Source organism: Tachypleus tridentatus, chromosome 1 (assembly GCF_004210375.1).
Source record: "Tachypleus tridentatus isolate NWPU-2018 chromosome 1, ASM421037v1, whole genome shotgun sequence".
NCBI lineage: Eukaryota > Metazoa > Arthropoda > Merostomata > Xiphosura > Limulidae > Tachypleus > Tachypleus tridentatus.
The window spans coordinates 20319142-20429679 of record NC_134825.1 but is presented as its reverse complement, the minus strand read 5'-3'; the positions used below and the strand labels follow the sequence as shown (position 1 = coordinate 20429679).

Genomic DNA, 110538 nt, shown 5'->3' with positions numbered 1-110538 from the left:
TTTCCTGGAGACAGACCTGATAGGATCACAACTTATCCAAAGAAAGTTGATGTATTTCCTGGAGACAGACCTGATAGGATCACTTCCACAATAATTTAAAAGAAATACAGAATAAAACTTCATGAAGCTACAGTTAAAATCAACTGATCTTCTGTAGATATCCTTTGATTTTGATTTTGAGGGGGGATTATGATTTCTGAGAGTTGAGCTGAAAATGGGCTTTTTATAATTTTTAAATACAAGAAAACTGATGAAGTATGTAACATCTTAGATGATGGTAATATGTCTGAGGACTTGTAAATGCTTTGTGTATGACTGAATATTAAAGTAATTTTAATCAGTGATGGGTCTTGAAGAGTTACAAGTTAGCTTTATTATAATAATAGTAAGCTTGGCTTACTGCAAAGTTTATTTAAACACTTATGGAATACTTGTTAGTGGTAGTCTAAAGCCACACTTTAATGAATAGAATTGTGAGCACATTTTAGCACTAAACAAGTCACCAGTAACACTGTAAACTGCAGACTTTATTGTTTTACAGAAAATTTACATGTGTTCAATCTTCCAACAACAACATATATCAATAATAAAAAATGTTACAGCCCAATACTTGGTGAGATCTAATCCAAATATTGCTACTAATAACAACACATTAATATTTTGGTAATCAGCAAATTAACCTTGTCAGTGCAAGAGCATGTGAACTAAACACAGAGAACTTAAAGTGCAGAAATAACACGTGTGAAAGGTCAGATTTGTTCTACGTCAATAATATAATCATGAAAAAAATTGCCCCAAGTTTCAAAAGAAAAAAATATATCTTGTAAAAGTGATTACCACAAGTAAATTACAACACTTAATAATACAATTTATGAAAATAATATGTTTAGAAGCTGCCTTATAGGACTATAAACTTAAAACAATATTAAAATGAACAGAAATCAAAACTGCTTTAAAAAAATGTTGCAGGAAGTTCCATTTGCAAGAGAACGTACAATGTACATAACAGTAATTACTACTGCAGTATGTTCCTACATACTTTATATTGAAATAATATTGTAAAGACAGAAACATCAACAACACACATCACATGATTTATAATGAGTGTTTTCACATCATGGTCAAGCTGAAGGATCGTAACTTTACACAAACTACAATAAAATACTAACTTTATCAACATGCACATAGAGGTTTATGTTAAATGTATATACACACCTACTGAAACCTAACGTTTCCTAACAATGCTGGGTCAAAAGGATTATATTAGTAAATAACTTCTTGCAATTACCAATTAGAATTATCAGTAACCTACAATCACACAAACTCCTACCTTAAAAACTTTACTATCATGTCTAACCGCAATGTTTTGGAAATCAGCTTTTAAATTTTATGTTCTGCTTCAAATATCATTTAATTTTCAAATAAATTTATGTTTAAGAATCAAAACAAACATTTTGACATTGGCAATGCTTAATTAACCTGAGAATTGGAAGGTACACAAACTGATTTAGAGTTCATTCACAGCAAAGTCCAATTACCATCAACAGTAACATGATAAAATTGTTATATTAAACAAGAAAAGATAGACAGACATCACCATTTTGTTCCAGATAAATATCAGAATCCAAACGGTATACATTGAAATATCAGAATTTCTAATGCAACGTATTTGATACAAGAAATTGTAATGCAACACACTTTACCCTTATTTTTTCTCTCCAAGTTTCTTAACATAAATACTTCAGCAATAAAGTTATTTAGAACATTAACCACAATGTTTCATTATGAAAAAAAACCATTTTGTAATAGGTATAACTGAGTGACCAATCTAGAAAGATCAGGTACAGTATTTACGAAACTTGTTATTACAGATTGAACTGAGAACCATTGCAGATATATCTGTTACACCACTTATGGATGTCTTTTTTTTTCTTCCCAATATAAATGTGACTGAGTACCTCCTGCAATCAGATCATTGTCAGTCCTGACTTGTGTCTCATATATATATGTGACTGAGTAAGTATTGCAGAGAGACCTGTCACAGTGCTTTGTAGAGATGCAAGTTTGTAATATTATCAACAGGAAACTTATGGTCTTATATCATGCAGAGAAAGCTAGGTATCAGTGTTTCATTTCAGACAACATATGTACATACTAAAATATCAGAACTCCTAATTTAACATTTATAACAAATGAAATTTCTTGTAATTAATTTAGGTTTTACATTCTCCTTTCCTTAATCGATATAAATACTTCAATAACAAAACTCTGTTCAGTAAACAGACAACTACTTTGTTCCATTACAAAAAAAAAAAAGAACTTTTTTTAAATAGGTGCAACCAAATAAAAGACCAGTCAGAGCACTTATACATGTGTCACTATAATTATATAAATACTGTTTTCTTTAAACATGAACGAGAACCATTCTGCAAGTTTTAGCCAGTTTGCTTACAGAATGTATGGTGACTAGGGTTCTAGATATACTGGAAGAACAGTAATGACAGGGTGATTCACCGCAGGTCACTTATATTTGTCTTTGAGCCAAAAACCTCAATAAGCTGCTCTTCGTACTCATTTATGTTTCGCTTCATGATGTTCATACAAGGTCCGAGCAGACGTTCAAAGGCATGCACATCTAAAACTATAAATTTAAGTAGCATTATGAAATAGTTTTATAAAATATAAGAAATGTCTTCCCATTTTAACTATTACTTTAAATACACATGGATGAAATTTATATGAATATACTAAGTTGATGTAACATCTTGTAGTAGCACACACACACACACACACGTAACAATTATAAGCAACGAATACTTGTGCTTACAATTTTTGTTGAAATTAAACAAAAATATATATACAGGAAAATCTAATCATTCAATACTTCTGTTTATATCCCTGCTTACTCTGTAAATATTGTTTATAATAAAATATTTATTGTATTATCCACGGAAAAGTTAACAAGTTTCAAATTACACATGCTTAATTACAGGAAATCTAACTTCAAATATTTTATGCAATGTAAGTTGTTTCTTTGTAATATGAATCATTCAAAAGGGCAAACTATTTTCTACTAAAGTAAGACAGTTTTTATGATAGTTCATTGAACTCTGAATTTCTAAAAATTAAAAACAAATTGAAAAAGGCACCCAGAAAACTAATTAGCACGTCTCACATTAATTTATTTATAAATGTTTTCAATGTGAAAACTAATCAGCTACAAATTTCATTAAATTTCAGTATAAAAGAATAATTTATACAAATGCTATTTTGAGTACAGAACAATATGCTACTATAATGTATACAAATACTCACACCATACAGCTTGATGGCACGGCTGTTAAAAACTATCATATACTAAAACCAATACAGTTCCAAGGTAGCAAATACTATCTTATTTATTTATTGTTTTGTTTACTGTTCATTTGTTACCTTTAGCAATTTAATTCACCTTTTAGTTGATCAAATTGATTTTAAGTAAATTTTTATTTTTTATGAGATTGATATCAGTTCCTCTAGTGTCGATATACAAGTATTATTAACAGAGATTATGTAAAAAGATTACATAAATTCACGGTCGCATGAGATGCAATGTCATAGTCTAATGACTAAATTAAGAACAGTGTCACAAGCTTTCAAAAGTTAGTTAATTAGACAGTCAATTATTACTCAATGTTTTTAATAATTTTGTAATTGCATAAATAAGAAATATTGTTATTTTGGAATTATGTTTTTTTCTTCATTGTTCTTTATTTATTGCATTATTATTTGTGATATTTATGGTATATTGTTCTTTAAAGTTTGTATCAAGTCATGGCCAAACACATACTTATTAGGAAGATATAAATTTCATATTCTAATTGTCCATAAATTTAATTTTTGACTTATGTGGCTCTTATATTTTGGCAAGTTTATTGTTGAGTTTCAACTATGGTTAAAGTGGCTGTTTTTGTTTGTGTTTTAGTCCATTACAAAGAAGCTATCCATTATACAAGCATAATAAACAGCAAACACCCTAATGAAGTATAAATAACAACATGTAAAGTTACAAAACAAATGTTTTCATAATTAAACCTTGTTTGATCACTAAATCCATCTGATATCATAAACACTAAAGTGTGTCCACACATAATCATACAAGTATTTTCACATAATAAACAATGAAAGTAGGATCTTTATTTGAGAATTTGTTATGGGTCACCTTGTTTTTATAGACGGTCTCAAGGGATTTATTCATTTGTAATTATGGGTTTATAAAGTGAATTATCATTATTAGCTTAGTCTAACAGTTAAGTGTCAAGCTGGCATTGATAAAACTATTTAAAGACTTCATATTGATGACAGTGAAAATCACTTACAATCAATAAAGTTGGAAAGCAATGTCTTAGGTACAGAGAGTGTCAAAAGTACTTTTTCCTTTACCTTATCCCAAAACTGTGTACGGCATTTTCTTATAATACCAGTACAGTATATTGTGTAAAAAATGTAAATTCACAGAATACAGTGTAACTTTTAAAATATTACTTTGCATGTTTCAGTGTTAATAAATCAGTTTCACAATTTACACATACAAATTAGTACCACATACTTACACGCTAACTTAACATCACCTACTGCATATGCCGAAGCTGCTCGGGGTTTGTGTGTCACTAGAGCCAATTCTGTAGAGTAAGAAACCTGTTTTATTAGTTTTGAATATAGTAAAATCTTAATCAGTCAATGGATACTTCTTAACCACTACAATATCAAATACACATAACATAAAAACAAATACCAGAGTTCAAAGACACTGATGGTATTTTTCATAATATAGTATCTCACTTATTTGAAAGAAAACTTCTCAACTATTCAAATATGAAATTATGCTCTCAAAAAAAAAAAGAAAGAAAGAAAGAGAGTGAGAAAGAGAAGCTACCTGTTCCTTCCTGAATTGTGAATTATTAAGTGTTACTAGTTTATAATACAGGTTCAAGTTGTGATAAAAATACTTTTTACATTGACCTTTCAAATGATTCTGTGCTCAAATATCTTATACATAAACACAACTGCAACTAGTGTAAAATTGACACAAATCTTAGAACATACATCCTCATCCCATGCAGTGATCCCCAAGGGCATATCGGTATGTCTGAGGACTCACACAGCTATGAAGCGGGTTTCAGTACCTGTGGTGGACAGAGCAAAGATAGCCCATTGTGTAGCTTTGTGCTTAATTCTAAACAATCAGTCAATGAACCCATACAGTATAAAGTAGTTCAATGATTGGCTAATTCTGATGCTTTTCACTTCCATCTCATAACCAACCATCCTGTAAAGATAGTTAACTTATAAAAGCTGTTGTTAGGTTTCCTGAACTGTGGCTCATATGTTTTATTACTTAAAGGTTTTTACATATAGTGATTGTATCTACACAATATAAATAAGGCCTGAAGTCAGACAATCATCTTTCTTTACTTTCTTACACATGCATTCTCTGTCACTCCATGCTAAAGTAACTAAAAAACATTCACGTCACATTTTAAAACATGAAAAAGTTGTTCACACAGCACCATTTATTTCATCAGTAAATCAAGATTCCTACTCCCAACTAATGCTCTGAGGAATGAAAATCTACTTAACCCTGAAAGAGATGAGCTTGGTCAGTTGATCAACCTTGTAATGAACATATGACTATGAAATTATAGCCCTGAATGTACTGAATATACCTTCATGAAATTTAGAACATTTTCAATAAACATTACTGATATGTTATACAAAAACAACAGATTCTGTAATGAGGTATTTTCAGTACAGATTTGTCTATAGATTTATTAAATATTTACTGACTCAGCTTAAATGAAAAGTGATGTTTATGCTGTGAACAAATATAAATTGTTTAAATCCTACAGTTTTTATATTTCACTTGCATGACCTCTAGAATATTTTGTATGTAATATCTAAAGCAAGACATAAAACTACAAATTTATTTTCTGATAACTGCAAACTGTAAGGGCTAATTACAATTACTTATCCTCAGAGCTTCAGGCTTAGCTACTTTCATTTAATTTTATTATTTTTAGAGCTATGTCTAATCATTATATCAAAACAATAAATTATCAAGTTATATGATGAAATGGCAGCTCATTTTATTTCTCCAAATTTTCTCACCTTACCTAACAAGTTTCTTTTTTTGTAACTTTTGTTAAAACCATACAAGAAATGTACACTAAAACAAGAAATTCATCACTAATTTTAGACTTGAGACCTTCTGGACTTTAGTGCATAGTTAATAAGCTTATCTGTTTCTTATTATCTTGACTGTCCAAAAATAAATCTTAATAGTTTTTAAATATACATCTTAAAAGAATACATCAGGTATGCTAATAGAATGTACCAAAATTAAAATAATTTATCTAACTTTATAATTAAGCTAAAATAGGTTAAAGAAATTACATTGTTGGTTGAGCAACATCTTTATTCTAAATACATCAAGCTGTCTTCACAAACTATCAGCTTTTACCATTCAAACAAAATGACCATCTGATTTATGTAGTTTAGGATGTGCTTTTTCTGTTTGTTATACAGTATTCTGCAAAAGTGTAATTCTCTCCAATTTATGGAGGTTAAGTCTTCCATGCCAACACAGAATGTAAATTTTAAATTGTGGTAATGCTTCACTGGTCCCTGTTGACAAGTAAATTAGCCAAGATGAAAAAACTTATTATTCTGCAGAATTTCCATATATTTGTACTAAAGGCACGTTATAAGGGTTCTGCTCGAATGAAAATACTGATCAAACTTAGGGTCTGAAATAACTGTCATGGTACCTTGTGCAATGTCTTAACTATATAGAGAAAAAAAGCTAGCAAGGAGTTAGCATATGATACTACTATATAATAAAAGAAATCCATATAATAGCACTCCAAAAATGAACCTTAATAAAAACAGTGTTTAACACTGTATATTAAGTTTTGTTGTCATGCCACAACTCCAAAAGTGTGCTGTCAGTAGAGCAGAGAGTTTACATAAAATCTTTACATGATACTGGTTGGACTCTCAGACAAATTGTTATACACTTGAAGTGCTCCACAAACTCTGTCAAGTCTACCATATATAGTATGAGACCAGGACAGATACATTTGAAAATAGGAAAGGAAAAAGGTGAACACTTAAACTGAATGTTATTAATGTTAAGTATCTTTGTTTATGCAGCTTTTGGGACAGAAGGAAGATACAGGTCTCAAGCTCAAGATAAACGACCATGTACCAAATGACAGAAAAGTGTCCAGATCTACTGTATCAAGACTCAACAAGAATGGAATAGTTGTTTGTGTAGCAGTTAAAAAAAAACAAAAATCCTTTACTATGATCTCCAAATATTGTCAAGACACTGAAATTCGCTAAAACATACAAAAACTGGACTGTTGATCATTGAAAAATGGTGTTACGAAGTCCAAGTTTGAAATATTTGGCTCAAAGCATCGGTTGTAATCCAGAAGAATAAAAATGAAAGATATTTACCTCAATGCATAGCACCTACTATGAAGCATTGGAGAGGCAATATGATGGTTTGTGGGTGTTTTCCAGCTGAGGTAACAGGAGATATTTGCGAAATAAACATAATGGAGCAGTGTAAGTACAACAGATACTGATCCATTATGGTATACACAGTGGTTTGCATATTATTGGTAAATAATTCTACTATCAAGAAGATAAAGACCTCAAATACTTATCCACCCTATGAAGAAATTACTTAGCTAAGGAAGAAGCAACTGGAATCATTCAAATAATGCAATGTCATGTACAGAGCCCTCCTCTCACCCCTTTGAAGCAGATCTAAGATTTCAAAGATAAAAAAAACTAAACAAATTAAAAGTTACTTCCAAAGAAACTTTATGGGAGTGTATGAAAGACATTTGGAATAAAATCCCAAAGGACACTTTGATTAAGTATGTTTCACAAATTCCTGAAAGACTGTCAGCAGTTACTGAGGTAAAAGAGGGACACAAAATACAAGTGTTTGCTGAACTCAAGCACTTCTACTGAGTTTCTTTTGCACTAAATAGGAAGAATAATAAATGCTGATGTTTCACCTGTGATTTACCTTCTACTGCTTTTTGAAAGTATCCTGAAATATAATTTGTTACTTTGTCCTAACACTTTTGCACAGAACTGTATAAGTACTAACAATAAAAACAAACAAACAAATAACTATATTTTTAGCATAATGTAAGATAAAATCTTGTTAGATACTAATCATCATAGGCACTTGTGACTACAGTGCCAAATTAGCCAATATTTGAATTAATATATGACAAGCTAATATTTTAGTAGTTAGTTATGATGATAGTGGCTGTGTCAGTCAGTTGAAATTTACTCCAAATTAAAAAAAATAAGAGACAAAAGTCATTTTTGTTTTTTACTCTTACTATAGAAGCAAAATATATCTGAAAAGAAATTATTGTTATAAGCATGTTCAATAGCAATGTCAAAGAGAAGTATGACCATTTCTTCAAATAGAGGAGTTATGAAGGATGTTTGTTTCTGAATTCCACGTAAAGCTACACGAGGGCTATCTGTGCTAGCTGTCCCTAATTTAGCAGTGCAAGACTAGAGGGAATGCAGCTAGTCATCACCACCCACTGCCAACTCTTTTGCCAATGAATAGTGGGATTGACAGTCATATTATAATACCCCCAGGGCTAAAAGGGCAAGCATGTTTGGTGCAATGGGAATTCGAGCCCGCTACTCTCAGATTATGAGGCGAGTGCCTTAACCACCCAGCCATGCCAAGTGGGTTAAACAAATAGTGATATCTCAGTAAAGCAAGAAGAGGTTGAAATCTTATATTTTGGTTTCTTAATACCTATAGCTTGTGTTTATAGTTGGTTAAATTATTTGAAGCACTTTATAAGGGAAGAGAAATAACCAATAAACAAAGTTAAACACTACCATATTTATGTATCTCAGGACGGCTGGTATGGGCATTAACACTTTTACTAGTAAATCAGAGAACAACATTTTGTCCTTCTTCAGTCAAAAACTGGTTCTTTGCTTTATTAGTAAAAGTGTTAATACCCGAACCAGCCGTCCTGAGATACATTTTTACTTAAAGTGGGTTTCCTCTCATTACAAACTACCATATTATATGACTCAGAAATAAAGAATAAACATTTATTGAGATATTTTCTTAAAACTTAAATAATTTGAATTATAAACTGTGCTTTAATGCAAAGTTTATTGACACACACTGATAATAAAGTAGTTTAATTAAATTTTAAATGTAATTATGCATTTAAAAAAGTTGTGAAGCGGTCACTTCCCATAACTATAAGGTTAAATGATTAATTTTCTTTGGTCTTACCTCCAAAATATTGACCTTTGTTCAACTTAGATAATTCTTTTTCTTCTCCAGACTGAGAAACAAAAAAATGATAAGTCATAAGGAATATTAAATATTCCCAGGTTCTAGTGTATAAATCAGTAATACTGTTTATGTAAGAGTCACTTATTAATTACTTTAAATAAATTAATTACAGTTGTATGCAAAATTCAAAATAAATATGAAAACTGAGGATACAGTAGTGGCAAATAATTCAATTTCTTTTTTAATATCTAATAAAATAAATCACAATAATTACTTAAATATTTGATATCACAGTGTTATTTAGAACTGTAAATAAAATAATTTCTAACTAAATTGAATCAATAAATTTTGTATCTGCTACTATGTATAAATTACCAAAATACAGAAGGCTAGTATTTGTGGTAATAAAACAAGTACATTTAGATTAATCTTCATGTACTTATAAATAAATAAAGACTATTATTCCATTTGACTCTTCTACAAATAAGTTTTAAAATAATTCATTAACATTTATGTGTACATGAAATAATTTAACTATAAAAATCTGTTAGAATGTAACAAAACTTCAATAAAAAAATATAAGATTCCATGCTCCACTCTATTTCAATAGCTGACAAATGATAGGTTAAAAACTGCTTTTGTAAATGAATCGATGCTAGGAAACCACAAGAAGTTCGCTTCCGGGTTGTCTAAGGGACCACAGTTCATATTTGAAACCAAACATACATTATCATTAAAATTTATAATAATTCTTTTACCTCATTAACCATAACTATTCGGACAGTCCCTTTCTCCACAAAGTACATTCCATCACCAACTTTACCCTAAGTAAACATTAAAATGAATTATGTTTAAGAATTTCAAAAAACAAACTGTATGAGTGGATACACACACACACATCTGTTTAATAGGTCAGCATGATTTCATGGTGAAATTGAGTGACAGTGACAGATCCAACCATGTTCAACTAGATGGCCCTTTTCTGAACATGAAGTTGACTGAATGGAGAGATCTGCTTATCAGGCTTGAATTTCATAATAATGGTTCTGCTTTATGCTTTTTTGTTAGCATAAGAATATTATAATAAAACTTTCTAGAACACAGACAGATTTACATTCAATATCTATCTGATCAATTTACATACTTTTTTTCAGTAGTTTAACTGTTGGTTTATTTAGTTTTAAACAAAGTAATCAATAATTTTTTTTCACAAACGTTAGTAACGTCACTTCTCTTATCTCCCAGTGGGACAGCTGTAAGTCTCTGGGTTTATGACTGAAATTAAGACTTCACTCTCTTAAGATTTATTTTTTTGTTGTCACCCAACATGTAAAGAAATTTAAAAAATATATATATTTTTACTCCAGGTCTCTATGATGAAAATCGATTTTAAGAAACTAATAAAGTTCCCTTTCACTTGAGTTACTAAAACTCACAACAGCATCATAATATATTTCAAAGAAAGCTAGACAATTTTTTTAGAAGTACAGAACAGAAAATTCTAATGGATAGAAGCAGAGGTAAGGTTTTGTGCATTTAACTGTGGTTATAGTGGTAAGTTTTCACAAAGAAAGCTAAATACCTACCTGTTTGATTATAATGTCTTCATTCTTATAGCTTTTTGGCATCAGAGCATCACACAAGTTCATTCTCTCAAATAGCTGAGGAAAAAAAATAAAAACATTACAACTGCAATTTCTACATCTTTATATGCATAATGGGTCATGGCAATCTCTCTCTCTCAAAGATGGAAAACTAAACAACTTACACAGCAAACCTTTCTCATTACTGAAGTGTAACTGTATGTTCACCAAATTAATATAAACATCATCATCATGACCAAGGAATTCATGTGACAGTTATATTTTTAGAAATATATCCAGTTTGAAATATTCTAAATTTTTTTGTTTTGATGGGCAGTAACCTACACCTATGCTTTCTGTACAAAAGAATCAAAAGATAATTTAACTTTTTTATAATATGACAAAGAGAAATAATATCACTGTTAAAAACTAAAATCAGTAACAAACCCACAGTTTAATATAATGCAAAACAAGTATTTGACACTTAGTCACATGACCTGAAATGAAATACCTGGTAATTAACCTATGCTAAGTATTATTATGTAAGTGCACGTGTGTGTATTAGAACTTTGAGGTTAAGCACAATATAATGTGCTCCATACAGTTTAGTAATAATGTTTACACAGAAGCCCATTGTATAAATAGAAGATTCTAATTATAACATTTTAGAAATTAACTACAGTAACCCCAAATACCATAACAGGATTTGGAACCACATTCAAACCAATGGTGCATTTACTTGGGTATCATCCACAACAGATCAAGATCACTGCTGAGTGTCTGACTCATTACAACCATTAAGTACAGACTCTTGAGTCTGAAACAGGAATTAAATTGGATTTTATGCCAATGTACATACTGCTAGCATCTGATGTCAAGAACACTACCAGAGGAAATATAACAAGCTGAACAATATATATATTTTTTAGTTTAACTGTACTTTAATTTATGAGATAATACATGTACATCCATTTGTTGAGAACTTTGATAATCATCACTCCATTTGACACAACAAAATGATGCTTAGGGTGGTGGTATTAGGTTGAGGCGAATAATAAGCAATGGTGAATGTACTGACTTTTAAGCTGTGGGACAGTACCACCGATGTAACAGTACCACCGATGTAACAGTACCACCGATGTAATAGTACCACCGATGTAACAGTACCACCGATGTAACAGTACCACCGATGTAACAGTACCACCAATGTAACAGTACCACCAATGTAACAGTACCACCGATGTAACAGTACCACCGATGTAACAGTACCACCAATGTCACTTCTTACAAGAACCACACCCTATGACCTTTTGTGCTGCCATTTCATGGTGCAACAGATCCAATCATGTTCAACTAGATGACCCTTCTTTGAAGTTGAAGTTGACTGAATGGAAAGATCTGCTTATTAGGCTTGAATTCCATTTCATAATAGTGGTTCTGCCTTTTCATGTCTCAGTGATAATAAATTGAAAATATCCTTCTGTTATTCATGAAGAGTAAACTCCCCACTTTACAAGTTTATCTGGTTTGAATGATTTTACTTTACACATTTTACAAGGTTAAATGGCATTTTTATGCAACCTGAATATAATTAAATGTTTTCTCTTTGCTTGTTGCAAAGCACCAAATGCAAGTAATTTTACATGCATTAAAGACAAATATTTAAGGCATTATACACGTATCACAGAGTAACTTAGTCATTCTCAATTTTAATCACCTAAAATAATTACATTTTAACAACTTTTATACAAATTGCAGTGATTATTTTGGGAACTAAACTTAAGTAATTACCTCTCAACTCCACTCAAAATTTGTTTAAGTTGAAAAGGTAGTTTTACAACATATAAAACAACTGGCTCTATACTATTAATGGTTCACAAACAAATTTATTAGCTCAAAATAGGTCATATATATATATATATATATAAACCAGCCATATATTGGCTAGTAGTAATTTTCAAACGTATTTATAAATAGTTGTGAGAAATAAGTACACTACATTAATAATGTAAATATTTCTTGTTATATTTTCCAGTTAACATGTGACAACTGTCATCATTCCTTTCTCTTAGATTACTTGTAAAAAACCCAGTGCATTAGAATGTTTCAATAAAAATTTGTAGAAATATACACAAACATGTTTCAAGTGAGTGCTAAAATAACAGAAAACTGTTTTAAGTTTATTTTGAAGAAATTATCAAGAATAAACTATGTTTATTTTTAATAGTTTCATTTTGAGTTTACATATTGATTAAATATTAAAACTAAATGTACATCATAAAGGTTGTGAAAGCATTTGTAACAAACATGAAAGAATTAAGTATATAGAAGGTTCATAACTTTTCTTTGCACATCTTTTTGTTTTGTTCTCCATATAAGCTGACACTAATACTGCTTTATATATTTACTTAGCACCTTATGTGCTATGTACATGATGTACATTTATTCCTGTATGGTGAAATTAAAAATGATGTCCATTTTTCTCAATCACATGCATATTTTGCACCAACCATCATATATACGTTTGCATAAATTAGTCATTGAGAACAGGTCACATTTTGTTATCCTTAAAATGTTGACAACCACTGGCTATACATTTCTACAAATTAATTGCAATGTGAGAGTTGCCAATCATTTCAGAACCCTTGAGAAACACACTACATATACAAGCAGTTAACAGACCACATAATAGGTCATTTCTGATTTGATAAAAGATTTAAGCCTTCCAAAGGAATATTCAGATATTTTTTAGGCAAAGATTTCTGGTTAAGACCTTACTTTTTCCAGGAATATCATTTTACTGGTACAGAAAGCATGAGAAAGAGTCTTTACCATACTTTTTGCAAGAAGGTTCAACAGTGTATTGCAACATTATTGCTGAATTAATACCAAATGCTATGACCTGCACTCAGACAAGCAAGTGGCAACTATTCATTAATTCCTTCCAAATAAATCTAAAAGGTATTTTCTTTCACAATGATGACATGTACATTTGTTCCTGTTGCTCATGCAGAGTCACATAAAGGAAATGTTCAAAACTCTTGAACCTCTGATATCAGGTTAAATAAACATTGAACGTGAAAGTCTGGTTGACAAAATGTCCTGTTATCCTCATTTCAAGTAAACCTGGACTTGATGAAGCAGTTTCTAAAGGTCTCAGACAAAGATGGCAACTGTTTCAAATATCTACATGAGTAACTCCCAGCTCTTTCAGGTATGAAACTTAAAGAAATTATTTTTTGTTGGCCCTCAGATTAGAAAATTGACTTCAGATGAAGAGTTTGAAACAACAATGAAAAGTTGAAAAGAAGCATAGATTGTATTTAAGATGCTTTTGATAAATTTTTGGGAAATGACAAACCAGAATTGACAAAATATTGTCAATAACATGCTTGATAAATTCAAAGAGTTAGGTTGTAATATGAGCTTGAAAGTTCATTTCTTACATTCATATATTGACTATTTCCATGAAAATCTCACTGGAGTCATTAACAGAGATTCTCCAGACACAGTATATAAAAGACAACAACAACATATAGTTTTGAGATGAAAAGATGTGGATTTCACACACACACACACACACACACAATTAGGGGATTGTTTGACATCAACATTCTTCCATTTTCTTCATTATGTTTGTATTTTTGTTAACAAACATAATAATAAAAAATGTTCATTGTGGTAAACAAAATAATAATTTAATACAAATAAGACTTTAGTTTTCATCCTGATTTGTGAAAAATCCTTACATGATAGAAAAAAATGAATATTATTTTCAAAACCTGTTTAGTTGATCGATGACTAATCCATTATTAAAACTAAAACAACGTTTATGAAGTTTAAATTTGTATGCTTGTGTTATGTTTTTGAAGTTGGATGGTGACTTATAAAGATGGATTTCAACAGATTTTATTTCTTCTTTACCATGGGCATGATGAAGGCAGCCCTAGCTGTACCACACACTGAATGTGCAGTGGAATGTTACATGGAGTGCAGCCAATTGTAATTACATGTTGGATCCTTTGCTTACAAAACATCGTAAGCATGTGAAACATTTTGGTTGTGTAGGTTGACCACCCTCAATATTTAAAAATCTAATATACCCAAATCACAGAAAATGATCCAGAAGAAAAAGAACTCTGAAGTCTGCAAATATGAAGAACTAGTAAATTTTCCTTCATCTGGAAATGTATTTCTGATAGTTACTTACATATTTTCACAACATTAGCTATTCTTGTTCAGTGCTACACTTTATGTAGGAACTTTTTATTTACACATGCCACAAGCCTTTTCTTCTTCCCTGTTAAAATTGGGAGATTTCAACATGCCAATAAGAGCATGGCATGCTCATGTGACTCATCTGTCTCCCTCTATACTCCTCTAACGAATTTTCACTTTGAAGTTTGACATAAGGTGTGAACACTGAAACAGAGTGTATGAAGGGGTGAGAAGTGTGAGCAGTAAAAACCTATCAAAACTATATTTTCAGTATAGGAAAATTATAACTTCTGATATGGCACATGCCTTCTCTCAAAAGATTAACTAGAATCCCACACTTTGAAGAAGCAGTGGCAGATTTAAGGCTGTGTAGGCCCAGCAGCTAATAGTTTTTGTGGGCCCTACATCCAATGTAATTTTACAGAGAATAAAATTATTAATAGTTTCTCATTAAGACCATGGGCCCTGAGAGATGGGCACAAGGGAATGACAGAAGTGACCCCAAAAGAATCTGAAGGATACCCGTGACAGTAAGAGAAATAGATCAAAAGAGGAGAATTCCACCACTTTTGAGCCAGGTATACTCTTTGCCCATGTGTATAATTTGTAAAACACAAGGGCAGAAACTGTGTGTTGTAGAGTGGATAGTGCTCATTTGACTGTGCTTGGCAAGGCAACTACACCTAATACCTCCTCACTCAGTACCAACATCCACAAGAGTGTAGGATGAGGATCACACAGTCTTCACTTCTAACCCAAGAATTGGCATTCAATACCTGCACCTATTGCTAAGTATGACACAAAGATCATTACTACTCCAGCAAACCAGAAATGGCCATCTGGAATAGAGAAGATGAAATCAGTTCATATGAGGACTAATGTTGAGTAGTTCACTCAAATCCAAACTCTCAATGTTTGAGAGCTGACATTCATGTGAAGGTAGGATGAGGGCTCCCAAAGGGGTGAACTGCTTTTGTGATGGATCAACTCCAGTCTGTATTGTATGTGTAACAGGAGGCCTTGTCACACTGAAAGGTGATAGATCAACTCTAATGTTTCTGGAAATAATAGTAGAAGACCACATCAACTAGTCCAGTGATAGATCAACTCTACTGTAGTGTAAATGGTTTAAGGATGCCACGTCATTATGCAAAGTGACAGATGAACTCTAGTGGTCATTGAAATTAATAGTGGGAAGTCACATCAAACCTGTCAGGTGACAGCCAACTTCATGGTTGTGTAAATGGTATAAAGGAGGCTATGTTGCATCTACACCAGCAGAACACTACTGCCCTACTCTCTCCTGAATGGTTCTAATCTGTTTCATGTGGAACAACTTCAAGAGGTTGCCTCCATTGCCCACCAAACCAGTGGCAAGGGCTCCTATACTCCATTTGGGGAAGGGTGGGGTGACAATGCATTGGAGAATCTTGAGGAGCGTCATCATAGGAGACAGTGAAATGGAAAACTATGAAACCCATTTTTTGAAAAGCAGACCTTATGACATTACTCACTCAAGGCATATCAGGGATGGGCAGCAATTCCTTTCTGCTTTACTCATGCAGTCCTTGGGTGGTACAGTCTGTATCAAACACATTTGTGAAGCAATCACTGTCAAGCAGATAACCTTTTAGCAATCTTGTGGAACATCCCATCTCTTTGGGGAACATGTGGAGCCATGGAAGACATTGAAGAATAAAAAACAGTAGAGATAGGATGGAAGGATGAATGGAAGGGAAGAAGAAGCAATTTGAACCAAAAGATGGACCCAATGATAAAGAGAGAGGTCAAAAACCAAAAAAAGGATGATGACAGCTAGAGGATAAAAAGAGTCACAAACATGTATCCTGGAAGGTAGCCAAATGGGTCCAAGAAGAATAAAGAAAACCTGACTGGACACCAAAGTATATTCAGATCCCATAAAAGGAAAGAGAAGGAAAAGGAGAAACAGCCTTATGGAATCACCTAGGTCTGTGGAAGGAGGAACAAACCCACAGAACAGAGGAAGTTGGAGAGGAACATATAATGTCAGTGGCAAACAAATCTGATCAGACATTCACAGGTTAAGAGAAGTTAGGAAAAAAATAACAATGAACATTAGGAAGTGAAATGGAGATAAAGTAAGGGAATGATTGATCATACAAATGACCCAATTTAAAAGTATAAAATATCTGTGTGGGCAACAAAACTAGAAGGAGCTCATGAGTACGTAAGGAACCAGGGAAGTAAAACACTATTGCATTGGAAAAATGAAAGGTACAGGATAAAACCACTTAATACTAAAAAAGTTAGGGCAGCAAAGACCCACGACCAAAAGAACCAGATGACAATTTCTATCACATGAACCAGGGTTGGTCAGTCAGTGGGAAACCCCCTGGCAATATATCAAAAGTGAAATACTTGCCATTTAGATTGCTTACACTATACATAAAATGGACAGATTTAGCTTGCTAACAAGGAAGTGATTCACGTGAAACCAGAGCAAATTGCAAAGGGTCTAAGAAAAGGTAGGTATGAAGACACATAATGGAAAGGGTGAGATGTAAAACAAGTGAACGAGGTTAATGAAGAAGAGCTGGAATGGCAGATGAATGACAGGGAGAGAGAGGAACAATTAAAATAACCTTACAAATTAAGATTGATTTAGGTAGTAGGAAGCAATCATGGGGTCTAGACAAGGAATGGAAGACACAAGAGAACACTTGATGAAGGAATAAGATGGACAAGATACTCAAAGATACACGTATCACCAATTCATGCTGAAGTGGGCACCAACAAAAGCCAGTAGATAAGATACAGGTGACAAATAGAGAGAGGGAACATTGGAGATATGTCTGTAGCATCATTTGCTTCCATCTCCCCTTCAAAATAAATCATAACCTCTGGTTTCTTCTTTCTCAATTTCTTCCAATCCTCCTCAAGCTCCCACGTCCAACCAATATTTGCCAGAAGTGGCTCAGCATTTGTTCTGGCATCAGGACCTGTTCCCATCTTTCCTGGAGTTTTGTTCCTGCCCTTTCCTTGTACCAATGACAACTGGCATTTGATGGCCAGTAATCCACTGTTTTCACTTCAGCTTCTTCATATCAATATCCATGTTTAACTTGGGTTTCTTCTTTCCATGTATTTTCTACTAGGTAGTGGATATCATCCATAGAAGTCTCCAATGCTTACCTCATCTGAAGATATCACTACTTTCTCATCTTGTTCTTTGGTTTGTCCCTCTTGGGTAGGTTAATCAATTTCATGCTTTCTCTTTGGCCTTTATTGCTACCTTGAGTATTTAGTCAACCTGTCCAAGGTTTTGAATGGCATCTCCATGCTCAGAGTCTGCAATTACTTTGTTATATGGCCAGCTGGCATTTTCTGGCTCCTTCCAAACTGGAATCAATCACAAGTTATTTCTGTGTAGCTCATTATCTTGCCCAATTGGAGAAATTTTTCAACTCAAACATCTGTCAAGCTTTGCCTTCTCTTTTGTAACGTAGTTTAATGACATTTTTGTTCACTACCCTCTCTCAGGTTAGTCACTTATTACTTGCAAGTTTCTATTGCTTTTGGGAATTTGGTCTTTCATGACTTCATTGGTCCAACTCAGTCATGTCCATTTGCTGTCCCTTCAAATGTTTCACAAGTAACAGAGTTCTGATCAGGATTTTCTTTCATCCTCCATTTTCCTTCCTTCATCCATGAGGGATTGTCTGTTTCAGTGGCTGGTCAACACCCATACACAGGTGCATGTTCCTCTTCTTTCCCTGTATCTGAATATACATCTTTGGTTTCACATTTCCATTTAGGAATGAGGAGTATGGGTAATTTACAATGGTGCTTTGGGGTATTAGTCTGCATACTTCAGTTCTTTGCATATAGTCATTCTTTAACTTCTGTCTGTGCATCAGGTGTTCCATAATTTCCTTCTCATTTAACATTGTTTGGGGTTGGTTTTTTTTATGGTGGTGGCACTTTTCATTCAGTGTGGGGAAACCAATCCAGAGATCTATGTTTTGGTCATTGAATCTTTTCTACTAGGTGCATGTACATCATCTCTGTATTATTTCTTGTCCTATGTAGAGTGCTTTCCATATGGTTGTAGATCATGTTTTGTACCCTAAGTTATTTCTATCAAGACTTTTTGAGCCTATGAGTTTTTCTAGCATCATGAATAGTTGTTTTGCTATTAGTAATATAAACTTTAATGTATGTACATAAAAGCTGTTTTCCTCTCTTAATTGGTTGGTTTCAGGCTCAGTCAGTTGCAACCACCAACTAACTACTAAGTATATGAAATATAACTTTCAATGTAAATCTTCATGAAACTTGGAAAGCTGCAGTAAGCATTACCAACCTTCTGCACACATAAAAAAAAAACAACAGATATTTTGATTTAGTATTTTTACTCAAGGTTTATCTGGGAATTTATGGTGATTTTAAGTTAAGATTGAAATACACTCACATCTTACAAGTTTCATATTTCAGTTTTATAACATCCTAAATGAGTATTGAAATTACTGTTTTTAGTAAAACTTTGCAGTTAATTTTCTGTACTTAACATTGTATATGGATTCTGCCCATTTAAACGACTTTGTGATCATCATGTGACAAAAAATGATGCTTTTCTAGAATGACAGTGAATTGTGAAAGACAATTACACAAAATTTATTTTTATAGTCACAGTAACTAAATTATTCATTTAGTATTTCTTTACAGTTGCACTTAGATCCTCTGAGACTATGGTGAAACCTATTTATTAAACTGGACAGCTTAATGTAAACAGTAGATCCACTTTGCAGCACACTCATACTAAATTATACAGCCTCACACTTGTTGTGTGCTACAACTAATGACGAATATTTTATTCATTTAATTTCGTTTAAGTTTCCTTACTTAACTTACAAAGTTTCTCTCCTTTTATGTTTTATTTACTCTTGTAATAACAAAAAATATAAAGAAAAACCAAGAAATTTAGTACTTAAGTCTGGAATCTTGTCTTATTCAAGCTTTTGCACTCATATAACAGAAGGGGAGGTCAAAGGTTAGCCATAACTATTAATAATGATAATGTGGTCTCAAAAGTAATTTCATTGAAATTTCCGATATGCAGTATTTCCACAGACACGTAGAATGTTGAAAGTTATATAATTTATCTGGCATTGTGACTAAGCTATTAAAAAATATGTTTAAATTTACTCTTTTCAATGGTTTATGCATAATAACTGTCAGTAAATTGAAAAAATAATTACTTTCTGTTGGTTACGAATCTTGCAACTGCAAATGTTAAAGATAATGTTTGAAAGCAGTGTGTTCTACAAGAGTTGTGTGTGGTTTTTCACTTCATTGCTTGTATCTCCATAAGTGAGAGCTTTTTCAGTATGAACTAACAAATTGAGTTGGGAATATTTACAGTATAACAGTGCACATTCTACAACATTTAGGCCATACAGAGGTAAAAGTAAACTAAACATTGTCAATTCAGAATGAAGAAGCATTACGTGAAATAGACAAGTAGATATTGAGAATGAATTTTGACATTTCTTTTTGAAATAGAAAGATAAAAGTTGTATGATCCTAAAATTTGAATAATAAAGTATATCTTGATGCTAAATGTATTGATACACATTGATAAAAGTTTAATCAAATTTTAAAGAAAATTCTCATGAAATAAAACAGATGAGAAAAAAGTAACCAGAAAAATTCACACTGGCCAAAATCTTAAGGCCAATGAACATAAAGGAAAAATATGCATTTTGCACTGTTAGACTCAACCACTTATTTGAGTAGAGCTTTGAAAGATGAAAATAAGAAAAGGGAAAATAAAAAAACTTTTCTAGCATTTAATAGGGAAAATGTGAACACTATGAAATTAGCCTAAATACTAGCTGGTCAAAAGTTTACGACCATACCAAAAAGAAGTCCTAAACAGGATAGAAAATGCCCAACAAGAAGTCTCAGTAGTAAGTTGCATTGTGAATAACTGCAAAAATTTGCTTTGGCATGGTCGATATATGCGTTTGAAGGAGGCTGGCTGGAATGTTATTCCAAGTGGTGAAGATGGCTTCACAAAGATCATGCACTGTTTGGAATTGATGTAAATTTCTATAGACTTGCCTTGCCATCCACCCCAAACATTTTCAATGAGGTTCAGTTCGGGCGAACACGTTGGATAGTCCAAAAGAATCACGTTATTTGCCATGAAAAAGTCCTTTGTTCCCCAGGCACTGTGGATTGCAGCGTTGTCCTGCTGAAAGATCCAGTCATTTCCACACAAGCGAGGGCCTTCAGTCAATAAGGATGCTCTCTCCAACATGTCAATGTAGCCAGATACTGTTTGATGCCCCTGTATAACCTGAAGCTCCATTGTTCCATGGAAGGAGAAAGCACCCCAGATCATGATGGAACCTCCTCCACTGTGTCGTGTAGAAAATGTCTCCGGTGGGATATCCTTGTCATGCCAGTAACATTGGACCATCCAGATTAAATTTTTTGTCATCAGAGAACAAAACCTTCTTCCATTTTTCTACAATCCATGTTTAGTGCTTCTCAACAAAGTTTAACTGAGCTGTTTCATGGTGTGGAAGAAGGCGTGGCCTTTGAAAACGTTTATGATTTTTAAAACCTCTCTCTCATAGATGCCATCTTATTGTTCTTCAGCTGCATTCTGTGTATATAATGGCTTTAATCTGGTTCAACGATCAGCTGGTGTCTTGCCAGATAACCCTTCAATTCCTCCTGCTCAATGCCGGGAAATTTTCTTGGGCCGACCACTTAAAATTCTCATTCCGTATCTCTCAGGGTTTTTTTAAGAAATTTGCAACAGCAGTTTTACTGTGCCCAATCTCACTTTTGCAGCTCGATAATTCTGCCACGTTCAAACTCTGTCAACTTTTTAGCTTTTGCCATGTTTTTACCCAACGTAACACAGAAGATGTCAGTGGGAGATGTTGACGATGCTAATGTTTGAACATAAATGACTAAATTTCGTTATGTGTCTTCCGATTAATGCTTTGTTTCAGTATGGTCTTAAACTTTAGACCAGCTAGTATTTAGGCTATTTTCATAGTGTTCACACTTTCCCTATTAAATGCTAGAAAAGTTTTTTATTTTATTTTCCCTTTTCTTATTTTCATCTTTCAAAGCTCTACTCAAATAAATGGTTGAGTCTAACAATGCAAAATGCATATTTTGTCTTCATTGACCTCAAGATTTTGGCCAGCAGTGTATATATGCATTTAATAGCATTTAATTTAAATTTTGATTATATTTAAAGCTTTAACAAAACCTTAATTTCATTACATATACTTTAAATGTTAAATAGCAGCACTCACAGATGTAGTGAACAAATTAATAATGAGAACAAATATTGGAAATGTTAAAAATTAAACACAAAATGTGAATAAACAAACATAAAACTTACATTTAGAGACTGTAACAATGGAACTCCTTCCAGAAGTGACTCATATTCCTTCCTCTTTTTGAAAGCACCCTTCAGTACAATCTTTCTAAATACTTGTCGACTCTGAGGCCAACAAACAAAATAATTATGCTCAAATAAACGTTATTTAAAATGGTCTATTAAGTTTATCATTCATCTTTCTTTTCTTGTTTGTCCAATGAGGTTAAGTTTCTATAATATATTTGATAAATCATGCCTTTATCCCTGAGCAAATAAATATGGAAAAATGAAATATAGGTTATCATTGTTAGAGTTACAAACCTAGTTAAGGTTCCAATTTTCAACAAATTAAGCAGAAACTTTTAGCTGTCACACAATGTTCCAAAGTAATGAATTAGCCCTGTAAATATGTTCGGGACAGTAAATTATGCAAGGCAACTATAAAGCAACACATATTATTGTACCCTTTAAAACTCAAACTTAATGTTTATAAAGCAGATATAACTGATACCATGGTGTTGGTAGACAACAGATGACATGTGTATTCCAGTAACATTTATGCACAAAAAACAATTTGTACAGTACTTTAAATGCAGGATAATTTGGGATTATGTTAATATTTGTGGAAAAAAAATTTGCAGACATTCTAAAGCAAGTATGAGGAGAAGATATGTTGTTATTGTTTTGTTTGTTTATATGATGTTAAGCACAAAGATACATAATGGACTATCTGTGCTGTATTGGTCAAAAGGTATGAAAACCAAGTTTTCAGCATTATAATAATTTGGACTTAATGTTTTAGTCACTGGGAGCAAGGGAAGCTTACGTATAATTTTTATATATGTGCTGTGATGGTACAAAGCTTAATGATACATAATTAGTGCTATTTTATGAAGGACAAAAATTACTTAAGATTACTACATACAGATGAAAAGTTGTTCATGTATCCATTTATGATTCTTGTATGTTGGTCAATGCAGTACTGATTGACATGCAACTTGTATGAAATAACAGAGCCTTCTGCTGTGACAATGAAGTATCTACATAAAACTGATGGTGCACTACTTTGGGCATATAATTAAATTTCAGAATATGTTGGTAAATATGATGTCACTGGCACATTAAAAACATCACAATCATTAGCTGAAATTCCCCATTACATTTACTTGGTTGTCAAGGAGACACAATTATGCAACACCATAAATTTTTGTCCAGTTGAAACTATCTGCACATTTTTATTTTTAAAATGCCCAAATTCAAGCACATTTCTTCAGCTCAGAAGGCTAATAAAGAAAAACAAGGAAAAGAGCCCCAAAAGAAGATCTCAAAATAAATAATAAAATTCATTGCCTTTATCATCACAATTAATAAATTACAGGGCCAAAAACGTTGACCAAGTAGGAATACATTGTTGAGAATCAGATTTTTCACGGTTTAATTTATAAGGATTTATTGAGAAGAAAGTTTGAACATAACTTAAAAATATACAGAAGGCAAGAAGGCAAAATGATAATGGAGCAATACATAAAGGAGATGACAATATAGACATAAAAAATGTAGTTTTCATGAAATACAAGAAACAGAATAGTCATTCTCCATACATATAGTTACTAGATTATAATTAATTTTTAGACATTCACAAACCATTTTAGACATAATTCAGAGAAGAAAATTAATCATTATTTCCCATAATACAATGGGCATTCAACACGTTAATAATAATTAACAACATTTCATTGTTGTAAATTGGCAAAAAAAATGAAGATAAAAAAACAACTAAAAGTTTTTGATGAAGTGATTAACATAACACTGAGATTATTACAAACTTTCTATGCTTGTTTTTATGAGAGAGAAAGAAAAATCACACTGTAAAAATATTCCTCATTTAACTTTCTGAAAACTGAAAAACATGAGACAGGTTCTTACAGAGTAGTCTAATAATAACTATTTCACTAGTAACAAAAACATCAAAATTAACTTTAAAAAACATTAAGATTAACTCAGTATTTTTACAGTGGTCAAGAAAAATTCTTTATTATTATAGACTCTTATTTCTGTTAAAGCCTACACAATTTTTCATGTTTATATTTAGGGAAAAAGAGTAGATGTCAGCTTTTGAAATAACATACCATTGCCCAAAGGGATCCCTCAGATACAGCTTTAATTGTAGCAGCTCGAGGCTGATTGTACATCAGTGCCAGCTCACCGAAACTTCCGGTATTTTCATACTTGCCTACAAATTTATCATTTTCTTGGTCTGTGTCAACATGGATGTTATAAGTTCCACTAAATAAAACAAAGAGATAAAAATTAGGCTAAATAATACAAAGTATGAAAGAAAATTAAATAATTTGTAGCAGCTGATTGAGCCTTGTAATTGAAGAGTTAATTTTGATTTTTTAAAACATATAAGTAAGAAGAAAACTAGTAGTAGTTCAACCAAGCAGCCTATTATGACAAGCTGGTTCCAATGAAAGTTCTCTTAACACTAATTAAGTATGCAATTCCAACTAAAAAGTGTTTAATTAATTAATACTTCGTTATCTTTAACTAAAAATCTTGCACAAAAGAACTAAACCATAAAAAATAGATACTTTTTGTTTAACATATTTTACTTTCATGGGTTTACTTGAATAAATCTGGCACATCTAGTTAAAGAATAACATTTACTAACCTATAATGCGAGTTTTTGTTACCTCACTGAAATATCTACTTTCTTGAAAGAATTCACAGAGGTTAAAATAGTTTGAAGCCACTGTTTTCATTATGCATAATATATTTTGTTAGAACTAACCTTTGTATAACGTAGAAATAGTCTCCATCGTCTCCTTGACGAATGACAACATCACCAACATGAACCTGGAAGTCAACAAAACAAGAAAATAGAAATGTTAAATAACAGTGTAGTAACACTGTTGTAATTTGAGAAGTTTAAGATAACCAAAATATAAAGTGAATACTTAGAATAGTTAACTTTTTTCTTCTAAAATACTTATCTTTAAGTTTATTGTTTATGATTTTTTTCAGGAGTAAAATAAAACCAAAGTACAAAGAGATTAATTTTGTGACCTTAATATTTCTATTAAGGTGAAACCATAATTACTTTATAGTTTTAATTCAAGAATAAATGAAGTTATAAAATCATCTGCACCATTTCTGCAGGCTTAGCCAGCACAAAAGTTTTAGAAACAATGCTATCACTCAGGGGCATAGATCCTGGGGGTTGGGGGGGGGGGGTGGGGTGGTATACATCCCCCCTCCATTTTAGGTGGGGAGTATGGTGTATACAATCATCCCCCTCTACAGTTTGGTCTGTTGAATTGTTTTATTGCATCACAGGCTTACAAATTGTGCGTTTGTTCTTGTGATTCTCGTGTTCTTATCAATGGAATTACATCATTAGGCCTAGATGTAGGCTTTTTCAGTAGCTGAAATGTACATCTTTAATATAAGCATGCTTCTTAGCTTTTCGATCTAAGAGATAGTTCGTAAGTATCAGTCAGTAGGCCTAAGTATACATGCATGTATAGTGGCAACAAGATTACTCTGTGACTGCATGTTTACAGCTTTCACGTTCACATAATCACAGATTATCAATTTGCAAATTGAACAGTCCACATAAGTGGTTGCAAAAATCATCTCTCGAGTCTTTAGTCAGCTAAAACTTTATATTTTTTTAAACTCAAACACAGCTTAGATACTAAACTTGATAAATTATAGTGGATTCTGTGGTATCAATATAGTAATTCATGTTTTTATGTCATTTCAAAATGTATTTTTTGGGGTTTTATATATTGTTTTGTTTAACAGCTTCTATGTGCAAAACTTGAAAAGGCTTAGCAACCCACAGTAAGCACAAAGTAACACAAGTGCACATGTGCCTCACCATTGTAACTTTTGTACTGTCGGCCAGTAATGGCTGAAAGGTCAATATAATCAAAATAAACATATATAAATGTATAATGTTTTGACATTTAAGCTATTTAGACTAAATACTTGTGTTCTTTAATTATAATTTGTAGTCATTCTAAAATGAAAAAAAGCATAATTTATATTTATTTCTTGATTTTTTATGATGGTTACAAGAGTGGTCAAATTTACTGAACATGTACAGAAGTTTAGATTCGATAGTGAAAATAAAAGATAAAACAAATTTTTCTTTAAAAATCTTTGGTAATTATTTGGAAGTTGCAAATATTTCACATGTAAAATTTGAAAATTTTCTGATGAATAAAAGGTATTTTTAATCTTAAAATGAAAATTACTCTACATGCTGGACAGTCAACATTCTAAAAGAAAGTATCTTCTGAGAACATTTTTAATTAAAAAATCTTATTACTGAGTCATAAACCTGATATTTCTGTACAAAAGCCTTGTAATGCTTACAACATTTTGTAAACATATCCATAGTATAATAACTCTGATGGATACTTTTGTGTTTATGAGCTGAGTGAATTTCACCCAACCCAAAATGAAAGGGTTAATCAGTTACATGTAACTAATCAATTATTTTCATATAACACTTGGACAGCTGGGATAATTAAAAGTAGTAATAATCAGAAACAATAATTTCATCAGTTGCTTATTTTCATACTATTACTCAAGTTAAACATAATTCAAGTGACTAATTACTTTACACAACACTATTCAATATAATTGATACTCACAGAGAATCAGTAATATTGATTAATTACATAAATGTAGTCAGAAGTTTCTTTCTTTTGAAAAGTCATAACAGGAATGATAATTACACAAGTTATTTTAGGACTGTAAAATCTGTGCTGGGACTTTGTTTTACCCGAAAGTACTGTATTATAATTATTAGGATTTCCATTTTCCTCTTATAGTATGTCTTTCCATCCTGTTCTAGAACTTAGAACCTAAATAGTTTTATGGCATACTGTTTGTGAATAAAGATTGTATACTTTCACTTATTTTTCTTACGTATCTTTGCTTCTTGTGTTTGAAATTATTTTGTGCACAATATTTGTTGAGACTATATTGTAGATATATATAACTTTCTGTCAGATGTGTGGACCTGAATAAGTACACATTGACAACAAAACACAGTTTACAAAAATTAAAGACAAAACATTACATTTAAAATTTGGAGGACTATAATACCTTTTTTTCAAACATGGCATCCAATAATTCCTGTACTTGTTCCTAGCATAAAAACAAAAGAAACAAACATCTCATTACTTAAGTCAATAGAAAAATGCTAGTTAGATAACATTTACATGGTTTGTAAAATAATGAACACTAAACAAGTGTTATCTTTACAATTGAACACACATTTTGACAACTCCACATTTTGTTTCCCAAACATTTTATGCACATTCACTTTTTAAGGCACCACTGTGTTCCAGATTCAAACATTACACTTTTAGAAATATTGCAAATTGAAAAAGATTTTTTAAACATAAAGTGATAATCTAAATACTTCAAGTTTTCAAAAGTTTTTCAGGTGATATATATCATATGATTATGATGTTTATTTATAAAATTCATTTTATGTTAACAAAGAACAAATATAGAACATCTCTATTCTATTGAATTTAAAACAAATTGGTTTGAGCTTAAGGAAATAAAAAATTGTTTTCTAATTACAATCAAAGGCAAACACCAATAAACATTCAATTTCAGCTTTTTTATACTATTTATTATCATCAAATCAAAGCATTTATTTGAATTTTTGGTTAAAAAGAATGTAAAAACAGGATTTAGAAACAGGCCATTCATTATAAAGAATACAGGATTATACTTGGATATTCTAGTTCAAAATATCACTACAGAATTAAGTAAACATTAAGTTATACAGGTTTTCACTAACTCCTTTTCTGATATCATGTTTTTGTTTTAAGTACAAAGAAGTTCAACAAAATGACATTTTTTTTTTTACTTTAATCTATAATAAAACTCAATTTAAGATATATTTATGATACAAATGGCTTACTTTGCAATTTGACATCATACTGTAATAATTTAAATTATCCTTAACTTCAAATCCTTAATTAATACTTAATTGATCATTGAAGTTATTTAAAAAATTATACAATTCTTCTAGTTTAGTTTAAAAAAAAAAGTAACGAATTTATACCAACAACAATGAAATTGGTTGGTATGTTTATCATGTGATGTTTATTTACCTATTTGTATACATAAAAAAATCAAAATTTACAAACATTTTAATACAGATTTGTTTTGATAATACACAAAAATTAAATTTACAAACCACATACAATATCTTCTTTCCTCTTAGAAGATAACATTCAGAATGAAAGATAAATTTATTAAAATAATAACAGCTTCAACACATCACTAAAATATTCTTACAGATAATGTTTATGTGTTGACATGAGTTCATTCTTATATAAATCAGGAGTATAATGATATTGTGCAATATGAAATACAAATTATAGACCATTTAGCTTATTATTAGGCTAAACTTCAAAAGGAAGTCAATTCAATAATATCGAGCTTCAACAGATATTTTATAGAATAACATATTTATATTGATATGTACTTTAAAACAAAACTTGATGCCATTTTGATATGCCTTCTTAAAACCTCTACGGAATTACATTTCTTTAATATTAAAACTTATTTGAATTATTTTTACAATTTCAATACAGATACTTCAGAAACATCAAGTTATTATGATATGTGAAACTATTTGAGAATATAAATAATTTACATGTTTAGAATTAAAAATCAACACAAACTTTTAAACTTGGAGCATATTAAATTAATGGTTTACAATTTAACAGCTGCAAGTAAAGCCTGAATATTGATATTTTTTGATGTTTTAAGTTAACAAATATTTATAAATGTATTGCACAAAATATTGTATTTACATCTGGATGCAAGATGGTTTTAACACTTATATTTACTTTTGTTAACTAATTTTCTGTTAATGATAATTTAAAGTATTTATCTATAACAGTTTGCTTTGAAATGATACTAAATAGTCTAAGATAACTTGTTTTTATTAATTACCTGATCCAATGAGCGGAATAAAAGAATATTTTTAACTGCTTCAACCAGTTGTTTTCTCTGTTCATCTGACTTTGGATAGATAACCTGAAATCAGAGACAAAACAACATGATTAAATTGAACACCACTAAGTGTCAGTTGAAGTTTCAAATAGCATGAGATTTAAAAAAATAAATAAAATAATTAAGCTTTTACATTACATCAGAAGAACATTTGGCAAACATGTTGCATTAATTACAAACTCAGAAAAAATGAATAAGGCAAGTAGATGTGACTACGGGATAATACAAGATATAAATCCATGTAACTCAAGTATGTGACACAGAGACTAGACAATGTTGCCTCTGTCTGATATCATGAAACACAAGTATACGATAACCCTGGGAAGAGTGGTTGAACACACACTGAAATATCAGAAACAACTGAACAGTGCTTAATATTCATAGAAAGGAAAACAAATTAATCAAATGAAATAAACATAAGGCTGATACAGTATCCATTTAAATATTCTTCTAGCAAATGCTTAGACATTGTTTATAGCTTATAAAAAATGTGACAATTCATACATTAGAGAATAAATACTAAAACATGGTACACAGAAACAGTTGCTGATAAATAAGAATCCACTTTTCAGAGTACATTGCATAAAAATAAACAGCTGTCTCAAAGAGTCTCTCTCATAAGTAAGAGTTATCAAATAAACATTTCAATAGGTCAAGAGTTTTGATTAAAACATATCCAAAACATCTCTAGACTATTGAAAAATTACATTTAAAATGTTCAAGCATTATCTGCACAGCTTTTCCAATAATTTAATCAGTAATTTTTTAAATTATTTTACCTTATTATTTTCATCATCTTCATCTTCTTCAGGGTCATAATGTTCAGCAAAAACTGGAAAAAAAAAGTAATATGTCACAAGTTAAAATATTTTGATGGATTAATATTTTTGGTGTATACACTAAAACAGTAGCTGAAATATTTTCCCCACCAAATATTATCTGCTATAAAGCCCCCCAGTGGCTCAGCAGTATGTCTGCAGACTTACAATGCTAAAAACTGGGTTTAGATACCCATGGTGGGCAGAGCACAGATAGCCCATTGTATAGCTTTGTGCTTAATTCAAAACAACAACTCTGCTATAAAATTGTGACTCCTACACATCCTCTTTTGTGATAAAATACTAAGTACAAAACAAAATACAGTTTCCAAAGAGATTCAGTTGTAGTTTATATATTTCTTTTTTAAGTCAGTAACATTATTAATGTTAAAACACTTTGGAAATCAGAACTGGCAGAACTATTCTATTAATGATGTAGAGGCATTCCAAACTAAATTTGCTTAAATATTGAAATAATAGTAATTCCAATTTAAGTATAATGAAGGAAGGCCAAAATTGTAATATCATTTGTTTATTAAACATTTTTATCAAACATAATGTAGGTTGAGTTCATTTTAAACTTCTAGGCAATAAATAATTATTTTAACTCTACACTTATTTGGATACATTTGATACAACAGTTTTTGTTTTGTTTTCTAAGCTAACATTAACACTGAAAATTATGTTTTAATTACAGATAATTATTTCTTAATTTGAATCAAACCTTACTAACCCTGTCATAACCCTTATAATTATTAATGAATCAACATTTAAGAATTAAAACCAATTTAAAATGAACACTTTATATTAACCAAACTATAGGTTTTTTAAAAGTTCAGTTACAAATAATCAAATAGAACATCTGATTTCATCTAACTGCTTGAAAGCTTCATTAACTGTACTACAATATGTCAGTAAATCAAACCTTGTCTTACCAACTCGACTAAATATCAAAAAATTGAGTTTACCTGTGAAATATGATAATTTGAAAATAAATATAAAGGGAGATCTATGAGCAAACCTTCCCCAAAATATGCTCTAAGTTGAAGGGAGATCTATGAGCAAACCTTCCCCAAAATATGCTCTAAGTTGAAGGGAGATCTATGAGCAAACCTTCCCCAAAATATGCTCCAAGTTGAAGGAAACTAAGTATTCATAAATTTTCATATAAAGTACTAAACTTTAAAATGTTCTCTACTGTAGATAGATACACAAATAATGGAAACAAAATTCTGGCTGATTGATTTGACTGGAAGGAAAATGAATGAAAGGCAAAAGGATCATAAATCTAATAAATTAACACAAAAATTACATATTTTATATAAAATTTATTGACAAACAGTAATTTTATTTAATAACATATGTATTTATTTCCAACTCACCTGACTTTCTTCTAGTAAATCTGTTTAGAGGTTCTATGGAAGATATGAAAGATGATTAATTATCTAAAATTAACATGAAAGGTTCTGATGTTACTTTATTAAATGTAACTTTAGTTCTACACAAAATAACTCAATAACTGTATAAGTATACATTTCAAACAAATTTAAGAAACTATAGTTAACAATGAAATGTGAATTATATTTCAACGAGTTCAGCTTTTTGGTAAATGATTTGAGTACCTACCTATACTGTATAGGCTTCCCTCATGTGTAACAGACTATAAAGTAATATGAATAAAGACTATTTCTAAACATTTATGAACAATACTGAACCTACACAGGCCTCAAGTTTTGATTTGTATACAAAGTTTTCTTACTTATTTTAATATTTTATACTTCTCATGGTTGTGAAATATTGCAAAATTAAACCATGAAGTATAATATTATATAGTTGTTAATGAAAATAACACACTTTAAAGTGTAACTATTTTATGATAAATACAGTGTTAAAAACTATATATATCATTCTGTCCACTACTGTGTTGTTTTTTGCATCCAAGTAACCCTAATGAGCTCTTGTATTAAGGAAAACATATTTTTGCAATGAAAATGGTGTAGATAAACTGTAACACACCTTTCTTCCCAGAAAAGTCAGAACAGACTGTATAAAGTATATAGCATTAAAAAATAAAAATATAATACATTTAATAATAATAGTATTGTTTTATGACCAATGTATCTGACTAAATATATCTTAAATAAACAAAATAACAAAAAAAGGCTTCATAGCAAAACCACATTAGGTTCTGTTGTGTCCATTACAGAGAATGGAGCCCAGGATTTTAGTACTGTAAGTCTGTAAATGTGCTGCTGGCTCATCAGAGGGCAACTGATGATGTATCATATTAAATATCTAGTCTATAATATACAGTCACGGAACTCAAAGTTTATATAACATCATTTGTATGATTATTTCAGATGTTTTTCACTGACAAGGTCAAACAATGCATTGATTTCATTCTTTTGTTATACAATTATTTAGTCATGCAGCAGATTAAGTTTTAATGGACAGAATTCTCTTTGTACAGTGTTTATTATATCTCTCCACCAGGTAAGTGTTGATTAGTATAAGTCAAGCTTTGTGAAGAGAATTTCCTAAACTTTTAAAAGAAAGTTTGTCAAATAATCTTGTTACACACTAATCCACAAGTAAACCTAACTTAAATATTACATCATCCGTATATTTAGGATTAAACAGTTATGTTATGAAAGTGCAAGTTGACTAGAAAAATTTATATTATCAACAGTTCCAAATAAGCAAATGTTGTAACCCTTTCACAACTAAAAATGAATATATCTTTATTCAAGTAAAATTTTAAAACTTTAGTATAGGTTGTCTGTACTTAGCTATATATTCTATATGAAAAGAATGCAATAGGGATAGAATTACCTTTCTAATAATAAACATTACCTTTGTAATAATGTTTGGCATGCTGGACATATGGAAATAAACAGAAAAGTCTACCCCCCAATTTTTTTGTTATAATAAAATTAATCTCCTAAGATGAGAAATAAGATGTTTAGGATGAAAGAGTTTGAACTAGAATATATTTCCATGTGTGGTGATTGAAACATTACAATATTTTACCATTCATTTGCTATGATGTAAAAGTGGGGTACTGTCATGGTTCCTGACTTTATCATTGTTTTGTGCAAATGTGTGATATCCCAGTCTCCTACCCTATCAGCCTGTTAAAATTTTACAATAACTAAAGAGACTGCTAAGAATAAAGATTATTGGGTTTTATTTAGTCACCCCTGTTTATTTTCCTTTGGTGATGGTGTTACAAATTATTCTCCTCTGTGTTGTGTACATTAGTACACAATCTTTAAGGATGCTACTTTATCTGAATACTGCACAAGTTATTAACTGTGTTACAAATTATTCTCCTCTGTGTTGTGTACATTAGTACCAATCTTTAGGATGCTACTTTATCTGAATACTGCACAAGTTATTAACTGTGTTACAAATTATTCTCCTCTGTGTTGTGTACATTAGTACCAATCTTTAGGATGCTACTTTATCTGAATACTGCACAAGTTATTAACTGTGTTACAAATTATTCTCCTCTGTGTTGTGTACATTAGTACCAATCTTTAGGATGCTACTTTATCTGAATACTGCACAAGTTATTAACTGTGTTACAAATTATTCTCCTCTGTGTTGTGTACATTAGTACCAATCTTTAGGATGCTACTTTATCTGAATACTGCACAAGTTATTAACTGTGTTACAAATTATTCTCCTCTGTGTTGTGTACATTAGTACCAATCTTTAGGATGCTACTTTATCTGAATACTGCACAAGTTATTAACTGTGTTACAAATTATTCTCCTCTGTGTTGTGTACATTAGTGCCAATCTTTAGGATGCTACTTTATCTGAATACTGCACAAGTTATTAACTGTGTTACAAATTATTCTCCTCTGTGTTGTGTACATTAGTACCAATCTTTAAGGATGCTACTTTATCTGAATACTGCACAAGTTATTAACTGTGTTACAAATTATTCTCCTCTGTGTTGTGTACATTAGTACCAATCTTTAGGATGCTACTTTATCTGAATACTGCACAAGTTATTAACTGTGTTACAAATTATTCTCCTCTGTGTTGTGTACATTAGTACCAATCTTTAGGATGCTACTTTATCTGAATACTGCACAAGTTATTAACTGTGTCACAAATTATTCTCCTCTGTGTTGTGTACATTAGTACCAATCTTCAGGATGCTACTTTATCTGAATACTGCACAAGTTATTAACTGTGTTACAAATTATTCTCCTCTGTGTTGTGTACATTAGTACCAATCTTTAGGATGCTACTTTATCTGAATACTGCACAAGTTATTAACTGTGTTACAAATTATTCTCCTCTGTGTTGTGTACATTAGTACCAATCTTTAAGGATGCTACTTTATCTGAATACTGCACAAGTTATTAACTGTGTTCCAAATTATTCTCCTCTGTGTTGTGTACATTAGTACCAATCTTTAGGATGCTACTTTATCTGAATACTGCACAAGTTATTAACTGTGTTACAAGTTATTCTCCTCTGTGTTGTGTACATTAGTACAAATCTTTAGGATGCTACTTTATCTGAATACTGCACAAGTTATTAACTGTGTTACAAATTATTCTCCTCTGTGTTGTGTACATTAGTACCAATCTTTAGGATGCTACTTTATCTGAATACTGCACAAGTTATAAACTGTGTCACAAATTATTCTCCTCTGTGTTGTGTACATTAGTACCAATCTTTAAGGATGCTACTTTATCTGAATACTGCACAAGTTATTAACTGTGTTACAAATTATTCTCCTCTGTGTTGTGTACATTAGTACCAATCTTTAGGATGCTACTTTATCTGAATACTGCACAAGTTATTAACTGTGTCACAAATTATTCTCCTCTGTGTTGTGTACATTAGTACCAATCTTTAGGATGCTACTTTATCTGAATACTGCACAAGTTATTAACTGTGTCACAAATTATTCTCCTCTGTGTTGTGTACATTAGTACCAATCTTTAGGATGCTACTTTATCTGAATACTGCACAAGTTATTAACTGTGTTACAAATTATTCTCCTCTGTGTTGTGTACATTAGTACCAATCTTTAAGGATGCTACTTTATCTGAATACTGCACAAGTTATTAACTTTGTTACAAATTATTCTCCTCTGTGTTGTGTACATTAGTACCAATCTTTAGGATGCTACTTTATCTGAATACTGCACAAGTTATTAACTGTGTTACAAATTATTCTCCTCTGTGTTGTGTACATTAGTACCAATCTTTAAGGATGCTACTTTATCTGAATACTGCACAAGTTATTAACTGTGTTACAAATTATTCTCCTCTGTGTTGTGTACATTAGTACCAATCTTTAGGATGCTACTTTATCTGAATACTGCACAAGTTATTAACTGTGTTGCAAATTATTCTCCTCTGTGTTGTGTACATTAGTACCAATCTTTAGGATGCTACTTTATCTGAATACTGCACAAGTTATTAACTGTGTTACAAATTATTCTCCTCTGTGTTGTGTACATTAGTACCAATCTTTAGGATGCTACTTTATCTGAATACTGCACAAGTTATTAACTGTGTTACAAATTATTCTCCTCTGTGTTGTGTACATTAGTACCAATCTTTAGGATGCTACTTTATCTGAATACTGCACAAGTTATTAACTGTGTTACAAATTATTCTCCTCTGTGTTGTGTACATTAGTACCAAACTTTAGGATGCTACTTTATCTGAGTGCTGCACAAGTTATTAACTGTGTTACAAATTATTCTCCTCTGTGTTGTGTACATTAGTACCAATCTTTAGGATGCTACTTTATCTGAATACTGCACAAGTTATTAACTGTGTTACAAATTATTCTCCTCTGTGTTGTGTACATTAGTACCAATCTTTAAGGATGCTACTTTATCTGAATACTGCACAAGTTATTAACTGTGTTACAAATTATTCTCCTCTGTGTTGTGTACATTAGTACCAATCTTTAGGATGCTACTTTATCTGAATACAGCACAAGTAAAGTTATTAATTTGTGTTAGCTGTCATTATCTTTCTTTGCTATATTTTCTTCTTCTAGAGTTTGTTCAGTATAGTTGTGTTATATGTTATACAATGTTTCTTTTATTACAAAACGCATCAATTTCTTTCTTCATTTTTTGTCAAGTGTGGCTTTTTGAAACTACAAACATTTCTAAGAATCTCCTAGCTATTATCATGATATTGTTACTGCTGACCATATATGCTTCAAAACGCTAACATTTTATTTATTTTTTTACATAAGTATTATCAGTAAAATTGACTTCTGAAAGAAAAATAAATATTTCTGAACAGAGAAATGTGGTCACTCAGCTTTGATGTCGTATTTTTAACACAAATGAAAGTTATATTATGTAAACTTATTTCATGATGATTTTTTTTTTTTTTTTCCAAAAATTAATTCCATATACATAGGTATGGACTGTTCTCAGAGATATTAATATTGGTACCAACACTGGTAGAAAGCACTACTTAGCCATTCAAAGCTGTTCCTACACATTTAATCCTATGAAAAACAAAAATAAAAACTAAACCTACTCTTTATTGTTAATGAAGTAATCAATATCCTTCCTACACTTTTACTTTTTAAATGCTTTTAAGAGAAAATTTAAAGATGTTATCTCTATAAAATAACCTTTCAACCCCCAGATACATCCTTCGCTGAACCTTTTCCAAAAGAGTCCTTTCTTAGGTATAGAAATTCTACACAACATTTTAAGTGAAGCCTAACAAACAGTAGTGAGTAATATTTTTTAATTTTACTTTATGATACTGATACCAACTCTAGTATCCCACTACTGAATAAATACATGTAGCTAAGCCAATAGAAAATAAACAATAAAAACTAGGAGCTCCTGTTATTTGTGACACTTTTATTCACATGAATCCTTTGCACTCTGTTCTATTATGACAAATTATAAACTGTATATTTGTTGTAATTAGTTTTTATTTACTTATCCAAATATTTTTGTAAAGCAGTAGCATCTTCCTTACAATGAGAAATACACAAAACTTTAATAAGCTATTGACCATTCTTTAATTTATGTCACTGGTGTAAATAAAAAAAAAAGCAAAGATCCTAACTTTGAGCCCTGAGGCACTCTGCTCATGGTATAACTCCAATATGACTGAACTCAATTTCAAAGAATCTTCTGCTTTCCCTGATCTAGCCAGTTTCAAACCTATCCCTCACATCGAGAGATAGCTTCCTTTAACAAGCTTTTTGCATGGCATCTTGCAAATGCTTTCTGAAAATCCAGATACACAAAGTCCACACCCATATACTCATCTATGTAAACAGTAACCTCTTCAAAGAATACCAAAGGTAAAGCAAGATTTTCCCTTGGGAAGGTAATTTTGGACCACTCTGTATAATCTCGATAGAAAAGAGCATAACACCTTTTAAAAAAAATGAACGATGCAAGCAATTCTAATCCTCAGACACCTACCCAGTTACTGTTCACCTATAAATGTGGAATATAGAAGATTGATGAAGCCCTCAAGAGTCATGCAATAAAAATATGTACAAGCCAAACAATAAAATTCTAGTCATATTATGAGATATAACTACAATATATTACCTTAAAATGTATTTAATAAGATTATTTACTTTTTTTGGTTTAAAACAAAACTTAAGAAATGGGAAATCATATTTAAAGATTCATGATACTGCTTATTATAAAATTCTTAATACATGATGAGTAAACATTCTCATAAACTTAGAAGTGGTTGAATAATACAGGAACATTTTCCTGATATTTTAAACATTTAAGGAAAATTTTGGGTCATGCAAAGGGAAAAAAGGAAGAAAGAAATGGAAAAAAAAGGGGAAAAATCACCAAATAAGGAAATGAAACTGTTAACTGGCCACCAGATTTGTTGTTGAAGCCATACAACTATAGTGCTATTATCAAACAGTCAGATATGGTGAAAAAAGTTTAGAAGCTTTGGTTGAAGGTAAAGGAAGATTTTTTTTTCATTATTGTAGCATCGTATTTAATACCTAATACTGTGTGATAATCCAAGGGTAAACCTAGAACAAAATTACCCGACCTCTGCAATGTTAAAAGTTGGATAATATAGTATAGGCATAGCAACTTTTTCAGGTGGACTGAAAAATACAAGTCTTGGTTTGAAGTTAAAGCAAAGATAAAACACTTATTAAATGAAACAAAACAGACTAGGCTGAATACAGACTACTCATCAGGTGAAAACGACCATTGTACAGTAATAATATTGAAGTGAAGAGTAAAAGAGTGAATAAAAGAAAACTTTTAAGAATAAAAGTTGAATAAAAATGGGCTTTACATAAAACAGACAAAGACAATAATATGCAGCAAGTTTTGTCTCTCTTAAGATCAGAAACAAAACCAGTTGAAAACATCAAAACTGCTCTGGCAGTCCATCTTATTTTTGTATCTGACCAATTTGAAAATTAATTCACAAGAATAATTATTTTGGTACAAGTGACAGTGGTAAAGCAGCTTCACATCAGGAAAAGAAGACAACCCATGACAGAGCCCTGCTAAAGAAAACAGTCCATAAGGCTAAATATGTGGCACCTTGTCATATGCTTTCTGAAAATACATACACACCAAATACCCTCATCTATACAAACAGTAACTTCTTTTCCCCAAAATGTATTTAATAAGATTTCTTACCATGGTAAGTAGCTCATCAGGCTAAATATTGCACATGATTTTGGCCAGATTTATTTTAATGAAATTTTAAGAAAAATAAAGCTTCTGTGATATGAAATATAAGTACTACAGAAGACTGAAATATGTGGTATTTGTATACTACTGACATATGCAAAACAGGAATAACTAAATACTCAAAGTTATACATTATAATACAGTCACCAAAATAAAAATGTTTTAACAAGCTAACCAGTTAATGGGTTTCACATAGACGTTTTTACTGATACTCTTATAATGTTGTTCTTTTCAATTATTTTGGTGAAAATAAATTTGAGCAATAATAAATTAATTTATTTCTCCACTAACATTTTACGTACAATATTCAAATAGTAATATAGGGTGTTTGGAAAGTCACTGAGCAGTTTTGTCTGTTAATAAATATATCAGTGCAAGGTGACTTTCCGAACACTCTGTATTTCAGTAATGGCACTATCAAAACAGTTTAAAGTAAAAAACAACAACAACAACTTATTCGTACAGTCTCTTCGCTAATGGCTAAGTTACTAAATATACGCAATACGTTAGTGATTCAAATACTTCACTGGATTAAACTGACTGAAAACTGTTTGATTCACTGTTAGCTGATTCTCGTATCTATAATTTACGTCTCACTTCTTTTCGTGACGTCATCTAAAACATTTCGGGTACTTTAGGATTTTTTGATAAAGATACATCCTCTAGCTAATATCTATATTAAATCATTGAAAATATTACTTCCCATGTAATGCATTTTATTAGCTCTGTATAGTCATTTAGATTAATGACAAGAGTAAATATATAGCTTATAAAACATTTCTATATATTTCAATAATATACTAAGCAATGACTGCTGTTTTTACAAGAACTTTATGTACGTTTGGAAAAATCCAAAAAATCCTTTTTGGTAATATCCGAGTTGCTGTGCACGATAAACAAAATGATTTTACTAGGTTTGTCCATACTTTAGTGCAAAGTTCATATATATAAAACCAGTCTGTGATCTCGACAGAAACGTTTATACAGCAGAAACAATTCATCAAAAAGTAATACTTCCGCAACCTTTACGTACATCAATAAAAAAAGCCGGGTTTCGGCAGAAACCGATTACAAAGGATGAGTAACGTCAAGTGAAATTTAATTACGTTTCCTGTTGCATGAAAGGACATTTTTATTTTTATTTTTCATCCATGGAAATGATGCTTTTTTTGGAAAACAGTGAAGAAAGGTATTCATTAGTATGTTATGTCAAAAACGCATCAGTTAGGCTCAATGACAGTTGAAGGCTTAACCGAGAACAACTTTAGATAGATCTAGACTTGTTCGATTCTGCTCAAAACTACATGCGATTCATCCTCGAACAACACTTGGAAATAGTGATTAACTGCAAAAGGACACATCGGTCCCCAGGGATGACACAGGGGATCTGATCTGCACGTTATCCCTGTCAGTTACCAGAGGCCTTAAGGATATACACAGGGTTTGGTGACAATGGGTATGATTTTATTGATACCTCAAGATGCACTTCGCCGAAAGTTAATCAAGTATCATAATAATAAAAGAGTTTAAAAAATAATTATGCAGAGTATATTTTGTTATTGAGAGTAAATCAAGCAATAGCCTATCATGTTGTGCTCACCACGGGTATCGAAATCCGATTTTAGCTTTATAAGCCTTCAGACTTGCCGCTGACGGCAGGAGCCACGCAGATTTCAAATCAAACTCGACATAAAAAAAATAGACCGACACAGTTATATGTTTTTGTAATTAAACATATCTGGATGTTAGTTAAAAAAAGTAGATCAAAATTCGACTTTATTAACAGTTTTTTTTTTCCAGTTTTAAGATAAAAACTGGAGACTAAATTGCTCTAGACAACTTGCTATTACTACGACGATTCTGAAGTCTGGAGTAAAAGCTTCGCTTAAAACTACGTTCAAATTCAAACACTCCATATGTTTGTACGATAGGGAAGTAACCTGTCTCTGTATATGCCTTGTTAGGCTTAAGAGTGGATGTCCACCCAGCATTTTAAAGAAACCACACTTTTCATACTTTTGTTCGTTTGTTTGTTTTTGCAATTTCGCGCAAGGCTACTCGAGGGCTATCTGCGCTAGCCGTCTCTAATTTAGCAGTGTAAGACTAGAAGGAAGGCAGCTAGTCATCACCACCCACCGCCAACTCTTGGGCTACTCTTTTACCAACGAATAGTGGGATTGATCGTAACATTATAACGCCCCCACAGCTGAAATGGCGAGCAAGTTTGGTGCGATCGGATTACGAGTCGAACGCCTTAACGCGCTTGGCCATGCCGGGCCTTTCATACTCTTACATGCAATGTTCTGTGGTCTTTAGTTTTCTATGATAGGTTGACTATCAATAGAGCCAAATCTAAAAGTATTACAAGTATAAACGAATCGACAACTTGATAAACGATCCGACACGGATCTTTTACACGAAATAAATTAACACCTGCTCAGGTGCACGACGTTTTGGTTTTTTTTTTTGGTGTAGTAAGTTACTACTGTGATTTCAGAAGAGATATGGAAATAAACTTTTTTTTCAAATACCATAAAGATTTGTCAAAAAGTGGGAGGAGAGCCAATCAATGTCGTCTATCGTGCTGTAAACAAATCAAATCACATTTTTAAGAAAATTAAGACAGGCATGTATCTAGAAATTTTTTGGTAAAAGATTTAGTTACAAGTGGTGTTCAACTCTTATTAGCTTCAATTCTGGAGTGAATAATTGTTGAAGAACCAATGATTGGAATACTAGAATAAAGAGCCAGAATATGAACATGTTTCACGTGTCCTAGTGTAAGCATGCGCGGTTATTTTCGTGCATATCGTTGGTGGTTATCCAACCTGAAAATACAGTAACCAACTTAGTTTTCAGACTTGATCTGCCAATTTCCAGAACTGTGGATTGCTTTAATTTTGTAACTACATTTTATGGTCTTGTGACATTACCTCCAGACGAGAGTCTAGCAGAGGTATAGACTATAACATTTTCAAATGCTGGAAATCGCATAAAAGGTAGCAACTAGTGGCAGTTTCTTTAGATGTATCCTGGTTTGTAGTTGAAAGGTTGTGAATACCAATCACACAGCCTGAATACCACGACGTAATGACGTATGGCCGTTAGAAATCAATCACTGTCAACACACACTCATCACGGCCTTCAATAGCAACTTTGGTAACTACTGATGACCAAGAAGTATGGAACCGAAACAGACTTAACGTATTCAACTGTTTCAAGAAGTATGGAACAGAAACGGACTTAATGTATTCAACTGTTTCGAGAAGTATGGAACCGAAACAGACTTAATGTATTCAACTGTTTCAAGAAGTATGGAACCGAAACAGACTTAATGTATTCAACTGTTTCAAGAAGTATGGAACCGAAACAGACTTAATGTATTCAACTGTTTCAAGAAGTATGGAACCGAAACGGACTTAATGTATTCAACTGTTTCAAGAAGTATGGAACCGAAACGGACTTAATGTATTCAACTGTTTCAAGAAGTATGGAACCGAAACGGACTTAATGTATTCAACTGTTTCAAGAAGTATGGAACCGAAACAGACTTAATGTATTCAACTGTTTCAAGAAGTATGGAACCGAAACAGACTTAATGTATTCAACTGTTTCAAGAAGTATGGAACCGAAACAGACTTAATGTATTCAACTGTTTCAAGAAGTATGGAACCGAAACAGACTTAATGCATTCAACTGTTTCAAGAAGTATGGAACAGAAACGGACTTAATGCATTCAACTGTTTCAAGAAGTATGGAACAGAAACGGACTTAATGTATTTAACTGTTTCAAGAAGTATGGAACAGAAACGGACTTAATGTATTCAACTGTTTCAAGAAGTATGGAATAGAAACGGACTTAATGTATTCAACTGTTTCAAGAAGTATGGAACAGAAACAGACTTAATGTATTCAACTGTTTCAAGAAGTATGGAACCGAAACAGACAATGTATTCAACTGTTTCAAGAAGTATGGAACCGAAACAGACTTAATGTATTCAACTGTTTCAAGAAGTATGGAACAGAAACAGACAATGTATTCAACTGTTTCAAGAAGTATGGAACAGAAACAGACTTAATGCATTCAACTGTTTCAAGAAGTATGGAACAGAAACGGACTTCACGTATTCAACTGTTTGAGTCTAGTATTTGATTTCCCCTTATTTGTCGAGATCACCAAAACTGCAAACAAATGATTCAAAGTTTCATGATTGTCCTAATAATTTGCAGTTTTGCGTATGGAGAGCCACAGATGAACAATATGTTCAGTTCTACATCACCTAAGTAAGTTGATAAGTGACTTTTGCAGACAAGTATGCAGAAAAACTGACGAACCTTAACGTCCTAATTCTTTCACAGAATTCTTCTTTCTGGGATCCCAGTGATTCTTCCCTTGTACTAAAAATATGCTAATATATAAAACTGACAATGCACTACTTTGAGCATATAATTATATTTAAGGGTATGTTAAAATAGAAATCCTGATGAATAATAAATTCGCATCTTGAATACGCATGCCCCACGTTTGCTATTATTGGCGCACAAAAACATATAGCTAATAAAGAGGAAACAAACAAGTAAAATAAAAAAATAAAAACAAATACGAATCGATATATACATAACCAAGCCAGCTATAGTAGTATAGAAAGTTTTAATGCTACAAAAAAGTCAAAATCACAAAAACTAAATTACTTAAAAACAAAATAATATCCATAATTTGGCAAAACAATGTAATTATGTTTGTCTGAGTCAAAATGATTTTTTTTTTGTTATTTGAAGCATCTCATTTTGGTAGCTTTGACTTTCGTATTGCATTAAAACTTTCTATATTACTATAGCCAGTAAAGTTATGTTTATATCGATCCACACTTGTCTTTATAAAACTATTAATATTTTATTGCACTTGTTAAATACAACGACATCTACTTGAGTCAGTCTGTTTGAAAAGCATCACGCGGCAAAACAGACGAAGATTTATTGGTCCAACACAATGATAAATAACGAAAATTTAAACAAAGGGTATGAAATCTACCGTAAACATTTTGCGGTTCGCAACTAGTTACAACATGAAACCTGAACTTTAGTTGCTTCACGTCAGTGTAAACGTCAAACATATCCATAAATGAAACAAAGTATCGTCTTTAGTTCTGAACAGATACCCGTAATATCCTGCATACTGATACGGTTTTTATTTAAACCCCTCAATATTCAAAGAAGGGAATTATTAAAGCAATAGATGCTTCGAGAAAAAAACGTTTTAAGATCCAGTTTTATATTCTAGTTTCCTTTTGAATTTACGGGAATCATTTGTGTCACGAGACAGATGAGTACATGCAGTTTCGAACGAAGGTAAACAAATTGTGTATTGTATTACTTTACACACGATTAAGCGAGACACAGCTTTCACAGTTTGTCAAGATATATATATTCTTCCCAGTAGTTGGATGACCTTGTATGAGTCAATAAATGGTGTATTGTTAAAAACACTTCATCAGGATTCGTGGCGACTCTTGTTCAGGAGGTTGTATTCCATCGGATAAGCGTATTAGTTTCCCTTCATGTACCGGGAACGCTGAGAAGATAGACATCTGTTAAGAATTTTTTTTAAACAGAAAAACAAAACAACCATTAAATTCTCTACAGTTTTTTACACGGTAAAGCGAAGTAACGATTTTAGATGGCTTTTAAAATGTGTAACTTTAAACATTTAATTATTCGCGCGTTCTGTCGAAATAATTTTCACGGTTTCAATAATTATCAGCATATTCAAAACGTAATTTTTCGTAATTTTGTTTTTCCCTTCAGCACTGGGGGTACCCACATGAAGCATTGTTAAGATAATAAATAGCATCAAACCTCTCCCCGTTGAACATTAGGTGACAGAAAAGTCTGTGACGAAGTAGTCTCATGCTAAATCGTTTGGTGATGTCCATAGTGGGTAAAGAAAGCCTAGTTCAAATACAACGACCGTCTCTGAGCAACTTGTCCTTTGGCTACTTGTTGAAGGCTGTGATCAGTATTACTTCCATATTCTTTAAACAGAACTCTAAAACAGACGAGCGGCGCTGAGTTATTACTGATGTCAGTATGTACAGAGTCACATAATGATTCATGTTGGTGTGTACACCAGGATCACACTGAGTTATCATTGATGTCAGTATGCACACCAGGATCACACTAAGTTATCATTGATGTCAGTATGTACACCAGAGTCACGTTATGATTCATGTTGGTGTGTACACCAGGATCACATTGAGTTATCATTGATGTCAGTATGCACACCAGAATCACTCAAGTTCTTCAGCATTTCTAGTGACCGACCTAACTTGCACATCTACCTCGGCCTAATCATTATCTCTGGCTCTGGAAGTGGACGTAGATCTAGGAGGTGAATTAGGCCTAGCTAAGGCTCGCTTTCGTGGCCTCTTTGTTCCACCAGGTCCTTGTTGTGGCAATATCCTTTCTGATCAGCTTACTGAGAAGCACTGTTTCGAGTTGCTCTCATCAGTAGAGTTTCTTCCGAATTCAGTGTTTTCGGCCAAACGCTGCCTAATGTTTGAGGAGTTAGTAGTGTTTAGTGTAGCGCAAACATAATTTAAATTTATGTATGGCTTGTTTTCTAAACATACAGACTTGAAACACAAAACCTGCCGTGATCAGGTAATATGTGATATATTCGTGTTTCATTTTCAAATTAAACATGAAGTTTATCTAACAAGTAACAAAAACCATTGATCATGATACAGATGAAAAACAAAAGGTCTAGAATCTATTGCGACATTTGCCATGCACTAAGAACATTTTTAACATGTGTGCCTGCTGAACTTCTTGGAAGAGATGATCGGCAGTGGTTTCAGAGAAGTTCAAATAACTTAATCGCTTACTGCCACGGACATTGAACTAATAAAAATTAAATTACCTGTTCTATCTTAATTTAGTTAGCTTTATTAATATTGTCAACTATAATGTTTTAAAATAAATTTGAATACGTGTTTCGACATTAAGTATTTTACTCGTAAAGTACGTTTTTACATTGTTAGCTTAATACATGAAATTAAGGGCAAATTTAAGTTGGCCAAACCGTACGAGATGTCAATGATATTACGTCTGAAGGTAAAGATAGCAGGTAGAGTATTCAACTGATGATTAAGTACATACTGGCTATTCATTGCAGGTTTTAAGTTTCTTGTGTATTTATTTACGATAACTAAGCATTTCCAGTCAGTGTGTTATATAAGACAAGTTTCGTTAAGTCGTGTTACTTTTAATTCTACCCTCTATAATTAGGTCATTTTTAACTATAATTTAACCAGTTTTAGTTATAATACACGAATCTGCATATTGGTCATATATTTGTATACATACGACGATTGAACAAACAGTGACAACACCTTTTTGGTCTTAAGTTTTGGTGTCTCTGAGAATGGGAAGTGTAACAACGTGGTAATCAAATTATGTATTAAATTATTCAGCATCATTGAATTTGTTTTATTGTTTTTCTAGAGGAAGGTTTTAATGATGCTGTAGGTAAAAGATCTGTCAGATTGCAGCTAGATCTTTAGTTATACAAACATCTAAAATAACAAATGTATCCCAAGAAGTTGCGTAAAAGCTGGTATCAGTATGCAGATAAAAATATTACACTACACCTAACAAACACATCAATGGTCTCAAAACCGAGTTACAGACGAGTATTAATAAAGTAGTGAGATTAAAACAAAAGGCTACAGCGACAAAAGTACGCAAACAACTTAACGTAAGCCTACAACAACCAATGTCGGTCCTGACGACGAGAACGAAACTGCAGAAAGGGTAAACTTGGTTGGTCGTTCCGAATTTTGCGCAAAGCTACAGGAGAGCTAGCTATCTGCATTAGCCATCCCTATTGTACCAGTGAAAGACTAAGGGGAAGGCAGATAGTTATCATGGTCCACCGCCAACTCTTGGGCTACTCTTTTACCAACGAATAGAGATTGACCGTCACGTTTTAATGCCTCCAGGGTTTAAAAGGGCGAACATGTTTGGTAGGATGGGGATTCGAACCCGCGACTCTCAGATTGCGAATCAAGCGCCTTAACCCACCTGGCCATACCAGTTTGGTTACTGAACTAACATCTAATGATACAAAAAAAAATTCCAATTAATGTTTTGTTAATAACATAAAAAATGGATCGATGGTCAATGGAAGAATGTAGTTTAGTCAGATAAATCATCCTTTAACTTTTCGTATTAAATCGACGTGTCTGTATGTGGCGTAAACGAAAAGACTTACACTAAAGGAAGTTCTGTGATGGTATGGGCATTGTTTTGATGGAACGGTTTAAGGCCTGTGATTTTACAGGAAGGTAAAGTGGTTATTTGAACCTTGCTGAAGGCTAGTTTGACACAATGACGAACACTTTATTACAGGAGCTGAACTTGCTCATGACAAGTTCTAATAACACGACTATAAGCACGGACACGTGACCATCCAAGTCACTGGGTTTTAATGCTCAGTTCTTGAACCAATCTTCGAAATAGAGTTCCATCACCAACATCCCTTCAATAACTAGAAGAAACTTTGCTTTACGCCTGGTAAAAATATTTTTTTTGATTGTGTTGCATCTTGTTTCACCAATTCTATGCTATATTGATGCTTACTGTCTACTAGTGATAGACCAACTCCATATTAATAAATATAACACAGAAATTGATAAGTTTTTCCATCACTTTTAACAAGCCCCTTAAGTTGTCGTAGCTGATGTATATGTGTTTTTCTAACCTTCAAACGTTGGTATAAGGGAAGATCACGAAGTGATAAGTTTGTCTACATATTCTGAATGTGAATTTGGTAAAGACCCCTGTTACTAGTAAATAATACAGCGAAGTACAAAACTTCGAAATACACACGTCACAAACCAAGTGGCTACGTTATGTTATTTAAATGTTGGTACATACGTTTTGATGTATGTATAACCACAGAATAACCTCTTGAAGTGATAAACAACCATCAAACAAGCTCTGAACTTACGCTGGTAAAGAACAGAACATTTCGATATTTAACATTGTACTTTATACCACACAGGACTACTTAAACTTAGCAGAACAGGGTTTAAAAAATATGGTAAAATGATGAAAATATGCCTTCAGTTGTTTTTATAGTTATTGAATTCTCTCTTTTTTTTAATAACTTATAAACCAACTAAAACTCAGTAATGTTTTTACACACTTTAATGTATCCGTTCTTGGTTCTCCATCATAGTAAAACTTATTGTCGAAGGTACATCACTCGCTCAGTTTTAGTAAATAGAACCACATTTTCGTGGGCTAAAACGAGTTACACGACTACCAAATGTTCACAACATTAAGGTTGAAAAGCTGCTAACCCTTTTACCGAGAGCAATGCACAAAGTAAACATTAACTTAATACAGACCCAGAGGAAAATTAAAGATCAAAATAACGAGTGTTTAAAGGTTGTTTGTTTTTCAATTTCGCGCAAAGCTACACGAGGGCCATCCGCGCTAGCCGTCCCTAATTTAGCAGTGTTAGACTAGAGGGAAGGCAGCTAGTCATCACTACCCACCGCTAACTCTTGGGATACTCATTTTACCAACGAATAATAGGATTGACCGTCACATTATAACGCCCCCACGGCTGAAATGGCAAGCATGTTTGGTGTGATGGGGATTCGAACCCGCGACCCTCGCATTACAAGTCGAGTGCCTTAACGACCTGGCCATGTCGGGCCCAAAGTTGTTAGTAATATGCATATGCAACAATAATCAACACTCATTACATTTTATGAAACCAGCAAAATGATCCTTAATATCTTCCCCCAGAACTTCACCCTAACAACGAAGCTTTCTGAAGCTCAAAGATTACTTCATTAACTTTTGACAATTAATAGACATGATCGTTGCGTCAATATGACAGTTATATTATGTGTATTTGTAATGATTAGCAGGTGTGCGATGCACAGTGAAAGATTTATAGAACGTAACGAATAATTTATGATTCATTTGTTCATTTTAACAATTAATAATATAAAAATGTTCTGTTTTTCAAACTTATGCTAGAGACAATATAAAAGATTGAAAGTACATAAAAAAATATTATTTATGTCCACTTGGTTTGATTATTTAAATAGCATTATTTATTTTTTATTTTAGTTGTTGTTTTAAATCGAAAAGCAGTAAGCAATATGTGGCTTAAAAACCATCTAACTCAATTCAAGTATCTGTCTCGAAAGTATGAATAAATAAAGTGCGAGATAGAAATCTCTCAACTGACTGATGGGACTTGAAAATTAAATGAAAGTGTGTAATTAACGTTTTACCAGTTATGAATACAAAAAAAGTATCTGTTTTTGTCCTAAATGTGTCAGTAACAATTGGAAGTATAATACACTGTATGAACACCACGTGTAATGAAAGAAGACACTGGAGAAATCCCATCAGTTCGACTCGTAATCCGAGGGTCGCGGGTTCGAATCCCTGTCGCACCAAACATGCTCGCCCTTTCAGCCGTGGGGGCGTTATAATGTAACGGTCAATCCCACTATTCGTTGGTAAAAGAGTAGACCAAGAGGTGCGGTGGGTGGTGATGACTAGCTGCCTTCCCTCTCGTCTTAAACTGATAAATTAAGGGCGGCTAGCGCAGATAGCCCTTGAGTAGCTTGGCGCGAAATAAAAAAAAATAAATCAGTACCCCTAGTGGCCATTACCACTGACTAATCTACATTTATCGATCACTGGAGAAATTTATTCATTTTAAAATAAAAATAACAACTTCACACATCCTGTTTCATTCCTAGTTGATTCACATACAAATTCAAAAGCTTAAAACGAGCTAGAACATAAATAAACAGAATAACTTCTCTCAAATTATAGTAGGATTACGAGCATACTATTAACGTGAAATTGGTTGGATGAATCACTTTGATAAACATTGAAGATAGCGATTAAATACACATTTTAAGAGTTCCATGACATCCGTGACTTACGAGTTGTAAATTATCCCATGTGCAACTTTTGTTTATTTTTAAACTAAATAATTGTAACATATGGAACGCGGATTTCATTTGGAATCAAACTTGTATAACTTCACATGGTATACATACATAAGTTATTATTTGTAGTAATCGTAATCACAAATTGTTGTTCTTTGCCTATTAAAATATATTTATGTTAAGTAAGAAAACTGTGCACCAACCTTGATGGAAAATATCAAATGTCATACATACTGTCATTGAATTAGCTTCTAAATTAAAATTAAAATTTTCAGCTATCTGAAATCGTAATACGTTACATACAGAGCATAACAAACGGAAGACTCGTCCGATACAAGTTATAATACGTAACAAAATTAATTAAGAAGAAACATCTGCAGTTAACCTGATGTTGAGAAAATAATAAAACAGTTTGGTACCGTCACAACGTTCTATGTAAAATGTACACTAACTGCTAATGTGTGTGCTTTTTCTTATAGAAAGCCACATTTGGCTATCTGCTGAGTCCACCTATCTGCTAATGAAAAACAAAGAAATACAGTGACACGATTTTATAGCACATTTCATGAATATTGTTTACACAAATATCTTTTCGGGCGGCCATTTTGTTGACTTTCTTGCTTCAAATGTTGATGTCATACAATTACAGTGTAAACACATAGTGTAATATAATCACTTATTATTCATATTGAACACTAAGATATCTTCATCACGTTCGATTACGAAAACCAGAAAAAACACACGAACCTTTAATTTTATACATTTTACAAATAAATTTAAAAAGTACCCACCATCATCGTTTTGCAATATGTTCAGAACAGAGGAACGAGCTGAATACATAGCTCGGTTTTCTTTAAATTTGCCACTCGGAAATTAGTGGTTTCTCTTGTTGTTTTTTTAAATCATGAAGTGACTTAATTACCAAAGAAAGCTAACGTAACATACAAAAACAGCGTGTGACTGAACACGTGTTGTGAATTATTTTTTTCTGGAAGCATCCACTCTTCTAACTTGCACATAGTCAACATCAAGAACTGGGCACAGTTATAAAGTAACATTTTTCAGAAGCTCACACACGAATAACGTGTTATGTAAAATGTTCTTACTTATACATACGGGCTAAGACTAAAAACACGGTTTCTCGCCTTATCGCCACATTCTGCAGTTGTAAAACAGTTTGCGTGGCAATTCGCCGACTTTTCAAATCGATCGTCAGTCAGAGAAAGTAAGGTGGTCAGCTTAACGAAGTGAAACAATGTCCGCATATCAGGTTAATATCCATACAAACACCGTACCACTTAAAACCAGTTTCGTAAGCAGTAATTTTGTAATTTATGATATATTGAAATACAATAGTAATCACAGTTGATGGGTTTTATACCATGGAAGGTTTCTTTTTCACGATCAACGAAAAGATGAAAAGTTGGGCTGCGCCTGCTTACTCAAGTAGCTACACTTTTGAATTGTCTCTACTTATTAAAATAACAAATTTATACATAAAAACTGTCTATAGTTACGAATTGTGGATAATTTTGACAGTACAGTCACGGTTTGTTTGTTTTTTAATTTTGCGCAAAGCTATACGAAGGCTATCTGCACTAGCCGTCTCTAATTTAGCAGGGTAAGACAAAAAGGAAGGCAGATAGTCATCACCGCCCACTGCCAACCCTTGGGCTACTCTTTTACCAACGAATAGTGGGATTGACCGTCACGTTGTAACGTACCCACCGCTGAAAGGGCGAGCATGTTTGGTGTGACGGGGATTCGAACCCGCGATCCTCGGATTACGAGCCAAGTGCTTTAACCACCTGGCAATGCCGGGCCATCTCCGATGTGCTTGGATGACTAATTTGACAGAAGAAAATATAGTTACAGAAGATATATTATTCCAAAGTCTTCACAAACACTGATTATAACTATATAAATAATGTGTGATTTTAAGAGTACACTCATAGAAGGCCTTGGGTGATGTGCTTAGATGTCTCATTCTGACAGGAAGAAAAAAACAACCACATAAGAAAGATTTATATGATTCCACGGTCCCCACAGAGGTGCACATAACGGCAATATAATAACCTTGAGAAACAATTCAATACGTGTTGATACTGTGCAACATAATATCCAACTTCCGCTATTCTTACATGTAACATTCTATGCTTTTACCACAACTGTTTCTGCAGAATATGAGAACAGAACAAACATGTCGCTTCTTTTCTTTTTAATTTTTAACAAAACACCAGAAGAGTGTGGTGTTCCTCACCAACTGAGACGTTAGGAAACTTTCTCCTCTTAAAAGTTTCGCACCCTAGTTTCACAGCGGAATGTCTACGGACTTTACAACGCTAAAAAACCGGGCTTCGATACCCGGAATTACCAGATTAAAGACAGCCTGTTGTGAAATTGAAACTTTTACTGAATTCTCACAGCCCTACAATCTGATCTAAAATTTAATGAATCTATATTTTTTCGTTAATATCAATTTAATCTGACAGAAACAGAAGGTGGCGTTATGCGAGGTTGTTTTGGGTTTACTGATTTGCTCTTTGTCTCTTTCTTATAAGGGCCTGGCATGGCCTAGCGCGTTAAGGCGTGCGCTTCGTAATCTGAGGGTCGCGGGTTCGCGCCCGAGTCGCGCCAAAACATGCTCGCCCTCCCAGCCGTGGGGACGTCCTAATGTGACGGTCAATCCCACTATTCGTTGGTAAAAAGAGTAGTCCAAGAGTTGGCGGTGGTGGTGATTACTAGCTGCCTTCCCTCTAGTCTTACACTGCTAAATTAGGGACGGCTAGCACAGATAGTCCTCGAGTAGCTTTGTGCGAAATTCCAAAAACCTAACCTAACCTTTCTTATATATAAATCTGTATATATATGTACAGTTTTGAATGGATTATGTAGTTTAAAATATAATCCATTTCAAATTGAGGCCCGGCATGGCCAAGCGTGTTAAGGCGTGCGACTTGTAATCTGAGGGTCGCGGGTTCGCATCCTCGTCGCGCCAAACATGCTCGCTCTTTCAGCCGTGGGAGCGTTCTAGCTGCCTTCATGCTAAATTAGGGACGGCTAGCACAGATAGCCCTCGAGTAGCTTTGTGCGAACTTCAAAAAACAAACACACAATTTGAAATTTTGTAATAAAAGAAAAAAAATGTCTGTAAATTTACCAATAATTACTTAATATATTTTGGAATAATACCGTAACAATATCTGTTTGTTGAGAAATGGGATATTTGTGCTCTGCCCACCAGGGTATCGAAATCCGATTTTTAGCCTTATAAGTCTTCAGACTTGACTTAGAGACATGTAATAATTAATAATATATTTTGTTTATATTTTATGGTATTAAAGTCCTCTAAGAACATTCCGATTACGTTTCTTGTTTTATATGCCTCACAAATGCAACTAATTTTTTTTTTTCAAATTCAATACTTTCCAAAATTCGCACGATGCACTGTAACAAAATGCCAAATAGCACACAAAGAATTATCTGACGCATGCCATTTGAATAGCTCTTATTAAACATGTGAAAAAAACCAACAAAAAACTTAACGTATATAAATCTTTTCTGGTTTTAAATCTCCAGTTTTCGCTGTTTGTCTATAAAGGTCAAGGGTTGCTAACAAACGGGTCTTTGCGAGTTGCATACGATTGCAGTGTAACTCTTACAGTTTGTAATTATTGCACATTCAATTTAGTTTGAGTGTTTTTATTTATTCATTCACACAAATGTCACACGGATGATCGAAATTCCTCAACAACCACTAGTGGTTTTTCGGTTAACTAGAGCCATAATAAACATGTATATTACCGAACATATATTATAAGTTAGAAATAAGCACAGTTATAACTGAAAGCATGTAAAACATAACGTCATTTTAACTAAAATAAAAAAAAAACATTTAGTTATCTGACGTACATCCGCGTGCGTTGGGAGGATCAAACGGTCTAACTGAAAGCCCTTTGTAGGTGAGTAGAATGGTCAGAAATGTACAAAATATTATGTAGCTAAGTCCAATGTATGATTACTGAAAATTATGCAAATTGTCCCAAAGATGGAATTAATTTTTTGCTTTTTTTAGTTTCTTACCCCTGTATGCTACAGTACTCCCTTTGTTTCCATTTGTTTAGGTCGTCACCATTCTGTTAACTGTAATAATTCAAATGATATGCAGTTAACTCTGATAATAACTAAAATTAAATGTACACCTATAAGCAACTAAAAATAAAGATAAAAGTCCTTAACTGTAAGTTACCTATAACTAAAAACACAACACTGCCAATTACCCATCTGTTGAACAGGTGTACTGATGTATGATGTTCCCATCAATCACGCAACTGTTGAACAGTCATCCTGACGTAGTTAAAATAATAAAATAACGTGAATATGACCTACTGTTTATTATTATTTTTGAAAGTTGTATCTCGTTTTTTATTGTTAAGCGCAAAAACACACAATTAGCTATCTGTGCGGTGCTCACTATAGGTATTGAAAGCCAATTTTTAGCGTTATAAGCCTTCAGATTTACTGCTGAGCCATTAGGGATTGCGGGTGTCTATCGTTATCAGTTGTCACTTATTTTTATGGCACTTGTCGTTTTACAAGTTGGCTGCACCTGTTATATGTGATAAATATCTCAAGTTCAAGTACGGATTATAAGTGTTCGACTGAAAGTAACAATTATATTACTGCATCACGAGCTCCCTGTACACTAAGTGTTTCTGTACAATGTTATGAAACTTGTTGGAAAGGGCAGATTACAACGCAAACTGAATCGCGTCGGATCTCCCTCTAAAAAAGCGTTGCAACACATTCAACAATCACATACCTCAAGCACTGGAAAATGAAACGAGTATTTATGCTATTTCACACGACAACATGCAAGTCGCCTGATGCAGCACTCGTAGAATTGTGTGTCGTTGTACTATTAAAATGAGCAACTGGTAATTGTCATCCTGGTACAATAGATGGCTTAAAGAAACCAGTCAGGCAGAAAGGGTATGCTTAGGACATGACAGCCTTATGACAGAGGCTTTTACAATAGAAACCATGCAGCAGAGTTATTGTTAAAGTGCACAGTCGTTAAATAGAACAAGATTCTGAAACTCCAAAAATGATTTAATACAACATTCTAATCAAACCCTCCATAATTCTTGTAACAGGAAATAACTTGTATAAAATAGTATCGCTCTAAAAGAGATTTTCGTAACCAAGACATCTGGGAATTGTCTATTCTTCAGGTTGATTGGCGACATTCATTGAATATTCTACTGACAAAAGTACATCACATTAATCATATAATACAGTAATTATAATATTTTTTCATACTGTTTTCAGGGTGAGACGTAAAATGTGGTTCTAAAAAACAGAAAGGTATAACGTATATAATATAATAACAATGAGTTAAAACCAGTTCATTGAATCCTTTATTCAAAATAATTACCAATTACTCATGAAATATTATATCTGTATAAAATGGCGTTTGTAAATACTGTTTGAGAGATTTGAAAATGGACAATTCTTGAACTAACATTGCGAGTAGTATGTAGAAGACATAAAACTAAAGTATTGGGGTGGGTACACCGCTCTGGAATTTGTAGTATTGGCCACAGAAATAAAAAAGGCGTAAAGCTTTCAATTGTGGTAAAAGTTAGTGTAAGACAACATTAAATAAAACGACGTCTTTGTCAATGCATTTCTTACATGTGCCTCAACCTATCCCATTTTAGATACTTGTTTTTTAAAAGATTAGCGCCAACCCTTCATTAAGTATATTTTATCTTTCGCTTTTGATTTACTATTATGTTGTCGGATCCGATTCGAATTATTGGCTAAGGTATTTTTACCTTATTTAAATACGAGAAAACATTAATATTAAGATATGATTTGTTTGATTGTAATTGACCACAAAGCTACACAATAGGCTATCTGTGCTCTGCCTGCAATGAGTTTCGAAAGCCGGTTTCTAGCAGTGCGAATCCACGGATATATACAGTTGTGCCACTGGGAGCCTATTAAGATATACAAAACAATTTGTTTTCATAATTTTTGTTTAATCAGTATAGTTTCAAATTACTTCTTCAAAAACAACTTCAATATGACCCGGAGAACTCCGTTTTAAAGAGCTCACTAAATTAATTAAAATCCAATCAGCATATTTACTTTTAAAAGTTCACTAAAGTAGCGAAGTTTAAAAAGAAAACAATTACTTTTCAATTATTGATAACTTCCACAAATACATACAGCACGTAGATAATACACATATGTGCCCTCGTATTTATCGTTTTACTTTCTGTTAAAAATAATAAAGCACTAACATTTATTACTTTTTCAAGCCTGAGGTTACTGCATGAAGCAAACATCCACAACAACCATGATCCGTTTCCATAGCAACGATAAATTTGTACTTATTCCAATCTGTTAGCATTTACGAAATCAACTCGAAATGAGTTTTGAAATGATATGCAAACTTATTCGCTTTTCCACACCAAGGACTTCGAGAGTCTGTGAGTACTTGAGATAAAATTTCTTAAAGAGTTTCGAAAAGTTGAATAAAGTAATTTGATGCCCAACTAACTGACTTGTGATGACATTAGGTCATAAGAAAAACTTGAACTATTTATTAAAAGAAAGATTCTAAAGTAGATGTTGTCTGTGCATATAACGATTTTTCACTTTCCTAATCCTCAGGGGTGTACTTTTATATTTAAGCTAAAATTTACCTATGTGCTTAAAGGGGAAGAAAATTCGAATTAAATATATGCTCTTGAAAGCTGTTAAATTAGCGGAAATATTTTGTGGCAATGAGATTAATTTGTAATATAACACAAAACTTGTACTAATTTTCAAGAACATCTTATATAGAAGGTGTATCGCCAGAGAACGATTAGTACACTTGTTAAATAGTTCAATATTGTGTCAAAGTTTCTTGTCTGGAGAAAAGTCTATAGATGGTGGGTTGTCTTTCTTACTGTTCCCTACTGGTACAGTGGCAAGTCTTCGGATTTACAACGCTAAAATTAGGGGTTCGATTCCCCTCGGTAGACTCAGCAGAAAGAAACTATATGAAAACACACACTCTTTCTTACATATCTTACACATTGTTCCACCGATCATAAAAATTATGGTGAAATATGAACCGAATACAGATCACACGAACAAAAACATAGGCCTAAAATCTCCATCTAAAATTTAGTACAGTATACCGTTTCTTTTCCTGTAAAGTTTCTCTTTCATTACTTGAATAAATATATATTTCTTTAATTTGTCCGGTGTTATCGACCTATAGTTTGCTAGATTACAATTAGCTTAGTGTATTTTTTTTTCCATTTCACATACGCTTACCTACAGACCAAATCAATTTGGTTTACAATCAATTATGGAGCCTATACGGAACTTAGGCATATGTACAGTTGCCTCTGAGATGTAACTTGCAGTGGACGATTTGCAACATAAACTCAAATTAAAGTTTAATTATTCTTACAATTATGAAACACCTGAAATATTTATCTCTGCTTTCTTGGAACTTGGGCCCGGCATGGCCAAGCGCGTAAGGCGCGCGACTCGTAATCCGAGGGTCGCGGGTTCGCGCCCGCGTCACGCTAAACATGCTCGCCCTCCCAGCCATGGGGGCGTTATAATGTGACGGTCAATCCCACTGTTCGTTGGTAAAAGAGTAGCCCAAGAGTTGGCGGTGGGTGGTGATGACTAGCTGCCTTCCCTCTAGTCTTACACTGCTAAATTAGGGACGGCTAGCACAGATAGCCCTCGAGTAGCTTTGTGCGAAATTCAAAAACAAACAAACAAACAAAATTCTTGGAACTTGTTAGCAGTGTATGTACTTTTGTCCAGTTCTTCAAATAAGCATCAACAACAACTTTTCTCAAACTTCTCGCTGTGTATAATTGACAAAAGATATTACATTTGTTCTGGCACTGAAGCATGTTTGACTAGATTACTCTTCTTGCTCACTCTGAACTAAACATAAATTCAAAAGGTTATTAAAATGACAACCTCTTGGATATAAATCATTACACATTTATTAATCTGCATTTATTATGTTGGATAAAGACAATTTTATTAAGATTTTTCTGTAATTCACTAGCACTTTTGTTCCAAACATCTGTCAAGTCTCCGAGATTTTCTGGTGAAATACTGGGGCACACATTCCAAGTTCAAAGTTTAAGATTATCTTCTTTATGTTGTTAATAAGAATTTAAACTTGACTGTAGCACATTGGGAAAGCCTTTAGATCAATTGGTGAAAAGAAGAATCAGTGATGTACGAATACACACCACAGAGGTGCATCTTTCTTTGGAATACTTAAAGTTAAAAATAACGTTAATTATCACCCACAACGTACCCTTACCCCATTTTTATCATTACCTGTTAAACGAAATAATCCCATGAATTTCAGACACACACACACACGCAAAAGACAATATAAAACGTAATTTTCATTCACACAACTTATTTCGATAAATGCTGACATTATTTGCTTGTTAACATATATATAACGATATTTTAATACATATCATCACATTTGTGTAAACAGATAATTAGATGGAGACACTTGTGAGACCTCAGATAGAGTACTGTGTACAGTTTTGGGTTCCCATCCTCAACAGGGACATTGAAATGTTGGAGAAGGTTCAGAGATGAGCCACTAGGATTTTTTTGTTTTTAATTTCGCGCAAAGCTACTCGAGGGCTATTTGCTCTAGCCGTCCCTAATTTAGCAGTGTAAGACTAGAGGGAAGGCAGCTAGTCGTCATCAGCCACCGCTAGCTCTTACGCTACTCTTTTACCAACGAACAGTGGGATTGATCGTAACATTATAACGCCCCCATGGCTGAAAGGACGAGCATGTTTGGTGCGACCGGGATTCGAATCTGCGACCCTCGGATTACGAGTCGAACGCCTTAACACACTTGGCCATGCCGGGCCCCACTAGGATGATACCTGAAAGGGTTGTATTGTCCTGTGACGAAAGACTGAAATATCTAAGCTTGTTTTCTCTGGCCCCCCGCTAGAACAGCGGTAAGTCTACGGATTTACAACTCTACAATCAGGGGTTCGGTTCCCCTCGGTGGGCTCAGCAGATAGCCCCATATGGCTTTGTTATAAGAACACACATACCCTTGTTTTCTCTGGAGAGGAGAAAAGCCTGTGGAATTTAATTGAAGTATTTAAGATTATTAAGAGTATTGATAATATAGATGCATCAAAGCTTTTTGTGTTTAACAATGAAAACATTAGGATAAGGAGTAATAGATTTAAACTTTGGCAGCGTAGGAGTTGTTTGAAGTTTAGACAGTTTTACCTGTCAAACAGGGTGGTGGAGATAGATAATTTAACTAAGATTGGATGAATACATAAGTAGTAAAGGGAGGTTACAAATGGGAGTTGAAAGGATCATCCTTGATGTAGTATTAAGCTCCTTTGTGCCCCTTAAACATTATATATGAATTTATTAGTTGCATGGGTGTAATAAGGAATAGTTAGAAAACACGGTTCTACTGATTTAAAACAAAAAATGACAATGAAAAATTGTAGACAGTGCGGCAACAAAAACAAATTTTATATATTATATAGCATAACCAGCAAGTTTAAATATATGAAACAGATATGCAACTAAACAAACCAATACGAATACACAGACCATTAAATGTGAGCACTGACTGCAGGTGGAAAATTGCACGCATTATATTAAAGTTGATTGCTTAAACCAAACCAAAGTAAAATCATTATTTCTGAAAGGAAAAATCTGAATTGAATGTCAAAAGTTGGAAGAACAATATCAAGATATAAACAAACATTAGTTTATATAAATGCACTTTGAAATGATTTCGGAAATCGCCCAAAAGGTTGCAATATGACATGCATTTCCGGTTCAACAATCACAACCTGGCATTCTTGCGTAGGTGTAAAACATGCTTACTAGAATAACACGCTTTCTATTCTTATTATTGCTGCACTATAGCACGGAACAGATAAACGTTTTATCAATGTAAAGTACATAATCTGAAGAGAAAAATCACTCAGATCGAGTTTACTGAAGGAAGTGTTTATCATCAAGACTTATTCCCAAGTGTTTTTAATCAGGTGCTAACCACATCTACATGCTTCTGTAGTATACACTCGAAATCATTTGTAAAATTTGATTCAAAAACCACTTTTGAAAAAAAACAACACATAATAATAAACATGTCATTAGAAAAAAAAAATTAAAGAGATACAGTGCTGTCAAAAGTATAATTGAAAGACCTGATGACTTGTCTGGTAATGACCTATCCTGCCACTTTCTTTTCAACAAATAATGACGAATCGATTGGTTGTAATTGTTCTTCACTTAAGCGATTTCTGCTAACGATAACATTTTCCCCTGACAGGTTGGAAGCACGGCGAGTGCTAAATCAAAGTTGTGCAGCACTCTGTCATCCATGACACATTTTTTGTACTGGACTGATTCCCTAACCTTATTATTTTGGAGTCACGTGAACTCCTGCAACAATTGTTCACGAGAAAACACAAAGTACTCAGGTTCGATGCCAGGAAACTGTTACACGTTATAAGTTAGTCGAAGAGGTAAATGTGCTACTTTCTTAACTGTACTTAAAAGTACTAAAAAATAAAACAGAGGAAGTTAAACAGGAGGAACACAAGCTTTTATACGTTCACTGAACAGTTACATGATGACGTAATTTAATTTGCAACAAAAAATAAAGGAAATCGACAAAAAATTGCTTAAACAGGCTACAATATAAAGCAAATTACGAAAACGGTTTGACAAGAAAGGTGTATATTTGGTTAAATATGGTTAAATATTTATTATTGTTGTTGGAAGGAAACTCCATTTTAAGCCACAAAAAGATCGATATATGCCAGGTACTTGAAGCTGAATTATTTATAATATAATTTACTAGGTTCTAAACCCGTTCGTCAAGCAATACATCACAAATTTATGTTTATATGTAGAATATTGATACGAGGTTTTAAAGTCGTGTTTTTAAATATTACTTTTGATAATTACGTTTTAAATCATCTAAAAGAAGTTGTTTCTGAAATACTATGTAAATACGTACACGTACTCATTAAACATCACGTAAATACACACACGTACTCATTAAACATCACGTAAATTATCACACGTTTTCAATCGCACAAGGATTTTAACGTTCAGGTGGTATTAATGCCGTTTAAAGTTTTTGTGTATTTGAAAGCAACTAAAACGGTTAGCTGTCGCTGTCCTTAATTTCAAATTACTAATCACAGAGAAGGTTCCTTTCCTAGCCAGCATTATCCACTGTCACAATCACTTTGTTTAGCTCTTTGTACGGTTGGTTGGTTTGTTTTTGAATTTCATGCGAAGCCACACAAAGGCTATCTGCGTTAGCCGTCCCTAATTTAGCAGTGCAAGACAAGTGGGAAAGCTACTAGTTATCACCACCTACCGCCAACTCTTGGGCTACTCTTTTACCAACGAATAGTGGGACTGACAGCTAAATAATAACGCTCCCACTGATGAAAGGGAGAGCATGTGTGGTGTGACGGGGATTCGAACCCACGACCGTCAACTTACGGGTCGAGCGCTCTTACTACTTTGACTATCACTTTTAAAATGCGTCACGTCTCGAACCCCGGAAATTTGTATCCATATAATCCGAAACTACGTCTGTTTTTACAGATTGGTTTGTTTTGAATTTCACGCAAACCTACACGAGGGCTATCTGCGCTAGCCGTCACTAATTTAGCAGTGTATGACTCACCGCCAACTCTTGAGCTACTCTTTTACCAACGAGTAATAGGATTTACCGTTACATTGTAACGTCCCCATGGATGAAAGGGCGAGCATGTTTGGTGTGATGGGGATTCGAACCCGGTTTTGGTGGGAAAACGTTATCTAGTTCAAATAACAATAGATATTTTACTGTCAAATTTCAGAAAAATTCCCCCACAATGAGCAGGTTATCACTTCTTGCTGCTTGCCGAATGCGATTCATTCTTGTTTTTTCTTGATAAACTCCAGAAACACTTACGTCGTTTACTTTCAAACATTGATGAAGCTGGAGATGTTCTGTCATGAATGTTACACAGAACTCTAGGTAAATTAATCTTCCGAGTCTATAAAAATAACATTTTCATATGTATTTGGTTTGTTTTGAATTTCGTGCAGAGCTACACGAGGGCTATCCGCGCTAACCATCCCTAATTTAGTTGTGCAAGACTAGAGTGAACGCAGCTAGTCATCCAGCTCATGAGCTACTCTTTCACCAACGAATAGTTGAACGTTACATTATAACGGCCCCATGGCTGAAAGGGTGAGCATATTTGGTGTGACGAGGATTCGAACCCGCGACGCTCGGATGACGAGTCGAGTGCCTTAACCACCTGGCCATGCTGGGCCTTTCATATTTATCAAAAATAACAAACAAATTTATCGTAAGTGATACAAAAAGGCCAGCAACATGCAACAAAATACGTCATGGTTTTGAAACTTACACAATTTTAGAGATCACACGTGCAAAATAAGAAGAACTGTTACTGTTATTACAAAATCTACCATTTCTAACTTAAAACAAGACGTTTAGGAAATTCACTTATTTGATTATTGTACATAAAATAAAAAAGGAATTAGTTTTACGAACACAATCCGCACCAAACATGCTCGCCCTTTCAGCCGTAAGGACGTTGCATGTGAAGGTTAATCCCACTATTCGCTAGTAAAAGAGTAGCCGAAGAGTTGGGGTGGGTAGTGACGACTAAGTGCCTGTCCTCTAGTCGTTCACTGCTAAATTAGGGACGGATAGCGCAGATAACTTTCGTGTAGCTTTGCGAGAAATTCAAAACAATCGAACAATCTCTGGACACAAATATAAAAAAAAAACAGTTTTGAACGTCACGTCTATAATTTCAAAATATGAGTGATTTGGTTTCTATCTCGATTGATATCACTGGATCCGATTTGTTCCAAATATACAACTACAGTTACGACAGAAAGTGTTCGTACCCGTACGTCCCGAGTAGTTTTTTGCTCATAACTTAAAAAGTATCACGATTAGGCTAATAGATGTAAGTTATATTATAAATATTATACTAACACACATCTATATAAATTTCTGTGTAAATTAAACGACAAATAAACTGTTTATAAACAAATAACGAAAAATAGGAGGAGCAGAAAGTGTTCGTACATTTCAGAACGTGTGAAAAAACTGATATTCCCGTGAAAATTTTGTTTAGTTTGGTGAATAAACTACATTATACCATTCCAGAACTAGAAACTACATTATACCATTCCAGAACTAGCCACTGGGTTCATAATTATTGGAATTTAGCCAGCAAAAAATGTACTTCCGGCAATTTAGCGCCGTCTCCGTCATCATCTGCTTGGTCATCATGGCGAACAGGAAACAACTGTCCAGTGATTTAAAAAAAAACAAATTATTGTAACATACAAGTCTCGTATGTCACTTTCCGGTATTGCTATGCAACTTAATGTGCCGAAATATACTGTTCAAAGCATAATTGCCAAGATTAAACTTATAGGGTCAACTGCTAACCTCCCTCGTTCTGGACGCCCCACCAAAATTCCAGAGAGAACCAAGAGGAAGGTTCTCAGTGAAGTTAGTAGGAACCCTCGTTTAACACGTAATGGCATACAGAAACTGGGATTGAAGTAAGCACCTCTACAGTTACGAACATGTTACACTTTTCTGGGTTCAAAGCATGCCGTCCTCGAAGAACTCCATATTGAGGTATGCAAGAAAGCATGTAGGTAAACCCTTTACCTATTGGAAGAGTATTCTTTGGTCAGACAAGACTAAAATCAAGCTTTCGGCCACAATGATGTTCGCAATATTTTCCGTAAGAAGGGGGAACGAAATCTTCCAAAGAACACCGTCCCTACAGTTAAACACGGAGGTGGTTCGATCATGCTATGGGGTTCCTTCAGCTCTTCTGGTGTAGGCAGCCCTTCACCGTATCAACGAAATCATTAAAAAAGAAGTGTACGATGATATATTAGGCACTAATATCAAGAGTGATGCTCGGAACTTGTGACTTGGGCGTCGTTGGATCTTCCAGCACGACAATGACCCTAAGTACACATCAAAATACGTTAAATCCTGGTTGCAGAGGAACCATATAAGCGTTCTGGAGTGGCCATCGCAGTCACCCGATCTCAACCCAATTGAACACGTTTGGCATGAGTTGAAGACCAGGGTTCATCAGCGTCATCGGAAAAACTTGCAAGAGTTGGAGGACTTCTGTAAAGAAGAATGGACGAAAATACCAGTCGAGTACTGTCAAACGATCATGGAGGGTTATGGTGAGAGATTGCGCCAAGTAATTCACCTGAAAGGCTACACAACTGACCATTTAAGTAAACGCACGAACACTTTCTGCCCCTCCTATGTTTGGTTATTTGTTTATAAACAGTTTATTTGTGGTTCAATTTACATAAAAATTTATGTAGACCTGTGTTAGTATAATAGTTACAATATAATCTACTTTCATTATCCTAATCGTGATACTTTTTAAGTTATGAGGAAAAAACTACTCACGACGCAGGGGTATGAACACTTTCTGTCGTAAATGTATATCAAAACAACGTTTATACGAGATTTCAACTAGAGAGACTTCAAATAGACTGTTGGGGCTTGTGTTCTAAACATCAGTAACGAAATCTAGTCGTTTTCAATTAATGCATATACAAGCAGAAAACAGTTGATATTGAAAAACTGTATAACTTATTGATTAACATTTTCACTGTAGTGCGAGATACATGTATAGATATAGAGAAACATCACCATACGGCTGATCCAAGTGAACTTAAGATGTTTTGTTATCTAAAGTATCAGTAATACTATAAAGAAACGAGATTTTAATCAAACAAATACTATAGTACACCCCGTTATGTAAAAATATCAGAATACTTTCTTCTAAATTATGATATCCTGTGCCTCAGGATATACACCATTATGCAAATTAATTGAAACAAATGGTCATTTTACAATACTTTCAACATGGCGGCTGGTGTAGACCCGTTGATTTCCTTTAGTAGTCATTTTTTTCACACAGACGGCCTACTTAGCTGTGTTTTGCAGTACGGTCGATCTATTTTTGGGATATATGACGAAATTTTGAGGAATATTACGTCATTCGAAATTGCGTTAGAAGGGCAAGGAGACCAGTCAAAAAACAACTTCTTACCAACTCAATGAAGAAAAAACGGTATCAATGGGGTCTGAAATACAAGAACTGGACACAAGAACAATGGAGGAAAGTGTTATTCAGTGACGAGACTCATTTCTTCGTACAGGTTCAAAGAAGTCTGCATGTTTGCAGATCTCCAGGTGAGAAACTTCGAGAATCTCACATCAATCAGTTCGTAAAGCATCCCTTGAAGATGTTTTGGGGCTGTTTCAGCTACTATGGCGTCGGAAGCTTACATATCGTAGAAGGAATGATGCGAATACCACCTTACATCGAAGTTTTGCAGAGAAGAGTCGTTCCAGAATTGAAAAAGATTTCCAGATGGATCTGGTATTTTTCAGCAAGATCTGGCTTCGTGCCACACATCGAAACTTGTGAAGAATTTTATGACTACAACGCAAATAAAGGTGCTGGACTGTCCTGGAAACTCTCTGAACTTAAATCCTGTTGAAAATCTTTGGGCGATTTGTAAAGAAAGACTTTGGGGAAAAGATTATACTACAAAAGATAAGTTAATTGAGGCCATAATTGAGGTGTGGTACCGCGATCCAAAAATTAGTAAAGATTGCAGTCAACTCGTGGACTCGATGCCAAAGCGAATTAATGATATTCTGAAAAATAAAGGCGGTCATATCATGTATTAATTTGTGAGTAATGTTTGGATTCTCAGAAATAAAACGCAAAAACCTGAAAAAAATCTTAGTTTTGTTTTATTTCAATTAATTTGCACAAGGGTGTACGCTGTGTCAAATATTATAATTATAAAAGTCTAATAATAGTTTAAACGTATAAAAAAACTACGGATCATAATCAAAACAGGCTTTTTATGACATTACAAAGGTTGGGAGACACATAAACTGAAGTTATACGTAAACGTCAGGGGGAATGTTTGAGAAACGAAACTATTAGGGCACACTTTTGTTTTGTTTTTTGCCAATTGCATGCAACTTATACGACTTATTGATTAAGTATAAAGTTACCGCTAATGCTTATAGCGCAAGTTATTCATGTAAATACTCGAATATTAGAACTGCAAACGAGGATTATCTATACTTCAAGCATAAAGATGTGTTACTTCGAAATTACTCCCAAGTGTAAAAAACATACGTGCAACTTCTAGAATTAATTTTTAAAACTAAAAAAATTACACATGGTGTACCTAATTTTTATTTTTTATGTATTTTTTCCAATTTACTTTTTATTTTCTTTACTCTGGAGAGCATTCAACTTCCCACAACTGCCTGCAGGCAGTGAAGGGTGATACAGATGTGGGACGTTGTAGGCTTGAGCACCCACATATCGCTCTCCTAATTTCTATATCTATTATTTTAATTTTTAATTTCTATTTTATTTTATTTCTTTATGTGAGACTGGTGAATGGAGATTAAGATGATAGACGGTGTATCTCCACTGCAATGTGGGTCCTATTCCGAATCACCTCCAAAACCTAGGATACATTTTATATACCTGTACCCTGGGATCCTTTCAATTAGTGCAGCGTTTTTAATTTTTACTTTTGTTACGGCTTGTTTTTGGTTATAACAAATTAATGTGTGTGTGTTATTTATCTACCTTTATTAACACAAACTAAACGTTACAGTGAAAACACCTTAAAAAGACCCTCCCACCGTAAAACTTGAACGTATATAGTTTCACGACTGTTAATTATTTTTACTTATTTCCAGAACTAGTTTTATGAATCTACACCAAGTATTGATTTTAAACATGGCGAAGAAATAGAGCTTCATCAGTGGAACCAGTCAATAAAACCAATTACGTGACGTACTCCATGCTGTCGAACGCGTGTTCAGATTAAAGTGGGGAAAATGAAGATATGATATACGTAGATACACATACATAGCTATATCGTTCAAACGTATCACAAACCTTTACGGGCGAGGTTGTTATATACAATTGGAGGAAAACACGAAGGAATAAAAAGCGCCATGACAGTAAGTGAATCTTTTTCCTGTGTTTTAATATTCACGACGTTAGAAAAGCACGTGACGTTACTTTGATAACGCCAGCTTCAAAAAAAACGAACACTAAAAACAAAACAAAAAGTGTTGAACACAGGTTCAATATAGAATCAAACAACACGTTCATTTTGTTCCAACAATGTTCTGTTCTAAATGTGTTGCTTTTGAAGTGTATTTCATACATCCAATACACACAATATTAATATAAAACAAAACATTTCCTGTAAGTTTGTTTTTTGAATTTCGCGCAAAGCTACACGGGTGTTATCTGCGCTATACGTCCTAATTTTGCAATAAAAGACAAGAGAGAAGGCAGCTAATCATCACCACCTACCGCCAACTCCTGAGCTACTCTTTTCCCAACTAATAGTGGAATTGATCGTCACGTTATAACGCTCTCACTGCTGATAGGGCGAGCATGTTTGGTGTGACGAAGATTCAAACCCGCGACCCTCAGATTACGAGTCGAGTGCCTGAACCACCTGGCCAAGCAGGGCCTATTAAAACTTTAATTAAAATAAAGTAGAGAACAACGTTTCGACCTTCTTAGGTAATCTTCAGGTTGCAAACGCTCTTTGTTAAATTGAAAATGACCTAAGAAGGTCGAAACGTTGTTCTCTATTTTAATTAAAGTTTTAATACCCATACCAGCTGTCTTGATAATACATTTTTTACTTCAAGTGGATTTCTCATCATCACGAATATAGAAAATTAATACTGAGACAGTCGAACAAAATAATATATCAAAAGGAAAGAATGCGCTAAGAACACCAAATTTAAACTTGTAACAAATAGCATTTATGTGAACAAAAAACGAGCTAAAACAACATCAAGAAACACAAATTTAAATAACGACGCTTAAGAAAATATGTGGTATACAAAATGTGGAGGTTACTAAAAATATAGGACCCACATTGCGATGGGGATACACCGTCTATCATTCTTAACTTCCTTATTGATTCTAATTTTACTTAGCTATAGGTCCGTGGTTCAAAGAACTTTAAAGCGAAACAAATTATTCTGATATAATGACTGCGGCTATAGCATTCTGCTCGCCGGAGAAAACCCCACTAAACCATGCGCGACAAGATATTGTAAGGGCCATACTTGATGAGTAGGCCGGTAAAAAATTGAGGCATTATGACTATTAAATACTGTACAATTACGTTAGGAATGAGCTAGTTTCCAGGTTGAAATATAGCGATGCATATTTACTAAAGCTAGACGAGTTCACTGACTTCATTATTACTGGACCTGCTCTTGTTATGTGAATATCTGTAAAGAAACACAACTGGTAAAGAATACTCAAATGTATTAACAACTTTGTGAAGAGACAAATTAGTTGGGAAAAATGTGTTGATATGTGCACTGATGATGTCAGGGCAATAATGGTTGTGAAAAAAGAAGGTGCTGTAACTCGGAGCAAAAGTGTTGTACTGGACGGCACCAACAGTCGCTACGTTTTCCAATGACAAGCACTTGCTGTTAAAAAAAATGCCTATATCTCTTAAAGATTTTCCGGACCACTGAAATTCAGACTGTTTAAAATGATGTGCGTAGAAACTGGTGGTCAGCACACATCGTTGCTTCTACAAATGGAAGTGAGTGAGGCGGATGTCGCGTAGCAACGTGTTGTGAGACGTTCAGAACTTTGCGGTGAAGTTGTGGTATTTTGTGTGGATGACCAATATCGACTATCACAAACTGTTTGTTAAATACCTCGTGGCTTGTGAGACTTACGCATCTAGCAGATATGTTAGGGTGTTACCATTTTTATCGCAAAAGACAAACTTTCATCGATGTCATGGAAAGTCATTTTGAATTTCGTACAAAGAAAACAGGAACTCCGACTGCTCCCAGACATTGATTGATTTTCTCGCTGAAATTAATTTTGTCCTCGATGAAAATGTTTTCCGTGTCATTACACAGTAACTTCACTTTGTTAGAATATTTTCCTCCATCAAGTGACTACAATAAACGAGTGTTACCCATTTGCAATAACAGCCAAGCAAGCTTATCAATATAAAACAACGAGAACTCGACTGACGTGACTTCTGACGCCACATTGAAACAAACTTCCGTTAATTAATTTTTGGAGTCGTCTACTCCAAAAATGTGGCGAAACGTACAGCTTCAGTCTTCCATTGCCTACAACCTACTTGTTTGAAACTCAATTATTATGCTATACTGCAACAAATATTACATAAAGGAATAGACTAGATGCTGCTCCTAATATGAGATTGGGCTATTTGTGTTTCGCCAGTCACGCGTATAGAAGCCCGGATTCTTGTGTTGTAAACCGCGCAAACATATTGCTGTGCTACTGGAGATCATATTAAACGGTTCGTTTGGAATTAAGCCCTAAGCTACATAATAGGCTAACTATGCTCTGCCCATCATGGGTATCGAAACCCAGATTCTAGTGTTGTAATCCGCGCAGACATACTGCTGTGCTACTTGAGAGCATATTAAACGGACTTGCGTGCAAAAGAAAAAGCAACATTCTTCCCTTTAAAAATAAACAAAACTATTAAACTGCTTGAAGACTGTTTATGTCTTATAATGTTAAGACAGAAGTGTTTTCTTGAGTAAAAACTGCTTAACAACAATTAATGTATTATTTTAAGAAATGAAAATAAAAATTATATAAACTATTTATGTATATAGTTGCCTACTGTAGAAAGGACTCCCCATCGCGCTAAACATGCTCGCCCTTTCAGCCGTGGGGGCGTTATAATTTGACAGTCAATCCCACTATTCGTTGGTAAAAGAGTAACCCAAGAGTTGGCGGTGGGTGGTGATGTCTAGCTGCCTTTCCTCTAGTCTTACACTGCTAAATTAGGGACAGATAGCCCTCGAGTAGCTTTGTGCGAAATTCGAAAACAAACAAAACTTTAGAAAGGACTTTTTTTATAATTTAAATTTTTTACATAAAGATTCGCGGCCAATAACGTTTGAGAAACACCGTACTGAAGGAACGTTTTGTTGGGTGTTGTTGGCTTGCCAAATTTCTGTGTTATATGAACTTAATATAAAAATTCACTAAGCGAATACTGCAGATTCATTTTGTAAATCTAATCCTTTAACTACTCCCCCATTTATTTATAATAAAGAACAATTAGATTAATTAAGATATCTTTCCAATACAGATCGTTTTTCTAATCTATGATATATGGAAATTCTCATTTGTCAATCTCTTTTCTTGTAGTTATTTTGATATCCTCTTTCTCATTAGCTCCGTGTCCTCAAATTCCAGAATCCACTTCGTAAGTCTTTCTTTAGCGTACTACTAAACATCAGTATACAGGTAACGAAAAATGAAACAGAAGTTATAAGTAGACATGCACAGAATATAGCTTTACTCTGAACATTCTATAGTGTACGTTACCAGCTCAATCTTGAAAAATTAATGCGTCATTTCTGATATGCAAAAAAAAAAAAAAATCAACAGTATTATAAAAAGATATATTTGTTTTTAAATTACTGCGCGTATAAAATGCGTAAAGGGCTAAATAGCACTCTTACTAACTGGCAATACTTTAAATACATATATCCGGTTCAGCTGCGGGTGTGTTCTAAGGGAGACAATTCCGCTATTTGGTTAAGAGTAGCAACTTCATGTGGCGGGTGCTTCCGCCTCATTCCTTTCCTTAGTTCTGGTGCGCACTACAAAATTAGAGACGACCATGCCTGAATCATAGAGGTCTTTGAAATGGCCGTTTAACACACTATGTACATAAAATATCCTTTAGGTAAACAGATAAGTTGAAACAAGTGCTAAAATACATTGACTGCGTTAAACAATAATTTAAATAATAATAAAAAACTACAACAATCCAGAGGTTACTACAAACAGTAAAGTAGAATATAAGGATAGAAGTTGATAATATCTATTTTATCAAAAGTTTCCGTCCAGCTATATAATTTATCACAGAAAAAAACCCAACAAAAAACATTCATTCAGAACAGGATAAAATGTCCAACATTAACTTATTTTTTAGATTAATCCAATCAGTGTTCATCTCCATGTTAAAAACACTCCTATTTCTATAAATAAAACATTTATCAACAATATGATTTAAACAGGAGAGTAAAAAACACAACAAAGTTTTGTCCATGTGAAGCAGAAAACGTGTTTTTATTATATGCGTTACAGTACCTTTTAACAGGCAAGTGTTAACATTGCTTAAGAAGGGATGACTCGGATTGTTCCTGGGAGAGGTATTTTAAATATTTTCTCAATAGGTCATCAGAACTTTACAATATTAAACAATGTTTTTCTTATAACAATATCTATGTAATCAGTGAATTACAAGTTCTGGAATATCTATAAATATTGTAGTAATTTTTCTTCATCTCCTCAAAAACCAAAACAATGGTGTCGACCAATTTCATTGATTTCAAACAGAATATCCGCTTTTATAAGTATTATTAATAACTAGTAGCAAATATTAAAAACCATAATTCTAGATATTATTGTTACCACTTAAAGTTAAATTTTTATACAGAAATTTGATGTTCCTTTTAAAAACTCAAGTGCAGAGTGAAACAGGAATTACCAGCCATTAACAGATAAACAACAAACATTACAGTTGGAATCTAATTCTGTTTATAAGTTGGCTATAAATACAACCTTCCTATGTTTATTGAAACAATGTATTCAAAACAGACAACAAAGAAGTATATAAAAAAACTTTTTAAAAACGGGGGTAAATTTAGAGGTGGTTGATATGAATCCTCGAAAATAATAGTACAGGCCAGAATTAACATATAGCACTATATATAACTATTCAGCCACAACTGAGTATAACTGGTAATATTTCTGTCTGTTAACATTCTATTACACGATGTACCTGCGCTCTTACATAGGGATTATGCAAGTTTCATCCATACATTATTGTTTGTACCGTTTCTGACGAAGTGATATTGGCCACCCATACATTATTGTTTGTACCGTTTCTGACGAAGTGATATTGGCCACCCACACATTATTGTTTGTATCGTTTCTGACGAAGTGATATTGGCCACCCACACATTCTTGTTTGTACCGTTTCTGACGAAGTGATATTGGCCACCCACACATTCTTGTTTGTACCGTTTCTGACGAAGTGATATTGGCCACCCATACATTATTGTTTGTACCGTTTCTGACGAAGTGATATTGGCCACCCATACATTATTGTTTGTACCGTTTCTGACGAAGTGATATTGGCCACCCATACATTCTTGTTTGTACTGTTTCTGACGAAGTGATACTGGTCACCCATGCATTCTTCCCGTTTACAAAAGTTTTAACTTTAGTTGTTATTATTTCCTTATCATTGGATTCTGAGAAAGTCGTATGCATATTACATTTAATAACACTTTACGCTGAGAACAAGTTACCTGCTCAGATCAAAAATAAATATCGTCCTGCTAATAAGTAAACTTAATGCAATATTCAGTTCTTACTTGTGAAGACTGGAATGCATTGTTTTTCATCAGTTGGGTACCCCCACCATTGATGAGTCGTGTACATGTTGGATATAACGAGATCCTTACAAGTCGTATACATATTGTATACATATATACAGGGTGGCCCGTAAGTCCCTACCCATCCATATATTGTGTCTAAACAACGTGATAATACCAATGATGAGTTGAAGGCAGCTGTTACAGCGGCATTTCGAACAATAACCCCTGCTATGTTGAGGAAAATGTCTCGCAGAACATGGCGTCGCATAATATTATGCAGCGAGAATGAGGGACAGCACACAGATACACTGGATACATAAGATATATGGATGGGTAAGGACTTACGGGCCACCCTGTATATAACCATACAAGATAATGCTGGTAGGGATGGAATGGGGTGACGTAGTGTTATCGTGTGAACAAGCTGCAGATTCTAAAATTCTGTTGTTAAAACGAACTCTACACGTCTGGGCCACAAGAGTGCTATGATACTGATAGTCAAATCCTACTATTCAGTGACACTAGAGCAGCCTAGAATTTGAAAGTTGTTGAGTAGCTGTTGAAAGTTAGGAATAGCTATGCGTAGATAGTCATTGTGTAGCTTTGCTCGAAGAGTTAGGGATAGGGTACAAGTGAAAGTCTGACAAAACGACGACATTTAACACGATAACATTACAGTTTTTATGCGTGAAAACTTCTTTTTAATAAGTACTTAAATAAATGTACAGCGTTTAGTTACTCTTATCCTAAATATCATTATAAAAGATGAACAAAACAACAAACACAAACTACAATAGTATTATGCTTTCTTCGAAAACTTTGAACTCAAATACAAATTCTAATTTTAATAGTCTATCCATCACTCACAATCAATAAAATTATTGGTTATCGATCACTAATCTTACCACGTGTTACACTACACACAGACAGATATCCAACGAAATGAACAATACTAAGCGAGTTGCGCATACGTTTTACAATGCGCAATAACGTAAGTTTCTACGAGTGTTTCCCCACATCGTCGAAACTATGATAAATCTCGCTAAGTAAAGGAGAGGTGTTTTACTGTTGTTTCCAAAGGCACGATCAAGTTCCGAATACGTAACCTGTCAAATACGAACAAAATGAACGTATAAGTACTACGCTACTCAGTCCCTAAGGTCTCAAATAGTGCCGTAAAATATATTTCAGAGCTTTGTGTCGTTTTCCCGGATTATTAAAGTTTCACTTTGAAACAAAATAGAATTGTGTGTGTGCGCGCGCGCGCGCGCGCGCGTGTGTGTGTGTGTGTGTGTAAGAGAGATAATGCATAATGGTAATATATATATCAGTTTCTTAATTAGGGCACACATGAACGAAGCAAGTTGATAATACAGAAATTTCGTGTTAATTTTTATTTAAGCTGAACTCAGTACTGGACCAACATTTATATCTTCTACGCCAGTGTTTCTAAACCAATAATTGGTTCCTATATACACACTGGTCCCTCATTAAATCACTGGAAAGTTTACCAATTTACAAAACTGAAATTCGGAATTCAATTTTCCATTGCGGACAAACCACAAATAGATCGCTGTGTAGCTTTATGTTAAAACAAACATACATACTTTCTGGGAAATACTATTTTAATACGACGTTAGGACGTTAGGTGGACTTCTTTAACTAATAAATGGTTTCAAACCTAGTGCGAGTGCTTTTTCTCACACATTATTCTTAGTTTGCCCATTACGGTTTGAAGTGAAGTGTGTATAAAATATGTTTCGGCGTTTAAACTAATTTAATACTGCGAATGTTACTGAAACGTTTCAGATACTTGTTACTTCTTGTATCAACTCTTTAGGGTTAGAGAACTCAATGTCTTTATATTGCACTTGGGTACAAACACAAACATTCCAATAGCAAGAACTATTTAAAAATGCCAAGCAACGTTAAAGAAAACATCACAGCCAAGCATGCAATTGTTATTAGATAAACTGCATGTGGAGATGCAAAGACTAGAGTAAAACAACCATGTTTGACTTACAGTAAAATGAACTGACTCTTATAGAACTGTAAATTCTATTTCTTAGATAATATAGTTTTGTCTATTTTGAATTTCGCGCAAAGCTACACGAGGTCACGTGTCTTATCTACCAAAAACTGTGGACTACTGTGAATTTCAAATGAAACTACAGTGTAAATGTTATAACACAAAATAACTAGAAGTTTACATCCAAGGTTATTTTTAAGAAGACTGAAAATCCTTTCAGAAGTTTTAGCATATGTAATAATTTAGTTGACTACAGAACAGTACAGGCATTTGATGGTTAAATATCTGTTTGTTGTTGTTTTTTTATTTGTGAATTAAAAGTGAGCTGCATTATTGTTTTCGTTCTTTATTGAACCTGATGTATTGTTTCATACTTGGTTCTGCTCTGTACCCAGGCTGGATTTCAAGTGTAAACCACCTCAACTTATCAATTTTATTTTTTAAGTTTCCCATTGTATAAAATTGTAGATTTTTTGTCCTCTTTTTATCACCAAATTTTTAAAATCTTTCTTAAGTGAGTGAGAAATAGATATTAAAACTATGTTTTGCAGTTTATCTTTTTTCTTGTTTCTCCTTTGAATTCTCTAACAATGCACTAGGACTTTTTTCTTTCTCTCACGAATACCTAAAGAAAATAATCTATTGATTGTACACATCATATTAAACAATTTTTATTAGGAAATTCCATTAATTGTTCACATGAGATGAGCGTTTCAAAAATCTGAATTGAAAAGATAAATTATGTAACAGATAATCAAATAAATATCCAATAATAAGTTTAATTCATTACAGGTTTACCGTTATACGTTTATTTTGTTACACGCCTATTTCGGTTTGATGAGTGTGGTATGTACTGTTAGAATGTGTATTGAGCAAGTCCCGCCTGTTCCCTAAATTTTAAAAGATTCTCAAGAGTAGAAATCGACTACATCTGTTTTATGAAAACGTTGGCCTCTTTTCTAACATTGTTGAAACTTCGAGAATCTTGCATGATTGGGATATAAAACCCACGCACCAAGAAACTATTATTTGTCAGCTACAGCTAGTGTTCTATAGGTGTCGGAAGCTATAATTGTGGCTAACATTTATTAATCGTGAAATTACAAACTTTGACCAAGAACGTTTAGAAATCTCGAACATTACGAATGGTTCAACTTCAATGAATTACTTCAGACGTTATTATTTCTACAAAGGCATTAAATATTTTCTCCTGTAAGAAATGAGCTTGTAACCAGTATGAGGCCAGCTAAGAAAAAACAGCATTAAGTTAAGCTAAGTGTAACAAAATCAACTGAAAATCAATTTGTTCGTCGTAGACTTAGACCATCGATAAAATATTGATTTCTAGACCAGATAGAAGACTCAGCATAGTTTGTAAAACTCATATATAAACCATTATTTATAATAACTATTACTAATAGCCGTGATTATAAATTGTGTTATTTTTTGTTTGTATATTAAAATATATGTGATACTAGTGAAAAAAGTGTGTATCAATCTTGTTGGCAAATATCAAATTTGATGCATATTAATATTTAATTAACTGTTAAATTAAAATTCATATTTCCGGTTATTTGAAACTAATACGTAACGTACACATCATAATAAACTGGAGACTTGTCCAAAATAAATTTTAATACATAATAAATTATATATAGATGCACATTATTTTACGATGAACAACATATACACACCTTAAAAATATGTCAGTATTACTTAACATACATCATATAGCTTTACGTGTCTAATCGCTAAGAATCCTTATTACCGTTACCAGGAAGTATCGGGGCTATGGGAAAGGCGAGTTCGGAACCATGAAATGAAATTTATTTGAACTATCGCGTATTGATAATCACTTCTAAAATTTTCCACAAATCTACGAAGTCTTTCTATTTCAGTCAATCTGAGAGTTTATCTTCATGTTAAGTAGATCTATTACGTAATTACAATTTCACAATGTGAAACAGTTTCGATATTGAATACAAGTTACCAGTACTAAACGTGTAGAACGTAATAGTTTTAGTATCACTTTCGTTATTTTATGGTCAGTAATAAAGATTTCTAGGCTTAACGTCGTGACTTGAAATATGCAGTACGAATATTAAAACAATCTTGAAACGTTATGTATACATACATACATAATAAATCGTAGTCTTCCAACTAAACAGTAAATGCAAAGATCTCGAAAGCAATAACTTTGTACACACTGACACATTTGGCACCATTCTTATAAGTGTTGAAGAGGGCTCGTTTATCCATCATTGCTGGTGATATGGCTTCTCACAACCATCCCTGGGATATTCACCGTGTCGTATCCAACCTGTTTACGTTAATCCTCGAGTGAAATGGTTATTACGAAAAGAAACTGTGAACTTTCGTCAATAGATAATTTAAAACTGAACCTATAGTTATTGATGAAATTAATGTATGGCTACACATATACAAATACTTAAGTATTAATACACCTGCCTGTTCACACACAAATAAGTGTGTAAAAATAAATTTGTAAACTTTTGAATTATTAACATTTATAGGAGTAGAAAGTTATTTATATAAAACTAAACAAAGAAATACCATAGGGTATATTTGAAAACAGTCCCACTGTGATTATAAACTATACAAAAGTATTTGTTCATATAATTAAGTTAACTACCACCAAAACTCATAATTTAAGTTTTACTTGTATCTTAAACTTTTGGGAATATTAAGACATAAATCTAAACAAGTGACAATTTATAATAAAAACATTAAGGTCACCTGTCTTATCTACCAAAAACTGTGGACTACTGTGAATTTCAAATGAAACTGCAGTGTAAATGTTATAACACAAAATAACTAGAAGTTTACAACCAAGGTTATTTTTAAGAAGACTGAAAATCCTTTCAGAAGTTTTAGCATATGTAATAATTTAGTTGACTACAGAACAGTACAGGCATGTGTTGGTTACATATCTGTTTGTTGTTGTTTTTTTATTTGTGAATTAAAAGTGAGCTGCATTATTGTTTTTGTTCTTTATTGAACCTGATGTATTGTTTCATACTTGGTTCTGCTCTGTACCCAGGCTGGATTTCAAGTGTAAACCATCTCAACTTATCAGTTTTATTTTTTAAGTTTCCCATTGTATAAAATTGTAGATTTTTTGTCCTCTTTTTATCACCAAATGTTTTAAAATCTTTCTTATTTAAGTGAGTGAGAAATAAATATTAAAACTATGTTTTGCAGTTTATCTTTTTTCTTGTTTCTCATTTGAATTCTCTAACAATGCACTAGGACTTTTTCTTTCTCCATTGAATTCTTTAATGCACTAGGATTTTTTCTTTCATTTAAACATGCAATTATTTGTATTATTCATGTGAACTACATCATCATTCAATCAGCTTTCTGTTAAACCTATAGGTTTCATACACTATGTAGACATACTATTAAAATACGTAATGCTAGTGAGATTATGTCTTACTCAACTTGTTACCTACGTACTTGTATCAGTTAATAAATCTGCACAGTTTCAGCTCAACAAAATGAACATCCTAAACACATTAAAATTTATTATAAAATATAAGGAATATTAGACTTAAATTATCAACATTGAGAATGAATACTCGTTTTGGAATTCAGTTATTTAACATTTAAAATGTATTGTTATTATACATTTTGTCTGCTGAAATAATCAATATATGCTTTTGGAACACAAACCTATTTTAAACATGATGAAAATTAACAAACCAGCCAACAGGAAAACAAAATATATATACATTTGTTTTCATACACATCCATCATCCTACCATCACAATAGTGGTTTTCTTCTCACCTAACCAACTGGTAAAATTTCAAGTTTATAACTTTTTTTTTCTCTTTTGTTGTCAAACCTTCGGATTTCAACAAACCGAACCTTACATTCTGATACCATACAGGATTCTTTACATGTATTTTACTACTTCATCTCAGTGCTAGATCCTTTTAAGACCTAAGGAACAATTCATTTCCAACCCCACCCAATGCTTTAGAACTAACTCCCATAAATTGTTCTTGTCACGATGCAACATAAAAGAACATAATATCTCATAATAGGTAATATGAATAGTCACCAAAATGTATTATAAAATGATAGTAAACTTCCAATAAATAATCTTTGACTGTAAAATTCCATATAACATGGCCAGTAGCCTTACATCGTTAAGTTTTTTAAATGACAAAAAATCACACTCAAATTTGCTATTAATAAATTTTGATAAGATATTCTACTATATAGAAACCAAAATGTAACACTTATCAAATGTAACATAAAATTATAAGATAAAATATTTTTACCAATTTTTCTTTAGCCTGAACATAAAGAGTATGTGTGTAAATATATTATTAATTACTGCTGTTTTTCTTGAAAATAAACATTTTAACTACAAGTTTTAAAACATACCACATCATCTGCCTTTGTACACAAATTTCTCTAGTTTTGGTTACATAATATTTTTCTAATAGCTTCAGTCATATAAATATGTAAACAGAAATATCACTGATATTGCAATCAGTTCCAGTAGTTGGCACCAGAGTTTCCAATATCTATATAATTTTACATAGAAAATAAATAATTCCTCCCAATTTATTTGATCAGTTATTTATGTTGAATGCTGTAACAGTTAGAAACAAACAGTATTCAATACAATAAAGCACAATGTCACAGTCTTATTTCTAGTAGTGAATGGTATAAAAATAAGACAGTAACTTATGGGTTAAAGAGTAAAATTTAAATTTATCACTAAACACAAATGACATTCAGTAGTTGTGCATTTAGATAAACACCAAACATAAGCCATGATTTTTTTAAGAACATAATAAAAGGTACCTTAAGACACAAGAAATAGCAACCAAAACAACAAAACCTGAAGTGAACTTCATGTTCATATACCCAACTACAGAAATTCAAACAAGAAGTCCATACCATGGCATCAGTAAAATCATTATTCAAGTTACTATTTCCCATGATGATGAGAAACCCACTTCAAATAAAAATGTATCTCAGAATGGTTGGTATGGGTTTTAACACTTTTATTGACAGGCAGAGAACAATGTTATGACATTCTTAGGTTATCTTGAGGTCAAAACATTGTTCTCTGCTTGTCAATAAGTGTTAAAACCATACCAGCCATTCTGAGATACATTTTTACTGTTTTCCAATACTATTAACAAAATAAATCCAACATTTTAACCTAGTTTAAACTGCATAAAACATGTATAATTCTATTAATAGAAAACTGTTTCACTTTTCTCACATGTGGCTATCCTTGTAGAAAAATAATCCAGTATTGATTACCAATAACAAAAGCTTTTAATAATATAAACTTTACAAAACTTCTAACACTAGTATGAAATAAAATGTTTGATTTTAAGTTTCCATATCAACATAACTTTCAACAATCTCTGGTTTAGCTACCCTCACATTATTTCCCAACCAAATTAAAAAAGTTTATCATATACAAACAGTCTTCATGACTATTAAATGTTTTCCCATAGATTTACCCACTCCGTTTGTCAGCTCAAAAGCAATCCTATTATAGTAGAGATTTCTTATTTAATCTTTGTACTTTGTTTACAGTTTCCTTCTACATAAAACATATAAAACATTTTATAAACATATAAAAGAATCCCTTGAAAGTGATATGTGATAACTTTCATTTTTAGAGCTTAAATAACTCATTTTCAGATTTTATTTTTCAAGCCTGAAAAGCATATCTTTACACTTCTTAATATTAAAGCCCTTGTACATTTAGTTACTTACTGTATTTTTACTACTGTCCTATATTGTCTAGTGCCAGTTCAGTTCTTATTAATCCTTTACATTTTTACCAATTCCATAAACATAATTAACTAATTCATTAGTACTTGTAATAAAAGGCTTTGTGAATGTTAAGATACTAAACATCTACCAGTGAACTCTAATCTAAAGAAGCAAAAACTGTAACATTTTAAAAATCATGCTGAATTTATTAGTGGCCATATTTTACTACAGCATTGTAAATATTCACAGAAATTGAAATAAAAGTAACATCAGCTTAAATATATAAACAAACAAAAAGTACAATTTAGGAGAAAAAAACATACTATAGTTCAGATGCCAAAATTGTTCGGAGTTTACATACACTGATTAGCTATAAAAAATACTTGCGATATGGAGTGATAAGTAAAACATTGCTCATACGGATAACACAGACTGATACTTAAAAAAAAATTCAAATGATAACAGTTTATAAATGCTAACTCTATGTATGTATCTTCTTATCTGGATTAGAACCTATAATCTTTGTGCCCTACATGCAACACTATATCAACAGTGCTGAACGAAAATGACAACCCACTGCTACAAAGTTATTTAAAACGCGGTATTTCAAGTGGATTGTTGCTTGTTCAGCTAAAGATACACATATCATTCAAATGCACAACAGATGAATTATTCAAAAGTTAAGATAGTCACATCTATGATCTGGTAAGCCTTTCACTCTTTGATTTATATATTTTGCAAATCTTTGCTCCTGTTCAAGTTGTGTTCAAGAAAAAACAAACAAAAACACATATGTTGAAAGTTATTTCATTCATTAATTTTTGTTATGTAATAAATGTACACCCAAGACAGATTGCAGCTAAAATTTACTATTACCACAATAATAAACTTAATATTATATTTTCTAAAAATTAAATGTTTATTGCAATTGCCAAGGAAACATTTATAAAAAATACTGTAGCCTACTTACTTATCCTGATAAATTTAAGTTAACTGATGTGATAAACCAGCAAATAAACATAATTTACTACCTTACTTCAAACGGTTAATTTTAAATAATCGAGTTACAACAGAAAAAACTTCTTTGAATTACGCATCCCCCCTAATTTAACTTGCAGTAGGCAATAGTTGGTAGCTGCATATGACAAAGTATGATTAACTACTGCTAGATATTAAAACTTACCTAAATGTGTTTTGACAAATATTGTATATACAAATATATATCTTACCAATATTCCTACAGTGGATATGAATGTTTCATCATTATATCATACAACAGTTCAAATCTTAAAATATCAACACTGTATTTGCTAATTGCATTACTGCACTTATAATTCACACTCTTACTGAAAATATACTAAGTAGAAATAACAAACAAATATATTTCTTTAAGATGAAGAATAGTTTGATTATTGTAGTGATTTACGTTTCAAAACAAATAGCTTGAACCTTACTCTCAGTTTAAAACACTCCAAGAGTTAAATTCTAGCTTTTTATAATTCGAATTTGAGTAAATATGCTAAAATTTATTTCGAATATGGTATAATGAATCAACTTAAAAGCATCGATTTATAATACAGTCTAGGATTTCATGTTCGAAAACACGAAAAGTGCTTATTTGCTCTTATTACTATAAAGATTCCAATACATAAACTGAGAGAAACTCCCGCGAGTTACAAAATATAAACTGTCTTTTTCTAATACTTTTCTTGTCGAAAGAAATAGCTTTAACTTTTATTCCGGGTGTAAAACTCAAGTAGGTAAAAAACAATAAAAGGTATGCTAGTCCTAGTGATATACAAGTACTACTGCTTATAACACTAAGAATTAACAGAAACAAGAATGGTTACAAGTAAGAAAACAGTACAACATACAACTAGGATTGACCTACTTGGTTGTTCGTCAAAAATATCGTCATCGTCGCTAGTCACAGCATCGTTTTCAAATTCTAATTCTATATCTTTTGTACCATTTCGTTGTCTTTCTGTGAGGAGTTTTGTAAAGTAATTAACGGCATAACTCAGGATATCTGTTGGTTTTTCCACGAGAACATTAACTGTAAATTCAAGAAGGATGTTTGTCAACTCTGGAGGAACAGAAATTCTATTATCATTGATATTCATCTGACTCATATTTCTTTTTACACCACTAGCAATTGCTCAATTTAATCATACAAACATGCTGAAGTTATGTTAAAATTTTCTTCGAACCTTAAGCACAGTATAATTAATGTAGCTAGCTAAACTTCGAGCTTAATTCGTATACACTAAGCTAAAACTGTATAGCGTTAGACGCATTGACTTCTCACCCAACGAACCAGAACGAACAGAAAACAACACTAAATTGCCGTCTGCTAGAGTATTACTAAATAGGGGTAGGGAAAGGCAAACTACATCATAGACCACGTGAGCAGTCAACGAATCACAACAAATCTTATAATCATCGAATGAGGGCATTTATTAGTTAAATGGATTTCAACGCAATACTTGATACGTTCAAAGTAAATAAGTTTCAACTGAACAGGGACTGAAATATATCCTAACTCATTTTCTATGTGTCTGCATGTTCAACTAATCTTAAAATTATAAATTCAGCGACACTGTTGTTTCCTCTACAACATAATTATTAATTCAGATGTAATGTAGTCAAATAAAACGAATATTAGAAATAAACAATCTTATAACAAAAATTTGTTGTTTCAGTTTAATTAGACGATCAACATTTTGTTTCATAGCTTCTTCAAGAATGTTCCACTTAAACACAAACCGAATATGACAGTAAAAAGCTTCAAAATATTTAAATTATAAATTATTATATAATTTAGAACATACATTATTATTTCAACAATACTTCTCTTTCACCAAATAGGCTGTTACTAGTTAATATGTCCGTAGCACGACATAGATTCTAATATAAATTATTATTTAAGCCATTTGAAGCCTCGTACTGTCGTATCGGTGTGTGTTTATGTGGAACACTACTTAAAAAGCTGGAAAGCTAAACCTTGAGTGTCTGATTAAATAAAAACAACAGTCTAGTGTTCTGAGGTCGTTTATTTCTAGTATTAAAATGTCTTCTATACACCGATATGCACTACATAAATTAAATAATGACATAAAACTAAGCTTTTAAATTTTTTCTGACACATTTATTTAAATTCGATTATCACCGTATAAGTATAATCGTGCGAATGGCAAAGTAAAATATCTTGTTATTAGCTATAAATTCAGGCCAAGCGTGTTAAGGCGTGCGACTCGTAATCTGAGGGTTGCGGGTTCGCATCCCCTTCACGCCAAACATGCTCGTCTTTTCAGCCGTGGGGACGTTAAAATGTGATGGCCAATCCCACTATTCATTGGTAAAAGAGTAGCCCAAGAGTTGACGGTGGGTGGTGATGACTAGCTGCCTTCCCTCTAGTCTTACACTGCAAAATTAGGGACGGCTAGCACAAAGCTACTCGAGGGCTACTCTTTTACCAACGAAAAGTGGGATTGATCGTAACATTATAACCCCCCCCCCCCCCACGGCTGGGAGGGCGAACATGTTTAGCGCGACTCGGATGCGAACTCTCTTGAGTGTTGCATCAGAAAAGCAAGGCTAACTACTGTGTTTACGGAGAAACACTTCAAACAAATCTATTCTGTGATGTAATGGTGTGTTGATAACTTATTTTAAACTAAAATTTCAACAAAATCGTTTTTTCTTATGGATGGTGAACATTATTAAATGTTAAGTATGAGTTCATTGCTGTAGAACTGTCAGACAATTCCAGTAGAGGACGCAGACCCAGTAGCATTATTAGGGAACGAGCAGTTATACCTGCTTAGAGGGCGGTTAATTATGATAGTGTAACTAATAAGTTTATTTGGTATAGCATACAAAATTATTAATAATAAATAAATAAAGTCCAGTTAACTGAGGACTAGATTTATTTTCCGTGGGCCAAAATTCAAGTCGTGGAAGAAGACTTTGAGTCGCAAGATTTAAGAACAATACTGTTTTTCTGGTGCATATTGATGACGTTAATGACAGAAGTGAACCGTTATTAATCAGGAGAATAACGTTAGCGAAAGTGTAATGATAGAATTAATTAATAGCTCTTTCATGTGTTAGGTGAAGACAAAAGTATTTTGAAGATAAAAGTTTAGGTTTTTGCAGCATTAAAATTGAAGAACCGTCTAATGGATCTCAGAAGACATATGATATATTAAGTAGGTAAACTGATAAAAATTTACATTAATTTCTATTGCAAATATCAGAAGTATTTAAATAACTTACTAAAATTAAAGCCTTGGCTTTCGTCAATGCATCAAATGTTTATGATGTAATTAAAACTTGATTATGTAAAGATACTATTTTAAAGAATTTAGAGGTATTTCTTAGAAATTATGCTAATATATGTGGTGAGGTAACAGTGTATGTGGAAAGTTGGATGAAAGTTTATTAGATGTTCTTGAACGAAAAGAAGAGGCATGAGGACCTAACCGCGAGGGCAGAAGGAAAACTTGACACTCCATTTTGAACATTTTTATCCAAGAAATGTTCTACTTTGGTTCACTCGCCAGTTCTTGCTTACATATGCTTCTATGGACCTCCCCTCACTTTAACAACGTTAGACACGTGTGGGAGGGATGTGTATTGTTATTTTTTACAGGTCGTCTCATCAGATTACTAATACCTTTACGATTCCGTCCACTTTAACAACTTTAGACACATGTGAGAGGGATGTTTATTGCTATTTTTTATAGCTCGTCTGATCAAATTACTAATACCTTCACGACTCCGCCCACTTTAAAAACGTTAGGCGCATGAGGAAGAGATGTTTACTGCTATTTTTTTACAGGTCGTCTGATCAGATTACTAATACCTTCACGACTCCGCCCACTTTAACAACGTTAGGCGCATGAGGAAGAGATGTTTATTGCTGTTTTTTACAAGACTCCAGATCAGATTATTAATACCGTTAATAATAAAGCACAGATAAATTGCTGGCCAAAATCTTAAGGCCAATAAACATAAAGAAAAAAATATGCATTTTGCGTTGTTAGACTCAACCAATTATTTGAGTGGATCTTCGAAAGATGAAAATAAGAAAAGGGAAAATAAAAATAGAAACCTTTTTAGCATTTAATTGGGAAAATGTGAACACTATAAAATTAGCCTAAATACTAGCTGGTCAAAAGTTTAAGACTATACTGAAACGAAGCGTTAATCGGCAAACACGTAAAGAAATTTAGTCATTTGTGTTCAAGCATTAGCATTGTCAACATCTCCCACTGATATCTCCTGTGTTACATTTGATAAAATATGGCAAAGGCTAAAAAGTTGACAGAGTTTGAATGTGGCAGAATTGTCGAGCTCCAAAAAGCAATATCTCTCTCAATGTGTCATCGCTGGTGAAATTGGGCGTAGTAAAATTACTGTTGCAAATTGCTTAAAAGACCCTGAGGGATACGGAACGAGAATTTCAAGTAGTCGTCCCAAGAAAATTTCGCCGGGGTTGAGCAGGAGGATTCGACGGGTTATCCGGTAAGACACCAGCCGATCGTCGAACCAGATTAAGGCAGTAACGGACGCAGAATGCAGCTCAAGAACAATAAGACGGCATCTACGAGAGAAAGACTTTAAAAACTATAAACGTCTTAAAAGGCCACGCCTCCTTTTACACCACGAAACAGCTCGGTTAAACTTTGCTGAGAAACACCAAACATGGGACGTAGAAAAGTGGAAGATTTCACTGATGTCATTCTTCTAGTCATCAGATTTTAGACTGGTTCTTGCTGCTGCACTGTTCTACCTTGTGCATTGTAGAACCTCCACATTTTGCCCCCCTCAACATATCCTTCACCTACTGACATGTTGTGATTTGGTATTGTGATTTCAAGCACTACTAGCACTATTGATATGTTTGCTAACTTGCACCGATCATTTGTCGTGCACTGGTTAATTATAGATTCGACACTTTCTTCTTGTGAATATGACGTGTTCTATAAGTTGTTGTTTTTTCAGTAACATCCATGGTATCATCATTCTTTCCATAATTTCCTGTCACCTTTGGTAGATTCCTGCTCCCAGTCACTGGTTTCATATTTAACTGGATATTCTTGGACTTGCCAGTTATATTTCCTTCATGGGCATTCATATACTGTTCTGTCAGCTTTCTTCCACATCTTTTGGTGTTCTCTCCTTTAAAAACAGTGACGTGTCATTGAACACGTGATCATGTACTAATAGGTATGCCAGTCCCTCAGAACTATTGTCACATTTGGCCATGTCAGTCCATCTTCTGAATTATCGCTGTTTATATGCCACAAATTGAAATACAACGTTTCGACCTTCCTAGGTCATCTTCAGGTACAGTTTCTTCAGTAAGCTCATATCGTTTCAGTAGAGCGACTTTTAATTTGCCCATGGTATCTTCTAACATCATGCCTGAATATACTCGTAGGCCTTTATCTGTGATAAATAGGCTGAGACAGACTGCCTAGTTGCCTTTTCCCTAGTTCTGACTCCCGGCGAATCTTTCATATCATTCCAGGAAAGCATCCTTATCATCTTTCTGTTTATCAGCTAAAGTCGGCTGACCTTGGTTCTATTTCTGTTACTGGCTCTTCATCTTTCCGTAGATGTGTTTATTCTCTTATTTTCGCTATTTATAGTATTTTCGATTTTTCTCTTTATTATTTCTCCATTTTTATTTCTATTCTCTCTATTTCCAGTGTTTTTAATAATATTCTAGTTCACTGTGTTTTAATCCAAGACGTTTTCCTCTATCTACCCGTTTATCAAAATCACCTGACCTGGTTATATAGCGTAATTGTAATTTTTATACTACATGTGTTACTACTACAATATAGGACTAAGTATTTCCATTGTCCTTCACGTTTTCTTCTACAGTTCGTTTTTTATTCATGCTGAAGGAAAAAACAATTGAACTTAAAATGTATTCTAAAGACAACTGGTAATTAGTAGAAGTATAAAGATGTTTCTTTATATTGGTTTAATATAACAACTCAAACCAAAACTGAACCAATATAAAGGAACAATTTTATACCTATACTAATTAATAGCCTAGCATCTAACTGTAACGTTTTAACAACGTAGCCCGGCATGGCCAAGCGTGTTAAGGCGTGCGACTCGTAAACTGAGGGTCGCGGGTTCGCATCCCCGTCGCGCCAAACATGCTCGTCCTTTCAGCCGTGGGAACGTTATAATGTGACGGTCAATCCCACCATTTGTTGGTAAAAGAGTAGCCCAAGAGTTGGCGGTGGGTGGTGATTACTAGCTGCCTTCCCTCTAGTCTTACACTACTAAATTAGGGACAGCTAGCACAGATAGCCCTCGGGTAGTTTTGTGCGAAATTCAAAAAATAAACAAACTTTACAACCTCGTACGCGTTTACAATCTCGTGCCTGAGACACGTGTCCTGCAACGGTAAGTTGCAAACTCTCTTTGTTAACCTGAAGGTGACAGGAAATTATGGAAAGAATGATGATACCATGGATGTTACTGAAAAAAACAACAACTTATAGAACACGTCATATTCACAAGAAGAAAGTGTCGAATCTATAATTAACCAGTGCACGACAAATGATCGGTGCAAGTTAGCAAACATATCAATAGTGCTAGTAGTGCTTGAAATGTGCGATAAACATCGAGAGGTGATACCAAATCACAACATGTCAGTAGGTGAAGGATATGTTGGGGGGGGGCGGCAAAAAGTGGAGGTTCTACAATGCACAAGGTAGAACAGTGCAGCAGCAAGAACCAGTCTAAAATCTGATGACTAGAAGAATGACATCAGTGACATCTTCCACTTTTTTACGTCCCATGTTTGGTGCTTCTCAGCAAAGTTTAACCGAGCTGTTTCGTGGTGTAAAAGGAGGCGTGGCCTTTTAAGACGTTTATAGTTTTTAAAGTCTTTCTCTCGTAGATGCCGTCTTATTGTTCTTGAGCTGCATTCTGCGTCCGTTACGGCCTTAATCTGGTTCGACGATCGGCTGGTGTCTTACCGGACAACCCGTCGAATCCTCCTGCTCAACGCCGGCAAAATTTTCTTGGGACGACTACTTGAAATTCTCGTTCCGTATCCCTCAGGGTCTTTTAAGCAATTTGCAACAGTAATTTTACTACGCCCAATCCCACCAGCGATGACACATTGAAAGAGATATTGCTTTTTGGAGCTCGACAATTCTGCCACATTCAAACTCTGTCAACTTTTTAGCCTTTGCCATATTTGTACTAAATGTGACACAGGAGATGTCAGTGGGAGATGTTGACAATGCTAATAAACTTTATACACCCCCACGGCTGGGAGGGCGAGCATGTGTAGCGCGACGCGGGCGCGAACCCGCGACCCTCGGATTACGAGTCGCACGCCTTACGCGCTAGGCCATGCCGGGCCGCTGATGCAAGTATATAGGTACTTTGTTTTAAGAATTCTTCTACAGTAGGTTCTGTGAGCTGTGTCTTATTAGCGATAAATCCGACAATAAACGAACAGTTTGTTCAAAACATATATTCAAAACAAGTTGAACGTATGTACAAATTTCTTTTACACCGTGGAGATCATTGTTTTATGTTAAACACTAAACAATTCTCTTCTTGTTGTTAAAATCCACTTAGGGCAATTCAGTTGCTTTAAAATTCGGTTGAGAAGACTGTCGATTTTGCTCTCTATTTCCAACGTAATGACACTCGTATATATATAATTCACTTTTGTTGTTCTTGATTTACTACTGTTATATTTGATACTTCGAATAATCGTCTGCTTTTGTACTACCAATAGCAGTCAACCTTTTGTAAAGGTTCACTGAGTCAGGCTCAGTTACTTTATTACACCTTTTGACGAGACAGCATATTCTCTTTATCTCTTTCAAAATTGTTAATTTCACTCTAATATATGAACCGTTAGGCCTTACACTCCTACGACGGTTAACTTTACATTTAACTTTTTTTTTTTATGATTGATCTTCTCTTTTGCGTGATTTTACATTTTTTTCTCTGTTTTTCGCTCGTCTGGTTGCTGTTATTTGTAAGTCTTCTGCTAAGGTCTTCTAGAAATCTCTATAGCCTCGACATCAATGAAATACAAACACAAAATAAGTCAATATATAATTCCACTTATGCTAAACATTATTTTTATATCTGACACATTGTAATAAAATGGAATTATTAAACGGGAACTCTATAATTTCATGCGAATTAGTGATTTTCCTTGCAACATACTGAAAGTTTTTGGGTTGTTTTTTTCATTTATGGAGGACTGTTTTGTTATTCAGCGTGTGAATGTGAATTATTCTACTTTAGTGAAAATCAGCTACTTTAGACTTAATTTTTAGTGCTAAAAAAAGCATGATTAAATATGTAACCGTGCACGAGTTTTTGAATACAATCTTTCATATGATTGTTGTTTTTAAGTTTTAACTGAAAGGGTGTTTCAGCAAGTAAGCTATACAAAGTTTAAGCTGAAACAAAATATTGCAAAAAATGGGATATCTGAGTTCAAACCAAAAGTGTTTTTTTCAGTGGATGAATAGGAGAAATAAATCACTAATAAATGAAAACTTCAAAACTGAAAACAATAAAAAACTAAGAGGAGAATGAAGTCTTTTTGAAATAACAGAAATAAAATTAATAAAGGATTATTTAGGTCAGAATGATCTCAAAGTCTCTTGTTCAGAAGATGAAGTTGTGTTTGAAAATTTTCATAATAACTTTAAATAAGCATAAAAAGAAAGCCAATGAGTAATACTGATACTTAAAGGGAAGAAACTTGTGCTTTGACTTACGAGAGTTTAAACATATTACGAGGTTGAACAACATCTTTAATTAAAAATAAATTAATTTCCTTAAAATTGTCTGCTGACTTGTGAGTCTACACATCGAATTTTGATAATTAGATGTTTTAGGTGTGTTTGTGTTATAGCTAAACGACATCGAGCTATGTGCTGAGCTCACTGCGGGGAATCGAACCCTTAATTTTAGCGTTGTAAATCCGTAGACTTACCGCTGTACTAGCGCGGGGCTTGACGTTCTGTTGTTATTATTTTAAACCAATGGTAAACATCATGGAATCCAATGTTTATATTGGATTTAAGCTTTTGCCTGCCTGTTGTTTAATTTAAAATTGCTGTGTCGTGTCATTGAGACGGTCATCACATTAAACCTCGATGACAACTCCAAGTCCGACTGAGTGTGATGTAATGAGGGCTCCACTACTACTTTTTGAAAATTATTTTCCTTCTTCTAATTTTTTAGCTTTAACAAATGACGTCAGTGTTTCGTCTGTATATTATTATCGTATACGAAACCTGTATAATGTTTGCTGTGTTTACTTACAGTAGAGTTAATACGTAATTTACAACGTCACTAATTCATCGTGTATTGTCTTATGACTTCACCTTTTCTATTGGACAAAAATTCTGTTGTCTTTTTCTTTTGAATTATTTTTCCTTTCACAGTTTTTCAATGGAAAGTCTGCGTGTTCATAACGCTAAAAAACGAGGTTCGATAACCTAAATGGGAACAACACAGATAGCCCATTTTGTATCTTTGCGCTTAACAACAAATAAACTCTTTCGAGGCCTGACATGGTTAAATGATTAAGAAGCTTGACTCTCAATCTGCGGGTTGCAGGTCCGAATCCTTGTGCCTCCAAATATGCTTGCTCTTTCAGCCGTGGGACTGTTATAAAGTGATGGGCAATCCCATTATTCGTTGGTAAAAAAGTAGCTCAAGAGGTGGCGGTGGGTGATAATAACTAATTAACTTTCCTTTAAGCTTTCACTAAATTATGGATGGGCGGCTAGCTGTCGTGTAGCTTTGCGTGAAATTCAAACCAAACTCTTTCAAGCCGTCCCTTCTAGTACTATAACATTTATTTGATTCTTTAATAATCTGAATCATTGGTAGTATTTTTAGTTTAAGTTTTCTACATTCATTTTATTTTTTTTAAAGGCAGAAACTATGTTGCGGTTTTCACAGGCGATCTTGTGAACAGTTCTTGAAATTGTCGAACTGAAATATTATCGTTACATTTTTCAACTATCGCTTTTTGTTTTCTTTTAACTCAATTATTTCTTGTTTGCTTCATATTTTGCTGCTTTCGTTTATTGAGAATTTTATGCTGTTAATTGCAGTAATTGTCTTGCCATTGAGTTCCCAGGAGAAGATACGAATATTTTGCTTTTTAATAAATTTGTTTTATCTGTCGTATCTTGTACTAAGCCCAAATTATATCATCAAACGCGGCATGGCCAGGTGGATAAGGCACTCGACTCGTAATCTGAGGATCGCGGGTTCGAATCCCCGACGCACCAAACATGCTCGCTCTTTCAGCCATAGGTCATTATGTGGCAGTCAATCCCACCATTCGCTGATAAAAGAGTAGCCCAACAGTTGGCGGTGTGTGATGATGACTAACTCCCTTCACTCCAGTTTTACACTGCTAAATTAGGGACGGTTAGCGCAGATTGCCCTCGTGTAGCTGTGTGCGAAATTCAAACAAACAAACCATTCGCCAGCTGTTGACTAAACACGTTAAATACACTAATAAATTTTACGCTTCTGTGCACCATGGTTACATGGTTATTTGAGCTGGTAACAATATTTTTTTTTCACTTAACTAAGAAACTAGGTGGTTTTTATCCGTTTAAAAGGCTAAAACTCTTTATTATATCTAGTTACGTCAAATGCTCTCCATTTTATAGATCTGCAAATAAAATACTAAGAATCCATTCATCAAAGTATTGACAGTAAAATATATAAGGGCTTTCCTGTCTTACTATGTTAACTCACTGACCTAGCTTTAAAATTAATTTATTTCTTCCGATCCGAGTTTCTGAATAAGTTGTAACGTTGTATTATTATCCGATTTTATTTATATGATTTTACTTTTGGGATTTCCTAGTTTATACTTCTATCATCTATTCATGATCTTTATTTGTAACCCAACTTTAATTTTTGTTTCCATTTTTTCTTTTATCATTATTATTTGTTAATTTGGAAGAGTTGTTTTCATGTATTGTTGTAAGTTGCTGCCATCTGTCGTCGTATTGTTAAATTATTAATAATTGAAGGTGAATATCATTCTTGCATGGAACAGAGGACTCGTGGACCCTGAATGAAAAAAAAACTTTTATAAATTAGAACTTTAAGACAAGAGTCTGGCGATAAATAGGAAATATAGAGCTGGATTCTAAGTTAAATAATGAAGAGGGAGTCGAACCGATGGAGGAAAATTCATGAAACCTACTTGAATTAAGGCTGAGCCACTGCGGAAATCTATGAATATATTAAACAGGTAAAAAAAAAAAAAAAAAAAACCAACACTAAAGTAAGTAAACAAATATTCTTGAATATTTGACAAAAGTATTGAAGAAAACTTAACAGTACGGATATTGTTTCTGTTTAAAACTTGAATTCTAAATTACTTAGAAAGTCTGTTGTTCTTTCGGCTTAACGGGACAAAGTTGTTAGCGTGTCCAGACTTTCAATCTAATACGTTGTGGCTCGTGATCTGACACAAAAATTTACTTCGCACTATAGAGATTGTGAGTATTATGATAACAGAGACCAAGATTGCTATTTAATCAGACTATAGCAGTCCAAGAGTTGGCGGTGGGTGCTGTTGACTTGCTGCCTTCAATATAAAATTAAGGATAGACATTCAAAGATAGCCCTTGTATATCTTTGCCCATCGTTTATGAAGTAGTTACATTTACAGGAAATGCAATCTGATAATTTCTGTGAGAAACAAAATCAGATGTATATTAGTTGTTATGATGGAAATAATTATTCAAATCGATTGTTTCTGTAAGGACTAAAATAACGATCTTGTAATGTTCATGCTTGTTTTCAAATTCTTATTTTTAAGTTTGTTAGAAGTTATAAACTTTCCAATTATATTGTCCCCGCCAGGCAAAACAGTTGTATGTACAATTACAATTTAGTAGAAATACAATAAAATATGTTTTTGATGCGAATACTGGTTGTGTAAAATTAGAATTCAATGTTGTTAGTTTCTGCAGCTTATGTGTGTGGAGAACGATAATGAATACTACACGCTACTACGTAGTATGTATAATTTAGTGCGATTATCCTTCAGTGATGCGATAAACAGAAATGTGTATAACTGTTATTTTGTTTCTTTGTAATTAAGCATAAAGTTACACGATGGGCTATCTGTGCTCTGCTCATCACGGGTATCGAAACCCGGTTTCCTGCGTTGTAAGTCCGCAGTTATCGCTGTGGACATATTGAGTATTCGTGAATGGTGTGTGCGAGGCCTAGCATTGAATGTGAATCTTACCTGTACAAGTAGTAGAAATCTATGTGACCGTCATCGTAGATGGTGTTTATATATGGAATAAAACGATGCGCAAGAAACGTTTTGTAACGAAAAGATTTTATAAAAGAAACAATAATAATGTAGTCAAAATGAAACGAAGAAGAAAAAATGAGCACTGTCTCTGCGATTGTTTAATTTATATATAAATAGTGGATCGCATTAACTTGATCTTTGATTTTCAAGGTGGAAGAACCTCAGCGTAGCAGTTTATTTTTTCGAATTTCGCGCAAAGCTACACGAGGGCTATCTGTGCAAGCCGTCCCTAATTTAGCAGACAAAAGGGAAGGCAGCTAGTCATCACCACACACCATCAACACTTGGGCTACTCTTTTACCAACGAATAGTGGGACTGACCGTCACATTATAACGCCACCAGTTATTATTTGTCAAAATTCGATCCAGTCTGAATGCACTGACACTGAAGAAACATTAAATAAATACACTAACTCATATCATATGTCATGAGTGACGCTGATGTTGCAGCTACAGTAGTAAGACCCGATTTGGTAATGAAAGTGTCATATTAGTTTACTATTTAGAGACAAGAGAGATTGATGCAGACAGCAAGTGTCTATAAGTGTCTATAAAGCTTTAACAAAAGGAATTTAGAAACTAACCTTATTAAAGGAAAATTTTCTACACTTTACAATGTGAGAATAATTACTTCAAGACACCAAGTTGGAATACATCTTGAGAACTGACTTTATGTGAAAATGGCTCCACAGTTTATCCCCATGTATTGCCCGACAGAGATTAAACATCCAGTAACAATAGGGAAGGTGGTAATCGAATCACTGTGAAATAAAAATTGTCATATAAGAAGTTATTAATAATAAATTTATATCTAATGACTTAGCATAACGATGCTAAAATTTCTGGCATGTCCGGAGAGATTAAGGTTGTAAGAGCTCTCATGGACCTAAAGAATAAAGATGTCACATATGATTATCATCTGGATAAAGCTGAATTCCATATAAGCCACACAACATGGCTGTAAATCTCCGTTACAAGAAAGGATAAACTTCAAAGTTAAACAGGTGTTAGGAAAGTTTATATGTAGTACTGAAAACAATCAATGACGTGGTTTACAGAATCCAGAAGGTCAGGAGGTACAAGTCAAAGATCATTCACAATGATCAGTGTTCAAAGAACGATCAACTTCCAGAGACGCCAACTATGTCAACTGACTGAGCGTAATGATTGTAGACAGAGCCCTTTCACAGTTTTAATCCTTTCAGATTTGCCAGAAACAAGACAATCTGGTGAACGAGGCCTCTTTTTTTCCTTCTTGTGAACGATCGCATTGGTGTTTCTATGCCACTTAGAAAACGAGAAATACCCACCTACGCGAGCGCTGATTGGCTTACAAGCACTGATGACGTAACTATGGATTCCCCCATGTACCCAGTATGGAGAAGCACCCCACTCAAACTATTGGTAGACGTCAGAGATACAAATATTTTTTATTAATTCAAGCACAAACATGATTATCGCAAGTAGCCATTTGGACTATGTCTTTTATTTATTATCAAAATTTATTTGTATCTCACTAGAAATTTTCTTTTCACCCCTTTCAAGCCATGGGAGAACAATTTATTACTTTATTTTACAGGCCTATATAATATATAATAATTTGGGAGTTGCAATAAGTCGTAATATTTGTCTGTATGAGCGTATAGTCGTAATGCATACACCAAAATCGTAATGATCACGCTCAAATCGTAATGGTTGGCATCTATGAACTTGGTAGTTAGAGAGAAGAATTGGCCCGTGGAAAATCAACATTTTCAAGAGTCCAGGGTTCCTGTTGAATACACTTCCAGAGGATCATCAAAGATGGGCACGCTAATGGATTAACTCGATCACTTTACCAGAAATAACTCTTCCATTGACCTGAACAACATGTAACGATAAAAGGCAAATTTTCCATTTACCTGCTATAAACCCTGGAGAAGAAAACCACCAAAAGTTGGGAGAATGGATAATATAGTGTACTATTTTACTTGTATAATTTCATGGGAATTCACAGTTTAGAAAAAGTTCATGAAAGTTGTCTGAGCCATACGGTAAGTTAGTCAGTACTTATTAGCCGAGAAAATTTCTGAAATATTATTCGTGAATTAGGCCTACAGAAGTGACAGTCGCTTCTGATGAGAACTATTCTACTTGAAGTTAGGCTTACGAGTAAAAGTGACTGTAGCAAAAGTTTGTTTAGCAGTAAATTATCGTTAGGCTTAGTTTGACCAGGAGATCGATGGTGTGAATCATCTTAATGTTTGCAGTGGTGAGAGCAGATACTGATGAAAAACCTCTCATTCGATTGGTTAGAGTAACAATCAAACGAGGATGGTCTTTTGTTTGAAAATCAGTAATTGAAAGGAAAATTGTGCTCCCTTGTTTCCTAACTACTTGTAAAACCTTATGAGCAAAGCAGCAGCAGTGGCTTGGCCACAGCTAGTACAGAATCACCCCTGTTACATTTAGGAAGGTCGTTGGCTGTGTCACCAATGGTGAAAGGGTTTTACAATCTTTGTTCTTTGAGTCCTGAGTGATTACATGCAGTAAGGTGTATGACATTACACTGTACACTTATCATTTGTATGATAGTCTGGACAGCTGATTGATCGGGACAACAACGGAAAAAGGTGTTTCACTTTATCTCCTTCATGTAATCTTCTGAATGAAGATCGCTACCCTTTTGAGAGAATTGACATTTTGTGGGGTCCTTCAGAAAGTTATGGTTCTGATAGTGAGTGTAATTGTCTAACATTATGTCAGATTTTGTATTCCCCATAAATGTATTGATGTACAAGGTAGTTGAAGAACAAAAACTGTCACTACTAGTTGTTTTTTTTTTTAACGACAGTTCAGATAAATTGTGCGAGAAAAAATTTTCACAAGTTGGAAAAAATATGTTGGATGTCATCGCTAATAGATAGCAGCACATTACCTAACCATAACATTTAACATAACATGAAGTGGTCTGTATGTTTGCGATTGCAACAGCACAAACTTCTGAGGCAAACTGTCAGTCTGTTGTTGCAAATGGCTGCGTATTGGATACTGACATGTACAAAAATATGTATTTGCAATTATATATGAGCGAAGTGTCGCACCCATGTACGGAAGGAACTACATAAAGCTATTCACTTATACTGACCAACACAAAATTAATCGACTGTGAACAATACAACAAAAATCACCCTTGTTGACATGAAGGGGATACTACAGAATCTTCAAAATTATACTCATCAAGCAGGTTGTGTGATATTCAAGGTGCATGTGATGTTGTTACACGTGTATGTGTATGAATATGTGTGTAGTATTATACCAGGGCCGGATTAAGGGCAACTGATGACCTTAGCACAGTCCAACAATGGTGCCACCCTTGGCCCCTCCATTGCTTAAGACATTAAGACTTAATAAGTGCTGAAAGTGAAATAAAAGTTTGAAAATGTATAACCCTTCTTCAGTTTTATTCCAGGTAAGACCCCACAACTGTATTAAATAAAAACTTTATTTTATTTATTTAACAGATTGGGCATGGATCAAAATCAAACAATGATTGAAGCCTTTTATTTAGAAATGATGAGGGAAATCACTTCTTTGATTAATGATAATTAAAAATATTTATTTTTCTGTATATTTGTTTTCACTCCGAGTTAACAATTCTCACTTTGATGTTAACAAATTCACACTCTGATGTTAACAAATTCACACTCTGATGTTAACAAGTTCACACTCTGATGTTAACAAAAATGAAAAAATTTACTCAAAACCCTTTTGTTCAAATAATTCTCACTTTGATGTCAAGAATTTCTCACTTTGAACTTAAAACCCTGTAAGCAAAGTATTTACTTATACCTTATTATTTATTTAAATTTCAAAATAGTTTTATTCTAGATTTTTTTAATTGCAAAGTTTGATCAAGTCCTCACAACTAATTTGGCGTAACACATCTGTTTCTATACTTAGCAGAGACAAGGCATCCAGCCTGTCTTGTCGCATACTTGTTGTATTGGGATTTTTAATATAATTGAGTTGAGAAGATGAACGCTCAGCTGTGCAGTTTGTGATCATTAATATTAAAAATATACGTAATGCAATGTCTACGTTTGGAAATACACACTCAATTTTGTCTTCTGAGATTATTTTATACAGTTCAGCATGACTGAATCTGGTTTTTACAGTTTTTGTTGCACTGAACTTATAGTGCACATATGAGTGAAACTGCTGAAGCTCGGCAGAGAGATTAGTGTCCAAGTCCTCTGGGTAAGTATCAATTAGCTTTTGGGAACACTGAGAGTACCTTTCAGTTTCAGCAGATGAAGTGACATCATTTGGTAGATCACTTCTCCTCTTCTTCCTCATCTGGGTTTCTAGTTTGCCAACAATCGTGTAGAAGGTGGTGATACGAAATTTATCTTTGGTATTCAGATCTACTTCTCGTGCATCTCAGTCATTGAGTACCTCTTTCTGACATGTTTGAGAGATTGAGCTGCATTGTAATCAACATCTGGTAGTATTTCCTTTGCAACTGCTCAAATCTTTCAAAGCCATCCCTTAAAGTGCGTAGTTGGTCAGCTAATGACCCGTACAGATCTGCATGTTTTTAAGTTCGCATCCACATTCTGCAGAACCTGACTTGCTTTATGAAACTTTTGCAAAATCTCATCCCACATGATCAACATAAAAACAACTTCTAACTCTTGCATCTTATTTGTAATATTGTCTGTTTCCTTCTAGTGTCTCCCTTTTGTGACTGATCTTCAACTATACATTCTAAAGCAGAGGAATTTTAACACACTTTCATTTCCAAGACTAGCTTTAAGAATTTTCCACCGGCTGGTCGAGGCTGAAAAAAATGTATAGAGCAAATGCATTGTAGAGAAAAAATTAACTGTCATTTAAGAGCAGTCAACAGCACTTCGGTCTACCAGATTTAGATGAACGCGTGGACCTTCTGAGCCATTGGTTCAATGAGTTTTTTACAGTTGGTTTTGGACAAGTAAGAAAATTTTCTTTTCAAGAATTTCCATATTTTGAAATGTGTCTTGCTAAAAATGGATCAAACGGACTTATGAGTTCAAGCAGCCCTAAAAAAATTCTCATTCTGCAGTGAACAAAATTTTTATCTGTTCCTCGAAAAGCCAGGCTATGATCAGCTAACGTAAGAATAACAGCTATTACACGCTCCAAGACATGTTCCCAGTAATTGCACTCTTCTTTAATTTGTTTTTCAACTCTTGTCGCAAGCCTACACCTTGTCTGTGAGTTAATTACTTTAGCATAGAGTGTCGGTGAGTAGTCGGCTTCTTTCATGATGGTCAATTACAATAGTATTTCGCCAGTCACTGAGCCCTTTTCTTTCAACAAAACACGAGGAAAATTTAGGGGCAAAAGTTTACAACAAAACAGTAAACTGACCCTGTTGATGGTGAATACAATAACCACTCTCTCTTGTATTGCTCACCATTGGCTTTTACCTAACAACAACAACAAAAAAAAAAAAACAACGTTTTTCCGAACAGTATTTCGTTGGTTTGCCACTATCGAAAGTTCGGCAAGATTTTCCAAATGGTCCATTGTGGTATTGACAGCCAGTTGGTCCACAAACATTCCAATAAACCACATCAACAGCAGAGAAATCGAGCCACAGCCCTGAATCATTTGCTTTAGTTTCTTCATCTTTTGTAGACTGAAGCATTTTACCATAGTCCGGTAAATTTTCATTTTCAGCAATTATTTCAACTTCAGACTGTTTTGTAGAGCAACTTGCATCAACATTAACATTAGAGATTTCAGGAGAATTTACAGACAAAGTAAGATCAGTTGTGAGACTTGTGCTAGTTGAGTCAACCTGTGACACTTCAACGTCATCATGATGTTTTAACCTTGAAGTGGACAAAGTGGTACTTGTTGATGTGGAGCTTGGTTCAACTTCAATCTTGTCAGAGTCAGATGCAGTACAAGTGACTTCTGATGGCGGAGATGGGTTTTGATTTGGAAGATCATGTTGTGTAAGTTGAGTGAAAAAATTAGTCAGTTTTCCAGTCTTGGCCACTAAATCCAAAGCCTTTTGTTGGTTCTTTTGTGCACCACTTAATCTAACACGTCTCATCTTGCTGTCTGAAAAATACAGAAACAAACAAAAAAAATACAAAAGAATATAAATAATATATAGTTATAATGATGAGAAAAACACTAAAATTCATAAGAAAAACGTTGGTAAGACAGTCAAACATACTAAACTCTAGGTCTACGTTCAAACAAAGATTGTCAGAAAGTTATCCTAGGACCAAGATCCATCAGTACATAAACATGAATTCATAAATACCTTTATTGATTTGCTGCATTCTGATTGATTGAAAACCATTCGAGACTGGCTTCATTCCATTTTAGGAGAATTAGTCTTCAGTCACTGCAAAAGTTTAATTAAGGTTGTTATTATGGTAGTTGTATGCAAGAAGCAACGTCAGTGGTAATATGCAAATCCATTGTGAGCCAAAAGGTATTCCAAAACAATTTGTGATCAACAACACATACTGTAGTAGCCTATAAACACAGTGATCATTCTGTACTGGTACATACACATAACATATAATCAATTGTAAACTGTACTGCACATTGTACTACTAAATATTGGATTAGGCCTAGGCTAGAGTACCTTAATCCTAATCAAATATCTGAAGAATCAGTTGTAACCTCAACTTTGAGCTCAGTTTTGACCTGGGGATTTTAGATGAACCAAGAAAACCATACATCAACAAAATAGGCATATGTCTAAAACTTCATCTGCACGCCTGGATGCGAAGACAAATTCAAAATGACGGCCTTAAATTGGGAATGGTCCACTTCATTATTCCACCTTCAAGGTCAGACATCATAACATACGATCATCTTTTACCGAAGTTTTATCAACATTTTGTACTGCACTTTACAGTAATCTTTCTCAAATCAATGACTTTTTACTTCAGCTGCATAGTTTAGTAGTTTCTCGAAACTTTAGTCACTCACGGAACCAAAGAAAACGTTTTTTAACAATGCAGAGTAATTACAAAAAAAACGACTAAAGTTGAGTCTCGCAGTGAAAGGGTTAAGGGAATTCTAGCTAGGGGAAAAAACTGTGGTGTCCCCCCTTCCCTTGGTGCCCTAAGCACGTGCTTATTTTGTCTAATGGTTAATCCAGGACTGTGTTACACGTATATTATACATTACATAAAGTTATTCATGAATGTTGTATACACGAATCAATTACGGAGAAAAAACTATAAGCAAGTGAATGAATGTAACAAAAATAATTCGACCTGTGTTGAAACACTGACGTATGAAAGTGAAACTGTTGTTACCGATCTGTACCATATCATAGGAATGTGCGGTGTATCCAATATTTTTATTGATTTTACTGGAAAGATATTTTCCTTTTTTTTTGCTTTTTAGCTTGAAACATTTATTAGATAGTGCATTTTCCACTGGAAAGACAAAAGTAACAGAAAAGACTACCTTGATAAAAATATTCATGATCAGCTGAAATAAACATTAGAGAGCAAAATTTACCAATAGGAGACTGTGCCATGCCAAAGGTTAACATATTTTACACAGGGTTTTATTTATTTTATATGTCTAATTTGTCTAATCATGCAGATTGAGATATTTCTTAAGCACGAGTTTTAGAAATTGTCACAACTTGCAGACTCAAGTATTGTGGACCGTGATTGTTTGGCCTGTAACAGAAACAGAAAAGTATCATCCAGATAAAATTACTTTGTAGTTACTTCAAGCTATAATATGCTCGTGTTGGAACAAACTCTTATGAAATTCACATGTTTTTGCTATTAGAGTTTCATATTCAGATGCTAGAATTGAAAACCGTATAATGACCAGTCCGACTTCACTTATTTATGTAGGAATCAGTGTTTAATGTTTTACCAGGTCTTTTGTAGCTGAGCTCTGATACCGAAAACCCAATAATGATGGAAGACTTATGTACATGTGAGCAAGAACCGTATTGGTTGTCATACTTTTGTAATTACACCATAGAGAATAGAGTTATATGATGGTCAAGTATGTGTGCAACAGATAAATTTTTAATAATCAGGATATTCGTTAGTACTTAGGAGACATCTCCTGCAGACTTTATAAGCAAGAATATATATCTCTATAAACCGTATATAAACAATTTTTACACTTCATATTTCAAATATGCCACTAGAAACTCTTCTATATAAAATAAAATTTTTAGTACCTTTCGTTTAAGTATTTTGCATCCAGACTTGCCACAAATTCATATTCATTCAATAGGAGCTTGACCACGCTCTTTCTTTGTAACGATGAAAACAAAAGTTTTGTTTTTAGTTACTCCAGAAGCATGCAAAATCATTTGATTGTTCTCAAAATAATATTCTTGGAGACGACTTCACCTTCTCCAATATTAAAGTAAAACCATGGATGGATATATGTTGCTCGTCAAAATATTTCCAGAAACACTCTCATAAAAATCATGAATGAATCAACTCTGGAATCAGAGGATACAAATTGACTTCTATCAACCCCAATGATCTCTCTGCTTCCAGAGCCTCTGATAACTGAGGTACCCCTGTCATGAGACCGCCATCTTTTCTGATCATGCCTATAGAACTTAGCCTACCCACTGCAAGTCTGTCTCAGTTGACTCAACCAACAGAAATCAGATCATCTGTGATAAAGACAGGAGAGACAGATCAGAGGAATAGCTGACAAAATCCCTTGAGTGCAACAAAGGAAGATTTTATGTCACCTAAAGAGAACTTCCTGTAACCTAGATCAAAATGAACGCAGAAAAGAAACCTAGGAAGATCATCTTTCATTAACTACTGCTTTATTTTCTGCTAACTGGTAACTTCTGCCATTCAACTGATCAAAAATGTGGACAACTAAAAACAGCCTACTGATCTAGAAGTTCTAACAACCGTGCTAGAAGAAACTCTTGGTACACTAAAAATCATCCCAGGTCGAGATAGCTAAGTGGTTGGAGGCTTAGACCACGTATCAATGAAACGAGAATAAGTTGAGGATCTAAGAAGAATCCAACTGATCCAGTGTGAACAGAGTGTACGACTGAAACTTATAAAGAATAAGTGCGACCTGGTGAAAGTGAAGACAATTCAGTTAAGCCACGTCTGCCAACAACAGTTAAGCCACGTCTGCCAGCAACAGTTAAGCCACGTCTGCCAACAACAGTTTGATTAGCCTGTTGTTGGACATGTGACATTTCACCTTTGTGCGTGAGTAACATATAAGATGAGCGAGTCTTCAATGTGCACCATTTCCAATCTTTACGATCATTAAGTAAACCTAAGGCCATGAATATATGTACCAATGAAGGACTCAATCACTATATAATACCAATACAAAACTCTATTGATTGTATCCATTATCTGTGAATAAACCTTCTTTTTAGTGTTAATAAATATGTTTGTAATTTACTTGGATGAATCTACGTTTAATTTTATATATATTTAGTTCTGTCGTTTAAAGTACATTTAACTTTATTTAATATAGTCCATAGAATTTTCACTGCCATTAGATACACGGACTAAACTTTCCATAGAGTAAGAGTCAAATCAGGAAATTATTTCTCGAGCAAAGATTCTTTAGGCAAGTGTTTTCCAACTGCTGATCTGTGGGCTGAGGAAGGTTTACAGAGATGTTCTTCATAAAGAGTCTATGAATGTATCATGATAGTTCTTTCCCAACTGATATCCATATTCTCAGAATTCTTACTACTTTAAAATTTGTATTTTATAACTATCTGGGGTATCTGTTTTCTGAACGGAAGTTATGTAAATTCATGTTTGATGAAAGGCTATCTTAGGATACTCTCCTTATACGTGTCCCCTCCTGGCACAGCGGTAAGTCGACAGATTTACAAAGGTAAAATCAGGGGTTCAATTCCTCTCGGTGGACTCAGCAGATATCCCAATGTGGCTTTGCTATAAGAAACACACACATCTTATATGTAATTGTAAAAAAAACAACATCCATGAGAACCGAAAAACGGAATGTTTGTATGTGCTCGTATAAACCAAATGAAAATCTATACCAATTTTGATGAAGATCTATCCATATTTTGCGAGGTTTTTATATGGACATACAACAGACGGTACTGTTATATAAAGCCGATGTATAACCATATACATTTTTTCTTATTCATACGTGCAAGTTACATACTTCAATATAAGTCTACAAATGAGTGAATACGTTATATTGAAACCATTCATACCACAATTAATATAAGTCACAATTGAACGGCATATATGTATATATATGCATTTTAACATTGTCCACCGTTTTTTAGGTACTGTAATACCGCTTAAAATCTATCGCTTTTGGAAGTGATATGTAATAGCTCTTTCCGATACAACAAGTTCATACACTCAGATCGTGAGGTGGGCTCAGATGGGGAATTTAGATTTTTCAAGAAGGATATGCCTTTTGTACTTAATGTCATTTTAATAGAGCCCAGCATGGCCAGGTGGTTAGGGCGCTCAACTCTAATGTGAGGGTCGCAGGTTCGAATCCCCGTTACACCAAACATGCTCGCCCTTTCAGTCGAGAGGGTGTTATAATGTTTCGGTCAATCCTACTATTCGTTGGTAAAAGAGTAGCTCAAGAGTTGACGGTGGGTGGTGATGATAGCTGCCTTCTATCTAGTCTTACACTGCTAAATGAGGGACGGCTAGCGCAGATAACCCTCGTGTAGGGTTGCGCGAAATTCAAGACCCAAACCAGTTTAACAGTGATTTCACGGGCTAGGCACCTAGGATTTTACAGAAACTATTTTTTCAAATGAGTTCGGAGTGCTTGTTTATTGGTTAACACATTTAACAAAACCTGACTGGACAAAAAGCAGATGATTGTCACACTCTTTGTGGAAACCGTATCCACGACTTGCCATAAAACAGATATCGACATACTATCAACATTCAGTGAGTAAGTGTCCTGATCTTGTATTGATAAAGTAACATTAATACAAGAAAAGAACAACATTCCTTGTGCGTGCAAACTGCTTCGGGGAAAATGCCCTCGATGTTCTGTGGATGTAACAGTTTAGACCCAGAGGTCAAGATGGCACGAGAAGCAGGTAGGAAATAGCCACAGAGCAAATTAAAGGTACGAAGAAAGAAAGAAGGAAGGATTGCTTACGTCACTGTATTGAAGAATGATGAAAATGAAATGTTTAGTGGTACTTCTGAGGTCCCTTTGAATTTTGTAACATCAAAGAAACGACGCAGATCATCCAAGAACTCAAGTGTGAAAGCATGACATTCAAGACATTGTTGTAGTTCTCCAACAAGGCATGGAAACAACGTCTATTCAATTCAACAGTTCTTTGGTGTTGAACCCACAGTAACATCAAACTTTACAAATGAAGATGCTCGACAGAAGGTATCAAGTTTCAGAGCTTTAGACAACAACAGTCGATTATTTTTGTCCTGTAGCATGTAGCATGTTACTTCCAGCAGATCCAGATGGTCATATGAACGTGATTGGAGACGACAATTGTGAGAAATCTTATTATACAAAACTATTCTCATCTGTTAACGACGTGCATCAAACTCTGCCAAAGAAATGTATTCAGAAAAACGTTCTACTTTCACTGTTGTGTTTGTCGATGACGTTCAAAGAAGTGAAAGAGAGACGGAAGATTGGACAACAAGCTTTTGGAACAGCTAGATGGCGCTTTTCTCAACTGAAGTTTCGGTTGCAGTTAGAACCTACAATACAATCTGTTCATCGAGCTGCACTGAAAGCGGTAGTCTACCAAAGATTAAAGTGATGAGAATTATTCCACTGATGTCAACGTCAAGGCCTTTGTATCTACTCTGAGAACAGAGAACAAGAATTGAAACAAATATCCAAGAACCCAACAAACTTGTGCTTGATCTTAGTCAGGAGACTGGAAAAATAAGTCAAAAACACACGTACATCTTGTAAGTTTACTATTGTGTACTATGTAAGTCAAAGACTTAAGATAGCAGCAATATATCCGCGAATTTTTCCGCAAAACTTTGTGTGGAATTTCAGCTCCACCTAAAAATGTTAAAAATAATGTTTCTGTTTATTGTGCAATGATGTCATATATTAAGGTCTGTCATGGAGCCCAAATCCTGGGTGCCTGGCCTGTGGGAGCAGGAGTATGGATCAACTTTGGAAACCAGCATAATCCAGATAAAAACTTACGACAGGTTTGTACCCGAGGCGTGGTACGCAAAGTGTGGCGTCTTGTAACAGACTGGAATTCAAGAACACAATGATTAGTGGCAGAATCATTTCGCATGCTCCAAGCAACAGTATGATAACATAATCAAGAAAGAGCTCTATCTGGGAAGATGACACATATCACACGTACACAAACTTCTGTAATTACCTATTCATCAAACCTTTCCATGACTCGAGCAAATGGCGATTGAAATTATTATTTATGCTATTTTGTACAAAGACATATTGGTCATGTCACTGGACAGAGAGATTATAAATTTTTGTCTGATTTGACTGTTGAAACGGGTACTGGGAATCCATCGCTCTTGTATATTAGATGGATTTTGAAAAGTTAATAAAGCAGAGTGGTGTGCTTTGAACATGACAATTTTACGACAGGGACTTTTAACATGGAAACTTTTGTGAAGATATATTGTCGAGGTGCATAGTCGTAAGATAGAGAATAACAAAATGTGATGAATTGGATTGTAATGGCATGGCGAGGCTCCAAAATTATTTTAATAGAATATTCTCAATCTCCTACATAGGGACTATAGGTTTATAATCTTTCAGTGGTGTGTCAGTTATTTACAAAGATATTTATCGATTCATGGAGTGAAAAGAACGTCAACCGCTACTTTAACTTAAATGTAGAAAGGAGTAAACGGAGGTTCCTGGAGTTACAATGTCTTTTGGTGAATCAGTAATATTAAATACTATCTCTAGTAGCTGGCACTGTTAAAACGCAGCGCCTCACTAGAAATATATTACATGCTCTTAGTTATACATTGTCTAAAGTCTATGCCCCAAGCACCAATGAAGTAATTCTAATTACATGCGAAACAAACACATTTGGGATTGTTTAACAAGTGCAATGAGCCTGTTTTGTAATAACACTATGCAACAAAAGTTTTACTTTTTTGTTTCTGGGCAGAAAGTGTTATTTCCCAATTGCTAATGCCTAAAGTAAATGAAAAAGACCTAATTTGCTCTTCAAACTTTGCTTTTGTGACCTTGGAGCGTATAACGAGAACATGATGGGAGACATTGTGTGGAATTTGGGTGCTGATACGTGAAAGTGATTTACATTATTATCGCAAATCTCAATAAACTTCTCAATTCTGAACATTTTTGTATAACTTTAGTATAAATACATGTAAATCTTGATTCATATGTTGTTTTATTCAGACCTTATGTAAATGCAAATGTGCAAATTTTCCCGTTTTTACACAGAAAATAGGTTAATTTTTAAATTTCATTATCCAGGTAACAAAGGCAAAGTTTGAAGGGAATAATGGCCATTTTCTGTACTTTTACAACATAAGCAATTAAGAAATAACACATACTATCCAGGAACAAAATTTGTATTACATAGTGTAATCTTTACATGGTAGTGTTGAAGAAGATAGAATTACATCACTCTTGTACAAAGTTTTAAGTTTATTATCTTTAACAAGATTGTTCAGACGTTTTATCTTTTGATTCATCAGCATCGACAAGTAGTTACTGTTGTGTAAGTATTTGTAAGTTATTGTTGTGTAAGTATTATTGTTGTGTATCCCCACAATAGGGGGAAAGAGTATGCCAAAAGAAGATCAGAAGTGCCTGACAAACTTAAGAATTTTGACAAATTTTGTAATTAGCCACTGATTGGTTACTTCAGTTTTTTTTCTTAGTGGCAGGTGTTTTCCCTTTTGTTTCTGCTGTTGATAAACTGTGAACAGTCGGTAAAATAATGTTCGTTAACAAATTTGCACTAACCGTACTATCTTCTTGAAAATTGGAGAAATCCTTACTCATCACCCTAACCTTGTACAGTGACCATGAAATAGCTGTGTTTCTGTTTAAAGTATTGAAGTTCGATATTTCAAAACACAAGCATTCTAATAATCTGACCAATTAATGATTAACGGGCATCGTCTCTTTCTTTCTTTGTGAACCTGACGATGACCGAAGAAGGTCGAAACGTTGTTTGGTCCTCTACATAAACATTTTCTCATCCCAAACGAGCCATTTTTACATATATATTTCTCTGGTTGTATTTTGTTTGTTTTGGAATTAAATACCCATTGTCATTCTTAGGGAATCATTAAATGGCAGTTAGGAGGTACCATGTCTGGCTAACAAAGGTTACTCCTTCATCAAACACTGGCATCATGGGAAAATGCTTTCCAGCCTGCATAATAATCCATAAAATCACTGTGATAATTGAACACTACCTGCAAAATAACTGAATGAGAACCTCTTCACTTCAAATTGCTGGTATTATCTTTGACAAGTACTTGAACTAGAATGTGTATTCTATCAACTCTAGCAAATAAACGCTCTTGGAAAATCATTTTAGTCTCTTAAATTTTCAAGTCCCACCTTTCCCTTTTTTGCATCTGTGACTTAACAAGAAATAAAACAAGAATAAATGACTGTTCTGAAAACAGGTTAACAGTAAATTTATTTATGATTCTTTAATAAAACCTAAATAATATTTTTATGTAGCCCTGCTACTTACCTTTAGGATACTTGATGTGTTCTTTAGCAAGAATTATCATCCTTTTACAAAGAACAATGAAAACATTGTGTGCATTACCGCTTTCTAGTTCACAACTGTCAAAAAATTTCTTAAATCACAAGAATCTACACTGAAAGTAAGGTGACAGTTTTCTGGGAAATAGACAATCCTGTTTGAGCCTCATTTATGTCAGTGCACTGGGATTTTTCAGTCAGATTCTGGGGAAAATATAATATCGAAGAGTATAATATTTCTGTAACAGATAGGTACTGTAAATTAATTACAAAATTTATGTTTGATTTGGTTTGAATTTCACACAAAGATTATCTGTACTAACCATTCCTATTTTAGCAGTCAATGACTGAAGAGAAAGTAGTTAATCGTCACCACCAACCACAGTTTGTGAGTTAAACACCATAAATGCCTTGTTAGAACAAAATTATAATGCCTTCATGGCTGAAACCCCCAACCCACAGATTTAGAATAAAATGGTCTAACCATACAGCCATAACAATATTTAGAAACCCTGTGTCAATTTATCAGCATGTGCAATACTTGATGGGATAAGTGTAGAAAAATATATTTTATATTGATTTCATGTGTTCAAATAAGTTGATTTAAAGAAAATCAGGAATTGAAATAAAGGTAGAAAATTAGTTTTAAATATCCATTATTTCAAAACTTGTGTAATGTATGTATGTTAAGGTGTTTAAATTATACAAATACACAAGTAGATTATCTTAAAATATGCCAGTGTTACCAGTATTATTCAATCAGTACTTAAAGATCATAATTTGTTATACCACAGACTCATCTGATCCAAGACCTGTTTAGCTTGAACTAACTACTGAAATACATTTTGGAGTATTAATTCAGAACTAGTATGTAAACTTGAATTTTCTTATTTCTCAATTTTGACAAAGTAAACTCTGCTATTTGTTATTTGATTTTAGAATCAGAGTTCAATTTTTATTTTTGTAATGGAAATCTGTTACAGCCTGGACATGCTGTCACAATTCAAAAATTCCTAATAGTTGTCATATTGTTCACTGAACTATTGTTTTAATCCTGTTCCAAGTAGAATTATTTTGGCTCACCAATAAACTTACAGTAGTAAATAAAACAACATACAAAATGCACGTATGATGTTAAAGAACTAAAGTCAGAAGACACAAATTGGTATCATGTAATGCTGAACTAAGAGGATGACTTCAAAGAGGAAACTCTTGACAAAAATGGTGTCATTGGTATCAATGGTGCTATTACTCCAAATGATGATATGCACCTAATGTTCCTTTTCCAAGTGCCAACAAAACGGATAAAAATCATCCAAGCTATTTTTCTTATTCACATTTCACTCCTAGTGCATCTACAGCACATCAAATGTAGAGGTCCTAAACACACAAAACTAACATAACTTTCATGTGAAATAGTCATGACAAATGTGTTATGTGCCAAAAACGTACTTAATTTAATGTTCTACAAACTGAAGTGTGAACCCAATTATTTGTTACATATTGAAGCATCCTTCCTGATGGAGAGTGGGAACCTGTAAGTAAATAATTTTGTACCTGTCTCGTATCAAGTGATAGACATAAAGGTTAAAGAACCTATCAAATATAACAGAAAGGATGTGATTGACCTTCTACAAAGCACATGTTTAGCAGTAAATAGATCAGATGTAATATAACCCTTGGTAACTCTCACGAACTAACTGATTGTAAATACTTTAATCTGATTGAACTGAATAAGTCTCAGTTTGATGTCCTATTTTGCAGGATTCCACCGTTGAGGAATTCTCATGTTGCATTTATGTAAAGCAGTCGGGGGCTTAATTGATATATTTCTGTCCAAGATTTTGAGCTTGAAAATTACTCTTA

At 33.6% G+C, this 110538-nt stretch overlaps 1 protein-coding gene across 3 annotated transcripts; it reads right to left on the bottom strand.

Moving 5' to 3' along the window:
* Positions 1-506: 506 nt before the first annotated feature.
* Positions 507-83532, bottom strand: LOC143244227 (cAMP-dependent protein kinase type II regulatory subunit-like). Of its 3 annotated transcripts, XM_076488512.1 has the most exons (14): positions 82870-83532; positions 82453-82617; positions 31797-31829; positions 30376-30428; positions 29537-29620; positions 27662-27703; positions 25332-25396; positions 24667-24823; positions 22559-22660; positions 10933-11007; positions 10105-10170; positions 9344-9395; positions 4593-4661; positions 507-2641 (listed from the first exon to the last, which is right to left on the bottom strand). In XM_076488512.1, exons 1-14 carry the CDS (start codon positions 83015-83017, stop codon positions 2511-2513), a joined length of 1242 nt encoding a protein of 413 aa, XP_076344627.1. In that variant the 5' UTR covers positions 83018-83532; the 3' UTR covers positions 507-2510. The 3 variants fall into 3 exon arrangements, with proteins under 3 accessions (XP_076344627.1, XP_076344635.1, XP_076344643.1); XM_076488520.1 differs by lacking the exon at positions 10105-10170; XM_076488528.1 differs by lacking the exon at positions 82870-83532 and having other exon boundaries at positions 82453-82832.
* Between the last annotated feature and the right edge of the window lie 27006 nt (positions 83533-110538).

Coding starts and splice junctions, on each gene's coding strand:
- LOC143244227 (XM_076488512.1), bottom strand. CDS start 83,017: ATGCCCTCATTCGATGATTATAAGATTTGTTGTGATTCGTTGACTGCT. Junction 25,397..27,661: donor ATGCCATGTTTGAAAAAAAG/GTATTATAGTCC, acceptor GTTGACTTCCAG/GTTCATGTTGGTGATGTTGT. Junction 9,396..10,104: donor GAATAGTTATGGTTAATGAG/GTAAAAGAATTA, acceptor TTTGTTTCTCAG/TCTGGAGAAGAAAAAGAATT.